The following is a 121,896-nucleotide window of genomic DNA, read 5'->3' as shown; positions in this document are numbered from 1 at the left end:
AATCTTCTTACTGTATTAGCTATTCAAGGGGCAGCTTTTTCAGTGTCTATGAAACAGCTCATGATTTACCCCCAAGAAACAAATAGGTTTCATATATGGTTGTTGATTCCTGTGTCCACTATCTGTTGCTTGCTGCTTCTGTTGGGTATTTCACTCTGTGCAACTTCTTCAGTGTTCAATATGCTTGCATGGGAAAAACTGGGACTTCCCATCAACCACCATACCCAAACACACCACAAGGTTAGATTCTCTGGCTAAGGCAATGTTTCTGTCCATAGACTGCTTCGTATGTGGGAGACCAAAGTAATGTATTCCAACTTCTTTTCAACAGATATTTTTGGCAGTGAAACTTCCAAGGTTGTATCAGTTCCTGTCTCTGCATTGTGCTGCCACAGATGAGAAAGCATTACATGTACAAAGATTAAGATTAATGCTGGCAACTTGCAAGCGCAAGCCAGCTTCAGTTTAGGAAGCAATAGATTTCCCGCCCCCGCTCTGGGGAAACCAAACAGAACACCATTGATTCTTCATTTGCAAATCATGTCTGGAATGCTGTGATGTCATATTGCTTCGATGACTCAGCAAACAAAAACCTCAGGTGAAATCCGAGGCAAGAAAAAGCATTAAGACCCTGCTAAAGAAATGGAAGTTTGCGAGGAAAGTATGTATTTATTTTTCTCTGTTGTGATGGCGACGTAACCTTTTTAAAGGCATTTCTGCTTGTAAAAAGTCTTTTCGTTTTGCTAAAACTGTGGGGCTTGTGAGGTTCTTCCATTAGATGATATGCTGAAAGACAGCTTAGCCACTGCTCCTACAATGTGCAGCTGCTAGGAAGCATTGTGTGTGTCCTCAGTTCATGTGCAGCAACAGTGAAGCCCAAAAGACATGGCCATTGCCCCATAACGAATCAAGGGTGAGCCCTAAAACAGTTCTGTATTTCTGTGGCAGAATAATGAATGTCAAAAGGATCCCCTTATGGTAGAAAGTTCAAAATCCAATAATTGAAAGCCTATGGACCTGTGCATCTAAGCACATCGGTCGCTGCAATCCTCTTGAGAGCCAGCAACCCTCTTTCAAATGCTACAACGCTGGAGAAGTCACAGAGAGCAGGCAGTTGAAAGGGTGGTAGTGGAAGAACCTTTGATAGTAGAGTCGTACCTTGGTTCTCAAACGGAATCCATTCCAGAAGTCCGTTTGACTTCTGAAAACGTTTGGAAACCAAGGCGCAGCTTCCAATTGGCTGCAGGAGCTTCCTGCACTCAATCGGAAGCTGTGGAAGCAGCGTTGGACGTTCGGGTTCCAAAGAACGTTTGCAAACTGGAACACTCACTTCCGGGTTTGCGGCGTTCGGGAGCCAAAACGTTTGAGTTACAAGGCGTTCGAGAACCAAGGTACGATTGTATTCCATAGCATCCCAGAATGGAAGGACAACAAGACAAAACCTATTGAATCTATTTGTAGTAGACTATAGATATATGTAAATACGTAGTGGCTTGCTACACAGCCTGAACCTGCAACTACGAAACAAAAAGAAACAAAAGACACACAGAGGAAGCAGAGGCGATTTCCTTATTAGCTATGTTTATTATGCCGCGGCTCAAGCCGCTCTGTACACAAAGCACCCAGCTGCTTTAAAGCTACTTGGTTTACACTGGATTTTTTTTAATTTGTTTTTTAAAAAAGTTTTTTTGTTTATTTATTTAAATGAGCTAGAAATGGTCCTTCTATGACAAGAGAGGTCTGACTTGCGCAGGGCCATTCCCCCACTATTGCTACAGAGCATGGGAAGGGAAGGGGGGTGGGGTGGGAAGGAAGCAGCGGTCACCACCGGACCAAGGTCCTGCCTGGGCACCTGCTCCCACCAGCAGTATTTACAGCCAGGGATAGCTGGAATGTACAGAGTGCGAAGGGGAGGGGGGGGTCAGGGAGTGAGGAAAGTGTAGGTAGTTGGCTGCTGGGGCCAGATGTTTTTGAGGAGAAACAGGAAGCATTTTGTGTTCTATCTCAGTTCAGTACCTTTCACGACAGAGTGAAACTCTTTTTAGTGTCTGGGGCTGCCCCCAAAATTCCCACGCAGTACCACAGGGGCAAGGAACTTGTCGTACAGGAAAAATGTAACTTGCCGATGTAGGCCGAAGGCGGCCTTGGACCAGATGGGAGGAATGTTAGTAAAGGCCAGGAATAATAATAATAAAATATAATAATAAAGGGGGAAAACAAGAGTGGCTCAGAATACTCTGGAGACTGAAAAAATCCCCATGACCATGGCTAGCGTTAGCTGAAGCAATTTGGAAAGTCAAGGGGGATTTTGTGGGGGACAGGGTGGGAATGCTGTAGAATTTAAGATGAATAAATTAACCTGGAATGTGAAGAAGTGCCAAGTTTGGGGGGGCTATGGGGCTTAGTTTCCTGCAGGACAGCGGGCAGGTTTGGGGCTCGACCCTCTGCATAGCAATGCCAGTCTGGGCTAAGGCTGCGTACCCAGTACACAAATACAGTGAGCAGAATCCCGCCCCAACATGGTGGGAGGGGAGGTGGGTGCTCGACCCGAGAGACAGTGTCATGCAGAGGGGGGGAGCAAGGGGCACAGTTTCCTCTCCATTCCTCACAGCTCAAGACCCATAGGAAGAAGAGTGGCAAGACAGGGGTTCTGACATTGCATACATTGTAAAAAATAAAGCGTTTGGAGTAAATGCAGTGTTTATACAAAAAAAGAGAGAAGAGTTTATTTCTTTTTTTAAAAAAAAAAAAACCTCCCCCGAAACCTAGTTGCCATGGTTACAGGGGAGGGGAAGGGAGAGGGCCAGCCTGGGCTCTGTGGCAGTGAGGGAACAGGGAGGCCATGCCTTCCCCCTCCAAGACCAGGCATATTTTATTTTTATTTTTTTAAAAAAAACCTTTTTACACTTGAGTTTTTCTCTTATAAAAACACAGTCAGGGGAAACGACGACAGGAGCCCCTGAGGCAAGTGCAGGCCCCAATGGGGGCCACAGAGGGACACAGGCCTCTGGGATCTGCTCCACCACCCACCTCCTCACGCAAACACCTGCATCTTAGCGGATGGCTCCACTGAAGGCAGCTGGGTGTGGCTGGGCCCCAGGACAGTCGGGCTGGGAGTAGATTCAGACCAGTCGGACAAGGAGTGGGGCGAGGGGCTGCTCCACTGCTCTGGGGACTCTGGCGAAGGAGTCAGGTAGGGGTGCTCACTGGGCGGATGGAGGAAGTGCTTGGGGGTCGCGTCCTGCCCCTGTGTGTAGCTGTGTTGAGAAGGGGGTGTCGGGTAATCCTCAACCCCCGCGGGCTTCAGGTACTGTGGGGGCCCTGCACGGGGCGCCCCCTGGGCCTCCTGGGGCGAGACAGGCTGGTTGGTTCTCATGGTGGTAGCTGGCGGGGGCATGGGCTGGGCTGCCTCCTTGGTCTGTGGAGGAGCTGAGTTGGGCAGACCCTGGGAGCTGTGCCCCATGGCCATGTGGCTGGGCAGAAGCAGCCCTGGTGGGAAAGCCTGGCCTGGTTGGTGCAGGTTGGGATGGGAGGCGGCAGGGTGCACAACCCCTATGATTGGCTGGCACTGGGAAGTGGGGACACGGGCATGCCAATCAAAGGGCATGGCCACGGGGCTCACCATGCCCAGGCTGAGCCCCATGCGGCCTGGTGGCACTGAGAGGCGGTTCATGGAGAGGAGGGTGCCGTCCCCTAGGTCGCTGAGGCGTGCCAGACTGACAGCAAAGGGCGCCTCCATCATGCCGTGGACCATGGGAGTGGAGGGCACTGACAGTGAGGAGTTGGCTGGGTGGAAGACCCCTGGCGAGGCAGGGTTGGGCACATAGGGGGAGTCCAGTGAGTCAACGGGAGACAGGGTGACAGAGCTCTCCAGGAGAGAGCCTTGGCACTCCAGGTTGAGCTTCTTGGCACGTGCCTTGGCCTCTTTGCTCTCCCTTGCCAGGCTGGCGCTGCTGCCTGCCGTCGCGTTCTTGGTGCTAGGACGCCGGCTCTTCTTGCCCTGTGGCGTGGGCTTCAAGCTGGGCAAGAAGCTATTGGGAGGGCACATGAGAGGGGAGAGGGAGTGGCCGGTGGGCAACGCCCCCTGTGGGCTGCGCACGGTGTTGTAGTCGTCCAGAAGCCGGACAATGTCGTGGTGCAAGCGCTCCTGAGCCACGTCGCGTGGCAGGCGATCCATGTGGTCTGTGATTTCACGGTTGGCAAAGTGATCCAGCAGGATTTTGGCTGCCTCATAACTGCCTTCCCGGGCTGCCAGGAACAGCGGTGTCTCCTCCTGCCGCAGAGAGGACAGGGTGATGAAGAGAACATACTACAAAGCATTCTAGAAAAGCAGCCATCAGCTTCTTGTCTCCCTGTAAACCTCCCCACCATATATAGGCAGGGGAGCCACATTTACAGGGATGGAAAGAGCTGCTCCTGTCAGACAGAGCCTACAGCAACAGATGTGATTCTGCGAAGTTATGGGGACACATGAAACTTAAAGCATCACATGATAATCGAAAAACAAATGCAATAAAGAACTTACTTTGCTGTCCTGCATGTCCTTGTTGGCTCCATTCTTCAGCAGCGCAATCGTGGCCTCTACATTGTTGACAGCTGCTGCCCAGTGCAGGGCTGATTTACCTGGGAGGAATGACACCATGAGGATTACTGTAAGTTCTCTCTTTTATACCGAGTCTCAGATCCCACTAGAAGTATTCTGCTGCATCAGCTCCCTTAACTCTCCTCAATCTAAAGCTACCACCTTGCTCCTCACTACCATCCTCGCCTGTTGCTGCTCATTCTGTGCTTTAATGCTGGACCTTCTGTAGACTCTGGATTTGTCCTCTCAGCAACTCAGCTGCTTTGTTATGGAGATGCATGTCCATGCAAGAGTCAAGCAGCTATGGGGTCCCCAGAATCACCAGCAGGTTCCCCAGAAGGTCTTCTGTCATTTTGACCCTGCACACAAAGACCATGCCCTACTCTCTTAATACCCCTCCACACAGTAAGGCGTTGTCTTCATACATCAGGAACGAGGGCCACACATGGATCTTGGCTTATTTTCATGCGGGTGGGAAAGGAGGGCAGGGTGGTGGATTGGAACGGGAAAAGGCAAAATGGGTGGAATGATGGAAGGGCAGGGGATGCCCTCTGAAAGCAAATAGTTTAGAACTCTGGCTGGAGGCAAGAGTATGTCAGCAATGGATGCTTGGAGAGGGAAATCCTCTGCACCCGATCAGTTCTGGTAGGGGTTTTCTATCCCCTTTCCAGCAGTTCAGTAGGCAGACTGAAAAAAGAAGAGCTAGTAAAAAATAGGTAGCAGAGAGAGGGGGGGGGTGTCCTGTTGACTCTCAAGAATGTGACGAAAGAGAGAGAAAGAGAGAAATAATAATCCCACATTCCTTGTCATGTGTGTAATCCATCCTTTTGCTCCCTCCACCTCTGGCACTCAGGGCTCTATGATGACAGTGGCTCTTGCCTTGCAGAGCCTCATCAGAATGCATCTAAGGAGCTTAGAGAGGGAAGCAGGAGTCAGGAGAATGGCCAAGTGAATTGCTGATGCTTGAGAAACGCCCAGGGCAACCAGACTGGAGGTTCAGCAAGTGCATTTGCGGAATTAATTTGGAATACATTTGCAATGCATGTTGTAGTTCTGAGGAGGCCTCCCTTTGAAGTTCAGCATAACGCAGAATAGCCAAGTAAAAGAACTCAGCCCCCCAGCCTTTCTGGGGGTTACATACCCATCTCATCCACAGCGTTGACATCAGCGTGGCAGACAATCAGCTCCTCCACCATGCCCTCAACAGCCAGCCTGGCTGCTAGGATCAGTGCTGTTGAACCATCCCCCATTCGGGCATCCAAGTCTGTAGATCGATTCCGAATCAGGATCTGGCAACAGAACATGTTGGTGTGTTAGGTTGGTGCCAAAAACACCATCCAAGGCAGCATGTGCACAGTAAGACTATCGCCTCAAGTACAGTTCTTAGGTTCTCATTCACTCTTATCAATGCAAAGTACAGCCAGGCTAACTAACTTTTCATCATGTCCCCAGAGAGGTAATGAGTGGATAACACAAGAATAACTTCCAGGTGGTAACCATCACAGTGGCTCTCCACTTAAAAAGGGAACTGGAGCATGCTGTTAACATGGGCAAGGCAGAGGAGGGGGATTTATGTCCAGGATTTAAAAGGCCACACTAGTCCATTGGGTGAGACCCACCTGGAAGACTCCCTGGGCATCAGCAGTCACGGCAGCATGAAGTGGTGTGCGCCCTGTGTTGTCTTGTGCATTGGTATCAGCACCAGCATCCAGCAAGCGCTTGGTAGCATCTGCCCGTGCATATCTGGCAGCCAAATGCAGGGCAGTTTCACCTGTGCGGTCTGTCTGGGCACTCAGGTTAGCCCCCTGGCAGATTAGGTCCGAGATTATGTTGGCAGAGGAGTCATCTGCTTCCTCTTCCTCAGCCAGTTCAGTCTCCATTTCACCACCACCACGGAAGGAGGCCAACATAAGTGGAGTGAAACCATCTGTAAGGAGATCCCAACAAGGGTTGTTGCTGTTGTGTTTGGCTTTTGTTAAAAGATTTGCTCTGTTTCTCCTCTCCCATGTGCCACATACTGGATTAGAACAAAACATGTTGCGACTTGTTACAGAAGACAGGAAGTAACAGATCTATTCTGTTCATCAGACATTGTCTGCAAAAGCTCTGTATGAGCGCTCGCAGACCCAACTCGCTGCCCTTATTATTCCCAATTACCTGGTCCACGGACATTGACGTCCATGCAGTCAGTATCAAATTCACCCTGGGGTGGCGTCAGGGCCATAGAAGGCGGCATGCGGATGTCTGCTGCCACCAAGTGATGCTGTGTCCATTGACGGCAGTCCACAGGGTCTTCACGATCTATGGCTGGCTCCTCCACCTGGCAAGGATGAACACGGGCCTGTAGCTATTATGGAAAGACATAATATGCGCCTATTCACCTAGTGCATCAAACTACTTCATTGCTGCTTGCAAACACTAATGAGTCAGGCCCACAGTAGTCTGATGCAGGGAGTAATACCTGCGGACACCAAGAGAAAGGGTGGGGGAGGCAGTGGGGTAGCTCTTGTGAGAAGCTGGAATCCCCTTTCTTAAGCCAGGCAAAGTCTCAAAAGGAATACCTTTAGTCGCTTGGCCTCTGGGCACTCTTCCAGCCAGTCTTCTGAGCTGTCTGGTATTAGGCTCTCTCCTTTGCCAATATTCCTGCAGCAGGGGGAAAGATACATAGTGAAGTCAAACAGCAGTGCAGGGCAAACACCAAGCCTATGGGCTTACACCCTCTTGCTCTTTCCCACACCACAAAATGAAGGAAAAGTTCTCCATCAGCTAACTAAAGCACAATTGGGAGCAAAGTACAAGCCACAGATAGCTGACCATCTCCTGCAGAAGCTGAAACCTGCTGCAGGAACTGGGGTTTCATTCTGGGTGAATGAAAGGCTCTTACTTCATGCCTAGGGCATCCTGACCCACAGGCTCACGCCGGTTCTTATTGCTGCTCTCTTTCTTCAGACTGAAGCCTTCAGGGAACCAGAGGGTGCTGTGCTCTCTTTTGCGCCGTGCCACTAGCACACCCAGCACCAGGATCACCAGCAGAATCAGGCATGCCACCACCAGCAATGGCACCAGCTTAAGTTCGCCTTCCTCTTTGATCTTTTCACCTGTAGAAACAATACCGCCCTATTAGGAGACCCTGTCATGACCTTCCTGTAAACTCCAAACCCAGTCAAATTCTGCTTCCAGCAACTGACTCCTCTGGTGCCCTCACCTCGCACAGCCTTGAGGGGGTATGGGAACTCTAGGCGCTCCACCGCTGACAGGGCAGCCAGGTAGTCTGCAGCACTATCTGCATCAGGGAAGCACTTGTCTGAAGCCTGGTAGCAGAGTCGGTTATCAATCTCAAGAGTGACCTCAGACCTGGAGGAAGAAGCAAGTGTTACCAGGGCCTAGAACTCCTTATCTAGTAGCACACACAATTCTAGGACAAGGCAAGTCAGCCAGCTCCACAAAAGGTCCTGCTCCCCATTCATCCTCTGGTGCAGGAAACAAGGTCTGTTGCTTTTTACACACTGAATTTTAGAATGGGCACTTCCCAATACACACATCAAGGAAAAGAACACCCAAGATTCTCTCAGCAGCTTTAATAATCCTAATGTATTTGTGAAGCACAATCTCTTCTTACAAAATGCAGGCTGACTCTTCCTAAGCAGATCACATTTACCCCGTTTGTTCTTAACGATGCATGCAACCCACTTGCTTGGCATTAACCTAAAGCTTCCAGAGATCCACCACTATCTCAGGCACTCACTTGCTTCTTTTATTTCATTAGCCACCTTCTGGTACTTTGGCTAAGAAAGCAGTTAGACGTCAGAAGCGGTTCTTGAATAATATAATTAAGTTATCTAAAAACGCTTGAATGAATTCCCGTCTAGTTATGGAAATCTATCACTAAATAATCCTGTTATCAGCTCCAAAACAGTTTTTGTGGTGACTCTGGATTTGTTAGTATTTCCTCAGAACCCTCAGATTTGTATGCCAGTTCTACAGTTTTTCCCCCCACAGCTGCCTTATTCTGTGACGGCTGTTGGAAGTAGTTTAGCTGAGCCTCTGGGCCCAACTACCTCTCCTTCCAATTCGGAACCTTCTTATATCCCTCCCTCTATGTTCCTTGAGGCCTGGGTCCTATAACCCCCCACCACCAACAAGCAGCTCTCTGAACTCCCAAAGCTCCTTGCTTTTCTTCAGCTCCTCTGTGTGACTCACCCAATAATCTCTTGTTCCAGTTCCCTGCGTTGCCGACCGCCAGATCCATAATACGGCGGCCGACTGCCAGACCCGTAATATGGCTTGATCATGAAGTTACCGTCCTTGTCACGGCGGAAGCGCAAGGAGGTTCTCAAAATGGAACTCAGCTTCTGCAGGAAGATGGTGCTGGTGCGGAGCAATTCGTCAGGGTGTAGCAGCACAGTGATGACCAGAACGCCGTCCGCCAAGCGCTCGGGCACCTCCAGTGCACAGTCCAGCCCATCCCAACCACACTCTTCGTTGTTGCAGCCCTGGTCACAATGGCCATCAGCAAAGTGATCTGAGCAGTATTTCTCATAGACAGGGCTGTGGAAGAAGGAGGAGGAGAAGGAACTGAGTCACGCCTGTCATAACCAACCCTATGCCAACACAGCTCACTGGTGCCTTGTTAAGCCCTAAGGAGGAAAGGGCACAAGGCATTATGGGTCTGCAGTGGATTCCTACACCCCACAGCTAACATGGCCAAGTCTCAGAGCTAGTCAAGTGGAACACATAGAAGGAATCCATGCAAATAATACCAAGACTCTGCCATGTTTGGTGTCGGACGTAGGGACGGACATAAATTTATAGGTCCCAGTGGAAGCACCCGTGTTTGTGCACAGCATCCCTACACTTCCTAAAATAAGTCTTGGTTCCTCATTTAGTTGGGGTGGCCCTTGATTCCAGGGGTCTCTGGTACAGTATACACAACTAAATGCCTCCCCTACTCAAGAGGCAGTGGCAGGACTCACTTGCAGCTGGACTCATGGCTCTTGCAGTCAAAGTTGTCGTAAAGACACTCGGCCGTGTTGCACATCTCATCACACTGGCTGTTGTTGAAGAGCTGCAGGCACAGGGGGCTCTCGCACTGCTTCCAGGGATCATCGACTCGCAGGGAACAGTCACCGCCATCCCAGTGGCAGGCTGGACTGTTGCACATCTTGTCACAGTAGAAATCCCCGGCCTTTGCAGCACACTCCTTCAGCGGGCAGTGGACCTCGGGGAGCTTCAGGGTGCGGGTCTGGCAGCGGAACCCCGTGTAGTCACCAAGACAAAGGCACTGAAAATAAGGAGGGTCAGCAGTCTCATGGCAAGCACCCCCATTGTGGCAGGGCATGCTGGCACAGCTGCTGTTGGCATGCAGGCGGCATTCTGGTCCAGCCCACCCAGGCAGGCAGGAGCAGCGAGGACCCAGCGCTGTGGTCCGGCAGCTGCCACCATTGAAGCAGGAGAGTTCCCGGCAGGAGAGCATGCGCTCACAGCGGATGCCTGAATAACCCTGGAAAAGAATAAAATGCAGAGTTAGGATTGGAAAGCTGGCCAAGCCCTCAAATCACTCCAACTGCTGGCCTAACAACAGAAAGCCTCTGGCACCATGGCTGTCCTCTTACAAGCGCTCAGCCTGGTGAGTAAATTCTTCCCTCCACAAATCTCAAGGCCCAGCACCCATATCCCGCCCTCAAGAAGTACCTTCCCACACCCCACATCCCCCAGTACTGGGCACCACTCACCAACGCCATCTCCCCTTATTAGCCAATATTAGACTTCTGCATTGTGTTATGGCACTGCATCAAACTTCTCTTGCAGGCTTCACAACCAGAATTCCCACAAAATCACGCAGCAGAATTGTTTCCTGCCACTCCCAAGTAGAAGCTCCTTCCATGATAAGCCTTGCTTTGGAGGACACTAAACTCTCTACCTCCAAAAAGCCTCCCAGACAGAAACCTTGTCCTAACAGGTACTGAAACTCATTCATAGCACAACACCAACATATCAGCCTAACAGTTCCCCCACCTAATCCTCCCAACCGCAGTCTTCCTTTCTCTCCCTCGCCTAGCCCCTTGCAATGTTTGTGTACAGGAGTTGCATTAGCCACTTGCTGTAAGCAGCTGTGTTGTAGGGGACTCACCCGGGGACAGTGGCAGGTGTAGCCTAGAGGCAGGTTGACTGCCGGATTACACTTCCCACCATTCTGGCAAGGTTGAGAGTCACACGCATTCACAATGTTCTTGCAATGGCGGCCTGAGGATATGAAAAACAAGAGTATTACTGATGGATTCCAGCAGAACTTAGCCCCAAAGACCACCACCACCCTGCTATATTTGGTCTTGCATCTTAACACTAGTTCTCAAAGCTCGTATTTGCTCACTGAAATGGCCAAAGAGGCTCATCTCATCCAGTCACCATTCCAATCTTTGTTTTAGATCACAAATATGCATTTAGCTGCACAGTTGGATTCCCCTCCACCCACTTGGTTGAAGATGAACTCCTAACTTCTTTACAGGGGAGAGTCCTCCTACTTGCAGCCCTTGAGCCTGGCTCCTCTACGCATCACTTTGGGCACACTCTCCCTTGCCCCTTGCACACATCAGCCACATGAAAAGAGAACACACTGTCACTCACCAGTGTAGCCTGGCTTGCAAATGCAGTGGTAGTCACTGGCTTCCTGGACGCAGTCAAGCGTGTTGCGTGGGTGGCAATGGTTGGACTGGCACTCATTGATGTCTCCCTCGCAGCGCTCGCCTGTGAAACCTGGTGGGCAGCTGCATCGGTAGCCACCGACTCTGTCCACACATGTCCCGTTGTTGAGGCATTTGGGGACCCGGGAGCCAGGATTCATAGCACAATCATCTTCATTTATTTCACACAAGACACCTAGAGAAATGACAAACACGCCATCACATTAAACATCCAGACTCAGGGAAGACAAACCTCTTCCTCCTTCTCACAATCCTTGCATTGTCTCTGTGGAAAAAACAAGATTCCTCGCCCTTTACGGTGCCCAACAGTGAGTCAACATCCATCCATCCATTGCCCTGGGCACTGTTGCTGAAGCTGTCCTCCCTCAAAAAGAGGCCTGGGAGAACTCTGAGCCCATGTTCTCCATCCTGTGCCCTACGGGGAAATCCAGAGCTCCCTTTCACTATTCTTCAACAAAATAGCAAATCCAACAATAAACACCTGTGCCCTCAGAACTTAAATCCTTTCCCCAGTCTTGTACTTTCCTACTACAGGTACGATTGGTAAAGGTCTCCCTATACCCAGGAGCACTTACCCAGAGTTCCAGGTGGACAGGAGCAAATGTAGCGGCCAACAAGATCAATGCAAGTCCCTCCATTCTGGCAGGGGTGTGACTGACACTCATCAATGTCATACTCACAGTTTTTCCCCTCGAACCCTAGCGGGCACTGGTGTAGAAGAGAAGCAAACAAGACAAAACAGCAATGAGCACAAAAGGGCCAGAAAGGCTGAAGCCTTGCGTCTTTGAAAAGGTTTCCTGCTCTTGGTTCCATTAAAATTTATGTTTTGTTTGTTAAACTGTACTATTACTGATGTGTAAAATCAAGTAAAACTAGTACAATTTCATAAGGAAGGGAAAGATCCTTCAAGTTGCACCATCCTCTTTTTTGTCCAAATTAAGATTATTAAACTTCAATGGGACTTTGAGCAAATAGACTATGGCAAATTATTCCAAGATTTATACAAATAGATCAGTCTGGCTTCATAAAAAGGAAGGAAAATACATAGCAAGAACAAACATTAAACATAATTATGAAACTGTATCACAAGATCATGGCTAACATATGTTGTTAGAAAACACTGCAGCTCTTGTGGATGGACAAAAAATGTGTATCATTTCTGTTTGGTTCCTGTGTAATGCTGTACTTTTTCAATGTCTCCAGACCACAGATAGCGAACCTTCTCCAGTCTGCTGGCTACATTCCCTTCTGAGCAACCTTCCAGTAGTCATGTGGTGGGTGGAGCCAGAGGCAAAAATGGGTGGAGCAATGACTGTAAATTTTACTTTGTAGGGCAGGCTATTTTCTACACATAACACAATTCTCTGCATCCCCCACAAGGGCATATAAATATTGGTTTGGCTGTGCCTGGCGCGGTGGGAAAAAACTCTTACAGAGAATTTGAGAAACAACACAATGGACTTCATTGCTGGTATGCAACTATGATGTGGCAAAGAATAAAACAAAAGATGTATGGGTTTTATAAGACATGGTGGAAGTTCAACCAATCTGACCAGCCATCAAATAGGAGTTACCACCAAAAGTAAGGAAGGTTGCAGTAGTGGGAAAACAATTATAATCCATATCCATATTTCAACAAAATAAAACTTTGGAAGAAAATAGAGGGGTTTTTCGTGTTTTTGGTTTTTTTTAATTACTGGGAAAATAAGTTGCAGATTTGTGCCATTTTCTTATCTTATTTCGCAATTGTTCACTGGACATTCAACAACTCATCATTAAATGTCACCAGGTTTCCCAGAGTTCTGAAGAGACACCAGGAACCCTGGCCTGTTACTGGCTGCAAGGACTCCCTCACCTCACAGACGTAGTCTCCCACAAAACTGCGACAGGTACCCCCATTTCGACACAGGTTGTACTGGCAGTGGTCCACTTCACTCTCACAGTAGCTGCCGGTGTAGCTTTTTTTGCAAATGCAGTAGTGAGTATTGCCAGCATCCACGCAACGGCCACCGTAATGACACACCTGCTCTTTGGTCACACCTATTGTACGGAAAAGCAAATTACACATTGTGTACTGCTACATATTCTGCCCTCCTGTTTCCAAAGGATGATTAGACAAAGTGACTAAAAGCAGGGTAAGTAAAGACTGAAGTAACATTGTACAAGCAAGTTGGTCATAAGAACAGAAACCAAGGGCTCCTCCAAGCACTAGACTTTCTTACCCACCACAATTTAAAAGACACTTTATTGGGGAAGCACAACATATCCCAACATATCCCTAAGTCAGAATTTAATTTACATTTCTGTAAAATGTAAAAAAAAAGCCTCTTTAGAGTCTTGATAATAGAGGTTAAATTGTGACAGAACATGCAACGTGCTCCAGTACTATAGCAGGACCAGGGAATCCAGACCAACTCTCCATTGCCCTCAGCCATTATCACACCATTTTGAAATTACAGTGGTACCTCGCAAGACGAATGCCTCGCAAGACGAAAAACGCGCAAGACGAAAGAGTTTTCCGTTTTTTGAGTCGTTCCGCAAGACGAATTTCCCTATGGGCTTGCTTCGCAAGACGAAACGTCTTGCGAGTTCTTGCGAGTTTGTTTCCTTTTTCTTAAAGCCGATAAGCCGTTAATAGCCGCTAAGCCGCTAATAGCCGTGCTTCGCAAGACGAAAAAACCGCAAGACGAAGAGACTCGCAGAACGGATTAATTTCGTCTTGCGAGGCACCACTGTATTACAGAGTTTCATATACAGAACTACCACTTCTGCAACAACATTTGCAGCTTTTATTCTGCCCCCTAGAAGCATGGGGAAATTGACTTCAAACGTTGAGAATTTTTAGTTTCCAGTGCCACTGGGAATAGCCGTCTGAACTATGATTGGAGCACCAGTGAACCCAAGGACATTGTCCCCGCATCAGTGAAGGCAAGTAACATTCACTGTGTCAACTCTGGAAGTCCTGTATCAGCTTTGCCAGTGAGCATAAGCTGATAATGCTGGGGAGCCTGGATGACAAACATGCGTCATCAAGGTCACTGAGGAAGCAGCTAGCAGAATAAATGAGGAAGAAGGGCTTCCGTTTCACTGCCCCTGGAGCATGTTTCCTTACCTCGGTTCCTGGCCACCACTTCACAAGAAACATTGGGGATGTCGCAGTAACGCCCAGTCCAACCTCCAGGGCAAGCACAGGATAAGGTAGTGCCTGTCTGCATACAGCGGCCACCATTCTGACAGGGGGAGCGACTACACAAATCCAGCAGGGTCTAGAGGGGACATGGCAAGGCAAGAGATTTTGTGGCAAAATAAAAGCACCCAGCTCCCACCTACAATGACAAAACCCAGGCAGCTTCCCAATCCATCTCCATTAGGTGTCTCCATACTACAACCTCTCTAGGGGCCTGCTTGCAAGGCATATGTACTGGGTTTTTATAGAAAAGATGTAAACTCCATCCAAACTTAGCGGCTCAGGCTTAAACAAGAGAAACCCTGAACCATCTTATTCCCTTTCAACAGAGGCCGGGGTGGATTACCTGGCACTGAGAACCTGTGTAGCCCTGAGGACAGGTACAGCGGTAGGACTGCACACCATCCTGGCATACGCCACCATTGAGGCAGGGCTGTGACTGGCACTCATCAATCTCATGCTGGCAGTGGGATCCTTTGAAGCCAGCCCGGCAGTGGCATGTGTACGAATTCACTCCATCCAAGCATGTGCCACCATTGAAGCAGGAGCTGCCGGAACAAAAGTACAGGAGTCAGGAATAAAGGAAGGAGGAAGGATGTTATCTACCCCAAGAGACACCCAGCACAGGCTAGGCCTACCCCACCAGCTAACACTTGGCTAGTTGTGCTGGCTTGCATCTGTCTTACACCAAAGTTTCTGTTCTAGGTGAAAAATGCAACTGTGTGATAAGCCTCCCTCCATACTCAATATTTGACCATTCTTTACAACTGGATTGGATTTGCCTGTAACTGACAACCAGGGGAACTTCAGATCTGCCTCCTGTCACCCTATAGCATCCAGCACTTAATCCCAGGCTTAGTCTTGTGTTCATATGAATAACTAATTATCTGTTTTTACTAACAGAGGAGTTAGAAGCAAAGAGGGGACAGAAGTACACTGTCTCCTTTTAAACAGGATCCTACCTACTTCTGAACCATTCGTCCATCTAGAGTTTTCTAGAACAGAGCCCTTTCCGCACATTGCTACTAAAATAAGACAGTCACTTTGTTCTAAAAAGCAGAGAAGAAAACTCTGGGACCTTATTAAACATGATACAGTGGGGAACGTGCTCGAATATATAAAACATGTGAACTGTACAACAGTAAGCCAACCCTCTTGACTAACTCCTACCATATAGTGCTGTTTGGCTTTGTTCATATGAATGGGGCCAGGTGGCGCTGTGGGTTAAACCACAGAGCCTAGGACTTGCCAGTCAGAAGGTCAGCGGTTCGAATCCCCGCAACAGGGTGAGCTCCCGTTGCTCGGTCCCTGCTCCTGCCAACCTAGCAGTTCGAAAGCACATCAAAGTGCAAGTAGATAAATAGGTACCGCTCCGGCGGGAAGGTAAACGGTGTTTCTGTGCGCTGCTCTGGTTCACCAGAAGCAGCTTAGTCATGCTGGCCAGATGACCTGGAAGCTGTATGCCGGCTCCCTCGGCCAATAAAGCGAGATGAGCGCCGCAACCCCAGAGTCAGCCACAACTGGACCTAATGGTCAGGGGTCCATTTACCTTTATCCATTCTGCAAAATGTGCCCTCTGAGTAATACGAGTTGAAAGATAGGTAGACATAAGTCACTGTTCCTCATGACAAACTATCAGCTCACCTGTCAGTGCATTCCTGAACATTCTGCTCACAGTGTAGGCCAGCCCAGCCTGGCGCACAAGTACAAGTGTAGCTGTTGACATAGTCTGTGCAGGTGGCGCCATTGCGGCAGGGGTTACTCAGGCACTCATTGGTCTCAGTTGCACAGTGTATGCCTGTGAAGCCTGGCAGGCAGGTGCACATGAAAGTACTGATGCCATCTTGGCAGGAGCCACCATTCAGGCAAGGATCTGTTGGCAGGGAGAGGAATACTCAGAGAGGTCAAGACAAGCTCTCAACTCTTTCACTATGACATCCTCCAATACAAAAAGACTAAGATCTTTTGTCATGTTTAACTTTGCACATGCAGAATCACGGACAGAATCCAGGAGAGACTGAGGATGGAGCACAGGCATGTTGAATTTTCACTGGCATTAACAGGAGTTAATGTTACATTCAAACATCTCAATCCAAATAAGATCTAGTTCTGTCTGAATATCAGTTGCAGTCACAGTCCACAACCTACTCTTAGTAGTGCTCTAGCCTATATTGGAATAGCTCAGTCGGTAGAGCATGAGACTCTTAATCTCAGGGTTCTGGGTTCGAGCCCCACGTTGGGCAAAAGATTCGTGCATTGCAAAGGGTTGGACTAGGTCTGTGTTTCCCAACCTTGGGTCTCTAGGTGTTTTTGAACTACAGTTCCCATCATCCCTGACCACTGGTCTTGCTAGCTAGGGATGATGGGAGTTGTAGTCCAAAAACACCTGGAGACCCAGGGTTGGGAAACACTGGACTAGGTGACCCTCATGGTCCCTTCCAACTCTACAATTCTATACCTAGTCAAAGAAATCCAAGTTCTGCAAAGTTTAGAAGTCTGAAGTACAAATGGAACCTGCAAGCAATTGTTGCTATGTTAGGCATTCCTGTTCCCCTGCCAGTTTTTTTCCCCCCACCCCACCCACAACAATCCGTCAGCATTCCATGGTCAGTAAGCTTACTCTGTCTTGTTGGACTGTTTAAGAGGAGTGTTTCCCCTTCAAAACTTCTTGTAGTCCTGTGAAAAACTTGGGGTTCACCCAAACCTGCCGATACCTCTCCCTTATGCATGGAGGGTTCTGTTTTGGCTCCATAAGCACTGGCACTCAAAGTTCTGAGTTTGCAATTAGCATACGTGATGCAACACAGATTATGCTTAGGTAAAAGAAAGCAAATTTGCTTAATTCATCTGGTCTGTACCATTTAATTGTCTTAGCATTTTAATTTTCTAAACATAAGCCAAATGACAAGGCACAGCCACTTCCAAAAATGTGAGACTTGGAAGCCAGCTTGGAAAGGCAGATGTCACCTAATGACCTTTTTGCCCAGTTTCCAGTTTTTTATTAGGTTTCCTGTCCTACCAGTGCTCCTTCTTCCTAGAACTTCCACCCAGTTCTTTTTGCTATACTGCCTGGCCATAATAGTTAGCAAGATCTCAGATTCTTGGTTGTTCTTTCCTGTTATCTCATGTGCTCAATGAACTCACTTGGTTTGCAGTCGTCAATATCCAACTCACAGTTGGTGCCAGTGTAGCCAGGACGGCAGGCACACCTGTAACTGCCATGTGTGTTGGTGCAGGTGCCCCTATTTCGACATGGGTCCTGGTCACATTCATTAATGTCAATCTGGCATTGCTGGCCTATGGGGATAAGAAAATATGGTTACTGTTTGTTTTTAAGTTTCTTTTTTCCCCTCCACACCCCCAATCTACTTCTATTGACTTTTCCATATTGCTGCATCCACTATGTGGAGAAGCAAAAAACCAACAACAATGAAGGAAACAGCAAAACAATATCCCAGGCATGTGTCTGCTATCAAATAATCAATCACACAGAATGCATAGATATAAGAAAATTATTAGATTATCCAGTCACAATGTTACCATCAGGAATATTGCTAAATATGCCACATTAGAATCGCAGATCTTCTGGTAAAGGTATTTTGTGAAGTAAAATCAATAAAAGAATGTCAATTTTACTTCTGAATTTTCTTTTTCACATTTCCATCCAAAGACACTCAGGACAGTGAGCAATACAAACTCAAATTAGTAAAAATGCCTTTATATTTAAAAGCCACCCCAAAATTAAAACAAATTAAAATATAAAACTGGCACATAAGCTCATAGGATTAGATGCCACAATATTTAGAAAAGTACAGGAAGAACGTGGCTCATGAGTCTGAGTACCTTGCCAGCCTGGTGCACAACCACAGGTAAAGCTCTCATAGTCAGGTGTGTGGTCACAGACACCATTGTTCTTACATGGATTGGGGAAACAGGGAGCCAGCACATTCTCACAATTCCGGCCTGTGGGAAGAGAAACAGATAAGGGTACTTGTTTGGATTTCCACTGGCCTAATAGCCATCTTATTCTGAACTATATAACATTTATGTCTTGGACTCAATAGGAATACAAATCAAGTTCAGAGACCAAATGTCTAGCCACAAAGTGATGTCAGTGGGAATTATACTTTATACATAAGGTAAATATAATAAAGTTAATTCAAGAGCCTTCCCAGTCAGTCAGTTTATAGAGTAACAAATGTTTAGCTGCCAGTCATTTGTTGCATGGATCCAGATGTCTTTCTTTGAGGAAGCACTTTTGTTTACACCCATCTCCAGGCTCCCTAACCATGACATATTGCTGCTTTAAAAATGTGGTTTGCAGAAAGCAGATGCTGTTGCAATTTAAAGTGACTTGTAGAATGGAAGTTGCACAAATGCCAAGGGCATCTATTGGATAATGCCTGTGACATCACCAGATGATGAGTGACTCAGATCCTTCTCCCTACCCATGTTGTGACACTGTCGCCTGAACTCACCATGCACAGTGGCAATGCCCAAGAATTAAACATAGTAAAGGCAACATGTGATTCCTTATCATTTTGTTTCTCAGTCTCTCTTTTTCTTTCTCTCTCACACACCACACACATCTATTTCGGCTCTCCAAGCACTCTCCCTTTAGAGCACCCAAGTACATACAGTCGTACTTTGGATCCCAAATGCCTTGCGAGTTGAACATTTTGGCTCCCGAATGCCGCAAACCCAGAAGTGAGTGTTCCAGTTTTCAAACGTTCTTTGGAACCTGAACGTCCAACACGGCTTCCGATCGGCTGCAAGAGCTTCCTGCAGCCAATCGGAAGCTGTGCCTTGGTTTCCAAATGTTTTGGAAGTCGAACAGACTTCCTGAACGAATTCCGAGGTACGACTGTATTATCTTTTAAGGAGGAAGAGACAGACACATGCAATATTCTCCGTCCATTATTTGTGGCCTATCACACCATTGTCCTTTAGTCATTATCTGCATTACTTATCCATGAATGGCTAAAATGCAGAATATGAATTTCTAACATGGCGCTCAGTACAAACAATTACTGCTTATTAATCTCTCCCTTCCCAACTGCAACCCTGGCATGGGGTCTGCCATACACGTCCCTTCACTAGATCAAGTCCCTTAACAAGAATTAAGTTTTTGCAGAAGATGTTCAGGTGTTCCCCACCACCCACAGAGCTCACCAGTGTAAGGCAAGTCACAGATGCAGGTATAGCTGGCAATGCCATCAGTGCAGGTGCCCTGGTTGAGGCAAGGGTTGGAGGCACAGTCATTTATGTTGGTCTGGCAGTAGGTCCCTGCAGAAGAACCAGATAAGTATTAAGGTCCCCATAAACACAGATATCCCTGAAGATGAATCTTTCTCCCACTTGTAATGCCACCAACCAACATCAGCTCCCATGAAGGACCAGAAAATGGAACTGGGGGAAAGCTGGGTTCAGATACCTGCAAATCACTCACTAGATCTAGATGGCTCAAACACTGAAGGTTACATAGAAGGCATAACTTTGGACAACAGGCAGAGTATTATCCAGAGGTGGCAAGAGATGAAAAACAGTATGTGGGTGAGATATGTATCTTGGGGTACAGAAGAGCTAGACAGAGGTTGAGCGTGGTGTAAAGTACAGGCAACAAAAGCAAGGCAAGGAAGCCATAGAGACGCATACCCTGAAAGCCTTCTTTGCACTTGCAACGATAGCCATTGACATAGTCAGTGCATGTCCCTCCATGCTGGCATGGGTTGGATTCACACTCATTGTGGTTCACATCACAGTTGGTGCCAGCCCAGCCTGGCTCACACTTACACTGGTACCTGTAGAGGAAAGAAGGGGGGGAAAGGATGAAGAGGGAAAGCGTTTTTACACCCTCCAAAAAGCACCACCCATTGTTAGCCCATTTGACCAGCCTGTAGGAAGTGACTTAATCCACTTGTGTCTTCAGAGCCACCTCATGGGAACAATAGGAGCAAAGCCTGCCTACTCCTGCTGCAGCAGCTCATGAACTTGGGGTAATCAGCTCTCACCCATTGATGTTGTCGTGGCATGTGCCATGCACACATGGGCTGCTGCTGCACTCGTCCACTTCTGAATAGCAATGTGGGTCATGGAATCCCTCGGGGCAAAGGCAAGAGAAGCCATCTTCACCATCCACACAGGTGCCACCATTCTTACACGGGTTGGACGCGCACTCATTAATCTCCACGTTGCACAGGGGACCTAAGTGGGAGAAAGTACTGCTCAGCAACAGAGTGGCCAAGAAGAAACTTCTTGCTGCTTTCATCCAGCTTTGTCCCCTTCACTACGCATGGATTAAATCCTATAGCAGCTATTGAGCAATGCTACCTCAAGCCCTGCCTGCAAAGCCTAACACTTGCCACCTACATGCAGATTCTGCCACAGTATTCTCTCTTGATTAAAGCTGTAGCTGTTGACTCTGACCCTCTTCAATTTCCCCTACTTCTGCCCTATTCCTGACCAGCAATTCATTCTCCCAGCCATCACCTGTGAAGCCAGGTTTGCAGATGCAGTCATAACGATTGATGCCATCGCGGCAGATGCCATAATCACAGGGGTTGCTGGCACAGTCATCGAAGTTGATCTCACAATTGGCACCTTGGAAAAAAGGATATATCACAGGCCTGAAGAAAGATGCAATCGCCCTACATTGAATGGACCCACAGCAAGCTTGGAAATTCTTTCCTGTCTTGGCTGAGTGACATGTATAGAGTGGAAAGAACTGGTGCAAGTAGGTTTAGATGCAATGAAAGGGAAATTGTTATAGCTTCCTATGCATCATCAATGGATTCTGCCCAATAGCTATGTAAATGGTTAATTTACATAAGGAGATGGTCCCTGCCACCTTGAAAGAGGCAGGGGTATGGCCACTCCCAAAGAAGCTGGTTCTTTAGTTTGGACTAACTACTGACCAGTTGTAGGCACTCACTTTTTGGGGGGAAGGTGGTCAAGAGGGTTGTGGCAAGTACAGATTATCTAGACCTGTTCCAGCTGTGGCTGGCCTGATGGGATGATCTTGATCAAGAACAAGAAAAGAGTGCAAACTTGCTCCTTCTTCTTGATCTCCTTTCCTGCCCTGGAGAGGGTTTCCCGCACTCCAAAGTAGCAGGTACACAGCCTGGAGGTGCTTCTGAATCCAGTTTTGTCACTGGAGGCCCAGGTGTGCTCAGTGGCTAAGAGAGCCTTTTCCCAGCTTCTGCTGGTGCAACAGCTGTGACCCGCAACTAGACCAGGATAGCTTGGCAACAGCAGCACAGGAGACTCACAACTTGCACACATTTAACTTGTGCGATTGCAGCTTTACGTGCTTGGCAGCCGGCCAGCTGACATCACACAAATTAGATACACGCAAAGCAGACAGCTTAAAATAAGCTTAGTATTCACATATAAAAAGCCCTTAACAGCTTATATCTAGTTTATTGGGGGGATTGATTTGCACCATACACGCCTATTTTGCTGCTTTGATCTGAAAAACTTGAGTTTTACAAGTGACATGCAATGTTTACTCTGCATTTGTGAGTCTCTCTTTTAGTGTGGCAGCACCTGTGCTTTCGAATTCCCTGCCTATTGACACCAGGCAGATGCCTTCATTATATTGTTCTTTTTTATTGCAGCAAGCTTTCCCAGGCATTCGTTTAGTTGTGTGTGTTTGTGTGTGTGTGTGTTTTACTTTGCTAATTTTTATCTTATGTTTTTATTGATAACTTTATTATATACACAACTTACGAGGGTTTCCTGATTAAACAGTCTATACATTTTTCTAAGAAAATAAACGAAAAGTGTGGTGCTGCTGGATAGGACTGGGAGATGTAAGGAATGAGAGCAAGCAGAGAAAGAGAGCGAGGAGGGATGCCCTACCTGAGGTCCCCTGCAAGCAGTGGCACAGGTACTTATTCACCAGGTCAATGCACTTGCCGCCATGCTGACAGGGATTGCTGTGGCACTCATTGATCTGGTTCTCACAGCGGTATCCCGTGTAACCAGCTGCACAAGTGCAGGTGAAACTGGCAATGCCATCAACACAAATGCCATGGTGGCAGGGATCTGGAAAGCAGTCGTCAATGTTCCTTTCACACAAAGGCCCCTCAAAACCTGTAAGTGAGAGGGGAAATCAGCATCGTAGCAATTCATGCACACAGCAGACTGGGGAAAAGTTTTCCCCTCCCTTCCATTTTCATAACTTTCAGGTCCCTCCAGATACATTTATCTAATATGTTAGAAAAGCCCAATGTTTCCTAAACTACTATTTATCTGAAAAGATGCATCCAAACACCCAAATGTAGCAAGCAAAACATTTATTTTTTCCACAACTACAGTTAGTTCTCTGTTTTACCTTTACTTAAAACTGCTTGTGTTAAAAACACTGTAACTTTCAAACTGAGAGTCATTGTTTTGTAAGCCAATCAGATATGCATCTACTGTCCTTTTTTAAGTGTCTGAGCAACTGAGAAGGGATGCCACTTCATGTTTATCAAGCAAGTTAGATACATCAATTAAGAAACTCAACAAAAAATGAGGAGTAACCTAACCCTCCTTTCTCCTTTCCACAATGTGAATGAACTGTGTGCACTAATTTGGCTTCCTTTCCCCTTATCCTAAAACCCATTCTGTGTAGGAGTTTCTTGCAGTCTGTTAAAAAAATCCTACTCTCCCAAGTCCATTTCCTTTAATTCATGGGAATATTAGTTCTCTTTATGATGTGTTGTGGCATGCACTGTGCACCACTAGGTTTCAGAACACAATAAGCTTCCTTGGGAATTTCATGGTGTTACATTCTGTGCTCATATTTAAACCAAAGTCATCTAAAAGGAAATAAAACAGAGCCCCTGCAAGCATCAATTTGATCTTGATCTTTCACAACTATCTGGGAATCAGGAATAGAGAAGTTATTTTGCTGAAGGCTTGATACCAAAGTTAGAAAGTGATTTGACACCTTCCCTAAAAAATGTTCACAGATGAAAGAACATGGATTGGGGAGAAAGCTCACATCACACCCAGCCCGAGCTTCTAAAAAATGGCACCCACGAAAGGCAGGTGTAAAGGATGTTTTGGAGAAAATTTTCTCTCGACTGCATCAGATTCTAATTATCCTTGTGCAGTCGTCAACACAACATCCTCATGACTTGAAACAATTCCCTCTCCAGCAGCACAGAAGAGCATGGAAGGCAATAACTCATTGCAGAGAGCAATTACCTTCTGTACAACGGCACTCGTAGGCATTGGGCCGGTCCACACACTTTGCACCATTCTGGCATGGTGTGCTGGCACACTCATCGATGTCAATCTGGCACATGGAGCCTGAGAAGCCTGAACCCAGAAAGAAAAAGTAGTCAAACAAACCAGATGGACCAACAAAATGAGGAACATGCACTCAGTCTGGCAACATTAACATACGTGTTGCATTTCACCCAATATACACAAGAGAAGATCCAAACAACACACACAGAAAGAACACTTGTTATCCACTCCGATGGATAAGAATCTTACACTAACATTTGCACTATATATAAAAAGGAGCAGGGAAATGGATGCTCAGTGCTGCAGTGGAAGAGTGGAACTATACGTATAGCCACCTCTTGTTCCCTAGCTGGGTTTCACATAGAGCTGAGTGAAAAAAGCTTGTGTACTTGGAAGTTCCCAGCTGTTAGAGGTAACAGAGGACTTTACAAGTATGTCTGAAAAGGGCACAAGCGAGGCTGGCAAAAGAATTAAGTGTATACTCGTTCTCAAGCTAAGTGTCTGAAGTGGGTACACAGCTAGAGCAAGCCTCGAATAAAATGATAGTTTGGACTGAAAGCTCCAGATAAAGAGAAAACAGGTTCGCATTGGGAGGAAAAATTATGTGGGGCAGGAGTCCTCAAACTTCATCCTGGTTGCACAGCGCAGCCCTACCACCAGAGGCCTATAGCAAAGGCTCTCAATGTTCTCTCCCCCTCCTCTCCACAGGGGGCTTTGCGGTGTCTGCCCCACATGTAAATTGGGTTCAGGGGCCTGTGCGACAGGCTGGGGGAACAAAGATACCATTGTCCCAGCTCCCACACAGCAAGCTATAGGCCTGTCTGTCAATCAGCCGTGGAAGCAACTGAATGGAGGACAGGACCCCCCACCCGCTTGGTAGCAGAAAAGCGGAGCAAGTCCTGGGGAATGAGCTGAACACACTCTCCTTAGGGCTACAGTTGCATCCCATACACTGACAAAGAATTCCCCAAGCTGGACTCCTAGCTCAGCAAAGAAAACTTACACAAACTGTACCACAGTGCAAGGGATGAAAGGAAGCACAAGGGGCAGTGTGAGCTCATGAAAAACTACAGCACAGCTCAACTTAAGAGACTCAAATTCAGCTGAATTCACACAAGGGGCAGACATTTCCTAACCTCAGGAGAAGGGATGAAAGCAAGGCTCCTTACAAACAGGGCATATGCTCACCAGCTTTATCAAAGTAAGGTCTGGGCAGGTTTCAGATACACACAAACATGCAGACTATTTTAAGAGGCCTGAGAAGGAGCCCTGTGGGGGACAGGCTCAAGTTCACCTGTGCTATGCCAGGCAGGGAGGACAGGTAAGAGAATGATGCAGTGCCATTTATCTCCTTGCTGGAAAAAGCCCTTGGCTTACCGGAGGGACAGGTACAGCTGAATCCATTGACAATATCCTTACAGACGCCACCGTTGACACAGGGATTACTCTCACACTCGTTGATGTTGATCTCACAGTAAGTGCCACTGAAACCTGCAACCAAGAGGAACCATTTGTTATTACAATGATTAGACTCACCAGTGTGTCCATCACTGTAGCACCACAACCACAGTGAGACAAAGGGGTCCATCTCATCCTGGCAGGCTCACGCCTAGGAATACGAGCTTATTATTACATGGCAATGGTGCACAATAAATAACAGCCTTTTGCTTCAAATACAAGGCATTAAAAACAAAATCCCAATTTTTAAAGCTGGTTCCTTATAGTTACTAACTTTAAGAGGTAAAAATGATCAGACAGACAGTTTAAGGCCCTTCTAGTAGGAAGAAGGGGGGGGGATTCCCCCAAAACTCCAACTCCATCTTTGCTGTCTCTACAAGTCTCCCTGCATCCCATTCCTTCCTCTCCAATATTTCCCCACATCCCCACTTTACCATTATGGTACATACAGCACCTATCCTAACACAACTGTCTTAAGTTTACTGATGGTGGAGTAAGCATTCCATGCATCAAACTTGATCATGTGTTAGTTCTACTAATTCAAAGCAATGTTTATATAATCTGTGCAACTGCCGAGCTTATTCCATTTTCAATTAAGCAGAAGTTCTGTTCCCGCTCCTTCCGTGTCACGACAGCTCAGTGATGGGCCACATGTTTTGCAAGCTGAAGATCCCAGGATCAACCCCTGGCATCTTCAGGTTAAAAGAATCAGGAAGTAGGGTATGTGAAAGACCTCTGCCTAAAAACCCTGCTTCCACTTAAGAGTAGATAATACTTGGCTCGACAGTCAAGTTGCTTACGTGTTCCTGATAAGAGAACTGCAGGAACACAAAGAACAGATGAAAATACAGCCAGCAGCTGGAACCAGTGGTAGAAAAGGAAATCAAAAAGTTTTCTTTCGGGGTGGGGGGAGTACACTAGGCACATTATTATTGATTTATTTTATTAAATTTATTACCTGCTCTTTATCTAAAGTTCCCAGGGTAGGTTAACAACAATAAAATATGCAATTACAAAATAAATAAAGCAGTTAATGCACACAGAAATTATGGGTGCAAAAATACACATCCGGAGCTATCTTATACCAAGTGAGGCTGTAGGGTCTATCTAACCCAGTATTATCTACTCTGACTAGCAGTACCTTCTAAGGTGTTTAGGGACTGCTCTTTTGACCAAGACTGTCTATTAACCAAAGACTGACCACTTCTGCAAAGAATGTGTTCTACCGCTGCGGTATGAGTCCTCCGTCTCGCTGTGGAGGTGAGAAAGGCAGCCATAACAGAAAGGAGTAAAAGTGAGGCACTGGACATGCCATGCATAAGGTTAGCACAACGGTATCCTGATTCTCTAGGCAAGGGGGTTAAGCAGGCTCTGGTCAATAGAAGAATGACCATCCTGAATTTGCCCAACTGCTGGTCTGTGTACACATGCTCCAAGGAATCCTTGCAGCTATAAAGGCACAGAATTGCATGACTAACCCTCCAGGCTTTGCTATTCCCAGCCCTTCGCCACTGTAATAAAAACAGTGAAGTCTGCTTCTCCGATGAATAGTTTGCTGGCAAGCAGCACTGAGGAAATAATCAAGGCCCACCCCCACTTTCCTTGACTACTCATAGAGGGTCTGAGTTGCTACAGCCTAATAGTATCAGTCTCAGCTCCTGGCTGAGACGCCATCTCCACTCCCTTAAGCTACTCCCCCTACCAAAGTGGAGACAGGAGGGGCAGAATTTTCTCACATAAGAAGGCACTTAAAATTTGTCTCCATATGAACCTTTTTAATGGGCAGTGTCTCCAGGAGTTTGCTTGTATCTTCATCTCTGAGGGGGTGGTAAGAGAATGCAGCATTTTGTGGGAGGAAACTCCTGTTTCCAATTTGGAGAGAAATCTCTATGCAAGGGGGAAATCTCAAGAGTGAAGGCAACTTCTAATCTCATAGTTCTAGCTCACCAGAGCCAGGTTTCCCAAATCCTTGGGGGTAGTAGAGGAAAAACCTAAAATGGTTGTGACTCAATAACCCTACATAGCTCACTTCCTCCAAGTATCCTTGAGGCAGAGAATCTTCTTGCCTCTGATACTGTGTAGAAAGGAAGGGTGGAGAACCTTTGGTCTTCCAGATGTTGCTGGACTGCAACTCCCATAATCTCTGACCATGGCCCATCCTGGCTGGTGCTGATGGGAGTTAGAATACAACAACACCTGGAAAGCTACAGGGTAGGCAACTCTGATATAAAAGATATGCCCACACGCCTTGCTTATTTCATCCACATTGGGAAAAAGTAATGGGAAAGTAAGAAGCTCCTTGGCAGGAAATGACGGGATGGAAAAGAAAGAGGGAGAGAACAGTGGGGGGAGAGTTGAATACTCTGCTTCTCTCAACAGATAAAATAAACAAAGCTGGGAATTGTGAGAGGAAGTTCCAGTGACATAGGAGGAATGGGAGGGTGATGTAGCTCTGGAGCTTACACCATAAAAAGGAGGAGAGCTGAGGCTATGTGGGGGAGCTTGGAACCATAGCAATCAATGTTTCCCTTCTTAAAAGGGAAATTCCCTTATTCTGAATAGGATTCCTCGCAAGAAAAGCTATGCTTGGAACAGTTTGGTTACATGTGTCTGGTGCAACACTTTGTCTCAATGAATGGAATTGAAGATGTGAGGCTAGCAGTAGGGAGGGGAGATGAGTTTCAAGAATTGTGAGGACTGCAGGAGTAACAGGAGTCAGAGATGACACACTAGTGAAAATGTTGATTTGGGTTTCAAGAATTGGGGCTACACACAAAACAACTTGCTTTCCAGAACTGTTTTCCAACCAAGAAGTAGAAGAGCATTCAAACTAACACTCCATGTCCCAGTCAAAAACTTTTTAAGATTTAATGTTTCCGCTTTGGGAAGGTGATTTTGTAGGAGAGGCACTCCACTGTGTGCTGGGCTCCTAGTTTTTGGAGCTGCTTGCCAAATATCTAGGCAATACTTCAACCCTCTTGCTTCATCCTGATCCTGGGGGAAATGACTCCAGAATGCATCAATACTGGGCTAAGCACAGCAGTGCAACACTAAAACCAAGTTCTCTCGCCCCTAGACCAAAGCCATTCTCAGATAGCAGGACCCACCCCTCCCCCAGATTTTTATTTATTTATTTTTTTACAAAAAGCCAGCATTAACCAATGAGTGAGCAAGCAAGGAGAATGTTCCTCCCTATATGGGGTAACGGAAACACAAAGCACAGTCAATTCACATCACCCGCCAGGCCGGCCCCACCATTAATATTCCAAGCACAATGCTGCACTCCCACTGTCTGTATGAACATTGTATCGATTTACCCAGCACCCCAGTCCTATAGCTCTGCCACAATGGGAGGAGGGACAGCTGTATAGTCATCCCTCACTTTCCAGGGATTCCTCCATATGTATATGCTTTCTTCAGCCACCAAACCGCTTCTAAGGATCTCGGCTTGTTCCTCATCCCAAGCCCACAGAATTGCAATGCCATTTGGGGGCAGGGGGGCGGGGGAGATGAAACAGCAGAATATTCCTCCAGGGACCCTGAACGAAGCCTCCACTATTCACAATAGTATCTTGCTTCCTGAACCTTTCTGGGCCCTTCTCCTGAATCTGTATTTGCCAGCTCTACTGAAAGTACAAACCAAACATGTTCTTGCTTTGTAACTGTGGGGAATACAAAGCCTGGAATCTAGCAGGGAAAGGCGCAGGTTAGACTGCTATACCTTGTGGCTATTCCCACAACAGTCTCATACCAATCTAACTATTGTATCCCCCCTGCCCACGCACATCTCTTAGTTTGGAGAATACCACCCACACACTGAAGAATCCAGGCCTAAGAGGAGCAGGCAGTGTGAAAGAAACTTCCTGCTGATATACTCAAAAAAGAACAGGCACAGCCAACGAGACATGGAAGTGTCATAGTCTGAGAGGCACCTCCTGTCTCAAGTGTCTAGAACATGTGAAGAGCAAAAAGAAAGCCACTCCACAGAGCCTCAGTGTAGATCAGTCAGGTATGCTAACACCTGGCAGACAAGATACAGTGGTACCTTGGGTTACAGACGCTTCAGGTTACAGACTCCACTAACCCAGAAATAGTACCTCGGGTTAAGAACTTTGCTTCAAGATGAGAACAGAAATCATGCAGCGGCAGTGGGAGGCTCCATTAGCTAAAGTGGTGCTTCAGCTTAAGAACAGTTTCAGGTTAAGAACAGACCTCCAGAACTAATTAAGTTCTTAACCCGAGGTACCACTGTACTTGGGACAGGAAGCTTTAGGGAGCCCAAGAGCAGAGGCTGCTCTACAATCATTTACATAACATTTTTTGAATGATCTACACTTTACACAGAGCTTCACAACAGCTCTGAAACAGGTCACTGACATTTCCACTTTTAAAAGCAAATTGAAATAAGGAAGTGACTTATCTAAGCCCACTCAGGGAGCCCATACTTAGCAGGGAATTTTACCTCAATTCTTGCATATCCAGTCGCCTACCTACTCTCTCCCCACATCTCATGCTACCCAAGATGCAGTCTTGGATAGGATGAGCACTCTGCTCCCCAGAGCCAGGAAACTCACCTGACATGCAGATGCAGGTAAACTCGCCAATGCGATCAAGGCAGGTAGCATCATTCTGGCAAGGCATGGAGAGGCACTCATTGATGTCTGTCTCACAGCGGGGACCTGTGTAGCCACGTCCACACTCACACCGGAAGGAGCCTTGCGTGTTCACACACTTTCCGAAATGCTCACAAGGATTGGCTCCTGGAGAAGGCAAATGCACATGAAGTGAACATGGCTGGTTCAAAATTACTTCTTCTCTGCCTTCACTTAAGGCAGGGGTGCATAATCTGCGAACCTCCAAATGTTTTTGGACTACAACTCCCATCAGCCCCAGCCAACATAGCCAGTGATCAGGGATAATGGGAGGTGTAGTCTAACAACATGTGGAGGGCCGCAGGTTGTGCACCCCTGACTTAAGGGATAAACCCAGACAAGGAACGAGAAGGGCATACCAGCAGAAGCAGATCCTTCTCTCAAGTGTTTTACTTGTCAATATCCCAACCCAAAGAGCTGGCAAAAGTCCATCTCAGTAACCCCTCTCACATGTTAGAGAGGCAGTCCTCCTTCCTTCACCTTTTGGAATTGCAAAAGGGTGCAGCTGTCTTACCAATGGAGCACTCATCCACATCCTGGTCGCAGGCCCCTCCGGTAAAACCTGGTGGGCATGTGCAGATGGCACGCCCATTCATTGGGTTGGTGTCACAAATGGCATCCTCATGGCAAGGGTTACTGACACAGGCATCGTCCAAGTGACAAAGAAGGCCTGGAAGAGAAAAGGCCATGAAAGGCAACCACTTGACAGCAAAAAAGGAGGAGTGTAGAGAATGGGATGGAATTTATGGACAAGGGGTATCAATTTCCATATGTTGTTCATGTTCAGCAATGTCCTTCCATTTCTGATTGACACCCTATCCTTGTTATCCAATATCCCTTTAATCCACTCTATTCTTTTTACGCTGACCAAACCCTTCAAAAATTCTGCCCAAACCAGTTGGCCAGAATAAAAACATATGACGTGGACACATTATGCAAGGTAGGAGCCAGTTACCTGTCTTGCCCATAGGACATGCGCAGTAGAAGGAAGCCACACGGTCATGGCAGGTAGCACCATGGAAGCAGACCGCTGTCTGACAGTCATCAATGTTCTCACTGCAGCTTTCCCCTGTCCAGCCGTTGACGCAAACGCATGAATGCCCCCCATTGGTATTGAAGCAGGTGCCTCCATTGTGGCAGGCGTTGGGTTGCAGCTGGCATTCATCCACATCCTCATTGCAGTGCTGGCCTACAGTGCAAAGAAGGTGGGGCTTAGTTCACTAAAAGACCTTCTCATCAGGGATGGCCTAACAGCTGCAGCACCACCTCTCCTTCCCCCATGCACCCCAATACCTCCACCCTCACAACCCTGAGTTGCCTTTTCCTTTGCCCACCATGCACCAAGCCAGATTAAAGCCAGTGTTTTCCCAAACTAGAATAAGGTAATATTTCTTAACTCATTCTCTAAAACAGTTGGCCTTCCTGACTTAGAGGCTAATATTAAGTTAACGCTGTATGGAGAAGAAAAGAACATTTCCCATCTCTGCCCAAATCCTAGATAGCTCCCTATGTTTCCTATTAAGGCCCTTAAAATCCTAGGCTGTTCCAATCACATTCTGGTTCCTGGACCAATAATAATGCAGTACCTGTCCACTCTGGGGGACACTGGCAGTTATAAGTGTTGACACCATCCACACAAGTGCCTCCATTCATGCACATGTGGCCTGGGCAATCATCTATGTTAATCTCACAGTTGTGTCCCTTGAAGCCTGAAAAGGGAGAAAGGGAGATTTTAGCCCAGCCAGTAACTGTAGAAAAACTGTTGCTAGTAGAGAAAGAAAAATCCTCCCAACAACCCACCATTCCATCCCTAATGTGCAACTATGGGTTGTAATCTTTTGCACACTTTCCTAGGTGTCAATTCCATTGGCCACAGGAGGACAGTTTCAAGCTTGACAAGGCTTGGTAAACACCACAGAGTCACACTGAGCCCCTGAGCAATGCAGCGCCCCTCCTCTATTCTAAGCTCTACTTGTTCCAAATCTCCGACTAGAACAAGGAAGAAGAATTAGCTGAGCCTTCCACTACACTCTGGCTCCTGCAGTCAAAGCCACATGTGCTGGCTGCCAAGTTCCCCCGCTTCCTCCCACTGCCTAGATTGTTTCCTTCCTGCTCCACCAAAGCTCTCAACAGCTTCCCATGAGCTTCCTGACAGGAGAATAGTGAAGCATGCCACGGTGTAGCCAGAGAAAAGGGTCAAGCTTGAGTCCCAAGTGTAACTCTACGCCCAGCTGCCCTGAGGGATCGTCCCACCCTAAAATCTACCTGCTTAGTACTCCATCCCACTCCCTTACAGAAGGTACAAGCAAAGGTACACTTTGCAAATTGTTCACTCACCAGGTAAGCAAGCACACTCGTAGCTGAGTTCCCCTGTCTGACGGCAAGTGCCGCCGTTGAGACACTGAGAGGGGGCGCAAGGTGTGGAGATGCTCTCACACTGCTGCCCTGTGTAGCCAGCTTGACACTGGCAGTGGAAGGAGCCAGGTGTGTTGATACAGGTACCCCCATGCTGGCATAGGCCAGGCACCCGACATTCATCCACATCACTCCGGCAGTTGCGGCCCTGGTAACCTGATGGGCATGTACAGTTATAGCGGCCATTCCAGTTGGTGCAGCGGCCACCATTGACACACGGCTTGCTGGCGCAGGCATCAAACAGAGAGCAGTCTTGACCTAAATGGAAGATGATGTACCAAGTGACCTAGAAGGTTACTTCTTCCCCAGAAGGCCAATTTTCTCACCTACAATCTGGACCCATCCTCCCTGGAGAATGTGCATTCCCATCTCCCAGCAAAGCAATCTTTATCAGGAATATGAAACGCCTGTAGAGCTTCTACACAAAGACACACGCTGCATCTCACCACATTGCATATTCTTACCTCGAAAGCCCTTGGGACAGGTGCACTGGTAGTGCACAGTGCCATCACGCAGAGTGCTCTCACATGATCCCCCATTAGCGCAAGGTGACTGATGGCAAGGGTCTTGAAACTGGCAGTGCTCTCCAATCAGTCCAGGCTGGCATCTAGCAGAGACAGACAGACAGAGTTTACTAGATGACATCTGCCACTCATGCTATCCCTAATGTACACAAGTGCTATTCTGGTGCCCAATGGACTAGTGACGGACTAATTCAACAAGCAGTTAGACCCACCTTTTATCATACCCCTTTCTGCCCTTTCACCAAGGAATTGGGAGCCACAACAAAACAACACAGGAACCTGCAAAGTGGCTTAGCACGAGCATGTCTTTTTCCTCTATTGAGAAACAATTCACTGAAGACAACTTCCTGTTGCTCACACTAAACTACTCCATCAGTGTGTGTCATCTGCAGATTCTGCTAACTGCCCACACTTACCCTTTGCCAAGCTGAAAATAGATATCTTAAACATTGGCCTTCTGTCAGGTTCCAACCAACCATTTCCTCTTACCAGTAAATTCCGGGCAGATCTAAGAAAAGTCTTTTCCCCTCCCTATCTAAGATTTTGTCAGCAGGTCTCACTGCAAAACATCGAGGGAAATAAGGACGGGACAATGTTTATACAGATGGCATTCAAGTCGGTTCTGTACCCTCAAGCAGAGCTGTTATGTTGAGAGTAATTCATACAACCTCGGGGCACAGCTATGGGCCAGATGGTTGTGGTTCTTAACTTACCATTTGATGGTTTGGACACCCTCATTTGTAATATATAGTATTGTCCAAAAGCAGAACAGAAGGCTAGATCAAAGGTTGAAAGAGAAGTCCAAAACTTGTATGTAAATACCCAATCAAGCAACTCCAGCAGAATCTTAATAATCTCACATTTAATGGTATATTAAAGATGCCTGATTATCTAATGAAAAGGATAAATAATGTATTCTAACTCAGAAAACTGGAGTTTCATGTAGTTAGAAGAATGAGACTTTAAATTCGGCAAAGTCCCTGGTAGTTCCTGACCTTATCCAAATATTACTCCCACAAGATTCCTTAACACCCAGAATCATCTTTTGTACCAGACAAAAATATTTTAGTCCAACTCAGGAAGCCCAGGAAAACTATGTAGAATTAATGATCAACGAGGTCCAAGAATCCACACCTGTCCAACAATGCCTAGAAGCAAACTGGGTAGCGTCCAGAAAAGCTTTTATTTTGCTTAGGCACTGATCAAAGTTTACTTTCTGCAGCCACCTGCCCCCCTCCCTGGGTAACTGGACAATCTTGTTTCTGGTGAGAAATGTAGCTCTCGTTAAGGAGGATGAAATTGTGTTATCTAACTGAGGCTGATAGCTCAAGGCCAATATGGCAGCCTGCTTAATTAACAGCAACTGTGCCTCTGTGGGAACGCACATATTCAAGTACTGGAAGGCTCTGGCTAGATAAGCTCTGATTGGCTGGGAACTTCTGGTCTGGTTGCTATGTTATTTGCTAGATGTTTGGGTTATTCCTTTAGTCCATGTGTCACACCTTTTCCTGATGCCTGAGCACTTGTTTGTGATGTTTGTTCCTGTGGTGTGAGGTCAAGTAGGTTTATATTAGACTACGTTTGATAGTTTTGTTGTTTTATGCTGCCTTGTATTTTTCCCAGGTCTACAGTATTCTTTTATCTCTACTTTTTCCAGGTTCTCTCTTATATATTATTTATATGCATTGTACAGAAACTACCTCACTCAATTTTCTAGTGTTCTTTATTCTGGAATGCCTGGAAACCTAAGCCCAGCGATGTAGCCTTCTTGTTCAACTGTTACTGCACAATATTTCTGCTCAAGACTCAGATGGCAGAGAGTGAACTTTTAGCTGTTATCTATCTGACTCTTCAGGGATATGCAGTGAGGTGTGGTGATAGTCTTTAATTTTTGCAGGTCTGGTTAGACAGCTCTAGTGGAATTTTTGTATTAGCTTGGGCCTAACAAAATTCCTGGTTTCCTGAGTTTGCAAGCTGGGCAATCTTGACAGGTAGAAAAGCTTGGGGACATCCCTCTGGTGGCCTGAAGTTTATTTATTCTATTTTATGTATTAAATTTGTACACTGCTCTTCATCCAAAGATCACAGGGTGATTCACAACATAAAAATACAAAATAAAAACACAAAATACTTAATGAAACAAAACCTAATACCACCCCCCTCTTCCACAAACACAGTAATCAGCCAAAGGCCTGGTTATAATGAAAAGCTTTTGCCTGGCACCTAAAAATATGTAACGAAGGCAGCAGGCGAGCCTCCCTGGGGAGAGCATTCATCTCATGTTGCCACCCTCTGGACCTCTCATGAAGGAGGCACACTTAGAAGAGTTTCAAATCATGATCACAGGCAGTCTTTGAGATATGGCGGTCCTGAGCCTTTAAGGCTTTATAGGTCAAAACCAGCACTTTGAATTGGGCCCAAACCTAATTGGCAGCCAGTGCAATCGGGTCAGGATCAGTGTAATAAGCTGAATTCTGCACCAGCTGAAGTTACTGAACTGTCTTCGGAGGCAGCCCAATGTACAACACATTGGAGTAATCTAACCTATAGGTTACCAGAGCATAGACAAGAGAAATTAGGTTATCCCCGTCCACATAGGGGCGCAGTTTCCATTTGCTCCAGCCTAATCTCTGTCAACTCCCTATATCCTGATGGACAGATGGGGAGAACTTTGCATTGGCCCACACAAAATGAACAAGCTAAGGAAACATGGACAAGTGGCCACTGAGGACTGAGGGAAGGACAATACAAACTATAATGAATGACAAACATACATTGAGGTAGGGAACTCATCCCTCAACTTCCCTGGGCTTTCACATCGTATTCTCATTTGCAGGATCCAGCAGATTGCCACAAGCAGTTCTGTCCACCCATTCAAAAATGCTCTCTGCCAACTCCAAGAGGGACAAGATAGCAAGGGGTGGCATAGGTAAAGGTAAAGGGGTGGCATAAGCAGCACATAGCTCCCTTTCCTAATTCCTGGCCATCCTGGAGTCTTCGAAAGGGGGTTCCCAATCCAAGCTCCACAAGCTTTCCCTGTAAATGCAGCCTCCCTGAGCCCTCCGGCCTGCCACTGCCATGACAACACAGAAAGCTGTTTGCTTTTCTGCCCAGCCTGAACAGCAAGTCCTGGGCACTGGCTGAGACAACAGTCAGGGCCTTACAGCCCAAAGAGGAATTGGACAAGGAAAAGGAATGTCTGAGCAAACTACATGCCTCCCCCCACCGCCACTGGGCAAAAAAGAATAAGAAAACGGAAAACAGCCATACTGTGGGATATGTCAACTGACCAAAGCTGTTTCTCTGCAGAACAAATCTAGAGCATATGTAGTGGTGAATTTTGTGTGAGTGGTAGCCAACTAAAAGTTAACCCAGGGTGAAAGGCTGGCTGCTGAGTAGTTCCAGTTGCCATGGGAACTCAGGAACTCGGAGGGAAAATGGGATAATTGAAAACTGCAAGCTGCAGAAAGATCTGTCTGAAACCTGCAATGGGCTCAGTCTGAAAATTGGGAAGATCCAGCCTGAAAATGGAGGAGGGGAGCTCTGCTTCAGTGGAGGCAAATCACAGCCTCCTAAACAAGGAGATGAGAGGGGGAAGGCCCAGCAGGTCCAAAGAGGAAAGTGGACACTGTCCAGTCACTGGAGTCCCAGAAGATGGTATGAAAGGACTGGCATCTGAGAGGAAGGCTGCCCGCAACACTTAAGGCTGCAAAACAACTGTGTGTAAACTGTAAAGAAATTGGGAGGCACTGGGGTGGTATCGTCCGATTTGTAGATTTGTATGCATTTGTTGTGTAAAATCAGCTAGCAGCAGCAGTTTAGATTTAATAGCAGCCAAAACATGCAAGTTATGGTGTCTGTTGTTTAGCAATTAAATTACTTGCTCGCCGAAGTTTAACTTTCCATCATAAATCTAAAGCTTGTCTCTCTAAGCAAAATTGAATACCACTCTGATTGAAATCCATGCAGTGAGGAGAAGTGGCAGAAAGATATTTCCAGATTTGTTTGGCAGGGCAAGAAGCCTCGAATAAAATTTAAGATACTAACTGATGCCAAAGAAAGAGGTGGATTTGCCCTGCCAGACCTTAAACTTTATTATGAATCAGCTGCTTTTTGCTGGCTGAGAGAATGGCTGCTTCTTGAAAGCACTGACGTGTTTGATCTAGGTTTCAATAATGTATTCGGTTGGCATGCATACTTGTGGTACGATAAGGTAAAAGCACATAAAGCATTTAAAAATCATTTTGTTAGAAAAGCATTGTTTAATGTCTGGATAAGATATAAGAATTTGTTAGAAAAGAAAACCCCAAGATGGTTGTCACCAATGGAAGCGAAGGCACAGAAAAAACTCAATATGGAGGCCAAATGGCCGAAATATTGGGAAATTCTGGATCAAGATGGAGACAGAATAAAATTGCAGAGCTTTGAAAAATTGAAAAATAAAGTGAGAGATTGGCTCCATTATTACCAAATAATGGAGGCATACAATTTGGACAAAAAAGTTGGTTTCCAGGAGGAAAAATCAAAATTGGAAACAGAATTGTTAGATCCAAAAATTAAGAATTTGTCAAGAATGTATAACTTGCTGTTGAAATGGAACACTCAGGATGAAATGGTGAAATCAGCTATGATTAAATGGGCACAAGATGTTGGACATAGCATAATGATGGCTGACTGGGAACAGTTATGGACCACAGGTATGAAATTCACGGTATGTAATGCCCTAAGAGAAAATTTAATGAAAATGATTTATAGGTGGTACATGACACCAGTCAAGCTTGCAAAAATTTACCATTTGCCCAATAATAAATGTTGGAAATGTAATGAGACTGAAGGTACATTCTTTCACCTTTGGTCGACATGCCCAAGGATTAAGACATTCTGAGAGATGATTTATAACGAAATGAAAAAGGTATTCAAATATACCTTCCTGAAGAAACCAGAGGCCTGTCTCCTGGGCATGGTCGGCCAATTGGTGCCAAAGAAGGATAGAACTTTTTTTATGTATGCAACAACAGCAGCAAGAATACTCATCGCGAAGTATTGGAAGACACAAGATTTACCCACCCGGGAAGAATGGCAGATGAAGTTGATGGACTATATGGAATTGGCGGAAATGACTGGCAGAATCCGAGACCAGGGAGAAGAGTCGGTGGAAGAAGACTGGAAAAAGTTTAAAGACTATTTACAGAAATACTGTAAAATTAATGAATGTTAGAAAAATGTTGGAATTAAGTTATATGGCTTTAGTAGAAATGTTATAAGGAATTAAGTATAAATAGATTAATAGAGAATTATAAGGAAAAATAAGGTTAGAATGTGTTAAGATAATTATAGGATAGAAAACAGAGGAAGATGGAAAGGAATTGCTGAAACAATTAACAGAAGTGGAATACAAAAAGGGAGGTGTGAGGAGGTCGTGGAAATAAGTGAATGAAAGATAAGATATTGAAATTGTTTGAAGTGTTTAACTGTTTTTGTTTTGTTTTGTTAGTTTAATGTGTTAGTGTTATGCAGTGTTTTTGTATTGTATTGTATTGTTTTTGTAGTGTTTAAATTGTTGGAAAAGTAATAAATATTATTTTAAAAAAAAATATCCATGCAGTGAGGGTTCAAAAGCCATCCAAGGAAGCGTTGTAAACAAAATACTACATGTGTCTTTTCAGCAAACCATCCCCACTGTGGGCCTGTTTTCCAAGCAAGTTCAGCTGCTCCACTCAGCATCACTAAGCTTTAACAGTATTTACTTACCCAGTCGGATACCGATGTCATGAGATGACCAAGTCCCAAGTAAGGTTCCCACCCTCCCTTCAATATTCAACTGAGCTCAGAAAATCAACCATAGTCGATCCTGGCCCCCCAAAGCAGGCCATCCTAAGTGCCCTATTAGCCTCCAGCCCAAATGTACTGAAGTGTGACCTTATCTTTCAAACAACCTACAGGCTGACTGAACATAGATGCACACATATGCTGATGGGTTAGGAGGCGACAGAACCAATTTATTGGATTGTTCACTGGGTTTTAGCAGGCCTGTATACTTCCCTCTTCCAGCTTCTAAGAATGTAGTCTTCAAAAGAAGGTACGGTGTTTCTAGATTGTAGGTTATGATGTTTACTACTGTGGAAGATGTAAGACCAAAGATAGTTGGCATAGATCTTTGCAGCCTTTGGAGAGAGGAAAAATTGCCCTTGGGAAGACTGAGTGTTCTGAGAATAATCCCCCAACTCAGTGGTTTTCAACAAGTGTTCCATGGCACCCTGGGGTGCCTTGAACAATAGTCAGGGGTGCTGCAGGCAACACTGGCCTCTGTCCCTCTTTCCTTCCCTCCCTCCTGATGCCCTCTTGCATCTCTGCCTCCCAAAGGCTTGCACAGCTGTTTGTTGCAGCAGTCCTTGCTACAAGCTCCTCAGGCGAATGGTGCCTCTGTAGCCAGCCAGGGGTTGCTTCCCAGGCCCCTGTGGGGCAGTTTGATGAGGCATCTCTCTTGGGGGGGGGCAACTCAGAGACCAGGGGCGGCAGCTGCAGCTGCCCAGGGGAGAGGAGAGGAGGCTGAGGGAACACTCCACAAAGGAGGGTGTTCGAAAAAGGGTGAGAGGCTGCCAGATCTTCAGGCAAGGGGTGACATAACTGGGCTCCTGAGCCCCACAGGGGTGCTGCAGAAAGAATGTAGTTGGTCAAGGGAGCCATGGACTTAAAAAGGGAGGAAACCTCTGCCCCAACTGATCACTGTATATAAAGCCAGGGAAGCACATCCACAAGCCAGATTGGAAGGGAGGAAGATATGACTTCCTCTTGAAATGTGGTTTGGTTCATTTGTTCAAGCCATCCATAGCTATTTGCTTTGCAAAGTTGTTTTGTAAGGCAGGAATGCCAACTGGCCACTGAAGGGAGGGGTATAAATTTTAGAAATAAATAAATATTTGCTCTATAGGCACATTACTGCAAGACATCTGCTCCCTAGGTGTGCTGAAAGACGAATGGCCTTACCTTGTGGCAAAAGCTGTGGCCATAATTCTGTTGCCACGAAAGAGGAAAGCCACACTCATAGTAAAAGAGATGAGTGACCCAAAGTAGAGGCAGACAAACCAGGTGTGAGTCAGTTATATAAATCTCAGAATGAGCAAACATGAATCTATTTGGCCAAGTGTGTATTTGGGCCAAAGTAGGCAATACATTATGAGTGCGCTTTGTGTTTACTTAACTTTAAAAATAAAACAGTGGCGGGAGATTTAACCCTTTACCCTTTGGACTTCAGTCCCAGTGAAAATTGCTTCTTGAAGTTGCTATTTCCCTTAGGAAGGAAGGTGCCACTGGCACCAATTACAGCTTGTGGTCCAGGATAAATAGCAGGTTTAATAGGAAGGCAATTTTCACTGAGACCACAGCAAAAGTGGTCAAGAACACACACAATATTCCCACCAATTCCCACGTTGTTTTTTCAAAAGGCACACATGCATTTAATTTATTGTTTAGTTTCGCCCTTTGTGACAATGGGCTACAGTTGCTGATGCACAGAGTCCACACTTGCCAAGTACCCCCCCCCCAAATGGGACATTCTGTTTCTCAGTGCGAGGTTTCAGCGGCCATTTTGGGTGACTTGCTCTCGCACTGTGCTCTCGCCCCGAAAAAGCGCTTTCTTCAGGGCGAGGTGCAGGTCACATGACTCGCCCAGGAACATGTCCCGGAAGACACGTGTCCTGGATTTGAATGTGAAAAAGTTGGGCAGTTTGAGAGTCTTTGCAGCCTCCTAAGGCACAGAGGGAAACAAACAGGTCTACAGCAAAACTATGCTCTGCGCCAACAAGCAGGGCCTTGTTTATTTACTGAGCACTCCCTCTTGCCCCAGGCCAGTACAAGGGCAATCTCACTTACCAGTTGAGGGTGGCTAGGTGCCCCAAAGAAGAAAGCCTCTTCTTTCAGCACAGGGAACCAAGCCTTGGCACCATGTCCCTACCTGCTCACATCCGGGGAGTAGAGCTGGTTTTTTATAGCTCTCCCTGGGGCTGTGATTCACCAACTGTGTCTGCACATGTCGCTCAACACTCTCTGACTCAGCCCTTACCCCAGGGCTGCGCAGGCGGCAGTAGCAGGCCTGCAGCCCTGTGCCAAAATTGAAAGACCGAGGGCTGCTTGGGGGCACTGCAGGCAGAACCCTTCACACATCCATCCAACCAAAAAATTAATATAAACCCCACCACTGTTCCCACCCCACTCACTGGAAGAAAACCAACAACTTGCACAAGGTCAGCAACAGTTTCTAGTTCCTTTGCAATTACTGCCACAGAAAGCTTAAAAGCACGGACTAGAGAAAATGCTTGTGCTGTATCTTGCAAGTAGAGGGAAACCAGGAGCTGACAATCAGCTCTGACCCTCACAAAGCAGTCAACAAGAACCAAGCATACATATACACACACAGGGAGAGTGCCAAATCATAATCCCTACTGGCAAGGGTTACAATGGCAATTTGCCCCCACAAAACTAAAATGGATTACAAAGAGGAATAAAGAAGACCAGTAGCAAGTAGTGCCAACTCCTTACTGGAGGGGGTTGGAACTGTCCGAGCCCCAATGGAGAAACAGATCAAATAGCTGCAGGGCGCTGGGTGGGCACTGCTGTGTCCCTTTCTCCTGCTCCCCATTCTAAGGCCAGCTTGTAGAAACTCATAGCACTGGAATCAAGAACAGTGCTCCAACAGTGGGATTGATTACTACTGCTGTTCTGGCACTATAGCCATTATCCCATCAACTGTGAGGCAGTGCTGGGGCTCCATCAGTATGGATGTGGAGTTGGGGAGTCACAAATTCAAAATTCCTGTTTTGGGGAACTAAAAAACCCATTACCACTCATTAGTACCATGGTACTTTCAAAAACGTCCTACTCAAGTAATTGGGAGCAAGCAAATAAACTAGGGGCAACTCCATTTTGTTTATCTGTAAGCTGCCCTGAGAATACTGCTGTTGAAGGTTAGCCTATAAATCATTAAAATAATGTGATCTTCTTTTGTAGAACATAGCAAAGGAAGCAACTTGTGCACCCTCTTTTTAGTGTCCATTCATGTTTGGGAAGATGCATATCTCCCTTGTGTGCATTAAGACATGTGAGGTCCACATGCATGTAGAGTTCACACTTCTCACCATGGTGGAGAGGAGCCATTTTCCTCCCTACATGTTACACAGGAGGCAAAAGCAAGAATATGCGCAAGGGACTCATTCATCCTCTGTCAGTGCTTCTAAATAACTGGCTCAATTTGCACGCAGTGCTAAGCCAAACCATGGGTTAGAGTGAATATGCAAAGACTGTGGCCACAGCGCTACTCCCCTAGTCCTGCTGCTCCTACACTACCCAGAAGTAAGCCATGGTTTAGCTCAGCATTACATCCGAAACTGAGCTTGTGGTCTGCCTCCCTAGGTAATCCCCATGTGGTAAAACAAGAATACTGGGTTCAGCTTGTGCTTTTTATGGAGAGAAAACCAGGTTTTGACCCAATGGTTTGACTCCAGGTAACACAGCAGGTCCAAGGAAGAGTACTGTAGTTGCAATCTTTGCTCTGGGGACCTGTCCTTTTGCTTGCTCCTGCCAAGCCATGGTTCGGATTAGCATTACAGTACTTGCAAATGAGATAATTAATGGGAGTTGCTTTGTACTGCCAGCTGTCATAACCCTTCTTTGGGCTCCAACATCATATACCAAGGGGCAACTTGCCTATATGCTTCCATTTGCTCTGGAATCTGTCACCTTATGGCAAGCTATACAGTGGTACCTCAGGTTAAGTACTTAATTCGTTCCGGAGGTCTGTTCTTAACCTGAAGCACCACTTTAGCTAATGGGGCGTCCTGCTGCTGCCATGCCGCCGGAGCACGATTTCTGTACTCATCCTGAAGCAAAGTTCTTAACCCGAGGTACTATTTCTGGGTTAGCAGAGTCTGTAACCTGAAGCGTATGTAACTCGAGGTACCACTGTACACTGCACTGTATGGTATAGTATAGAGAATTTATAGTATACACTACAGGATTAAAGAGCAAAGAACTGCCCAAAGGATGCAAGATTTCTGACATAAAAGAGCTCTGCCATATGTGTAACTGGTCTGGGATTCTAATGTCACACTAAAGGCTGCACTAGAGACCGCAGTGTCAGACACGTGTTTATTTTGATGTGTCTTCTTATTCATGTATAAAGCAAGGGGTGAGGAGATCTTATTTTAACATTAAAAGGGGGCAACATAAGTTCATTCTGGTGGCCCACAGAAAGGCAATGCACTAGGAGAATTGGCCTCCACAGTCACTTACAGACTCATTGTTAAAACCGTGTTTATGGAAGACAATCTTAAAGGAGGAGGAGGAAGAATAAGAAGACTAGGCCCTGCACTTGGTTTACTTTTTCCCAACAGCAGAACTAGTGGTCGCTTTGTCCAGGACCAGATTATCAAACAGACCAACAAGGCCCTGGTCTAGATCCTCTGATTTTTGTAATACTATGCTGGTGCTGTCTGCTAATTCCCTCCCCACCTCCCAAAAAATGAAAAAGTTAAAGGGGACCCCCATCAATGTTCAAATTCTCTGCAAAAAAAAGTTTGAGAACCTCTGAGTTATGAAACAGATGTGAGGGAAAAGGGACACATGAACAAGCAGTAAAGGCAAACAGAAGCTGTACCCAGTACAGAACCTCCTCCAGTGGCCCTTACATTTTAGTGTTAATTTCTCTTAAAAATGAAAACCAGGAATCTGTGGTGACTATTAACCTCAGCATTAAAAACAGTGATACGGATTTCATTTCAGTGCCCCAGCTGCCCGATTTCTCTCACCAGGACCCCTTCTGATCCCCTTTCCATTCTAGACCACCCCTGCCGCCTTGGCTTCCCCATTCCCAGCTCCAGAAACATTCTGTTTCCTTCCACTGCTCTTCTTAGTAGCTGCACCTGCCATCTCCTAAGAAAGCCTGTTTTCACATTCATGTGAAGTGTCTCTGGCAGCCCTAATCCAAGCCCCACCTTCTTCAAGATTTGAGGAGGGGGGTGGATTAAAGAGAGAGGCAAAACTAACCTGAGAACCACCCATTGTCCACCTCCTCCAATTTGGCATTGCCAGGCCCGAAGGAACCAAATGGTGACCGCCCCTTTAAGAGGCCTCTCTGCAGGTGTTTAGTGGGGGAGGGGGAGAGGAGGAGGGAAGGAGGAGGAGGAGGAGGAGTGTTTTCCCTTCAGCACTGGGCACTCCCAGGCCTCCCCACCCAACCTGTCCGACAGGTTTCAGACCATGATGCCAAGAGCAACCTTCCTTTTTCTTCCTCTCTCCTGAGCCCCCAGAGGAACATATCCAGCTTTCCTTAGACTTCCCCACAATTCCAAACCCCCCCACCCCCCAGGCTTGGTTAAGTGCCCAATCTCCTTGGTGGGACAGCTGCGTTCTGAACAGGACTTACAGGTGACTGGTAGTATTTTCTTGTCCTATCATCCCATCCAGGGATCCAGGCCGGGCTTCGAGCCTCCCAGTGATTCACCTGTTCTGGGCGTGCCAGCTGCAGGCAGATCCACCTGTCCTGGATTCCAACACAGGCAACACCATACTAAGCTAGGAGCTCACAGAATTTGCTCAAACACCTGCCACTACGAGAAGCAACTAAAGGAAGGAGGGCGAGTAAGCATCCCTGGCCCGGCTAAATCCAGGTCTGTACATCTGGACCATCCATTGCCAGGAAACCACCAGGACCACGTGGCTTGGCTAACACAACAAAGAACTACACTGAAATCCCAATGATTATGTATCCACACATCCTTGGTCTCCCCCTTTCAAGTTTTAACACCACAGTATGGAACCCCTAATACAGAAAAGCAACTGCATTACACGGCAATATAAAATCAGCCCTGGACACTACCGGCAGCATCAGCGATGCCCTTAGGAGCTAGGGTACTCTCCCACCCTTCAGCAGGCGCCTGTTAAAACACAAGCTCAAGATCAAAAGAAGAGGAGGACAGTCTAGCAGCAGCTTTCAAACCTATAAAAACAACAGGCATCTGTACTGACAGATCCCCATTACAACGTTCCAGCAAGAGACATTCTTTGTCTGATAAATGATCTTTTTTAAAAAATAAACCAAGCTTTATCATAATTTTTACATACTATGGAGATTAGAAATACATATTTAGTCTAATAAATTTAATTCATGAAACAGAAACATAGAGACGTTAGGACACTTCAAAAATTCTAAATTCCATTAAGGCAATTAATTCTCAGAACATAAAACAAACACAAAGAATTGTCACATATATTAAAAATTTAAACACTATAAACACTTATAAAACACCATTAAGATGTACAGTGGAACCTCGGGTTGCGAACATGATCCGTGCGGGAGGCATGTTCGCAACCAGCACCATTTGCAACCCACAGTGCCGCATCTGCGCGTGCACGGGTTGCGATTTGGTCTTCTGCACATGCACAAAGCGTGATTTAGCGCTTCTGCTCTTGCGTAAGCGCCGTAACCCGGAAGTAACCCATTCCGGTATTTCCGGGTTCAGCGCAGTGCACAACCCGAAATCGCGTAACCTGAAGCGTCTGTAACCCGAGGTACCACTGTATTTATAATGTAGAAATCTTTTAATCTGATAAAATATTTCTCCGAGCATATATTATTAAGGCTTACTTCCAAATAGGCATGTATAGGATTATGTTGTAAGATCATATCAAAACATCAAAAATAAAACCCTAACACCTGCAAAACATTTTAGCAATTCACAAAAGTTTTAGTTTATTAGATTACGTATTAAAACATAAAGACATTACAACTATAAATTTTTAAATAAAAAAATGCTTGAGAGTCGCATATCTGAAGTATTGTCTTAAATTCCAATAGAAAGGATTACCGCATACCATACTTTGTTTAGCATTCCAAAACTTCTTAAAGAGTTCCCATTCCTATTCAAATTTGTTCACTTTATACCTTTCTTCCTTTATAAGAGCCCATGTGATTATATTCAAAATTGCTAAGGCCCATAATGTAATCTATCCTCCCTTTATCTGGGATATTGTCCTCCTTTTCCATGATAAATTAACGTATTTTAGGGTCAAAAGAAATGAGACAATGGAAGATTTGTGATCAAGGCTTCATAAATTATGATTTCAACCTAAAAACATTTCTGTGAGGTGTTCCAAATTTGATCAAAGGGGTCTTCCTTTAACACCTTGAGCCATCCCACCATCATATGTATGTTTTCTGCTGTGGGATTAATAGCAACTACATGAACAGGAATTGAGATTCAAAAATGGAGGGGAAGTGTTAAATCAAAGACCAGGGCAGGGAACCTGTGGTCCTGCAGAAGTTGTTTGACGTGCCCAAGGATTAAGGCTTTCTGGGAGATGATTTATAATGAAATAAAAAAGGTATTTAAATATACCTTTCTGAAGAAACCAGAGGCCTTTCTTCTGGGCATCGTCGGCCAATTGGTGCCAAAGAAGGACAGAACTTTTTTTATGTATGCAACAACAGCAGCAAGAATACTCATTGCAAAGTATTGGAAGACACAAGATCTACCCACTCTGGAAGAATGGCAGATGAAGGTGATTGACTACATGGAATTGGCAGAAATGACTGGCAGAATCCGAGACCAGGGAGAAGAGTCGGTGAAAGAAGATTGGAAGAAATTTAAAGACTACTTACAGAAATATTGTAAAATTAAGGAATCTTAGAAGGATGTTGGATAGAAACTAAGTGGTTTCCAGCTGTAATGCTTTAAGAGATACGAAAAAAGGTTTACAAATGGGTAAAAGCTTAATGGTAAGGATTTGCTGAACTAACAAACTGAACTGGAATACAAAAAAGGGAGGTACGAGGAGGTCCGGGGAAATAAGTGTAAGGAAGATATGCTATGGAAAATTAACGTGTTTTTAACTGTTTTTATTTTGTATGTTTCTCTTTATTTTTCATTTTTTTGTTATATCTTAAAAACTTTATTCTTTTTTTCTGTATTTTGTATTTTCTTGTATTTTATTTTTTGTTTTTGTATTCTTTGAAACTTTAATAAATATCATTAAAAAAAAAACAACAGAAGTTGTTTGACCACAACTCCCATCATCCCTGGCCACCAGCCACACTGCTGGGGACTGATGGGACCTGGAGTCCAATAACAACATTTGGCGGGTCAGAGGTTTCCTAACACTGCCCTAAATACACACACCCATTGCAGCTGCTCAATTCAGATCCAGATCTTCGTCATATCATCTGTTTGGGCCCTTAGCTCCTTTGTAGATTCATATTAATATAATTGTTGCGGTAACCAGAAAACCTGTTCTTCTTCCCTTCCCTTCTTTCCTCCTTGTAAGATGTTTGTTTACCACATTTATATTCCACTCTTCTTCCCAGGAACTTAGGGTGCCTTACATTGGGGGCGGGCGGGGGGGTTATCATATTTTATCTTAACAAAACAAAACAGCACCCCTATGAGGTAGTTTAGGTAGATAAATAAGAATTGGTCCAAGATCTCCTGTCTTTAGTGCTTCACTGGTTAGCAGGAATTCAAACTCAAGTTTCCTTAAATTAAGTCCAATATGTTATCCACTCCGTCAAGTGGGTGTCTCTAAATGGACGTTGAGACCAAATTATTCCAGTGTCCCATGGCAAACAGAATCCCAGCTGAAGAATAGTCAAAGTATGCATTGGAAGCCAATCTGCACCAGTCATTAGTTCCTACAGGCCTAATGCAAAGCCACTGAGAAGGATGCATGTCATGTTGTAACTTTTGAAGCATTTCCAGGCCCCATATTTCCTAAACTATCCTGCATCCTGTCAACAGAGCTCGCTGCTCTCCCACTTCAAGCCAAGCAGCAATTTTTCACAATGACAACTATACAGCTTCCAAATTACACTACTGGTCTGCCCTTTGAAGGCAGTGGCCCAACCCTACAAACCCCCAAGATGGTTTGACGCACTGGCTGTTGTTGAACCCATGGGCAAAGTTGTGCAAGGGTGTCACTTACATGCAGGCAGCTATCCCGTTGGAGTAAACAACACAGCTCCCACCATTCTCACAGGGCTTGTCGCCATCCAAGCACTGTATGGCTGTAGAAAAAGAGAAAGAACTTGGTTAGAGCATGCCATTGCACAGCTGTAGAAACAACAAAGCAATGCCCAGGCTGTGAAGAACAGATCTAGCAAAAGTTACTGGTCACAACAGCTCAACAAAAGCTCCCATGTACACTTAACCTGGTGCAAGGAAAACAACAACAAGGAAACAACCATTACCATCATGCGATGAGCTCAAAAAGCACCTCTTATATTTTATAGTCATGCTTAGCTCTTGCCCCAGGATAAAGGATATGGACTGAACTTGTGTATTTTGCTTTTACAATCTCCATTGCACCCCCAAAGCAGTGTTTTTTGCTCTTACAAAGCTGACTTATACGAAGTCAGACTATTGGTTTATATAGCTCCCTACTATCCACACCTGGAAGGATAGACTAATACTGCTGGACTCCCAACTCCCATGATGCAGCCACAATGGCCAGCGATCAGGAATTATGGGAGTTGGAGCCCAGCAACATCTGGAGGGCCACATGCGCACTGTTAGAAACTCAGGTATATAAAACTAGGCACCAAATGACATCTTGAATCTAGGTTGTGGTTGCCACAACAGAATGTCTATCTGCCAGGGGATGACCCCCAGAATCCCTTCCAATGCCACAGTTCTATGATTCTATTATCTCAACTACATTGCTTGACTATAGCTTGCTCTTACAACAATTCACTTGTCCCAGTATGCAAGAAGAAACATACACAGTGGAAAGGGAAATGGTACTAACTATGGAGTAAGGCAGAGATTTTTCAACTGTGATTGCCAACCTTGTGCCCAGAAATCTCCACGCTGTTGCAAGTGGACCTGTGTCAGTAGCAAAACGTGCCTGGCGCCTGGCTTATTTTAAACACTGCACTGGTGTAGCGTGGGGGCTGCAGGGGGGGCCGGCCGCACCGGGCGCAACATCTGGGGGTTAGGGTTAGGGGGCACAAATCCACGGGTTAGGGGGCGCAAATTACTTGCCTTGCCCCGGGTGCTGACAACCCACGCTACGCCACTGAAACACTGCACCCCTGGTCTACACAACTGGCAGCATCTCTCTAGGGGTTCAGACAAGAATCAATCTCAGCCCTTGTGTGGAAATATTAGAATTGAGCCTGGGACTTTTTGTAAGCATAACTTTGCCACTGGGCCCTTCTCTCTCTCTTGCTAAAATTATCATCCATGGAACAATTCATATATGCTATTATTGTTAGGCTTCTGAACACACAGAGAGATGGAAATAATAATTGAAGGTCTGCAGATGCATCTTCAAGGGGTCACGTCAGACAACACAAAACAGGAATAAGGCAGAAATGCTTCAAACGAAGGGAGTGGACAGAATTTCTCACAAGCCACAAGTAGGCTTAGCTGGCTCAGTTAGTGCAACCTCAGCCTCTACACTGCCCAGTAACTAGAGACCGGCTTCATTGGCAAAGGTCAAAAAGTATGCAGAATACCATCGAAAGTCGTAGGGAAGAGAGACAATCTGCAAAATGGCAAGAAAAAATGGTTCCTCTTCAGAGATTTCTCCCTTACATTGGTTTCCCACAATCTAGCAAAGAGAGGGGCAAGCACAGGGATGCATCTGGAATCCCCAAGCAACCAGGAAGGGAAAGACAGCAGTTTCTGGGGGACTGGGCATTCTAGAGAAGACAGAGATCATCTGAGGACTGCAGCTAACCAACTAGAATCACTAAACAACCCAGCAGTCTCAGATCATGGCGAGTCATTGGAGTTATGGAGATTCCACAAGTACTTGGTGACCTCTGACAACTGCCACCGAGAGAGCTAGCTGAAAGTGAGATTCAACCTCCACAGATCTGTATAGAGAGCCCTGTGTATGGGGAGGCTGGTATTTTTGAGAAACCCCTGCAAAACTCAAAGTGGAAGGACAAGGGCCTAACAAAACTGGCACAGAAAAATGGGGAGCCTGCAGTCTTCCTCGCCCTCCTATGTGCCATCGTGAGTGGGTAGGAGGAGCCATTTAGTAAATGCCCAAGCTAAGCCAAGCAAAGCACGTCCCCTGATGGGGCCCAGGCTGGGGAAAAGAACCACAGGCACCCATCTCTGCCAGCCCTGAGAGGGGTGTTTGAGTGCCCTCTGAAAGGAACAAAATTAGAGACACATCCATTCCCAAAGGAACCCCTTTTCAGGCTCAAGAGACACTACAAGTGCTCTGGGCCTACTGAAGGAGGGAGATGCAGCCGAGCAGCAAAGGGATGCTGGCTGAGACCCCTCCCCTCTCGAGAGCAGAGAGAAGATGGAAGGAGCTGGGGCCCAGGCAATACACTCACTCTCAGCCATTTCCTAGAGACCCACTTGTAACAGAGTGCGTGCCCAGCACACAGATCAGTCCCAGACAATGCCTCTCCCCCCTCCACTGCCGCCCCTCACTCTGTCGGCATGCAGAGCCAGCAGCAGCACTGCAGCAAAATGTGCTCTCAGCAACCGCCCTTTATGCAGACCATATTAAATTCCCCCACACCCAAAATGAACCTATGCCACTATGGATTTCACCCTCCCCACAACTTGAACACCGTGTAACTAGCAAAGGCTGCATACAGATAGGTGCAGACACTCTGCTCACCGAAACCTAAACAGATATGTAGTCAGTGAGTTTCTTTTACACATACACACACTCTTACAGGTGAACAATATGGGGCAACCGTCTCAAACACAGCTAGCAAGCACAATAATGAAAAGTATTCCCAGCACAGTTGCATGTGTACACATACATACACACACACACACATGCACACAATGCCAGGGGCTCACAAAGACAGCATAAACACACCCTGTGCCTGAATGCTTTCAAACCAGCTTAAGCACATGTAACACTGCATACGTGAATATGTACACAATCTCACAGGAAGTATAACATGCATAGCTAAGTATCTCAGCGGGAAGCATTCCTGACACAACACAAACCCACAATTTCCTACCCTTTCATCCTTTCCAGAGCACACAGCCAAGTTTGAGCCAGTGGAATGCACTCCCCACACCTCCAACTCTACAACCAACATTCCAACACGAGTACGCTTTTCAGACATGGGCACCCAAATGTAGAGGGCCCTGCAGCCATCAACACAATTCTCAGCTCTTGCATGGAACCTTATCTCCAAAGGAAAGGCCAGACCTAAACCTACACAGAAGCAAGCCAGTCTGAAACCAGACTGCCTAAAATGTGTGGCAAACAAAGGGAATCAGTGATCACACTTCCCTCTCATATATAACATGGGATGGGATGGAATCGCAAAATGGCCCACAGTGGCAAAGAGAAAATATTCTTAGTCCTGTTGGCCACCCCCTCCCAAAACACGGCAAGGCAGAAGATGAACTCACAAGAGCCTTGATTTTCCACCTTCCAAAGAGAGGGAACACAAGCAACCCAAAGAACTTTCTTTGCTCAAATCAACATTAGCCTCCCCCAAAGCCCAGGAAATTAGCTCTCCACGGCTCTAGCTTTTCATCAAACCATCCAGAAACAAGTTAGAAGGCAAATAGGTTTCATGCTCTTTAAAGAACCACTGGGAATAAGAAGTGGCAGAGGTCACCCTTCAAGGCAGTGAAAAGCCAAAGACTACAATTGAGGTGCTCTGGCTCCCACTGCTTTGACTGCTTAATCCTCATGCTCTTTGCAGGACTCAGCCAGATGCCAGGAGTCCTGGCTTCTCACCTCCACCCCAACCATCCCTTCCTTAAATGACAAGCAGCACTAAACATGCAAGCAACATTGAGAGAAAGAGAGAGAGAAAGAGAGATTGATTGTAAGGGTTATGTGCCCAAGGGTCATCTCAGGCCAATATTTACGGCTCTGTCAATCAACAAGTCTATGTAAACAATCAAACAAGTTAAGAATTCAGTCTTGTTTGTAGAAAACCACCAACCAAGAATCATTTTCTAAACACCACGTATTATGCCCAGGAGGAGGGCAGTGGGGAGCCTAGGTTTTCCAGCAGTAAGGGGTTAAGGCTTCAGTGCCTTGCATTAGTTCCTTGCCCTTCTCTACAAGCTAACACAAAAGTTAGGCAAACTAAACAAACTTGCTTGATTTATATAATTTATGCAGCTTGCAAGATTCAGCACAGAATTTGGACTGTGATAGCTAGCAATATTTTTTCTTTCCCAAACTCACACAGCTGTGTCCATAACAAATCTTATGAAGGACAGCACACCTCACCCAAGATGTCAGGTGCTATGTTTGCTACTCTGAGCTCCTTTGGGAGTAAGGGCAGGATATAAATTTAATAAAATAAATATTTGAGGCCTGGTAATCTGGTCTCACTGAATCTTGTAAGAAAGAAAGAAAAAACCCAGAGAATTTATCTTGTAAAGACACCCTTAAAGTTTCAAGCATTTAAGAGACTTTTAAAAGAATTTGGAGAAGTAAATGCTTCTCTGTCTCAGTGACCTCTGTTTCCTCAACAACAGCATCATTTCTCTCCAGATACAATTTGTTAATCAAGAAAAGCAACATTAGCTACACTCTGAAACCACGGATTTTTCATTGCACCGCATGCCTAGATATACTGTATATTTGCAATGATGGTTTCATCATAACTAGTACAGCATGCTAACCATGATCTGATTGCTAGGACTAGTACCCATGTTTAATCTTTGTAAAGCAAAAAAGCAGTAACCCTTGACGACTGCAAGATCTGTTGTTCTTTCACAATTGTCTACTCTGGACCTTCCTGTTTAAAAACATAGGCCTCTGTAGTTCCCTGTGCATGCAGTTTGTGCAGCAAAGTTATTAGCATGGAGCTTGATCTTTGGGCATTTCACAGGAGCCCAGCGTCTTGGGAATGAATGCACTACTGACTCACAGCTCATAAACCCCTTTTTGCACAAGTGTCAAGCCACCACACTTTATTTGGGGAACATTTTGTGCTTTGCAGGGCAGACATTGTTCCTAGATCTCCACCATAAGTGCACACAGCAAATGCCTGAGGGAGACTCACATGCCTTGGAAGACACATGAAGATTAACCAACTGGAACTCCTTGGGTTCTGTCCATTCTGTATTCCATGTACAATAGTACCTTGGATCCCGAATGCCTTGCGAGTCAAACATTTTGTCTCCTGAACGCCACAAACCCGGAAGTGAGTGTTCCGGTTTGCAAACGTTCTTTGGAACCCGAACGTCCAATGCGGCTTCCGATTGGTTGCAGAAACTTCCTGCAGCCAATCGGAAGCCATGCCTTGGTTTCCCAACATTTTGGAAGTTGAACTGACTTCCAGAACAGATTCCATTCGACTTCCAAGGTACTACTGTACTTTCAGATGGACAATACAGTGTTCACTGCAAGACATGCAGGAAGCAGTCAGGAAATCCCTGTGGTGTTAAACTTGCAAATGTAACCGACCCAAAGAGCTGTAACAGTTTACCTACTGACTTCTCATTCTGCAAGACCATCATAAGTTGTTTCTTCAAGGCAGAGGCAAGAATGAGATGACAGTTGTATGGCAAGATTCTCCACTCCCCGCAAAAGACTCAAATTATACCATGAAGACCAGTATCATGTCCTTGATAAGGGAGGTAGACTAGGGTTTTTATCCCACCACAGTAGCTACGCCATAATATACAATCAAAACCACAATACTGTATCAATTACAGAGCAGGTCTTTTGAATTCTGGCCTACCCCTGACAACACATCATAGTTTATTCTACTATGACCTTGACATCAGGCTTGCCAAGTTCATCCCTTCACAGATCAGGATGCCCTTGAAATGTCTTAAGAAATATATCCTCCCAGGGCTTGGCAGTCCAAGGGTGCAAAACAACCCTTCCTCCAATGGAAATTCCCACTTTTAAAACCTATATTTCCCAGGAGGCCTTTGGCTTAAAACCAGGTCAGATATGTTGACACTAGATGGGGCTGAAAGAATCTGACTTAAGGATAGTCAGGCTCTGTAATAAAGTTTGCAGTATAAGGAACACAGAGATGGAGCACATGCATTTCAATAGTATGAGGTCACCAATGGGAGGAAAGGATGCTGTGGGACAAATGTCCCTGGAAGAGGCACGTTGGCACTAATTCTTCCCAGCAGTGAGGTATGTTTCCTGGGAAATTATTAATAGGACAATTTTCCAAATTAGTGTCATTTGGATACAATAATTTGCATCAGAAAACTTTCTGATGCCCTACAGCAGGGATGGGGAACCTGCTGGTCTGAAACATCCATCATCCCAGGTCATGACTATGCTGGCTGGGGCTCATGGGACTTGGAGTCCAACAACATCTAGAGAGCCACAGGCTCGCCATCCCTGCCCTATAAGAGTGATCTACTTTGACATGTTTATTTCACTTGTATTTAGTAAGCAAAGCTAAAACTTTGAAATTGCCAAGTTTGCCTGATAGTTATTTGCAATTAGGATCCATTCAGTTACTAATGAACTTAAAACAACGTAAAATTTTCTTCAGGGAAAAGGAAAAGCAGTGGAAAATTTTCCAACTATCAATCCAAGAAGATGTATTACCGTATTAAATACACATGGAATTCCATTGCTTCATTTTCCTTTCAGAAGTGCGAGCACAGTTGGCTACCACGTCTCTATTAAAATTTGATAAAGGGTCCTCAGATCAGCTGAAGCTGACAGCTGAATCTGGCTTGCACCTCTCTGCTTGGCCCTTCCTGAGTGTGAGCAAAGGCCCTGGAGGCCAGGATTCCCAAGTTCTGTTCCAAGCTCTAGATACGGGTGAAGTCAGGGAGGACCAGACTCTAGCGATTCAGCCAAACGTTCTGTCAACACATAGGGCATTATATACATCTTCTTCTGGAGCAAAATATCACCACTCAAAGAGGCTCCAACTTGGAAGTCTGCCTGCAAATTCATTCTTGGAGTTTGAAGCATTTCTAACACTTCCTTTAGGAAGAAAATTTTGCCTTGCTATGACCTCTGTTTGACATGGATAGCTATTCGAAGAACCCATTTCAAGCCACCAAAGGGAGCGTTGCATGCGATAGAGAATGGGAGATCCAATCCCGCTTCTCACATTAACTGCTTGAACGATCTCCATGTGATTAAAGAAGGGGAGAGCGAGCCAGTGGTGTGGACCCACTGCTCCCTACCCCTTGATGCCAAACATTGAACATGGGTGTCTCTATGGCAGGAAAGTCTATGCATGCAGACCTCCTGGGCTTCCATGGAAGTTAGAACCCCGAATGTACCACAGTTGCTCCTCATTCTAGGAGTCAGTGCCAATGTGAATGGCTAGCTCAGAAAACTCAAACCTGGGGAACTCTTGGGGTTTCTCAGAGATCCAAAATGGCAGAGAAGCTTTGACACCTTGCCCACTGCTATCCACCAAACTTCTTGGCCACTGGGAGTACTTAGTGCACCCTGAGGTATATTCTTTATTGATGTAGGTTGATGGTAAGGCTTAACAGACTTAGCCAATGCCCCCACATGAAGAGAACATTCACACTATGCTTTATATAGTGTTCAGGCATTCCATATCCATATCCTCAGGATATAAGTAAATGGAGAAAGTCTGTGCTAAATTCTGAAAGTTTGAAAACTACTCCTACCTCACAGCAATAAGCATGCATGTTAGAAGCACTGCTTGTCTTTTTCAAAGGAATCAAAACCTACAAAGCAACAGAGACAAAGAAAGAGTCCCAGAGAAAAACCTCCTGCAATTCCCCATCTTCTTTTAACATGCTGACAGCCCATGCCTTGGGTACCACCCACATATCTTGGTTACCATGTAGGGTGTGGTTGACTGATTCCAGGCCCCTATTGGCAGGCACATATAAACAGGTCTCGTTACTAACAAAAAAGAAAGAAAGAAAATTCTGTGCCAAGGTATACAAAATTCTGAGCCAAGAAAAGCTGAAAATCATGACCGGGATAAATTATGCAAAATGAGAAAATTTGCGTGAGTTGCCTATCTTGCATAATTTATTCTTAGTCACAGGGAGGGAGAAACAACTATGCGGGGCACCAAAGTCCTATTTCCTGAGCAATGGAAGCCCTGCTCAGCCTCTCCCGGGTTACTGAAATGTTCCCAGGCGTTGCTGAGCCCTACTCATCACTGCAGCAGACATAGAAGCTAGGAGCTTGCTTTAAAGAATGAGCACCAAGATTCACAGGAGGCAGAGTTCTGCACTCAATACCAAGCCTTCTGCTTGGACAAAATATACTAAGCCCGACTGCTAGGCTGGACCATAGGAAGCTGCCCATCTAGCTCAGTACTGTCTATGCTGGCTGGCAGAGGCTCACCATGGATGGCATTTCCAGCCCTACCTAGACATGCTGGGGATTGAACCAGGGACCTTCTGCATGTAAAGCAGATGCTATACCACTGTGCTACGGCTCTTCTATGTACCTGGGGACAGCAGAGAACAGAAATGAGAGGAATTGGGCCCTTTGCTGCATAAAAGTTACCACTGCATAGCCTAAGCACAATTCTGGCTTTTAAAAGGGGAAGGTTGAGTCACAGCCACGTCCAAATGGCAGGAGCAACAATATGCCCCTCTCCCTCACCATCCTCTTCCAGGTTCTCCAAAACAATGAAAAGGGTAAGACTTTACCATTGCTCTCAGTCCAAACCATGTGATCAACATTTGCACTTATTTCCTATCCATTCTGACTTTTATCAACCCAAACTGAATGCAGGTGTGGTTAAGCAAGCATCTGGGAGGTCCACAACAGGCAACCCAATCCTGATTTGCTTAGACTGGTTACCTGTGCTTTTGAATACATTCTGCACAGAAGCGTGGTGAACCAGGATCCATGCATATAATGGGACTCGGATGCTGCTTTCAACCCACGCACATTCCGCTGAGGCTAATAAAAAGGAAGTGTGGCTACCTGTTAGCGAGGAATCTGGCCCCCCAAAAGTGACTGAGTGCTGCAAGGCTGTGTGGAGGGGCTCCCAGGCTCTCTCCAGCTGCCTTTGTTAGCTGGCTAGCAATGTGGGCAGAATAAAGGGGCAGGGAGTTGAATGGCCAGCCGGCTGGCCCTGCTATTACATCTGGAGGGGCTGCAGCAGGGAGGCAGCTGCTGTGTCTCAACAACTCTGTGCACAGACAGCTTCAGCTCACAGAATCTACAAAGGGGGTGGGAGGGTGAGGGGAGAGATTCCTCACTGTGTCCACACAAGAAACACAAAGAAAGGCAGCAGGATTAGATACTGCGGAGTCAGACATGGGCTCGGTACCATCAAGACTTAGGATACTCCCTTACACAGACACAACTGAAGGCAAGGAAACCTGTTGCAAAATGGAAAACACCAACTAAAAGCCCCAAGGGAAAGACCTCTGGATGATTACATTTATTCTTTCTAGAATTGACAAAAACACACACACACCCAGATTTGAACTTTTGCAGTCTCGCCATCCCCACAAGCTTAAAAAAAAAGGAGAGGAAAGATTTCAGATACACACAGAGGGTGCCATTAATGACAAAGCTGTGTTACTATCAGATCTGGAAAACTGTGTAGGCAGGGAAGATATCCTTCCCAATTCCAGAGGATGGGATAGGAGCATGTGCAAACTGGATTCAAATAATCAATTCCACCAATCTCCAGGTTCAATTTTGTATTGAAGTACATTAATTAACGGCATAACTTGGCGCTTGTGTTTTTGGCAAAGCTTAGCACGTATTTAAATGCTCACATTTGAGTCCCTGCTCCTGCCAAATCAAACAACAAATTTCCATTTGAAATTTAGTAACGTTCAGTTTTAGGCAATGGATTGCACCCGTTTTGGAAGGGAAAGGCTATGCCAGTTAAGAACGCTGCATATGTTACAAAATTCAGATGCATAAAGAACAAAGACAAAACACATGTACAATGATCACACATGCAGATCTTTCATGTCATGGCATGTTGCATACATTTTCTGGGAAGCCAAGGCCAAATCACGGTGGAAAAACCTCATGTGTGCCTGATCATGTGAAGCAGCCCTTGGATGAGGGCTTCATCAAGTGAGGCACTTTCCTGCAGATCATCACATTGTTATCAGTGGAGCCAAGCAGAAAAGAAGGAACAGCTTTGGAAGAGACAAAATGTCTGGCTTGCAGACACTGCTATGGACGAGGCCTAAGTGTCTAAGCCCTAAGGTTCATATGCATACTGCAGTAGAAAGCGGCCTGCTTTCTCTCTCACACAGGGCCCGTCCTACTAGGCAGGAGTCCCAACCCTTGCATGACCCTCATCTGATACAGCCCACATCTAAAAAGAAAGGAAGAAAAAAGACTGCACCCTGCCAATTCAAACTCAGAACACTCAACCAGAGTTGGCCCTTCACCCTGAACCTCCTACTCTTTGAGGCCCTTCAGATGCTGTTTTGGGAAAGCTTAAGGACAGGGGTCCCAGTGCCTTTTGCACCATTTTGAATTCTCTAGAGCCATTAGAAATGTTCCCGTGTGGCTCAAAGCAGCAGCTCGGAGCCCTTGTCTGGCGCAAGACCGCCAGGGCTTCGGCAGCACTGCGGTGGAGTTGCTCAACCAAGAACAATGCCCTGTCTATGTCCAGCCAAGCAGCAAGCTGGCGGGGAGGGGAGGAGGGGATTCATATTCCCGGGCACCCACAATCCACAGCATCCCCGGCCTCCTGCGTTGGACGAGCCGCACATTCCCACGCACTGGAGCACCAGCTGGCCGGGAGCGTTCTAATAAGCAAGGCCGGCTTCCCCAAACCAGTCAGGTGGCTTCATGGGAGAGTGAAACCCAGGCTGAATAATAGCCCCACATTCTATTTACCTTTCGCTGCAATTATCTCATCCCTGGCATACTGCTGCACGTTTCATAGGGCAAGCAAGTCGCTGCACGACACCCAATTAAATCATCTTATCTCCCGTTTGCATCACAGTATATTCCCAAGCGCACAAATGGGGGAAAAGCCGGCTTGGTGGGGGGTGGGGGTGGGGAGAGAGAATTTCAAAGCAGACTGAGCCACTGCAACTCCCCAGAAGCATGGGAACTGGCTGGCCCAGTTGCTGAGCTGTGCACTCCCTAGCATGGCTCCAAGACGCGTTCCCAGTTTCACAGTCAGGGATCTGCAACTTTGAAGCCAGCCACAGACTTAGCTCCTTTGGGTCGGAAACAAGGGTGCCATGCCAGGGCTATAGAACACACAGTGCGAGAGCAAGATTGGCTCGAGAGGCACTTGGGCAGCTTCTTGGGAATAGCTTGCAGCAACAATAAAAGTTTGTGCATCCAGCAGAATGTGAAAGGGGAGGGCGCGCGAGGGGGCAACAGCTGCTACTACATCTGCCCAGATCATCAACACCCTTCCCTTTGCTATCCTGTACACACAATGCGCAGCAACAAAAGCTCTATCAAATTCAATGTCAGTGTGGGTGTAAAGCCTTCCAAGGAGGCCATTTCATGACAATCCAAAAGGGAGGCGTAGGCGTCACCCCTTAACCCACAACCCCCCCACTTACCAGCAAATCATTTCACACACACAAACCAGCACACAAGCTTGCTTCACAAATATAAGTTCATGTATGTACCTCTTGCATATATTCCATGAGAAAGAGAGGACGAGTGTGCCTTGCAAATACAATGCATTTTATGCGTTTTTAAACATATGATCATGCGCACATTCACAGACAAACTCACATACACCAGTTGCACAATCAAGTGCACTAAATTTTCAATCCATGCCGTTTACCAAATGCATTTGCATGTCTGCACAACAGGCGTGTTAAACCAAACATTTATTTCCTCCTTTACGCTCTTGCACAAACTCCAGGCTTTGGCAGAACCAAACTCCACAGCATACCCGCTTCAATAAAACCTCAATGGGATACCATAGAAAATTGAAAGCTTCTCCCTCCGCCAGCCTGCCCGAGCAAGATTTGATTTGCAAGGAGCCGAGAAAGAGAAACAGAGAGCGACGGCTACAGCGGAGACCGAGAGAAGCCAGATCCGAAATCCACGCTCCGGTTTTTCCAGCCGCTCCGGGCTGGGAAGCTTAAACTGGCTGCCGAGAAAGTTTACTTCAAGTAAATAAAAAGTGCAAGATTGTTTCCCCGCAGCTCAAATCAGTGCCGGCGAATTAGCACCCCCCGCCCGCCCTCCAATCCAGCCTAATCGCTCCCTCCCCTTCACACAATCGGTAATTAAACAACGATCATTTATTTTCTTTGTGGCCCGTTCCGTAACCCTTTCCCCTTCCCTCCCCTTCTTCTGGCGTGGGGGGGGGTGCGGAAGAGAGAGAGAAAAGGACGGGGATCTAGCCGGGAACAAGGAAAATAACTTCAGGGTCCGTCCCCCCCACCCGCACTGGAGGGAGGGAGGGAGATGGCGGCTCAAGGCACCGAGGAGCGCCAAGGGGACTCCGAGAGGCTCCGGCGAAGTTTGCTTAAAAAGTTTGAAAAGAGGAAACGAAGAGGCCATGATCGAGCCCGGCCGAAGCGGGGAGGGCTTTCTTCCCACCCGTGCTAGGCTTAACGAAGCCGGAGGGGCGAGCGCCCTGTGTCCCGTCCTCCCCCCCCCCAGACACCCCCGAGGTCCTCCTTACCTGCTCCCCGGGTCAGGCGCGCCAGCAGAGCGATGCCCAAAAGGCTGCAGCCCAGCCATGCCCGCCACGGGCCCCCGCGCGGGGACGCCAAGCCCATTCCCCCCTAAAGTCCTGTTGCCGCCCTATAGATCCATGGAAGGGGCCGCGCCGAGGCTCCAGCCAGACACCAGGACACCGAAAGCGCGGCGGCGGCGGCAGCGGCGGCGGCGCCTCCTCCTCGCTCCCGGACCCTGGGAAACTTCTCGGAGTGCGAGCGGGGCGGGGCGACCCCGCTGCCCGGGGGCGGGGTCCGCACCCAGCCCGCCTGGCCTGGCTCGGCTCGGCTCCCACGCTCCCTCCTTCTCTCTCGCCACCCCCCTACTCGCCACCCCCCACCGGCCCCTCCAGCCCGGGCGAGGATGGGGCGCAGGGAGAGGGAAAGGAGAGAGAGAGGGCAGCGTGGCGCCGCGCAGGATCCCGCAGGCGGGGAGATGCGCGCTCTCCTCGGTGGGGTCGACTTTGGCGGGATGGGTCTCTCCCGAAGTTGCCCCCTCCCCTTAGGCGCACATCTGGGCGCCTCTGGGGAAGCGCTGGGGCGGGGAGGCTTGTGGGTTGCTCCTTTGGCAGTCGAGGCCAATGTAGGCTTGCTGGGTTTCGGCCCAGCGAGGCGGATTATTTTTAGGATTTTGGAGGTGGGGGGGGGCTGCAGGCGAGGGGCAAGAGAGGAGGGGGAAACTGCCGTGGAAGGCTTGGCTCGGGTTAGGCACTGTTGAGCCACCAGGCCTCCTCGCATTTTCCCACACACGAACTCTCCCGCGAACTCTCTCCAAACGTGACCAAAAAAGTTGCTGTTTTCTTCAACGTCCCAATTCCCCAAGGAGAGGGGAAAGTTTCCATCCTTCCCCCACGATGAGGGGTGGAGGCAGCAGCAGCAGCAGCAGCCCAGAGCAACGTCTGCTTGTTTCCAGTGGCACAAACCCAGGAGCCGGGCCGTGTAGCTGGGCTAGGGCGGAGGGGAGGCACAAAGGAAAGGCTAAACGCCTTTCCAGAAATTTCTTATTTCTGGATTCTCGAAATGGGCGAAGAGCTTGCTGTTTGCTACGCAGATCTTTGACGACTAAGGAGCGAGGGTGGGGGCAGAGGGAGAAGAGCATTTAACATCCTAATGCAGTGGTTCCCAATTAGCTAATTACTGAGGACCCCCCACCCAATTGTGAAAATTTTGATAACTCTCTGGTAGTTACCTCTGCAAAGCAATTTTGAACAAAATGTGGGGCAGCCCCTAACAAGCAAAGGATTTTAGGTACACTTAAAAAAAACCCATAAAATTTGTGATATTACCATGCAAAAATGACAAAAATTTAGTTGGGGGAGAGGCCGCTTGGGTGCATTCTGTGGACCCCCAGAGGTGCCCATGCCCTTAATTAGGAACCACTGTCCTAGTGGGTTCCAGATTTGTGTAGAGATTGTGCTGCATCACAGCATTTTCCTAAGCTGAATCTTCAAACTGGGCCCTAGAACTCTGGTATTATGCTGCTGCTGCTGCTGTTGTCCAAAATGTGTGCAGCCTTTTGATGGGATATACAGTAAACTGACATGAAATCCTGGGGGGGGGGGTGGTAAGACTATTATAATGGTTCTAGCTCGATCAATGGGTATGTGGATTGCCTGTTCAGTTCAAGTAACAGCTATCAAAAAAGAGAAGGGTTTACCAAGCTGTTTTCATGCAAATGATCACTGGAACTCATTGCCACAGTATGTGGATCAAAGGGATAACACAAGACCATTAAAAGGACTGGATAAGCCAATGACTTGGAAGATAATCAGAACACAGAACCTTCTATCAAGAGACTAACATTCATCCAAAAAAGGGTAGAGTGGAACATAATCCTGGGCTGTGTACACATCATACATGTAAAACCCAAAGAATCCTGGGAACTGTAGTTCATTAAGGGTGCTGGGAATTGAGTGGTAAACTACAGTTACCAGGATTCTTTGGGGGAAGCCATGTGCTTTAATTGTCTGGTGTGTAGGCAGCCCTGGTCTCCAGTGGGACAGGATAACAGAGCACATTTGGTCCCTTTCAGTCTCCTTTATGCTCAGCTTGATTATGTTAGATGAATCAGTTTTTTCAAAGGAGGGCTTGGCTCCCTGCTCTACCACCAGCACACTGTGTGACCTCACATGAATTAGTCAGCTTCTTTGGCTTTTCTCTTCCATACTCTAGCCATGCAAATAATGTCCCTGCCTTGCTTCACAGCAGCAAGAAGACCAGCACATCCAGACTGAGACTTCTGAGTGCCATGATGACAAAGCAGCCACACATCAGAGGAGAAGCCTCCCCTCCTTAGCCATGAGCAAACTCAGTTTCTATCATCAGCTTCCTGCTCTTGAAGTATCGGTTGCTGGCCTAAGGTCTACAGGACCTGCCCACAGCTGTAGCAGAAATCATCATCATCATCAAGCAATTAGTAGTACAGTACAGTGGTACCTCGGGTTAAGAACTTAATTCATTCTGGAAATCCGTTCTTAACCTGAAACTGTTCTTAACCTGAGGTACCACTTTAGCTAATGGGGCCTCCTGCTGCCGCCACACGATTTCTGTTCTCATCCTGAAGCAAAGTTCTTAACCCGAGGTACTATTTTCTGGGTTAGTGGAGTCTGTAACCTGAAGTGTCTGTAGCCTGAAGCGTCTGTAACCCGAGGTACCACTGTACACTGTTCAGGTGTTCAAAATGGCTCATATACATTAACGCATGGACAGCTAAAACATACTTCTACACCTTATGAAAATTTAGCTGTGAATCCTCATAAGGGTCCGAAAAATCCAAGGGGCAGGTCTATAAAATGACCATAGTACTACGGTTAGAGTGAACCAAGGTTCACAACATGTGTAGTATGACCTTTTGAGTTTTGTAGCACACTTTCTCAGGCACAGGATGTTTGCTTTGTTCAATTTTTGTGTAACTTAAAATCTCACACAACACATTGGACGCTCTTAATAAAAGTAGGGCATTTTGCTTCTGCTTGCAGAGTTTGAAAGCTTTCAGCCTTAGTAATTGTCTCACTTCCATCTGTCATGTCTGTCTGCTGAAATCCTCTGTGCCAGTGGGCTAAGGATGGGAGTAAGTGTTTGGTGCTCAAGTCTGAGGAGCGGTGGAACCAGTCTGAGCAAGCCAGGCCCATTCTCTGCTACAGGCAACTAACTCACATCTGGCTACCTGGCTGCCTTCCATAGGAATGAGCAGAGATCTGGGGCCAGGGACTTTGAGGAATGTTCAGGCTGCCACTCTGCACACAGGGTTCCCACTCATCCTTTGCCAAAACTCTCTCCGAGGGGATGAGAAGCAGCAGATCACACATCCTCCCTCATTGCTGGGACTCTTGACCCACAGCTAGTAGACCCTGAAACTAGGCCCTAGCCCTCCCCAAGCCCTGCATTACAATCCAGGCACCATTATCTCTCCCTTTCTCCCATCCCTTACAACGGGCTAGCAGACTTCAGGCATATGGGATCTACTTTGCTTTTTACTGGAAATCCCAAGAGCCACCAACCAGAGCTAGATAGAAAAGGCAAACATTTAGAATTAAACAATTCTGAAACCAGGAATTTGCTCTGAGTACCAGACATGAACTAAGCTAACAGTCCTTCCACACAAAAGTCCACTCCTAGTTGGACACCCCCCTCCCACAATTTCTTAATTATCTGCTGGGGTGTGACATAGCCATTTTGTTGTTAAAGAACTGGAAATCAGAAATCCTTGCCCCGCAATACAAAATGGCAGCATTGTTTTTATCCTCATTTCATTGATTTTTCAAAATCAGACAAAATTGAGGCTGAGTGGATATTGCTTCTGCTCTGCCTCTACCCTGTAACTGCTAGTTAGCATGTACATTTTAGCACCAACAAAATGGAGAGGGCCCTAGCTTCATGGTAGAGCATAAGCAGAAGGCCCCAGCTTCAGTCCCTGTTATTGCCACTCAAAAGGATCAGGGTAGGCAGCAGGGGTGCCAACTTGAATTGAAGAATTGATTACAAGATGCAGTATACACACACCATTTGAATGGCACTGCCCATCTATTTTGGGGGTGGGGTGACCACACATGCACACAGAGGGTACCCTGCAACATTTTGTTGTAGGGTCCCACTTGCTATGTACTGTTTACATCCAGGCTAACTTGGGACTCGTGCTGTAGGAACTGGGCAGCTGCTTCACTGCATCCCTAGATCTAGATCCTTTAGCTTGGAAGGTTGTTGGTAACAGTGCAGTAAAATGCATGTATTCCTTTAAGTGATTTTTATCCCACCCATCTCAGTTTGAGGTGGCTAACAACCCATTTAAAACAAAAATATGGTGAACATGCAGTGGGGGTGGGGAAGGATTTCGGCAAAGAATTACAGTGTTCGCTGCACCATGAATTAATACCATGTCGGATTGTAGAAAGTGCAGAGACTTGGTCACAGGAGCCAGTTCTCAAAGCCAAGAAGCCGTGCAAGAAGGGTACCTTCTTAGTAAGGGAATGCAAGTCACATGTTGCCACTGTGCGAAATCACTTCTCACAGGTTTGTATTTGTGAGCAATGCAGCTCCTGACTTTGCTCTGTGTGTGTGACTCTGTGCAGGTCCCTGTTTCTCTGCCCCTGCCCCACACCCCTCACACACAATGGCACCTGTATTTTTCCACTAATGAATTATAAGAAGAGTAGAAAGAGCATGTGCTGCTTTAATTAGGGGCCCTTTGAATGGGCGAAAATCAGGAGGAACAACACATCAAAATTTAAGTTAGAAGCTAGCTGTTTATGTTTTTGTCAAACAGGCCATCACTGATCAATGACAGAAAATACTTTAAAACTCAGCTGCTGTTTTTGTTTAACAAGTTGTTTGCTACCAGATCATCTGTAGAAGCGACAAAAGTTAGGCTAGGAGCAGAAAGAGATAATTACTGTGGTTCCTTGTCTCATGGGACACAAATTTCATCCCATGTTTGCTAGCAACCTTGGCAATAGAATCAGGAATGTGTTGGTGGAATTTGCTGATGTCATAAAGCTGAGAATTTGAAATGCTGAGATCAATAATCCAAATGGAGATTGCAAAATTATACAGATTGAATTGGCTGGCGTCATAGGCCTTGGATAAAATAAAAGGGGTGGCCTTAAAGTGCATCCTGACCAACAGCAAGGTTGTAGTCTCAGTATGCCCACCACCAAGGACTTCTGAGTTGACATGTAAAAGAATGCATCATTAGTCAACTCCATTTTCCCTTGCAATGTCTCTATACTAAGCAATTTACAGAAATTTCATACATTTGCAATTTCTACTCCCTACAGTTCTGCCTCAGATGTTTATTTTCTGAATGAATAGTGGTGTGCACCTGGGCAGCCACAGACCCTCCCAAGTGTGGTGTGGCAGAAAAAGGCAGATGGAACTTCAAAACGAGAAGCTGGGCCCTGGTATCATGATGTAGGCAGGTTTTAACTTCTGCTGAAAGAAATTAGTGAGAGCCATTTCACACTTGCAGTGCAGTCCTGTAATGTCTACTCAGAAGTAAACCTCACTGAGTTCAATGGGCTTACTTCAGTTAAGTGTGTACAGATTTTCAGCCTTATCGGGGTAAGAGTTTTCCATTTTTCTACTAAGTGCCTTGCAGCAAAACCCTTTGATGTTAGAAAGTAAGACACATGCGGTGCACTATGTTTCCACACTTCACTAATTACAAAGAGCACTGGGAGACTTCCAGTGGCAGACAAGTAGAAAACTTATTTTCTAGATATTGTATGAATTGGCCCTAAAGAGAATAGAGAGAAAGGTGAAAATTCAACAATAGGGAAAGAGGCATGGGAAGTCTGTGCAGAAAAACCAATAATTGGAACCCTTGTTCCTCTTTAAACAGTGCAAGCTCACACACAAACTGGGAAGTGGTGCATGCACTACAACAGACCGTGCTGCAGACTGTGCAATTTCTTCTTGTGCAATCTTCCATTACTGCGCTTGCTCTCTCTCTCTCTCTCTTGCACACACAAACCCGCTGTCAATGACCCTAACGCTGCAATCTTCTAACACACTTACTTGGGAGTAAGTCCCATTATACTCAGTGGGACTTCCTTCTGAGTAGGCAGGCATAAGTTTGTAGTATAAAAAGTGAAAGGTCATGTGTCCAGAGTGACTACAATAAATAGTTTGGCTACCTGCTATTACCTATTCAGTTTGAAAGGTCAAACAATAAGTGAGACCTGCAGGCACTGATCAGTTATAGAACAGGTGTAATCACAGGCAAGACAAATTAGATTTTCGGGTGTTACACATTTCCATGTGGAAGCAGAATGTCGTGTTCAGTACCCTGGAAAAGACTGCTGGTCATAGAAGTAGCCAAAACTGGAAACAGAAAGTATTTCCAATTAAGTCTAATGCTGGCTGTGAAGAGTTGCAGGATAACATCACAGTATTAGGAAAGTGGTTCTCAAGCTTAGGAAGTGAGCCTTCCTGAATATGTGTAGGCAGTTGTCAGGTTCAAGTTTTTCCATCATAGCCCTGCAGATAAAGGTTGCCACTTTTTTTATAGTGCTGCTGTTTCTGTACTTTTAATAGCTGCTGAGCACACTCGAAACTGCAGGTGAAACTTTCCCTGTCCCTTAATTTCCATGATGTTAGTTTTCTGACGCTTGTTATTCTGCATGTCATGCTGCTGCTAAAGGCACAGGAAAGGGGCAAGTTTATAAAAGGTGGCAGTGCCACTCCATACATTCCTTAGGCATTCCACCATTCACAATCTGGCCCACCACAGTCACCGCAAGGATGGATATCAAATGTTAATGCGCTGGCACTGGGGATCCCTGAATCAACCTTCTGTGTTTTGCAAGGTGGTTTTGTTTTTGTTTGGTTGCTTCACAAGTTTTCTTCTCTGCAAGCCCAGATGCAAGCCTAAGTTTGCTTTGATCTTCCTGCCTCCAGGCCCAAGACAAGAATGAACATTGTCAGCTGAACAGGCTTTTGTTTTGCCTTACATGTTTGAAACATGGAAAGCTGCCTTATACCCAGTCAGACCACTGGTCCATCTAACCCAGGCTCCATCTGCACTATGCAGTTAAAGCAGTATCACACCTGAGGATAGCTCAGTCAGTAGAGCATGGGTCTCTTAATCTCAGGGCCCTGGGTTTGAGCCCCACGTTGGGCAAAAGATTCCCACATTGCAGAGTTGGACTAGATAATTCTATGATTCTGTATCACTTTGAACAATCATGGTTTCTCCCCAAAGAATCCCAGGAATGATAGTTTGTACTGAGAGTTCTTAGGAGACTAACAGAGCTACAATTTCCAGAGTGGTTTAGCAGCCAATACCTCTTCCCAGGGAACTCTGGGAACTGTGAGGGGAATGGAGGGCGGGATCTCCTGACAACTCTCAGTACCCTTAACAAAGCCAATATTCTTTGGGGGAAGACATGACTATTTAAAGTGGTATGGTACTGCTTTGAATGTATAGTGCAGATAGGGCCTTAGTATTGTCTGTTACCCTGATGCAGAAGCTTTCCTAGGTATCAGGTAGAAGTGCCTTACAGAGTACCTGGAGATAATGGGGACATTTTGCATGCTAAGCATGTGCCCTTACACGTGCTAAATTATATTATGATTATTACATTTGTATACCACCCTATACCCATAGATTTCAGGGAGGTTCACAACATAAAATTCAAATATTGTTGTTGTTGTTTTGTCGTGTCTGACTCTTCGTGACCCCATGGACCAGAGCACGCCAGGCACTCCTGTCTTCCACTGCTTCCCACAGTTTGGTCAAACTCATGATGGTAACTTTGAGAACACTGTCCAACCATCTCGTCCTCTGTCGTCCCCTTCTCCTTGTGCCCTCCATCTTTCCCAACATCAGGGTCTTTTCCAGGGAGTCTTCTCTTCTCATGAGATGGCCAAAGTATTGGAGCCTCAGCTTCAGGATCTGTCCTTCCAGTGAGCACTCAGGGCTGATTTCCTTCAGAATGGATAGGTTTGATCTTCTTGCAGTCCATTGGACTCTCAAGAGTCTCCTCCAGCACCATAATTCAAAAGCATCAATTCTTCAGCGATCAGCCTTCTTTATGGTCCAGCTCTCACTTCCATACATCACTACTGGGAAAACCACAGTTTTAACTAAACGGACCTTTGTCAGCAAAGTGATGTCTCTGCTTTTTAAGATGCTGTCTAGGTTAGTCATTGCTTTTCTTCCAAGAAGCAGACGTCTTTTAATTTCATGACTGCTGTCACCATCTGCAGTGATCATGGAACCCAAGAAAGTAATATCTCTCACTGCCTCCATTTCTTCCCCTTCTATTTGCCAGGAGGTGATGGGACCAGTGGCCATTATCTTAGGGTTTTTTATGTTGAGCTTCAGACCATATTTTGCGCTCTCCTCTTTCATCCTCATTAAAAGGTTCTTTAATTCCTCCTCACTTTCTGCCATCAAGGTTGTGTCATCTGCATATCTGAGGTTGTTGAAATTCAAATATAAAAAACCACAAAATGAATAATAAATACAAGAGAATAAATATCCTAACATATAGTCAAAAGAGAACATCTACAATGTTCCCTTTTGGCACATAAATATATAAGAAAATTGTGTTGTCATTTTTGTGAGTTGGAAACCACCTTAAGTACAGCAAGTTGGGAAGGCGGTATACAAATTAAAAATTAAATGACATATGCTCTGGGACATGGAAAGCCCCACTGCTCCTTCAGATGGGTGTGAGTGAGCCCTCCCTTGCTCTTCCCAGGGTTTGAGCACACTGACCCCAACCAAGTTCATCTAGCTAATGTTTATTTCTCATATGCTATGGGCACAAGTGTGTGTCTTTCTTTTTGTTTTTCTCTCTGCATGACACACAGATTGTAAAGAGAAAAATGTTGGAGTCAAACATGTATCAAAGTCTTGCTCTCTAACCCTAAATTAATAACAAATGGTTGTGATGGCTCAGTGGAGCAAGGAAGGTCCAGCCTGAGCATTCAAAGATGTACTTGTTACCACTAAGTAGGATCCCAAGGTGGAAAGACAAAGTTTCACGCTGTCTCTTAGAAAATTAGTGCAAGAAATTGGATTTGGTAACCTTCAGGCTGTATCTACAACCATCATGGTGTGAGTGTGTTTTGCATAGCTAAGCTGGCAGGTGCTTACTGCTGAGATAGTAGAGATGTTGTATGTCAGCAAATAAGCTATTGGGCTTGAACTGGGCTCCCTGGCAAACCATTCATCTGGTATACACTGGAGTGATTTAAGACATTTTACTGTACATCGTTTGACTCTAAAAATACAAATCCTGAACCAAGTTTATTCTTATTCTATATTTGTGATATATTGTGCATATCAATAAAGTTTATGTAGTTACTTTATTTGCATACTTGCTTATTTTGATTGCAATGCTTGGATTATTGCAACCTTCCCCCCTTCAACCTCTTGCAGCAGGGAAGAAGGAGGAGCGCATTGAGTGGTCAATGCAGGCGCATGGCAGAGGAACAAGACCACGGCAGGGGCTTCAGGGAGCTGTGTCCATTCAGAAATGCCATCAAAACTCTCCTGTTTCCCTGAGCTTTTAACAGGCATTCCTTTTCTTCCTTCGCAATCATGAAGGCTAGAAACTTTTTTTTGTTTTAACTGAAAGCTGATTCTCTGGAATCCCAGCCCTCTGCCAGATTCTAGATTCAAAGCTTCACAGAAGAGGACGTACAAAAGCACAGGAGAATACACACAGTAAAGCTGCCCAGCTTTACCTTGCTGCGCTTCCTTACGGCAGGTGTTCCATAATGGCCACTAGTGCCAGCTTTTGTCCTCGGCAAACCCACATCCTCTCCCTCGACACCCTGCTATAGCGTGAGCTGTGTATGCTGACCAGCCTCAGGGGGCACCCTTCCCTTTTGGCTCCTTCCAGGTTCTCAAGATCATTGACAGCCTCTCCCATCAATCTCACCTCCTGAATTCCTAGCTGTAAACCAACCGACCCATAATTATTTTCCTTCGGTGGTTAAAACTTAGCAGAAGCAGGTCAAAAATGATGGAGTCCTTGTTTTATAGCACACAGTCATCACTGAACTCAAGATGGTCATGCAGTGTTCTGAGAATTTTGGGAAGACCTGTCACCCACTTGCGTCACTGCCTTTTCTCTCTGCTTCTTTCAAGCCCAGTCGCTGCCCTCTGCTTCCCCAGGCTTCCAGCGCAGATGCATCTGTTTATTTTCTTTGCCATTTATACCAACAAGAGACCAGCTTCTCAGTGGAGAAAGGGAGTGCAGGTAGTCCGGGGGAGGGGCAGCTATCATGACTAGAAATGGCATAGAAAAGGAGAACATGAGCATTGGAGTTTGTGTGTGGAGTACCTAGGAGGACTCCAAAGGGCAGACACTTGTGGATAAGAGGGTCTGGTCACAGCAGTGGCAAGCCTGGGCAGGCCTCAGCATGGGTGTGGCAGGTTATCATGGCTGGAGTACATGAAGGAGGCAGGCCGAGACCATGAACAGGTTCCTCTAAGTGCTCAAAACAAGTGAGTCAGGTACAAGCCGTACTCAGTCTGTTTGTGTGCATGTGCGCACATGCCCCGATATATATATATATATATATATATATATATATATATATATATACCCAAACCTTCTTAAAAGCTCATCTCGAGGGGGGGGGATCCCTTCAACTTTCTAATCACAAAGTATTTGTGGTTCAGCTCTTCATATTGGGGGGACAGGACACTTTGTCCATGACAGGAACCCTCTGTCATTTGCTTCCCATCCTCCAGGAGTGAGCAAAAAATAGGTGCTAGGACTCACCCTGAATGACGCTTAGCCCCAAGCAAGACCTGGTGGTGAAGAAAGAGGCTTTGTCAACGGTTTCCAGGCATACTATGCCAGGTGTCGGACAAGGGACAGCAGACTTGACGCAGGGAAGTTTTCGAGGCCCCATTCAAGTTCTCCTCATGCCTGGTATTGCATCTAACACCCTCTCCCCCACATGGTGGTCCCAGCTCAGCAGGGTTTTGGCTGGAGCCGCTGCAGCTGTTTCCCATTTCGACATGGATGAAAAAGATGCATCTTTCAACTTTAGATGCACTCCCCTCCCCACCACGCCTGGCTTCTAGCCCAAGCAAAGCCTGAATCCCTCCCCTCCACTTCCAGCATGCATACTTGTGAAACTATTCAACTCTTTCCCAAATCAATGGCAGTTTAGTGGCAAGATAACTTACCTATGATTTGGCAAAGCACACAGGGATAGACCGACCGCTCTGCTGCCAAAGGAAGCAGGGTTCTAAATCTTGGGATCAATTCCTTTGTCCAATTCACCACAGGAGCCAATCCATCAGGATGTAATCTATCTGGAGGAAGGTTGGAACTACACATAATCTTGGCAAACTGTAAATTGGCAAGATGATGTGTGGGCAAGGGGAAGGACTTGCGGGCGAATCTGGTGGGCAGCAGGAAGAAGCTGGAATCTTTCCCCCTATTCTCCTCAGCAAACACCCCACCCCCAAAGCTATTTATCTCCATAACCAGGCTTATTTCTGGTTTCAGGGAAATGATTTTTTAAAAATAGTTAAAAACCTAGGGAGGGGCCATTTGCAAGGGAGTGTTAGAATTTGGACGAAGATTAAAGCATCTCCCCTCTCACTCACTAATCATCTGCAGATGCCCCCCCCCCCAATAGTGTGATGGGTTCAAAACCCTGCACTTCCCTTGTAATATGTTTATCTGTCCTAAGGCTGGAGGAGTTCAGACCAGCGGATGGCGAACCTGTGGCCCTCCAGAAGTTGTTTGGCTCCAATTCACATCAGCCCCAGCCAGGATGGCCAGTGGTCAGGGATGATGGGAGCCGTAGCCCAACAGCATCAGACAGCCACAGGTGAACCACCCCAGGTATAAATGATGAATTTCTGGGAGTGTGGAAAAAATGTGCTTATACTTTTTACATGTTTTAAATGTATCTCTAAACAAAGTAGGGCAATTCCTGCTATCCACAAGAACCAAGAGTTTCCAACTATTTCTTTCTTTCTTTATTCATTCATTACATTTATATCTCACTTTTCCTCAAAGGTGCATGAGGTGGTGTGGCGTCCATGGTTTCCCCCCTCCCTTTTTATCCTGACAACAGTCTTGTAAGGTAGGTCAGGATCAGTATCATGCAGTGAACTTTGTGGCTGAGTGGGCATCTGATACAACATTCTAACCGCATGATTACCCATCATGCCAAATACCCCTTGCCAGACATATATGGGGCTCACCAAGGGCTCAAGAAATCGCCTGTTTTTTGTTGCTTTCCTGGGATTACAACCACCTGCCACATGCTTGTCATTTCTACTGGGGTGTGTTTAGCTTACTGGAAAACCAAGTTGTGCAGACTTGACATTAAATATAGGAACAATAAAAGAGGTTGAGGCATGAAATAAGTTATCTGGAGGTTGTGGAATCTCGAGGAAATGCTGAGCAGACCTCTAAGGGGGATGCTTTAGCCAAACCATACATGATGCACACTTTTGTGTTTCTTCCTTTTGGCTTTTATTTTTTAAAAAAAGCTAAAAGGAACGATTGAATGGGATAGGAAAGGAGAGACTAATTAATCGGTTCTTTCCTGCCATTTGTCAACTCAAAATCATCCCAGTGCTTTTCTCCCAGTAAAGGAAAAGACACCCAACCCTTTATCTTTTCCCTAACTGGGTTGAAAACAGCTTGGAAAAGGTGACCTTGAGCAGACAGGAAAGAAAGGGAAAGGATTAAGTAACACACATACACATAGACACGCAAACCCCTTCACATCACTAGTCTTCCACTCCCAATTTCAACTTACTTTTACTTCAACCTACTCATTTATTTATTTTTTTAAAAACCCACAAGAAGTAGGAGGAAGAATCATGAAACTGCTTGTGGTGTAGTTTTGGCCTCCAAATAAAGGATATCCTGTAGAGATAGAACTAGATACAGCCCTTCCAAATCATATAATCATTCTCCTCAGTGTAATTTGTCTGGACTCCAAAGCTATCCTGATTTTCTCTGCATGCCCGTGATGGCACTGAGGATGTAACATGGGCCCAGCCTGTCTGCAGATGCAGGTTTCTCCTCCCTTAAATCCCCACAAAGATGGGACTGCATGGAGAAACAAAGTGTCTACCTTACCTGCCTGAATTGGTCATATTACTCGAAAACAAGGGCAATAAATTTCTAGTCTGCAGGCCTAATTAGGCCCACCAGGGGTCCCATTGGGCCCATGAGGCTTCTTCCCCCAAACCTCTCCCAGTTGCCCTACACCTGATGTCATACATCATGAGGTGTGAGGCAGATACAGACACAGCAGCAAAGGATCAGTCAGAAAGCAGCGCTTGCATTTGGTGTTTAAAATCTGGCACCAAATAAATGACGCACTTGGATCAGTTTTCAATTCAGCACTGAAGTTCATGATTGCAGTCAACGCCTGCCACAAGCTGGACTTGCCGTCGGTACTGAACACCGAAAGCAATCCCCACTTTCAGCAGAGAAAGCAGCAGGAGATTTGGTTTTCGCAGCTGCAATTTGCATGAGATCATCATTCTTCCTTCGAAGTGCGATTGCCTGGCATCATGTGATCATATAACATCAACTGAGTGACAGAATGAGTGGCCCCACCCAACCGCCAAAATGAACCCGCAGAGGTGGGCCACGTGTGGGTCCAGCCTGCTAAATCAGATTCAGTATACCACTGCCCACCGCCCTGGTTCTTTTATGTTATGGTTCTGCAGTGGTGCTTCTGTTGCTTTTATCACAGTGTCTGTTGCTTATTTTTTAAGTCATCTTTCTTCCCAAGCCCGGCCTTGAGCCTATCTTGTGGAAGATAGTGCCACTTTGGCGGCATAAATAGGCAGCTGGAGAATTCGTTCAGCCCACAGCTGACCCTTAGAATTGTGCCGTCTTGTAAGCTTCTTATCTCTCTCTCTGCTACACACAGGAAAACAGATTCCTCGTCCACACACATACACAGTGGGAAAGAACAGCGTAATGTGGGCACAGCTGCAAGATGTTTTGTCCCTTCCACAGGACATGCACTTATCAGCCTGGGGAAAGCCAAGGGAAGGCCAAAAAAACCATCCGTTCATTGCAACTCCTCTGCTTTTAGATATTCCTGTTGTGGGTGAGACACACCCTTCTTCAGCTACGCTTAACAGAAGGATAGCTGGGATTTCCATTGCCTTTCAAATCTTCCATTGTATTCCTCATGCTCTCTGCAGCTACCCCTTTTATTTGTGCCTCAATCCTACACCCCCCGCAACCCACAGGCTTGTGCTACATAACTGCTTGCCCTGCCCGTTTTCCCTGGGCATCAAATTCCCATGCCCTTTGGAGGCCTCAGTCATAAGCAAACTCTTTTCCTCCAGCAGGAAGGAGGCACCAAGCTCTTGCAGCCCTGCACTATGACATTCCCTTCTCCACAGAAGTGGCCTTAACCTGAGGAAATGTACAGCCACTGGCTATTTGAGGTGGCAGAATTGGGGCATCTATTTTATTATTAAGATAACAGGTGAACACAGGTCTTTTAATGACATATTCTTTGGGTGCTCCAGGTTTCACATCAAGCTCCCCCTTGCTGTGTTTTATGCCAGTTTTAAATGGTTTCAGGTGCTGGTTTTAATGGGGGGGGGGTTGTTCCTGAGCTTTCTGATTTGAGACTTTTTTATTGATTCTTGTGTGGGATACTTAAAGTGCAGTCAAACCAACAATTCGTGTTTTGCTAGATACATACAGCTCTGAAGCTCACAGAGGTTTCCTGTTAACTCGCTAGAGAGAACTCTGTGAGAGACATTCCCACTGTGCCGTAACAGGAGGAAGGTACAGTGGTACCTTGGGTTACAAACATCTCGGGTTACAAGCACTTTGGGTTCCAGACTCTGCTAACCCAGAAGTAGTATCTCGGGTTAAGAACTTTACCTCAGGATGAGAACACAAATCGCGTGCTGGCAGTGCGGCAGCAGCGGGAGGCCCCATTAGCTAAAGTGGTACCTCAGGTTAAGAACGGTTTCAGGTTAAGAACGGACCTCCAGAACGATTTAAGTTCATAACCAGAGGTACCACTGTATCATTATATATTCTCCCACCTGCCTGGGCACACCCTCTTCCTCACCAAACTAGCAATGTGAGACCATCTGCATATCTGAGCTCCAAGATCAGACTACATTTTAAGCTAGACTGAATTACCATTTTAAGTCTGCCTGTACAAAGCTGCTGTATCTGTTACTTTTCAACAAGTATTCTGAGTGAGTCAATGTTATTTTTATCTTTTACAAGACTACTTTGTGTGTTTGTTGTTTTAAGGGGTGGAAACCAGGAAAATCCAGCCTGCCTTAAAATCCTGGATTACTTAAAACTAGAAGGCTAAAACTAGCCTATCTAAGATTCCCTTTTAAGCTGCAAAGGGATGGCACTCTACTGCGGAAGAAAGGCTATCTATTAAATAGCTATTCACATCCCAACATCTTGTAAGAGTATTTATTGTATGTTTTATTGATATTTAAACTGCCCAGAAAACTTAGTTGAATGAGCAATGTATAAATGAAATAAATAAAGCAATAAATAAAACACCTTATTTGAGGACATAAACATTGATGTCCTTTCTCTCCTGAGAAAAACTACAGTGGTACCTCGGGTTACATACGCTTCAGGTTACATATGCTTCAGGTTATAGACTCCACTAACCCAGAAATAGTGCTTCAGGTTAAGAACTTTGCTTCAGGATGAGATCAGAAATCGTGCTCTGGCGGCGCGGCAGCAGCAGGAGGCCCCATTAGCTAAAGTGGTGCTTCAGGTTAAGAACAGTTTCAGGTTAAGAACGGACCTCCGGAACGAATTAAGTACTTAGCCCGAGGTACCACTGTATTTCAAGAAACTTTCTCCGGGGCATAGTTGCCTCACTTTCATTTTATCGAAATGCACTGGCCACTTTCCTTCTCATTAATTCTTTCTTGCGGTGCTTTTTTTCTGGGGGGGACACAGGGGTAAGCACACCCCTAAACATTTTGTGAATCTAAGTCTGACATCACTGAGGGGCAGTATTTCAATAGGAGTAGGAAAATGAGAGTACCCTTAAACATTTTTTAAGAAAAAAAAAGCACTTGCTTTTGGGTACCTCCTTATGGCTTGCCTTTCCTCCTTGCCTTGCCTTTCCCTCATCTTCCTGCACTGCTCTCTGCCTTTTTTGTTTTGCTTGTATTGTGAGGGCAGAGAAGAGGAACTGGTGGGAGGAAGGTCAGGGGCTGTGAGGCCTCCTTTTTTTATTGTGCATTCGTTATGATTTATGTTCATGATTGGATCAGGGCACTTCATATGTGACCCGTTTCAGTACCATACATGCCTGTAAAAGTTTCAGAACAGTCATGCCACACTTCCTTTCTAATCAATGCATGGAACATCCCGATGAAATCCTGTTGCTTTTACGCCGCAAATGTTCCAGGTTTTCTTTGAGTCCCACGTTTGTTGCAGGATAGTGCAAGTTTGTCCCTTCAGACTGCGGTAAGGCAGCAACACTGGGGAAGCATCATAGAAAAAGTGGAATGAGTTATATACTGGAAGGTGGTGCAGTATATATACCCCATTAATGTACTATTATTGTATCAATGATATGTTGCAGAATACATTCCCACCCCAACAGCTTGGATGGGCCCAGAATAGGAAGGAGAGTAACAACTGAGTCTTTTCCCTTCTGCTAGTGAAAACAAAGGCCACTCCTGCTTCTCTGGTGCAAAGCAGGAGCCAGTCGCCAGGCCACGCAAAATACCTTCCGTTTAAGCTGTTGACCAGGGGTTTCCCCCTTAGCCTTCTGCCGGATCAGACACGTGAACAGTGAAGCCAATATGCCGTGATCTATCCTGACCACCTCACTCTCCAATCCTTTGTATGGTCTCTAGGCAGGTTCTCCAGCAATGTGAGAGGCTGCTCTTTGAAATAAGAAATATAGCAACCCTGGAGTCCCCTGACTCACAGTCTTCTTCCTGGGTGCTTTAAGTATTTGCTGGATGTTTTGGCTACAACATGATTTATATCACTCTAGTATTTATTCAACACTCTTTCTAAGTGCTCAAAGTGTTTCACATGCATTCTTCTAGTAAGGTAAAAGGCCAATGTTACAAAATCCTTATCATATGCCCTGGGGTCTTTTGAAGTGCTGTGCTTAAGTTTGATTCAGCTGCCAGTCTGGTAGGCTTTTGTCCATGGAGTGGGGAAAGGCGCCACCTTTGCCTTTTCCCCAGGCGGCAAAATGTCTTGGGACGGCCTTATCTTCATGCCACCCAATCCTACTCATAGATTCCAGGTCCAATTTCATTCAGGAAGGGCTGTGGCTCAGTGCTGGAGAATCTGCTTTGCATGCAGAAGACCCCAAGTTCAATCCCTGGCATCTCCAGGTAGGTCTGGGAAAGATTCCTGGTCTGAGAGCTGCTGCCAGTCAGTGTTGACAGTGCTGAGATAGTGGGACCAGTGGCTTGAATTGGACAAAGGTGGCTTCCTTTGTTCCTACTCCCATTGCCAGAGAGCTGATTTGAAGGTCTGCCTTTTCAAAATCCCTTCCTGGGCCCAGGATTGGTGATGGTGGTGGTAGTACTGTATCCTGGAGATGTAGGGCAAAAAAGGCAGCAAGGCAAGGCCCCATTAACCATGTCACCAACTGTCTCATGCACCCCTCCTCTCACCAGGTGCATCAGTAGCAACTGCTAGTCCAGACATGAAAAGTTGGCACTGAAAGTCAGAAAAACCAACCACAAACCCGGCCTGTAAAAAGGTAGGAGAGCAACAGGGAAAACACTAAAATGCAAAGAGTTTTGCAGCAACCCTGGTGGATCCTTTAACAATGGAGTAATTGGGCACCCACTCTATCAATGGTGGCTACTCATGCTGTCTACATAGGAGATATGCTGTCCCCCTGAGCAGAGGTAGTGTGCCTTGGCAGAAGAGGGCTATTGCCCTTGTGTCCTGATTGAGGGCTTCCCAGGGGCATCTAGTTGGCCTCTGTGGCAAACAGAATGCTGAGCTTTTTCATCTCTTTGGTCTGATCAGCCTAGGCTCTTCTAATGTTCACATTCCTGCTTCAAAGTTGGGTTTAGAAATAGTCAGAAAACAAGAGAGGTTCTACACAGTACTTGTGCTTCTCTAGACAGCCAGTTTGTTGAGCATTCATCCAGATTCACTTGTACAACGTTTATGTGGAATTTAGACTATATGTCCGGTCTTTATTGACCATTCATACCAAACTGTTTGTGGGGAGGTTATACAATAATGAGCAGCCACCCCAATTTCCTATTGCAGTGTTTATAGATCTACCTGTTAATCATTATTCATCCCACACTTTTCAAGGTAATGCTTTCTTAACTGCAAAAAGTCCATGTTTTAAGTGGATTTTTTTCCAGTAGGGTGCCAGAGTGCTTTAATCCACTTTAGTGGCACAAAGCTAAATTTATTGGTATTTGCCTGACAATCTGGAGGCGACACTCACTGATGCAGGGCTCATCCACCTGATTTCAGATTTCAGCTTCCTCCCACTGCAGCCCCGTATAACACATCCCACAATGTACAGTAGGTAGGTCCCTCTTTAACCCTCCAGAGTACCTTTTCAGGGGGCACAGGAGGAAAAGCAAGGTCAGTTGTGTAAGCTGCCTTCTGCTAATGCAACTGTTGGATACAAGTCTAAACAATTTTGACTTGGGATTAGATTTATGCCTCACCCTACCTCAAAGCAGCTCATGGAATTGCATACAGTGGTGCCCCGCAAGATGAAATTAATTCGTTCCGCGAGTTTTGTCGTCTTGCGATTTTTTTCGTCTTGCGAAGCACGGTGTCGGGAAAGTTTTGGAAAAGCTTCAAAAATCACCAAAGTCTTTAAAAACCTCAAAAAAGGCTACCACGCCGCGTTCTATGAGTTGCTCCTCGAAGTCAAGTTGCAACTGTATTAACGGTGTTAAGAAAAAGGAAACAAACTTGCAAGACGTTTCCGTCTTGCAAAGCAAGCCCATGGGGAAAATCGTCTTGCGAAGCAGCTCAAAAAACAAAAAACCCTTTCGTCTAGCGAGTTTTTTGTCTTGCGAGGCATTCGTCTTGCGAGGTACCACTGTATCCCATTCGATGTTCACAATCACTCTGCAAGGTAGGTTAGGCTGAGAGAAAATGGCTCTCATTTTATTCTGGATGTTGATGTGTTCTTGTAACCTGATTTATGTTTTTATTATGCAGAGATTTTTAAAATATTAAATGGTGCACACAAATGCTTTTAAATAGTTGAATGCAGTTTGAATTGTCTGTTAATGGCTTTGAGAGCAACGCCATGATACAAAAGTGGCTTACAAGATCATAGGAAGCTGCCATGCCAAGTCAAATGGTTGGTCCATGGAGCCAGTGTGGTACAGTAGTCAGTGACAGACTAGGACCTGGGAGACCAGGGTTCAAATCTCCACTTGGCCATGCACCTCACTGGATGACCTTGGGCCAGTCATTGCTTCTTAGCCTTACTTACGTCACAGGTTTGTTGCCAGGATTAAATGAGGAGGGAGGGAACCACATATGCCACTTTGTGCTTGTTGGAAATATAAATGTAATAAATTCACTGACCAGCAGTGACTTTTCATGATTTCAGACAGGAGATTTCCCCACACCTTCCTGAAGATGCTGAGAAGTAGAGTCGGGATCTTCAGCATGCCAACTGTGTGCTCTGTCACTGAGCGTCAGCCATTCCCCAAACTGTAATAAATAATTGAATGAACCAATGAACTTCGTGGCTGAACAGAGATTTCAACCCAGTTTCCCCCCTCTACCTCACCTCTAACATTCTGTCCACCACAATATTCCACACAACTCCCACTTGGTTTGGCAAAGGGTTATGGTCCCACCAGCCTCACCAGCAATCCTTCGCTGCAGGGGCAAGAAACTACTGTGAAATGATAAATACAATTTCAGAAAAGCAAGAGAAAAAGAAGTCAACCACATAGCAAGAAAAACCAGACCATGGATACCGGAATGAGGGCCAAAGAAAACAAAAGTGGTCCAGCAGTCTGCTAAATGCCCATGAATTCTACATGAAAGTTTTATTTAAAGTATTTATGTTATTTAGTACATGTCCCACTTTTCTTCCATCACAGAACTCAAGGCAGTGTACATGGGGTTCCCAAGCAGTCTCTCTCCAATTCAAGCACTCCACAGAACCAGGCCTGGTTAACTTCAGCAAGATGGTGGCATTGTACGTTCTTAGACTATGCCCTGGGAAGACCTTTTCCCCCAGTTAAGTTTTTTTGTTCAAGGCCCCTGTGTTTCTCTCTGATCCCCCCACATCGTAAAGGTCTATTCTGGGAGCACAGCTTTACTAGGGCAATTCTCCATCCTTTCCAGTTCTGTGCAGAACTGGCTGCCGCTTCACTCAACAACGGCTAGGCTGGAGAGGTGGAGAAGCTTAGTCGCTCAGCCCCTATTGGGGGGCCCCCCAACCTAAAGCCAAGGACCACTCCACATTCCCTTTCAGGCAACCAGCTGTTCCCATCAAGCTGCCAGCTGTGTCAGAAGACTGAAAACAGCAGCCCATTGTAGTGTGAGACTGGAGCACTGCCAGGGCATGGAAACAGTGTGAGAGTGTATGTGTGTGAGAGAGAAAGAGAGTGTGCGCGCAGTGTTTTAATCTGAGCCCCCGATTCTGCAGCCCAGACCCCCATTGAGAGGTCCTTCCCACTCACTCCTCCACCTCCCATATCCACCCTAGAGCTGCAGCAAAGCTCTCATGAAAGCCATTAGCTTACTTGTACCCAGAATAAATGTCTCCAGATGGCAACCCAAGAACCCTGGTAAGTCCTAGCTAGCAGATAAGGCCTGTTTGCTTTCATAAAGCAAGCTCCTTGCTCCTCCTGGGTTTCTATTCCATACAGATAATCCTATCCTTCCCTGTCTCTGAAATGGGGGGGGGGGGGGGTTAGGAAATAACTACCAGATAGGGCTGGTACAGACACCAGAAAATCCATTTTTATTAGATTTCATGTTTTCCCATATTTGTGTCTTGAGCTGTTGCTCTCAGTATCTCCCCAATCTAGGCAAGTTCCACTTCCTGCTGGGAGATGGTGGTTTATAGCACCTGCTGAGAGATCTCATCAATAGTGATAATACTTAACATTTGCAAAGTGTTTTAGTTGTCATCCATGCAAACGATGATTTCCATAATGGTAGTCCTTTTAGGCTCCAACCTTAATTCTGTTGACCTCAGAGTATGCTCTGCTAAATTCAGATTTACTTCTGACAATGGTTAGGATTGCACTGTAGGACTCTTGCAGCAAAATGAGGAGGCTTGTGGCACCTTCACAGACTTACGTTGACTATGTGGATCATGTTTTCATGAACTTCACTTCTATTTGATGAAGTAGACTGTAGCTCTTAAAAGCTTTAGGCCTGTTAAATCGTTAAGGTTCACAAAACTCTGCTGGTTTTCCTGAATTTTTAATTTATTCTTATTTCATACAATTTATATACTGCCTAACGGGTTTGCGACATCAGCGAGATCCGAATCAGGGGTTTCCTGCTTCGTAATGGTCACACCCACACCATACATTTAAATCACACGGCTTCCTCCAAAGAACTGGGGGTACTGTAGTTCGTTAAGGGCGCTAGGAACTAAAGCTCGGGTGTGGGTGCAAACTACAATTCCCAAGATTGGGGGCGGGGAAGCCGCGTGCTTCAACTGTAAGGCGTGAATGCGTCTCTTCACCATTACGCAGAGGACAAAAGCAAAAAAGCTCCTCGGCCCCAAGGGAGTCGTTACACCCACCGCTACCTTATGGGCAGCCCGATGAGGCGCCAGATGAGGCCGACCCCTCAGCGCCACCAAAAGAGAAGCCGCCTAACAGGGGCTGCAACCTTGCGCCCCGCACCGGCCTAGCACTCCGGATTGAAAAAAACGCTCCTCCTCCTCCTTTACCAGCTTCACTTCTTTGGCTTAAGCCGGCGCTTTCGCTGCGAGGAGAGCAGTCCGCGGCTGCGTTCTCCGTGCAAGCGGCGCTCCTCGGCTCCACTTCGGGCGAGTGCGCCGGTTTGCTCGGGCCACGGAAAGCCCTGCGTACTCGCCAGCCACCTCCTGCACGGTTTGCACCGAGCCGCCACCGCCAGTGCCGCTGAGATCAACCCCCCTTGTTTGGCGGTTCTCTTACTCCTCCCTGTATCGGAGCTTCCTGCCTTCTCCGGCCCTCTGCTGTTTGAGGAGTTCAAGCACATACGCACACCATGGCGGCGGCGGCGGCGGCGTTGGGACCGTCTTTGCCCTTCTCCTGGGGTCAGAGCGCCTCTTCCCCAGCTCGCTGGGCTGCCCTAGGTAGCCACCTAGAGCCTCCTCGTGGTAGCGCCGATGGGGCGCAGGAAATGTCTCTCTCGGCGTTTCATCTTTCTACCACACAATGAGTCCGTAAGTGACTGTGGAGGCCAATTCTGGATCCACGCGTCCTTCCACAGTGGGGACCCAGGTTTCCCGGCGGGAGTTGATCACGGTGTGGATTTGCCAAGTGTTTCCCAATTGTTGGTGTTTATACTACATTTTTTAAAAATTGCCTTGAAACAGTCTTTAAACCTCTTTTGTTGACCACCAGTATTACACTTTCCATTTTTAAGTTTGGAATAGAGGTACAGTGGTACCTCGGGTTACATATGCTTCAAGTTACAGACTCCACTAACCCATAAATAGTACCTTGGGTTAAGAACTTTGTTTCAGGATGAGAACAGAAATTGTGCTCCGGTGGCGTGGCAGCAGCGGCGGGAGTCCCCATTAGTTAAAGTGGTGCTTCAGGTTAAGAAAACAGTTTCAGGTTAAGAACGGACCTCTGGAACGAATTAAGTACTTAACCCGAGGTACCACTGTAGTTGCTTTGGAAGACAATAATCAGGCATCTGCACAACATGACCAGTCTAGCAAAGTTGATGTTGTAAGGCGGGAGGGGCTGCCTCCCTCCTCGGCCTTTCCTATTCCTGTCTCTGGCTCCCCTTTAAAAGGCTTTGTGCCTCAGTGCTTACTAGCGAGTTATAGGGAATCTCTGCCTTGAAATTCAATAGCACATACAGTGGTGCCTCGCAAGACGAAATTAATCCGTTCCGCGAGTGTCTTCATCTAGCGGTTTTTTCGTCTTGCGAAGCAACCCTATTAGCGGCTTAGCGGCTTAGCGCTATTAGCGGTTTAGCGGCTATTAAAGGCTTAGCGGCTTAGCGGCTTAGCTGCTAAAAGGCTATTAGCGGCTTAGAAAAAGGGGGGGGGAGTGAAAAAAAATCTCAAGACTCGCAAGACATTTTCGTCTTGCGAAGCAAGCCCATAGGGAAATTCGTCCTGCGAAGCAACTCAAAAACGGAAAACCCTTTCGTCTAGCGGGTTTTCCGTCTTGCGAGGCATTCGTCTTGCGGGGCGCCACTGTACAGGGGAGATAAGAGTGGCCTAGTGGATAGAGCGTGGGACGAATCCACTCTTTGCCATGCAGCTCCCTGAGTGGCCTTGGCTCCAGTCTCCTTCTCACCCCCCCCCCATTACCTCACAGGGTTGTTGTGACTGTAAGTATAAAAAGGGGACGATGATGATAACCGTGCATGCCACCTTCAGCTCCTTGGAGTAAAGGTGTGTTATATTGTTAATAATAAAACCGCTTTGAGGTTATTTGTTTTTAAAGCAGTATACAAATGTTATGAAATAAATGAGCCGTGGCAGTTTTACCATATTCTGTCTCCCCTCCGGAAAGACATTGCAACACTATATACAATTCAGGGGTTTTGCTTTTATCTACCTCTTAATCTGTTCCTACGTACATTTTGGTGGTGGCAAGATCTAAAGGAGAGGCACCTAAATAGTGTGGCCAACTTTTATCCTAAAAGGGCTTCCATGCTTTGAAGCTGAAACTTTTACTCAGCCTAGAGAAGGAGATAGGAAAGTTTTTAACTGCTGAACATGTAGCCATTAAAAGTAGAGGAGCCCTGCCTGGAGAAAAAGTTGGCAACCCTAGACAGGTTCCTCCTTAGGTAACAGCTCCTGCCTATGTTGGTGATGCTGGGAGAGGTTCCCAGTTAGTGCAAGAAGCAGCCTATGCAGTCAGCAGGTATAAAGAATGCGGCTTTGGGGAGGGGGCAAGCTTCATTGCACTGTCATGGTGGGTACGCATTTCATATAACCCACCTGGATGAAAGGCAGCAGTGGATGCTTCTCTGCAGCACCTCAAAGTAGTCCTGCTAAAGAACGGATCCATAAATGAGCTTGATTCCAGAAGCTGCTTCAAGGTTGTAGGAGAGTAAGAAAGAGTAAGGAGGAGTGGGTGGGTGTGCAGAAACCACAGCAAGGTTCAAAGCCAGTGCATTAAATAACAAAAATGAAAGTAAACTTCAAGAGCAGGTTTTGTGTACATCAATCTAATCCTAATGGACAGACATAACAGGTGGGATCATAGTCCAGTGGTGGAGCAGGCGCCAGGTTCAACCTCTAGGATCTCCAGTTGAAAAAGAAGGAAGAAGAAGGGGGTGGGAAATTTCTCTGCCTGAGCCACTGGAGAGATGTTGCCAGTCAGAAGAGGCAATACTGAGCTAAGCGTAAGAAGCACCTGCTGCTAAAGCCAATGGTCCATCTAGTCCAGCATCCTGCCCTCATAGTGGCCAATTGGATGCCTGTGGGAAACCACCAAGCAGGATTTGAGCCGAACACTGCTCACCCTTCCTGTGCTCTCCAGCAATTGGTATTCAGAAGCATTACTGCCTCCAGCTGTGGAGGCAGAGCATACACATAATGGCTAGGAGCCATTGATAGCCTTCTCCATGAATCTGCCCAGTCGTCTTTTAAAGCCATCTAAGTAGGCCATCACTGCCTCCTGTGGCAGCGGGTTCCATAGTTTAACTATGTGCAATACTCAGACCTCATATAAGGCAGCTTCCTAATTAAACGTGGCCTGAAAAACATACTGGGAAGCCTTCACTAAATTGCACCACAACAAGAGAACTGGACTCTGGTACTTCCTGCCCCACTAGAAACACAGTCCTTACCCAGAGCTCAGGTCAGGAGAGATACATAATGATTCCCACTCACCCCTTTCCTCTTTCCTCATGAGAGCCACCCAGTTGAAGGAAAGGGTGATGTTAAAAATAAAGGAGAATGGAAGAAAAGGTCGGAGAGGAGCAATGCTCCAAGTCGTGGGACACAAATAGCTGAGAGGACCAGTAAGGGAACAACTCACACTGGTATAAATAGCCCTGAAATGCAGACTGTTCCCAGCATTTTGGTCCTTTACTGTACCCAGCTACTGTAGGCTTCCTGTTAAACCCACATGAGTGCACCCCACCAGGCCAAGTCCATGGCACAACTTCAGTAACAGCATTCCTTTAACCTCTGGCAAGAGAATTACCGTAGGCCTACAGTATGCAATACAAGGTCTCCCTGGCAGGTCTCACAGTGCAAGGGGATGTAAACAAAGCCAAATTCCAGGAGATGAGTGGGTGAAGAAACTCCCATTATGCTCAACTAAGCAATTCTGAATGGGACCTCAATTTCAAAGCCATTGTCAAATTTCTGGTTCAGCACAAGGTGACTACATTGCTAGAGTTGGGTGTGGGTGGAGTTTTTAGCCCTAGAGCAAACCCCATAACTTGATTCACAGCTCCCATGAAGTGCACACACTTCTCCCACTGCTGGTTGTTTTAAAACATTCCCTTCTTTCTGGTGATAAGCCATTAATGATACTATTTTCCATTGACAAATTCATGGAGGATAAGGCTATCTATGGAAAATAAGACTATCCATAGCTTATCATTGAGCCTTAGGCTCTTAATGGCTACTAGCCATCCATTGTTCCAGATGGCCCCACTAGGCTGACAGTGGGTGGGAGAAGCCCCACTGATAAGCCAGCACCACCTCAGATCCCTAAGGGAAGAAAGCTGGTCCCATGGATTGCCTTTTCAGTACTGAGGGCCCAAGATTCATTCATCCATCCATCCATCCATCCATCCATCCATCCATCCATCTATCATATTTCTTAATTCCTCTTTATCAGATCATTTCAGGGCTGTGTACAAAAGTGTGAATAAAAGAATTCACACAACGTAACTGTATAATATATATTTTATAGATATATGCATACACAAAACAAAAATGCAGAAAAACACAGATCCAACTAAAATGTAATTAAAATGCCTAGGTAAACAAGAAGGGCTTAACCTGGTGTAAAAAAAGAAGTATAAAGTCAATGTCATACATGTCTCCTTGGAGAGGGCATTCCAAAATCTAGGCACTGCTACAGAAAAAGCCATTGGATGTGCCAGAAACACCCTTCCCCTGCATCCCGCTCAGGAACTGCTGTGTTTAACTCCATGTGCATCTGTTTTTCTTTCATGGAAACACACATAGATCTGCCCTGGCCCTGTCTAGGGAGGAAGGGTCTGTCTTTTTCAATGGTCAACATGCATTGCTTAGCATGCTTGTTTGGCCCACTCCACATTTTGCCTCTGATCCCTCCCTTCCCTGGGTCCCGTGGTATGGGTGGGAATGTGGTTTGGGTGGGACTATCCTTTCTCCTCATTGAAAGGACAGTATGGATCTTGCAACACTGCTCTGGGTGAGAGCTCTCTGGGCTGTGTGTCCATACAGAGCTCACTAATCTCTTCATGTGGACCCTGTCCAAGAATGTTGGCTGTCACATTCCAAATCAGCTAAAGCTTCCCAACACTCATCAGTGGCGCCCCCCCCCCCGTAGAGTATACCGCAGCAGTTTAGCCTCAAGGATATGATGACATGCATGATCGTCAACAACCCTGAATTTAAAAGTAAGGTTCCTAGTCTTTCCACAATAGGAAGACTATAAAATACATTCCTGGTGTTTCGGGCACAGCAGTGGACATGAGAGCATTCCCAGGCTGATGGATGTTGATACCAATTAAGATGTCCCATAAATGTGTTTCAATTTGTAGCCCTGATTTTTGTTGTGTACTGATATAGAAATCTTTTAATTTGCTCACATCTCTAATTTCTCAATCTTTAAATTTATTATATTTATCAGAATGATAAAAAGGGTGGCATAAATAAGGCATTAAGGGTGAAATTCCTGGGACTGGTTCACTCTTTTTTGCCACATTTTCAGAGTTATTTGAAAAATGATTATTTTGGGGGTGTTGGAAAGGCATCGCCCCCCACTTCTTTTATTGATGTTAACCTTTTGTGCTTCCATCTTCCTCCACTGTTTGGTATTATCATTTTTAATTAACCCTAGGATTTGTTTTACCTGAAAGTCTTGGCAGCACCATCCCAAATTGGGAATACACACTCCTCCTGGATTAATTTGTTCATAATATCTTTTATTATCTGTGATCTCTTCTCCTCATGAATAAACAGATTTAGCCTATTTTGTCCTCTGTTAATTTTTGAGTCTTCAATACAATATAAGCTGAAAGAACTTGGAAGAGGTATAAGGATTTTGGAATTATGTTGGTTTTAATTGTTGCTATTTTCCCAAGCCAGTTGAGCTTTTGAGCAATCATTCAGAGACATTTTGACCTTTTCCATCAGGGGGTTAAAGTTTCTTTCTAAACTAACTTTACTCCTTTCTTTAGGTGACTGTACACACAATTTCCCTATACAAAGATGAAATTCCATATAGAAAGTTGTAGGAAATAGCAATGCATAAAGTAATCCTGAAATGTGAGATCTTCAGTCCCAGAGGACCTTCCCTACGCATGGATGTTCATTTAGAGGAAAAGTGCAATTATACTTGCAGCTGGCTTTCTTCCAATCTTCTATGGAAGATATCCGAATTCTATTGACCTTCATTCTTTTGTAGAAGTTTTATGACAGTGAAAGAAGAAAACCAACTGCAAGGCAATAGTTTGAAAAATTGTAGTACGTTTGAACAGCAAGTTAGCTAAAATTAAAAGATTATTTTCACATGCATCTCATTCTATGGGGCTAAATACAATTCGAAACAGATTTCCAGATGACTAGCTGACCCTGGGACAAGTGCTCCCCCTGTTGGACTCACAGTGCCATTGTCAAGCAGCAAAAACAACTGGAGCATTAGTGCACCTTAAAAACCATAACAAATTTATTATGGCATAAGCTTTTGTGGACAGTCTACTTCATCATATGCATCCTGAGTTACAGGAACATATATACTTGGTTGGGATGAAGGATTGTAAAAGTAAGCTGAGGGAAATGAAATACAGAAAAGTACAGGCAGTCATGATTATGTACTTAACCATAGTAATTCACAAAACAGTTTTTGGTGACTCAGACATTCTGGCATCGGCAAGTCAATTAACACATACAATGTGCTAAAAATCCCTTTGTCTCAGTTAAGTCCACAAATGATAGCATTGAAACACCCGATATATTGTAATTCAGCAGTTTCCTGCTGCAGTTTCCCTTTGAAGTTCTTTTGCTCCAGGATGGGTTCCTTAAGATTATTTACGCGGTTGGAAGGTTGAAATGTGGCACACACACCGGTTTTTAATATTGCCATGTAGATTCTTTAAGCTCTGCACTACTGGGAGGAAACTTGTAGAGCAAAAATCTCGAATTGGCAACCTGTCAGATATGAATTCTTGCCTTAATCATGGTGCCACTGCAGGTTGGCAGGACTAGCCCTTAAAGAATCAAAGACCTAAATTAGAGCTTTTTTAAAGGCAGAAGCATTCAAAGAAACCAGTTCTCTGAAAAGAGTTTAGGGCTCAGGAAGAGATGCTACCACTGCCTCTTGAACGTAACCCTAGCTTTGTTGGCATAGTGGTCCCAACTCCTCCACTTGAAGAAGTTTTCGATGCCCCGGATTCATTGGCTTTGTTAGGCATGGTGTCTCGAGAAGTCCACGTGGACTAATCCCTAAAGCCTGCTCAGGATTAGTCCATGTGAATCTCTCAAATTTGCCAGGAATTTTTCTGTATCTCAGGCATAGAATACTGGCAGACATTTCTGGAGGGAGAGGGCATGAACGATTCCCTGAGTGGATTACTCCTCAAGGGGTGCACAAGGCCCCACATTTGAGAGGTTGTCATGGAGACACACTTTGGAAGCGGAAATAGAGCTAGGAAAAGTGCAGAATCTAAATTGGGCCCAGATTGTCCCTCTGCCACTGTTGACTTCCTTAACCGCCAGCACCTCCTCTCCTTCCATAAATAAAATGCAGAGTGGAGCTAGGCAATGTAATAACCAACAACTTCAGCAGTGCATACCACACCCCTCCAGCTAACCAGATTTCCTTTCTGCAGACTGCAAAAGAACCGATGAGGGCAAGGGGGAGATCCCATTTCACTCTAGCTTCAGAAGCAAGCAAGACTAATGTTGAGTAGCATTAAATATATACAGGTTTACTGCCTCTGTATTTTTCAGTTGTGGGGTAAGAGTCTGAAGCTGGTTCTCAGTCACACATCTGCAGTTGCTAGGGATTTTTTATTTCAAGGTAGTAGCATGCTGCAGGTGCCCCCAAGATTCTATGCTATCTCCAATGATTTTTAACATCATATGGAATTGTTGAATACCATTGTCACAGGTCTGGAGCACTGATAACACTCAGATGAACATATACATACCATCTCAAGCAGATGTAGCTTTGTCAGTTCTGAACCGGTGCCTGCAGGTAGTAATAGACTAGGAGAGGGCTAACAAATTGACAGTGAACCCCAGAAAGACAGAGGCACTGTTGGTATGCAGCTCTTGTGTCAAATAATTGGATGTGCAACCTGTTCTGGACAGAGCTGCACTCTCCCTGGAGATGCTGCTAGATCCACTACTGCTAGGTATCACATGGCTACAGTGGCAAGGACTGCCTCCTTCCAGTACCTGCTGGTTTGTCATCTTTGACCGCTCTTGGATCAGGATAGCTTGACCACAGTTTTGCACACTAGTAACCTCCCATCTTAATTACTGTAATACGGTTTGCATGGGGCTGCCCTTGAAGATGGTCTGGAAGCAGCAGCTAGTGCAGAATACTGTGGTACCTCGGGTTACATATGCTTCAGGTTACAGACGCTTCAGGTTACAGACTCCGCTAACCCAGAAATAGTACCTCGGGTTAAGAACTTTGCTTCAGGATGAAAACAGAAATCGTGCTCCGGCGGCACGGCAGCAGCAGGAGGCACAATTAGCTAAAGTGGTGCTTCAGGTTAAGAACAGTTTCAGGTTAAGAATGGACCTCCGGAATGAATTAAGTACTTAGCCCGAGGTACCACTGTACTGTCAATGTAGGCAAGGCCGTCTTAAGCATATCCGGCATCGTGGTGCAAAGATCCCTCCAGCGCCCCCTGCTTCCCAGAGTTGTAGACCTTTTTCTAAGCCGCTGTGGGGATCACTCGCCTCCTGCGGAGGCTTGGGAATGAAGCTGCATGCCCATCAGCCATATGGTTGACGGGGCACGGTTGGCGGGCGTGCAGGGAAGGGAGGCCGCTGGCAAAGCTGCACAGCTCCCCCACTCGCTGGGCACCCCTGAGAGGCCAGCGCCCTGGTGACACATACCAGTAAGCTCAATAGGAAAGATGGCTCTGAATGTAGGATCATATTCACAGGCAACTGCAAAAGGAGGCACTTTGTACTGGCTACCTATATGTTACCAGGTCCAATTTAACATGCTGGTGTTAACATCTAAAGCCCTACACAGCTTGGGGTACTTGATGGGGTGCCTTATTCCTTAACATCCACTCTGGCTTCTTGGATCAGCAGAGGGAGCCCTTATATTTGTTCCACCAACAAGTGTTGCTTGCTGTGTGAAAATAGGCTGCACTTGGTAATTGTGCCCCAACTCTAGACTTCCCTCCCACCGGAGGTACAGATGGCTACATCTTTGATGAACTTCTAGTTAAAACAAAACTTGTCTCCCCATCTCTTGGGAGGATCTGGCTGAGTCTGCTCTGGTGGTCAATATTCTCTTTATTGCACTCCTGCATCTGCTTGTTGATTTTTACTTGTATTTGGTGTACTGTGTTGGGAACCACTTTGGGACAACATCATGATGGTGGAAAGAGGTCTATAAATGCTATAAATAAAGGAAAAAAAATGTACACTAGGCTTTCCCAAACTATGCTTCAACAATGGATTGTGCCCTATGAAGCACAAGCGTCACTCTGGCACAAAGTGCTCCCCAGTGAGCTGACCCCAGCAAACTCCATTGATTTACAATGACATTCCTAGGATCAACCTACTTTGCTCCTTCAAGGGGAGTGAGGCCTTGGGCCAGGCCATGTTGCTAGGGTGCCTCATAGGTCACAGGTTCCCAGTGCCAAGGATGCATATTTGGGCTCATGGAGAGCCCAGTACCTTTTTTCTAAGTGGAATCGGCAGCACAAAGTTAGCTTGTTTTATATGAAAAATTCCATCCTGCTCTTCTAGTGCCCGTACTTACAACACTTTAAAAACACAATACCTGTACTATAAAATGACAAAATATAACAATGCTGACACATTAAAATACACAGCAAATAATATACACAACATTAAATCCAATTTCAAAAAAACAAGAGATCACAAGCAAAAATGACCTTTGCAGGCAATGCTTGTTGCTGTTGTTTGAATTTGTCTGTCTCAAGAGACAGCCTGCTAGAATCAAACTTTATTTTGCCAGCCAGCAAACAAGAGACAGAGGGGAGCACAAATGCTTCCCAGGGCAAAACACCCCACAATACTAGTGCAGCCTCTGAAAAGAATTCATCGCTTGTCATCTCCAGTCATGCCTCCATTCTAAGCAGGACACAGAAAAGGGTTTCTGTGTCTGAGTTTAGAGGGTGGGAAGGATGAAATGAGAGGAGGCAATTTCCCCAGGTATCCATAACCTAAGCCCTTTGGGGGCTTTAAATGTGCTTCCTAACACCCTGAACTGTGCCTGGAACCAAATGGCAGCCAATTACAGGACAGATGCCACATGGTCTATGGTGTGTGTCCACTAACATCTTTGTTGCTGAACTGGACTAGCTGTAGCTTCTGAAGACTCCTCAAAGGTAGCCCCATGTAGAGTATGTTGCAGTTACCTTATAACTACAGTGTATGTTACCTGAGCCAGGTCTACCTTCCTCAGGAATGAGTACCACTAGTGTGCCAGCCTACATGGAGGTGGGGGTCAGAGCGACATGTTATCTGCATATTGATGACACAATACTCTAAACCAGTAATTTTGGGTAGATGTTGAGCAGCATGAGGGACAGAACTAATCCCTGATGGACATCCTACACCAGTGGCCAAGATGCTGAATAAGAACCCTCCATTACCACCTTCTGGGACTGACCCATGAGGAAGGACCAGAACCACTGTGATAGAGTGCACCTCAATGACACCCACAATCAGAAGTCTAGAAAGATACCACAGCCAATGGTACTGAATACCACTAAGACGTTGAGCAGAACCAACGGAGACCATCTCCCCTATCTAGATCCCAGCACAGGTTACCTACCAAGGCAACCAAACATGTTTTAGTCTCAAAACAAGGACTGAAGCTGGTGGAGTCCAGAAATAGCTTTTTCAGTAGAGGTCTTACTTTAGCCATCTTAAGGCTGGATGAAATTAAAATCTCCTTCAAGGAGACATTCATTCAATTATTATCTGTTCTTTTCATTGAAAAATCTATCTACTTATCTGAATGAGAGACATTCATCCTGGAACAGCCTGGAATAGGAGTGTTGTCGTACATGGGGTAGGTGGAGATTGGAGAGGAGTTGCAGAAGCAATGAAGGACTAAACTACATCTTCTCTCCCTCTCCTCCGCTGAGAGTGTAAAAAGAAATATATGTGTCTTTCATCCGCTTTCCCTTTTTAGTGGAGTCTGGAGAGCGTTATTGTGATGGCATTCATCCTCATAACCTCAATCCCACCCCCTTTCCAGGATACTTATGATACAGTACTTCCCATCAGGGGTTTGAGCAAACAAATTCCTGCTGTCCATTTTCCTCTACACACATCCAAGACTTTCTCTCTTTTTCAAGTCAGGAACACACCATTAGCCCTTTCTACATTTTTTGTTTTTAAATTGTGTGCATCTATTGTCTTTTTCCTCCACCAGTTGTTTTTGTGTGTGTGTGCATGTGTGTGTGCGCTGCTCCTTTCTGTCTCTGTTTCCTCTCTCATTCTCTTACAAAGAACAAACCAACCCTAGACAAAGAAGATTGTGGTCAGGCCACTGGTGCAATCCACCTCTTAAGTCATGTCCTTTCCTACTGCTGGACCAATGAAATAAAGGAATTACTAGAAGGGCAAATAAGGAAGTGGGAAGCAACCCCAACCTCAAAGAGGCTTCATTGGAGCAGCTTATGCTACGTTGCTGTGGAATAACCTTTACTGTTTGGGACAAAGAGTGTGCATGCTGTTCTGTGTTTTTCAGAAATGGTGACATGTTCAAACAGACCCACCTTCAAAGAAAAGGGGGAACAGGGCCATAGTGGTTCCGGTGCAACACAGATGCAGGATAATCCATTTGAGTCAAAGTGCATTGTGGTTTGCTCCTATAACCGTGTTTCCAATGCCAGACCGAGGATCCTATTAATAACAAATTACAGTGGCTACATGAAGAATGCATTTCTCTCACCCCATTAAGTATCTACAACTCATCATGCAAGTCTGTTATGGAGCAAGATATTTGGATTATAGCGCATAACTGACAGGTGGAAATTAAACCCAGCAAATATCTTCTTTGAATTTAACCAGTATCTTGCTGCTGCTGCTGCTGCTGCTGCTTCTAACAACTGTATTTGTTAGTCACTTTTCTTACAAAGTACCTCAAAGTAACTTCCATTAAAAACAACAGTAAAAAAATCTAAAAGCACAATTCAAATAAAAGACTAAAAACACAAATAAACAACAAGGCAAGATTTCAACTCCCACCCTACTAAAAAAGGCCACAACAGCCTTCAAATTAAGGGCCAGCTCACAAAATTAAAGTATTAGTCTGGTGCCTAAAACTGGCTAAAGATAGTATTAGGTGTGTCTTCCCAGGTAGAACATTCCACAAGTGTGGGGGGGCACTACTGAAATGACCCTTTCTCATGCTGCCACCCTCTGAACTTCCTGTGGGAGGGGTCACATGAAGAAGGGGTGCAGATGGTGATCGCAGGGTCAAGGTTAGTTTATGTGGTAACAGGTGGTCCTTGAGGTATGGGAGTCCTGAGCCACATAAAGCTTTACAGGTCAAAACCAGCATTTTGAACTGGGGCCAGAAACTAATTGGTAACTAGTGCAGTTGTGCCAAAATTAACATTATCCTTATTTCATCAAAAGATCATAGGGCAGATTACAGCATAAGAATACAAAATGAAAGCACCAGCTACAGCTTTTGAACCATCTTCAAAGGCAGCCCAATGTTACAGTACTCCAACATAAAGACTACCAGAGCAGAGACAACAGTAGTTGGCTGCTCCTGTCCACAGCACCAGTCGGAACTGAAGAAGCCTCAAGCTACTTACACGCGGATCACCTCCCATCCATCCAGTCTAGCAAACCACCCACTAACAGTGCTTCAGTCTTGTTTTGTCTGGATTAAGCTTAGGTATATTGGCTCTCATCCAGTCCATTAGTGAGGCAAAACATCAATCTAACACATCCACTGCCACACATGGAGATGCAGAGGTAGAGCTGTGTGTCATCAGCATATTGCATACAACATACTGCAAAACTCCTGATGACCTCATTCAGTAGTTTCATATAGATGTTAAACAGCATGGGGGATATGGCCGAACCCTGCAGAATGCCACCTTGGATACCCCACAGGGCTGAATACTCCACAAGTACCACCCTCTAAAAATGATCAAGTAGGATTGGAGCCACTGCAACAAGGTGCCACCCATCCTCAACCTGGACAGCTGCTCTAGCAGAATACCACAGTCAAAGGTATTGAAAGCCACTGAGAGATCAAGGAGAATTAACAGGGGCCCACTCCCCTGCTTCTCTCCTGACAGAAGTAATCAGAGGGACCAAGGCAGATTCTGAATGAAAATCGGGCCTAGGCCCCAAATGAAATGGATCTATAACATATATGCATACCAATGCCATAATAAAGTGTGCAACAGAACCAAGAGAAATATGTAAGCTCTTCCAGTGCACAAATTCCTAATTCACTATCAGGCTGGAAAATGTATCAAGTCATCGAGCTGAAAACAGTAGTCTCCCAAGAGTTCCTGCTAGAAACATTACTGAACAGGCCCATTTCTGTGCATTCCTGTATCCATGGTGACCACACTTAGCTGCATCTGGACCTTGCTGTCAAGGGGGTCCCTGTATAGCTGCAGAGGCAGTGGCACCTCAGTGCTGTTGTGTATGGGATTATTACATTGAAAGCTACTCCACCCCAGAGGCAGGCCCTGCTTAATGCGAGGAGTCTATTGCTGCTGATTTCTGCTGGTCAGAGACTCTGGCTACCACCTCCATCCCCTTTACTATGCTGGGTTTCATAACTCTGAAAGGCAGAGCAGAGCTGGGGACACACATTTCCTTTCCTCGAACAGCCCATGGATTTAGTCTGAATCCTCTCAGTGGCAGCCAGCCTGCACCCCCTTGAGACAGCAGGGTAACTCATGGCCAGTAACCCCAAGAATGCAGTGAGGCCTGGTTTATGGGAGGGAGGGGGGAGATGTGACGTGACTAGCACAGAGTAGCTAAGCTGCACATTCCCAAGGCTAGGCCCGCCCACCATGTGCAAGCTATTAGGCAGAGCAAAGCGTTTCTGGTGCTTGACGAAGAATGTTCCCACAGCAGAACGTGGTAAGGGGAGGGTGCTGGCTGAGAGCCAGACGTGTGGAGATAAGTCTCAAGCTGGCTTGGTCCCAGGTCTCGGCAGAGCCACGTTCACAGCAACCTCTGGCCCGGCTCCCTAGCTAGAGGGCACCACTTCCTTCAGGGAGAAATTTCATCTGCTCTCAGGGTCACACTGCCCATGCCCTTTGGCCGTGCATCGGAGGGACTTGGCCCTGCTTCAGCCAGCCGTCCTCAGCAGCCCAACTGCAGCTTCAAAAGGCTTTCGTAGGAACTCCAAAGAATGTTCTGCAATTCCACTCCGTATCTGAAATGGCACTCCTGCAGTAAACGCAGGGCCATGAGGAGATTCACAGGAACATCTCTTCTACATGCACACACCGGATACAAGCAACTCCTTGTCCTCCCTTAAGAAAATTCAAAGCAGTGAGCAAGAGATTGTCCTTGGCCTTTTTCTAGGTATACTGATCAGATCCATACTCCCACTGCTATAGAAGTATAGCAGTCCCATAATTTACACTGAGGTTGCAGTGTAAACCCAAAGGCAACATCAGGCAAAGTCAGAACGACTACCCTGAACCGCCCCCCCACATCCAAGATCTTGACAGAGGCTACTGTGACTATCCCAGCACCCTATAAACAAGGTGCAGGGCTTAAAAAGCGGTTTCTTTGAGGGAAAACCCTTCGGACAACCCCACAAGATCTCAAGAGAGCCTCCAGAGCCTGGTATGCAAGGATCTCATTTCATTCATTCTTTCATTTATCTATCTGCCTAAAGCTGCAGTCCCATAAAAAAACATTAAGTTGTGGGGTTACTGTATTAGATACTCCCTAAAAAGGATGAAAATATTCTCTCCCTGTTCCCCTCCAAAAAAGAGGATTTGCTGGGAGGGTAACTTCCCTCTCTTACTTATAGGGTCAGGGATAGGTTTAGTTCTGTTGCAGGGAGCAATAAAGAGGTCATCCATAGCCATTGCTATAGGGGCAGGTGTCGCCCATTGTGCTACTGCTTCTTTTCAAAGGGCTGGAGCTGCTACTGCTCCAGAAATATGGTATTTGGTTCTGTTTCAAATCAAAGGATCTACTGGGCAGACCACAGGGGATCATTGCTCTAGAACGTGGTCTGGGTCCATATACAAGTGTAGGGACTGCCTTTTAAACGATGCCCAGATGACACCGTCCTGTTATACAGCTTACACAACTTGGCAGAAAAGCAGTACAGGCGACCAAGTGGGGTGCTGTACAATATTCCCCATTCAGATAAACCACTAATCATGCTCTTTCTATGGCAGGCATGGTCTCTGCGTGGTTTGTAGGCATATGCTGTGCATTCACTGAGAGTATTTGACAACCCAGAATGTTTTCTGTCTCACTCTGCCCTATATTTCTAGGAAGGCTTTGCGTGGATTACATAATGATGGCTCTGAAAAGCTGAGATCCTTAACTTCCATTTCTACAGACATAAATAAACTCTTCTTGAAGATGTTCCCCACTCTAGCATGAATCATTTTACAACAACCTATTCACGTCAGGCAAATTTGCAATCACTTGTAATTTTTGTTAAAGGAGATTCGTTAAAGCCATTTGTTAATGGTTTGTTAGAGGTGACATAATGAAAGTAAGTATAATGGAGTATATTATTTCCAGCCCCCCTGTTCCCCTTTCACACGACAGATAGGCTAGGCCTGGCATTCTTTATTCTAGCTACCCATTATAATGAGTAAAAGAATATCAATGGCAACTAGTGGCTCCTGGACTTGGGGTGGCTTGGTGGCCAAGGAGATCATATAAGGTGGGGCCAAGCGGTTTTGGTTTTCTCTCAATCCTCCTCCCTTGCAGGAATATTGTGGACTCTTAAGCTTTGCAGATGTACAAATAATTGGCACCTAACTAAACAGAAAAGTGTCTTACCTTGATTCAAGAGGCGTCCCTGCTGTCATAGTTGCTTCTCTGGGGGGAAAGTTGTGTGGCCTTCACCATGCTGTTATTAGACAACAACAGTACAATTGTTTGTAGGGGAGGGCAATCAATATTGTGTTATCTCCACAACCAGGGCCAGTAGAACATAGCTGACTTCCCACAGTAAGCACGGCGGCAGCGGCAGCGGGGGGACTGAGGGGAAGGGGAGCAGCAGCGACAGTACTCTAATTTTGTGCTATGCCTTGCCCTCGTGGCAGCCATTTTGTGCTATGCCACTCACGCCACAGTGGCCATTTTGTGACTGGTGTCCTTGCAGCAATCTACATTTTTTATTCTTTAAAACTCAAAGTAATAAGCAGCATCTATAGCATAAAAAACATTTTTATTTTTATTATCAATTTTTAAAATGAAAAGTTCATAATGATTTCAACAGAAAAGGGGAAGGGTGCCACAGAAAGTGGGGCGGGGTGGGAGAGGCATTTTATGATTTGAGTACGTACAGCCAATTTGTTATTTACAACAACAACAAAACACTGTCAACAAGTGTTCTTGAGGAAAATCATATGCTCAAATAGGTTATTTGCTGGAAGAAGTAAGTAACCTTTATTATCATTTTTGTATTTTTCCTGTACTGTACCTATATATTTTTAAAAAATAAATATTGGGTTGTATTTCATATAGTGCTAAGCAGACTGCTCTATTAGAGCAAGGATTTCTCTTTGTGCAATGGATTGATCTCCCCTTCTCCTCCTACTGGGCGCCTCCTAAATCTGTTATGAAAGTTCCCCCAACTCTCCAGAAAAGATTTGGAGATGGTGCTGGGCTCATGCAGGAGCAGGAGAGGGAAGATAAATCTCCTTGCACGTGCACTCACGCAAAAATGAGGTTGAACACCACCCGTGATTTTTGAAACAGAAGTTCAACTAAACTTGATTCTTTGCACCCTTCAGTTGTTTTTCTCCCTGCCTTTTTGCACAGCTCTTTTGAGCTCCTAGGCTCTCTCTCTGCTAGTCCCCAATACTGTATGTAAATTGGCTTGAGGAGGAAATCTGTTTCAACAACATCCCCTAGTGGCATTTCAAAAGCACAGCAAATTATAGCCATGATCAGTCTGGTTGAAAAGTGGAATGGCAGAGCATAGCATTTTAAGCTTAAAAGCATCATTTTCTATGAGCAGCATATGTACAGGGAAGATAATACGACAGAAATGAAGTCTAAAATATTGGTGGGGAACCTTTGGCCCTCCAGATGTTGCTGAACTACAACTCCCATCATCCCTATGCATTAGCCATGCTTGCTGGAGAGCCAAAGGTTATGGTCTAAGAGATGCTTTCTGCTTCATCAGTACATATAAAGGGACATATAAGCAAGGTGATTTTTTTTAGTTCAGAAATGAGGATGCTGTGGCACTCCAGTTTCAGCCCAAGCCAGCATGGCCAATGGTCTGGAATGAGAAGAGTTGTAGTCAAATAAAATCTAGAAAAATACAGGTTCTCCGACCCTTGTTTAAATGTCTGTGAGGCATCACATGGTTTCCTCACCAAGAAACAGAGGAAGAAACATGCTTGACTGGAACAGAAAAATGACAGCTGATGTGACATTTCACAATGAAGACAGCTGTTGTCATATCTAAGACAAACCAGCCATAGTTTGTGCTCAGTAAAAAAGCTGCCCGGAATCCTGAAATATTGGCACACCACTTCCAGGCTCCCTGACTTATACTAATATGATCTTACCTCTGTTTTAGGGACTCAAGTACATATTCTGATATGGTACTAAACTAACCCTGAACTTAAAAAGAAAAATGGGTGGATGGAAACAAGAGAATGTTAGCCTGAAAGGGACAGACATTGGAGAAGCAAATCAGCTCAATATATGCCCTCACCTAATAATAGTCCAAGCAATTCTGGCAGCCTTTACACAATGGTTTGTGAAAAAGCACAAAGCAGTAAGAGCTAGGCTAGCCAAGGCATTGAGGTGGTGCACTATGGTGGCTCCAGCTGAACCCCAATCTAGCTGAATTACTGGCCCAAGGAAAACCCACATTGGTTTGTTTATTAGACACTCAGATCCTGGTCCTCCTGGACTATTAGAAGTTTGCCAAGGACCAAATCTACATGATCCTTTCAAGGACAAACAGCAATGTTCAGCAGAAAACCAGGGGCAGGCTCTGATGCAGAAGGATGTTCCAGATTGAGTCCCGTGGCTTTTTCCTCAAAGATAAAGGTAAACATATAGAGCAAAGATAAATCAACACTTGTTTAAACACACAGCTAACATCACAGGTAGTTTGACCCTGAGTAATACCAGCTCCTACCACTCCATCCGCGACTCATTTCCCACTTCTGCACAACAGCAGCACAATCCACACTAGAAACCCTCTTCCATCTTTAACTTGCAATATTAGGTAATATGCCCAAAGGGCAACTGTACTTTCTACCTACTTTCACAGACTGCAGGTGTTTGGAGCATCATCAGATCCAAAACAATGGGATGAGCAATAACGGAACAGTATCAAAACCCCTCTTTACCATGGAGGCTGCTTCATGAACCAACTGACATGCTTTTGCAGGGAGTCACACTCCCAGGCAATATCACATGTTAAGAAGCAGCTTCCTCCTAATGTGTCTAACTCATTCCACGTAGACAGTGAAGTAAGAACGCTGAAAACATTTCAATGTGATCCATGCCAAGGGTCGCTTTCCTGTGTAATACTATTTGCCAAGGTAGTAAGATGCCAGTGAAAATGGGTGTGAAACAGCAACAGGGAACACAGCTTAGTTCTGGATTCTGCTGTGCTAAGGCACACCCAACAAAAAAGCAATATAGAAGGAAAAGCTGTGCTCTTCCATGAGTATTAATGCCGCCATGCTACAGAGGGAGTGAGATAGAAGATTTTCTGCTGAATGCAACAGCTGTGCAGTTTCAACATCAGGAAGCCCGTATCAAAAGCCCTGAATCAAATCCTTTTTATTGTAGTGCAAAGAACACAGACTTGCAGCAAAACCAGTTAAAGGCTGCATGGAACTCATGTTCCAATATGGTGTAGAAACATTCCACAGGACACAGGGTAGGATCAGCTCTCCAGCGTCAGGTCAAATGCCTGCTGTTATCAGTTGCTGGGTGGGAGGGATGCTTGTAGTGAAGAATGCAGTCACTTCCTCTTTCCATCTCAGTCTCTCTTATGGAGGAAAGCCCACATCAGTTGATTGACTTTTTCAGGTTGCTCCTCACTAACCCAGTGGCTGGCTTCAGGGATGAGCTGCACCTTGATGCTCTTCCGCACATTCTGCTCAATACATGGGATAAGCCCTTGTTCCAGGAATCCATCCTTTCCTCCCCAGATCAGCAGGGTGGGCACCAGAATATCCTTGCACTTTGCAGGAACCCAACTGTAGGGATATAGATACACAGGCCACATTCAGATGGCACTTTGTTCAGCCTTCACAATGTTTACTTACCTGTTTATTTTTGTGTGTTTTGTGATCTTCCACATGACATGAAAGCTACTGCTGGACATCTAGTGCACTCTAGCAGAAGTTTAGAGCTCATTTTCATGTTAATGTTTTCCAAAAAACCCGAAACCTGTTTGCAACCCCGTTAACTGAGAAAATCACTAGGAGTTTTGCATTGATAAGATTTGGGGTGCTATCCTGGCATACAGTTTCCCCCCACCATTTAAAATGTAGCGTGACATGGTGCCATATCACTCAAAAAGCCACAGTTACATAATGCAACAGAGATACTGCAGTGTAAAAGGATCATTAGCAACTAGGAGAGAAGCACTAGCACTATAACCAACAAAACAAACACAATAAACCCCACATCTGAATGCAGCCACAGAGAAGACACCTGCAAATCTGCACTGGACAGCAGGCAACTCACCACTTTGGCCACTTACCCAAGTTGCGGCCAGCCCTACCACTTTCCACACTAGCAGGCCTCATGCACAGCAGTGATGAGAAAAATCAATAGAAATCCAGAAAGACAGCGTGCCCACACTTCAGTTCCAATTCTAGAACCCAACCTTTCCCATTTCATCATAAATTAAAATATCTCAGAATCCCCTTCAGAACAGTCACAGGATTTCCTCATCCCCCTTTCCCACCATTTAGACATATATTTTAGGGAGGAAGAGTGTTTTGTCCCCTGCATCACATAATCCAGTGAAGAATGTTGTGACCTCTCCAAATATTATGACTAGAAAATTCCTGCTGCCAAACAAGTCCCACCCACCTCCGAGGGAAAAGCCTGAATGTACTGGTGCACCACAACTGAGGAAAAGCATATGGTGCCAATACCACACGTGAGCAAATCTGGGGAGGAATGGGTTCTCACGTGGACAGGTTCCTGTAGTAATTCAGGACTGGTGTTAAACCTCCACACTTTGACAGGCTGTACAGGTAAGCCTCTAGCTCCTCATCTGTCAAACGGCGTGCTGGGTTCTGGGCTCCTGTCTTCTTGCCAGTCATAATGAATTTTATTAGCTGTAGGGGAAAAAAGACACAGCACCATGTGGAAGCTGATTAAATGCAGACCCCATTTTCTGACCCAGAGGCAGCTCATGCCATTTTTATATATTTAGCCTCCCTTAGTCTTCCACAAAGTACCTTTGCGGGGAAAAGGAGGAAGCAGCATTGTCTCTTTCCCCCCTATCCCTTTCAGCTGGCCCTGATCCTCAAAGAGGATTAGACATATGCATTGACATTGAGGGTACGGCTTTCGAATGGCTAGGAGCCAGTATGGCTATGCTCTGCCACCACAGCTGGAGGAAGCATGCCTCTGGACGCCAGATGCTGGAAAGTGCAGGAGGGGAGAGTGCTATTGTGCTTAGGTTCTGCTTTGGGGCTTTGCATAGGCACATGGCTGGTCGCTATGAGAACAGGATGCAGGACTGTGTTTTGGACTACAGTTTCAGCCTTTCCCAGCACTCATCTCCACACTGACTAAAAAACCTTTGTATGATACATTTTTGTATGCCAAGCGGCAGGGAGGAGAATGGATGGGGAAGTGAAGAAATAAGCAAAGAAGGTCATAGTCCTCCCTCCCTCTGGCAGCAGTAGAACATGTCATAGCTTGCCATGGCCTCTTCATCCCAGATTCTAGGTAATAATCTCACCACATCAATACCCAGTGCTTTTCTTCTGGGGGGACGCAAAGGTACGCATACCCTAAACATTTTGTGAATCTTTGTACTTTTGTCCATTTACTGTATTTATTTCTCTTAATTTGAACTATAAAATAGTGATTTTATTGAGTCAAAATGAGAGTACCCCTAAACACTTTTTTAGGGGAAAAAGCATTGCCAATACCTTAGAAGTAAACTTTAAAAGCCAGGCCATGTGTACATAAAGCTAGGCAGGTGGGAGAAGACACAGGATTATGCATTTTATGAATCAAGACAGAGAGCCCACCTTGGATGAAGGGCAGTATAGAAATTTTAGAAATAATAGTAATAATAACCCTGCACCCAGAGCTGAAAGGAGACTGACAGAGAAATTTGGGATGAATACATAAAACACAGTTGAGAACTGTATTTTAGGATTGTGGAAGAGAACCATTAGTCCCCAGAGCAGAATAAAATGATTGGACCCTTTGGTTAATCTGCATGACAGAACATGAGCTTTTGAACCCACTCCCCAACCATTCCCTCAACTCACGTGGAAGTCATTTAAGGACCACAGGAACTCTGGTAGCTTTGGGAGCTGGAACAGAAACATGTGGTTGGATCGCAGCAGCTGGGTGGGATGTCGTGGAAAATATTCTGCAAGGTTGAAGGGAAAATAAGTTGTGTGTCAGGGCAGTGCCAATTTCTCCACACATGAAATGCCACCAGATACTGCGTGGTATTCAACTATGTTTCAGTTAGAGCAAACCCACTGAAATTAGTGAATGTGAATAAGTTACCGGTAGGTCCATTCATTTCAACAGGTGTACTCTATGTAAAACTTACTTGAATGCCACTCTCAGAAACCAATCTTCAAAATAAAATGAAAGATGCCAACTGGAGTTGCTTCCTATTTTCCCCTAATATCTGCATCAACTTGTCCAAGCAATGAGGGCAGGGAGGATCGTTTTTTAATTTTTTTTAGAAACCCCTGCTACCAGGCTCCCATTTATTCACAAGCAATGCTTGTGTCTTGGGGTTGGGAACTTGAGCAAAGCAGACAACCTCCTTCCCACTTCCTCCCAAAAGATCTGTGGTGTGATGGCCCACCCTGACTCTGTATCCTAAGGGCAATGCCGTCATGGTGGCCTTTTACACTTCCGCTGGCTTCTCTCTTCCATCCGCAATCCTGTTTAGAGCTAGAAAATGCCAATAGCCATGGTGAGAACCAAAATCATGGGGCAGTACAAGACTTACCTAATAAAACATGTGGTTGAACAGCATCCATGACAATCAGCTTCTCCAGCATATTGGGGTAACTAGCAGCAAATGCAAAAGCTATGATTCCTCCCCAGTTATGCCCCACCAGGATGCACTTAGGAATCTCTATAAAGAACAAATAGAAAGCAATGAAACAACGACAATGGGCTGTATTCAGTGCTTATCATACTCAAAATAGACCAAGTGAAGTTCATGGACATGAGTAACTTAGGTTCATAATTTCAGTGGGTCTACTTTGAGTTGGACACAACCTATCATGGACAAGTAAGTATCTGCCTATGGGAAGCTACAAGCCTGCTAGATAATTTCCCAAACTCACATACCAGTTCATCCCCACAATGCTCCATTCAGCACCCATGCAACACTTCTGAAAGCTTATCAAGACTGAGCAGAGGGCATTTTCCTCCCATTGCTAGAAGACAAGCCACTGCAATGGCAACCCAGACCCTTCCTCCAAAACAACCATTTCCACTCTTACCATTCTTCTTATTGGGGCTCAGAGCTTCAATGACATCATGTACATCTGCCAGCAGAGCATCCCTCTGATAGTGCTCACAACCAGCTGGTGCGTCAGAAAAGCCATAGCCCCGCAAATCGAGGGCCACCACCTTATAGGCCCACTTAAATTCCTGCAATTGATGGCGCCATGCAAACCTGTTGAAATACAGCCAAACCATAAAGGGATAAGTAGAGAGGAGGGCTTCCCTACCTGAAAATTGCAGGACATTGGTGCCTACTTTTGTTGTGTTGCTTTAGTCCTTTAGGTGTTGCTGTGTAATGCCAGGTCAATGATGAATAAAACCACTGCCATCCACGACCTGATTGTGGATGGAGGATTTGACCTGGCATGTGTGACAGAGACCTGGTTGGACTAAGCAGATGGGCCTGCCCTTGCTGCCGCTTGCCCGCCAGGTTTCTCTTACGCACAGCAACCCAGGTCATGTGGGCGGGGAGGGGGGGTTGCAGTGATTTTTAGGAAGTCATTAGTTTGCATCAGGCGTCCTACTGGGAAGACCCAGTTTTCTGAGTGCATGTTCTGGAAGTTGGGCAATAGGGGCAGTACAGGATTCCTTTTGGTGTACCGACCTCCCCGCTGCACCAAGGATTCCCTGTCCGAGCTGCTTCAGGTCGTGGTGGATGTTCTCCTGGAGACACCTAGTTTGGTTGTCCTAGGGGATTTTAACATCCACGCCAACACGACCTTACAAGGGGCCGCTCGGGACTTCGTGGAAAGCATGGCCTCCATGGGGCTGTCCCTGAATAAGCTGGGCCCAACTCATAGTCATGGACATGCCTTAGACCTGGTATTCACCTCTAGTGACGTGGGTGATCTGACACTAAGTAAAAGTGAAACCAAAGAAGTGCCATGGTCAGATCACTTCCTGGTGCAACTGGACTTCTCCGCGACCCTTCCCCTCTGCAGGGAGGCGGGACCAATTCGGATGGTCCGCCCCCGCCACTTAATGGATCCAAATGGTTTCTAGAGAGTGGTAGGGGATGTTTTATCCCATGTTGATGGCCTTTCAGCTGATTCCGTGGTGGCCCACTGGAATGCGGAGTTAACCAGGGCTATTGACTGTCTGGCTCCGAAGCGCCCTCTCCAATTGCATGGAGCCCGGACAGCCCCGTGGTTTTCTTCGGAGCTGAGGGCGATGAAACAATCGCTGAGACGGCTAGAGCGTCGGTGGCAGAAAACTCACTCCGAATCTGACCGGACACAGGTTAGAGCTCAACGTCGAGCCTACCAAGTGGCGATAGCGACGGCGAAGACTTTCTTCACCGCCTCTATTGCATCTGCAGAAAATAGTAGCAAGAGACTCTTTCAGGTGGTCCACAATTTAACGGAACCACCTTTACCACCAGGGCCTTGTAAAGACCCCAAGATCTCCTGCAACGATTTTGCAAAGTTTTTTGCAGATAAAATCACTCATATTCGGAAGGAGCTAGACACCACCGTGGGAGCAGGGCTGGGGCGGGAGAGTGCTAGAGCCCTGTCTGGTCAAGTTGCATGGAATCAATTTCAATCCGTTACCCCCGAGGATGTGGACAGGCTGCTTGGACGCGTGAAACCAACCACCTGTCTCCTTGATCCTTGCCCATCCTGGCTAATAAAAGCAAGCCGGGAAGGGCTGGGCGATGGGCTCTGCGGGGTGGTGAATGCTTCCCTCTGTGAGGGAACATTCCCAAATCCGCTGAAAGAGGCGGTCATTAAACCGCTTCTTAAAAAACCATCTTTAGACCCGGCCAGTATGGCCAACTATCGCCCAGTCTCAAATCTTCCATTCTTGGGCAAGGTGATTGAGCGTGTGGTTGCTGAACAACTCCAGGCACGCCTGGAGGATGCGGACCATTTGGATCCCTTCCAATCAGGGTTCAGGCCTCATCATGGGACTGAAACTGCCTTGGTCGCACTGGTTGATGATCTCCGGCGAGCTAGGGACAAAGGTGAGAGTTGTTTCCTAGTTCTGCTGGATCTCTCAGCGGCCTTTGATACAATCGACCATAACACCCTTCTGGACCGTCTAGAGGGGTTGGGAGCTGGGGGCACTGTTATACAGTGGTTTCGCTCCTTCCTCCTGGGCTGTGTTCAGAAAGTGGTGGTGGGGGATGAGTGTTCAGACCCTTGGGCCCTCACTTGTGGGGTGCCTCAGGGTTCCGTCCTCTCCCCCATGCTTTTTAACATCTATATGAAGCCGCTGGGAGAGATCATCAGGGGGTTTGGACTGGGTGTCCATCAATATGCAGATGATACCCAGCTCTACCTCTCTTTCAAATCAGAACCAGTGAAGGCGGTGAAGGTCCTGTGTGAGTGGCTGGAGGCGGTTGGAGGATGGATGGCGGCTAATGGATTGAAGTTGAATCCTGACAAGACAGAAGTACTGTTTTTGGGGGACAGGGGGCGGGCTGGTGTGGAGGACTCCCTGGTCCTGAATAGGGTAACTGTGCCCCTGAAGGACCAGGTGCGTAGCCTGGGAGTCATTTTGGACTCACAGCTGTCCATGGAGGCGCAGGTCAATTCTGTATCCAGGGCAGCTGTCTACCAACTCCACCTGGTACGCAGGCTGAGACCCTACCTGCCCGCGGACTGTCTCGCCAGAGTGGTGCATGCTCTAGTTATCTCCCGCTTGGACTACTGCAATGCGCTCTACGTGGGGCTACCTTTGAAGGTGACTCGGAAACTACAGCTAATCCAGAATGCGGCAGCTAGACTGGTGACTGAGACCACATAACACCGGTCTTGAAAGACCTACATTGGCTCCCAGTACGTTTCCGAGCACAATTCAAAGTGCTGGTGTTGACCTTTAAAGCCCTAAACGGCCTCGGCCCAGTATACCTGAAGGAGCGTCTCCACCCCCATCGTTCTGCCCGGACGCTGAGGTCCAGCACCGAGGGCCTTCTGGCGGTTCCCTCATTGCGAGAAGCAAAGCTACAGGGAACCAGGCAGAGGGCCTTTTCGGTAGTGGCGCCCGCCCTGTGGAACGCCCTCCCATCAGATGTCAAAACGATAAACAACTACCTGACATTCAGAAGACATCTTAAGGCAGCCCTGTTCAGGGAAGTTTTTAATGTATGATATTTTAGTGTTTTTTGGTTTCTATGGAAGCCGCCCAGAGTGGCTGGGGAAACCCAGCCAGATGGGCAGGGTACAAATAATAAATTATTATTATTATTATTATTATTATTATTATTAGTCCTGCTCCGTAACTTCTACAGTTTTTGCTGCTCGGTTTGTTTCTTATTTGTTACAAAGGTTGCTGGTTTGAACTATACTGTGTACAAATGATTTTATCAATGCTTATTGTACACTACCCTAGGATCTTTAGATGAAAGACAATTTAAAGGTATTTTTATTAAATATAACTATTCGCCTCCTTTCGTTTCCTCACCGTCTAAAAATCAAGAAACCCCCACCAAGCTTTTGCTTAATTTATCATGACCTCTTTTACATTTGTTAAAACTGTAAGTCTACTGTAAATCATGTTGCTTCTGATTCTATGCAGCATAAGGTCAACACTAAAAAAAAGTTGTATTAATTACAATTTAATGATGAAGGCCTTATGGTCATTCACCATGAGAGGATAGCAGCAATCAAGTCCCTTCCTTTGGGAAGTTCATAGAATCATAGAATCATAGAGTTGGAAGAGACCACAAGGGCCATCGAGTCCAACCCCCTGCCAAGCAGGAAACACCATCAGAGCACTCCTGACATATGGTTGTCAAGCCTCTGCTTAAAGACCTCCAAAGAAGGAGACTCCACCACACTCCTTGGCAGCAAATTCCACTGTCGAACAGCTCTTACTGTCAGGAAGTTCTTCCTAATGTTTAGGTGGAATCTTCTTTCTTGTAGTTAATATTTCTGTCTACGGCCTTTGCCCCAACTTTGCAGGAATTTGCTGGCCAGAAAGGTATTACATGACATGTTGGCTGACAGATCTGTGGCCTATCACTTCCTGCATGAACCACACCTGGAGTAAACTGATATCAGCTCCAGGCATTGCACTTCTTCCTACTGCCACACAGCAGAGCGACACTTACCAGTTCTGGGGAAATCCATGCAAGAAAAGCATCAGCTGAGCTCCTTCCTTGCCAGCAGCAACATAATGGAGACGCAGCCCTGAGTTCTTGAGCCCCCAAAGGACAGAGAAATAGGACAGTTACACACAGACAAGAGCTCAGTGATAGTGACAGGTTCACAATATGTGACATTTCCTGTTAAGAGACAGCTGAGGGGAAACACTCTTTGCCCCTAAGACTTTGAAGAACAGCTGTCGGTCACCATTGAAAATATCAGGGTAGAGGGACAAATAGTTTGACCTGGCAATAAGCAGCTTCCTATGTTCCTCCCAACCTGTAAAATACATGACCAGGGTCCTGCCTTCAGCAGCTGTCTGTGAGCACCTGGCTATGGCTGGAAGCCTCCCCCTTCCCCTCCCCTGTACTCACTTTTAGTGTCACAAAGCCGTGCTCCCCATGCGAGGCATCAGTGAGGCATCTTGGTGGAGTCTCCCGTCTCTTCTTGCGCAGCACCTGGAAAGGACCCCTAGACACCACTAGTGATAGGGCCCACCAACAGTAGAAGGCAGCAGCAAGGGAAGCAGCACTATACACAACCAGCCAGGACACGGCATTAGAGACCTTCAGCATCAGGCGTGTGGGGATCAGTAAGAGGCGATAGAGAGAGGCCATCCCCTCCTGTTGTTTGGGGCTGCAAGAGAGAGGCTGCAGTTCAGAAGAAAGAGAACATGCTTTGCATCCCAAATTCAATGTCTGGCATTTACAAGTAGAGCTGGGCAAGAACCCTCCCCAAGAGCTGCTTCTAATTAATGTAGATCAGGGGTGGGGAACCTCAGGTCCACTGAGCAAAAGCCCTGTGAGACTTTCCTGGGCCACTGCCACTTTTCTTGGTGTGTAGAATTGTCTGTAGAAACTTCTCACTTTTGCATCATTAGAATGCAACCTTTTCCCTCTTCTGTATGCACCAGTGTTATGCAGCCTAAGAAAGGTTACTAGCTGCTGTAGTCAGTCCTGGGGCAGATAAACCAATGCTCTGACTTGCTCTAAGGCTGAGGATACACCAGAGTGTTAATGCATGCATGGAATGCACAGATCCTATCTTTTCCTCTGTGCACTTTTGTCCATACAAGAGCACTTTTAAGTGAACTCCATCTCAGCCTTTACCATCACCACTAGTGGGCAGTGCTTGATGGAATATATTTGCACTGTTTGTTGTCGTCCCCTGTCTTAATTAGTACTTCCCTACCCTCCTTCCCTGAGTTGTGGAAACCTGAGGTCCATTGTGGGCATACATGCAAGTATTTGTTTATTTTTAGATACAAGCTTTTGGATATACCAGACTTGCACAAAACACTGTTGGAAAAATGTAAAAAGAAGTGTGTTCCCAAACAGCCCCACCAGCAGCCCACCAAGAAGCACCTCTCACTAACTGAAGTAAAGGGAGGGCGCTATGATAGATGGCACCCAGCAAAAGTTACCACACCCCTTTTTAAAAATGCCCACACAATGTGCTTCAGTACACCTATGGCTGGGATCATACAGGTCTATGTTGGATCACCACCCTTAGTGCATTATCCACAGAATGGACAAATCTTAACTAAAGGGGTGTGTGCAGGTTGCCACTTGGATGAGGACAACATTGTGCAAATGTGACAATTATGCACACGTGATACTTAACCCACTTTAAACTGCACTCCAAAACATTTGCCCATGTATGTGCACATAAAATAGAAGATCTAACTGAAAGGCAACACGTTGGGATCTGCACGCATTGTTACAACGCACCCTAATCATGATTCTTGTATATATATTTTAGTTACTGTAAAATCTTAGAAGGGGCGTGGCTGTTATGAGGACCTTGCACTTCGGGATCTGCCACGACACTACCGGTTGCAAGTCCTTTCTCAGAAGACCAGAAACTCAGACTCAGCCGCGTTACAAACGGGAGTCCTGCCACGGGAGGCACGACGCGTGTCCATAGGAACTCAACCGAGCAAAATCTCGGTATTCAGCAAACCCAAGCAGGAGTGCTCGCCTGCTAACACGGCTGGGTTCTTGGCTGCCTTCGGATAAAGCGGTGGGGCTCCCAAGCTGAGATAGTCAGTGGCGCGGGCAACCGAAACTCTCTCTCTCGGTACCTCAAGGAGCGGGAAGTCACTCGACGCCGCCCGGGCGCGTTCAATCTCCCCCTGCTCCCGCGACCCACTCGCTCCGGCTTCCGTTTCATAAAGGCAGCGCCGCCCCTCCAGCTCCTCCCCGCCCGCCAAGGGAAGACGCGGCGGCAAGGCGAGGGAGCAGCAGCGCTTCCTTCCCCGCCTCCCGGGGCCTCCTGCTCCTTCCGCGGCTGCTTCGGGCGCAGAGCTCCGCCCGTCGGAGCGACCAGGAAGGCGAATGGGTTTCGGCCGACCAGGCCTCTCTCCGGCGGAGGGACGACAAGCCTGCGCTGAGCCCGCTCAGGGACGGGGGCGGCTCTCGTCCACAGCTGCTCCCCCCCCCCGCCCGCCTGCTTGATCTCGAGGGCCCGCCGAGAGAGCGAGCGCCCAGGGAGCCAGGCCTGGAGGGTCCGGGCGCAGGGCCGGATCTCACCCAAAGGAGACCCCGCCTCCTACAAGTCAGGCACGGCGGCAAGAATCATAGAGATGGAAGGGACCACGAGGGTCATCTAGTCCACACCCCCCCCCCCCCGCCATGCAGGAATATTTTGCCCAATGTGGGGCTCGAACCCACAGTTTGGAGATTAAGAGTTTTTGGCTTTTGGAAACCTCGGACGGTCAGAGGAAGGCGAGATGGCCCCTGCCCCTGACACATAAATGACCTTCTCTTTTAACTCGGCTGCAAAGCTATGCTTACCACCCCACATATTCACGCACCGGATCATCAGAGTCTCTTTGAACTGTCCATGATCAGGGAAGGGAACAACCCGCTTTTCGGGTAGGTACCTTTGAAACACATTCTTTCCCTCCCACCTGAAAGAATTCTGGGCGCTGTAGTTTGTTAAGGGCTGCTGGGAATTGTAACTCTGGATTAAGTAAACTACAGTACCCAGAATGCTTTGAGGGAAAGGATGTGCTTTGAATGTGCTTTAAAGGTATAGTGGGCGATAGTTAGAGCCACTCACCTCTACAGCTGAAATGATACCGAAGTATTTTATTGGTAATATAATGTAAGGACACAAAACTACAACTTGACAATAAACAAAACATTCTTCTCTAACTAAACTGTATTCTAGCTGAGATTTCCTACAGGCAATCTACAAGACAACTGAGATTACTTTGGAAGCTGAGGCGCTTGGTGGGGATACAACGGGCTAGGTGGTCTGGTGGTGCACTTAAAAATGGTGATAAGTGAAGAGAAGAAGAGCCTGTTGGCCTAAGTGGGCAAAGGATGGCAACCTAGACTTTGGTTTAAGGTTGGTACTTGGGTGGGAGGAACAGGGTTTTGTTTTATTTCAGCAGGCAAAAACTCAGCAGTTAGTCTTTTTTGTGTGCAAATAACAATACTGGGAAAAGCTTCATCATGCCTTTGAGTTCCTTAGAGGAGAGAGGGGATATAAATGTAATAAATAAATGATTCTCTCTCTAGCTTTGTGTTATGCCATGCCTCCATGGCACTCATTTTCTAACTGGTGCCCCACAGCACTCGCTCTCAAAATTCAGAATGCGCCCATGGGCCAAAAGACGTTTGCGACCTTTGCTCTACTTACTGCGTCACACTTGCTCTCTCTTTTCAGTCATATTCCATCTGCTAAGGAAGCAACCTCTGTACAGAGGACTCCTCTAGTCTTTTTATTTCTGTTATCTTTTTGCTTCCTTCACCATCTCCTTTCTTCTTCTCTCTCCAATCACTTCTCCCTGTGGGACTTTCAATTATGTTACGCCAAGCAAGTACCTAGAGAAGGGGTCGGCAAGGTTTACCTCACCTGGGCTGGTTCACTCCAGCGGAGATCCCTCTGTGGGCCAGATCGTGCACATGCCTGCGATTTCCGGCGTCTGCATCTGTGCAGACACGATTTTTGGCATCTGCGCACGCGTGGTTTCCAGCACAGCGGAAGCGAATCCTTGTGCTGCGCCAGTTTAGCGCAGCACATGGGGACTCACCAAGCGGGCTGCTCAGTTCGGGGGCGGCTCGGGGGTTAGTTAAACAACCCCCTTGGGCCCATGGGCCTCAGGTTGCCGACCCCTGACCTAGAGGGTTAAGTTGGAAGGGGCATCAACTGAGCTGCACTACTCTTGGGCACCTTTCGTGCTTTTCCCTGTCCCACTAGCACCACACCCCTTTCTGAAGGCAAAATGACATGAGGCCCTGATCAGTCCCCTGTCCCTACCTGGGAAATTTAATTTCCCCCATTCGCCTTAATGTCACTTTCAGAACTAAAGGAGTAGGTGTTGCACACAGAATCCACAAGGTGGCTCCCCCTGCAAACATTGAAGTACAGTACTGTACTGATTGTATCCTAGCTTCAGAGTGAAACCAAGCATGCACTGTATAACTTTGCCAGCAGTTGCTGTCGTGAGCCTTAATGTATTTTGTTCATACATACTCTGATTGTAGCATTGGTGTGGTTATTGCTAGTTTCCCCAAGTGAGCTATGCTATTGTTGTTGTTTTTTCAATTTTCCCCAAACTTAAGCTGGATAATCAGGTCCATTGCAAGAAAGTCTGTGGCTCACAACAGTCTCCACTAAAGATTCCAAAAGATGATATTGCTCTTTCCCCATTATTGGTTTTTCTGTGAATATATGTGTAAGATACGGATCATGGGCAAGTGTGAACTGCTACACAAGGAGATCCAGTAACAAAGACAGGCAGTGTGATTTGAGTGTCATGGGAGGGGAAGCAAATGTTTTGTTACTTTATTCTCATTGTATTTTTAATGCCAGAGAGGGGTAGAAGCATGGTGGGATTTCTTCTGCTTCTAATGCTACAATAACCTAACCAGCCTTGTGTCCTACCCACCTTAACTGCCCCTTCCTCAATGCTGCCCTTACAGATTTCCATAAAGGAGATAGATTTTGGTGGTGGAGCTGCAAGACAGCAATATTTTCATCAAGATTCCAAGGCCTGATATATATGGTTCTTGAATTGAATGCTCCCCCATTTAAAAAGTAATTACCTGGCATAGAAAATTAAAAAGCTTGTCTGGGAAAAAGGCTAATCGAGAACTCCTCTCCTTGACATTTAACTTTACATGTTCCAGGTTTAGACACACACACACACATGTGCTCGCTTGAAGCAACCACTTGCCTCCTAGCTTCACTGCAGATGATTCATTAGCACCTCTGATCACATGCCTGGCAGAAAATAGTGATTCTGGAACGGAAAATAGCACGAGTTTCATATTTGCTAATACATTATACCCTAAGCTGAAGCAAAAGATGCTCTGCTCTACATTTTAAAACGTGTGTTAACATTAGCGCCATTGTTCCCCATGTTTTGTTTATGTTATTTATATATTTATTTTCTTATATATTTAAGTTACACATTTATATTCCACCCTTTCTCCAAAGGAGCCCAGGGTAGCAGACCTGTCGATATAAGAACTATGCAGTTGTTTCTTCAGTATACAGTGGGAGCTATACAATGATGATGCTAGACCATATTATCATTACAGTGGTACCTCGGGTTAAGAACTTAATTCCTTCTGGAGGTCCATTCTTAACCTGAAACTGTTCTTAACCTGAGGTACCACTTTAACTAACGGGGCCTCCCACTGCTGCCGCACGATTTCTGTTCTCATCCTGAAGCAAAGTTCTTAACCTGAGGTACTATTTCTGGGTTAGTGGAGTCTGTAACCTGAAGCGTCTGTAACCTGAGGTACCACTGTATTTATTTGATAATATGCAGCATTAACCACAGCAATTGAATGCCAACATAAACCCTAGTTAAAGAAAGCTGAAGGTAAAACAAGACAGCCTGTTAAGACTTTTTGAAGCTTGGTCTGCGGAAACAGACAGGTGGAAAGGCAGAAGCCTTTCCTCACCTGCTAGAACTTGCTGATTGTACTTTGGCCGTAGGTTGCCTTGAGCCTAGCCTGGCCCTCAGATCCTGGTACCTCTGAACTATCAGATGTCCGCCGAGGGTCAAAACTACATGCAACTTTCAAGGGCACAAAACAGTTTGGCGGGAGTAATGTTCAGCAGAAAACCACTCCTGGTAACTCATCTGGATTGGAAGCATATCACAGATTAGGGCCTTGTGGCTGTTTTCCCTCCAAAATAAAAATAAGCAAGTCAAGCACACTTGTTTAAACGCAAAACATAACAGGTAATTTGGCCCAGAGTAGTATTAGGAACTGCCACTCCATCCCTGACTCAATTCCTGCCTCTGCATAGCAGCAGCAGCATAGCTGACAGCACAATTCACACTAGAAGCTCTTGTACCTTTAACTTGCAATTCTAGAGAATATGCCCAAAGGGCACATCTGCTTTGTACCAACTTCAGACTGCCACCATTTGGAGCATCAGGTCCACAATACTTGTAGTATCAAAACTCCTCTTTATTATGAAAGCTGCTTCATGGGCAGACATTCTCTCCCAGAGCAATGACTAGCTTTAGTCCTGGCAGATGTGAAGTTTCCACCCAGTTGTGTTCCTATAAGTCACCTATATATGTTCCTTTTGCACATATGTACACACCCACTGGGGGTCTTCTTGTCGTTTCTCCAGTCCACCACATGCAGGATGAGGCACACACTATGAGATCAATCACTGCACCCTCTCATTGGCATGAGCAGTGGATTAGTTCAAGCCTCTTCTCAAGACATCCAACTAATTGCCCCAAGCGTTACCAAGATGTTCTCAGGCACAGTCATGTTCCCAGGTAATATCACATGTTAAGAAGCAGCTTCCTCCTAATGTGTCATTAACTCATTCCAGGTAGACGGTGAAGTAAGAAGGCTGAAAACGTTTATTTCAATGTGATCCATGCCAAGGGTCGTTTTCCTGTGTAGTCTGCCAAGGTAGTAAGATGTCAGTGAAAATGGGTGTGAAACAGCAACAGGGAACATAACTTTGCTCCGAATTCTGCTGTGCTAAGGCACACCCAACAAAAAAAACAAACAAAAAAAAACAATACAGAAGGAAAAGCTGTGCTCTTCTGTGAGTATTAATGCCTGTATACTACAGAGGGAGGGAGCTGGAAGACCTTCTGCTAAATGCAACTGCTGCGCAGTTTCACCATCAGGAAGCCCATATCAGAAACTCTGAAGCAAATAATTTTTATTGTACTGCAACAGAACACAGACTTGCAGCAAAACCAGTTAAAAGCTGCATGGAACTCATGTTCCAATATAGAGTAGAAACATTCTACTGGACACAGAGAAGGACCAGATCTCCAGTGTCAGGTCAAATGGCTGTTCTTGTAATTTCCTGCATGCTGGGTGGTAGGAATGCTTGTAGTGCACAGAGCAGTCACTCCCTCTTTCCATCTCTGTCTCTCTGAAGGAGGAAAGCCCACATCAGTTGATTGACTTTCTTAGGTTGCTCCTCACTGACCCAGTGGCCGGCTTCAGGGATGAGCTGCACCTTGATGTTCTTGCACACCTTCTGCTCCATGGGTACGACAAGCCCTTTTTCCAAAAATACATCCTTTTCTCCCCAGATCAGCAGGGTGGGCACCACAATATCCTTGCACTTTGCACGAACCCAACTGTAGGAGAAGATATACAGAAAAGAAATCTGCAAATTGGCATTGGACATAAATCAGTTCACCATTTTGCGCCACTTATCAGAGTTGAAGATATACAGAAAAGAAATCTGCAAATTGGCATTGGACATAAATCAGTTCACCATTTTGCGCCACTTATCAGAGTTGTGTCACTTTCCACCCTAGGGAGGCTCATGCACTGCAGCTATGACATAAATCGGGAAAGGCAGCACACTCACACTTTAGCTCCAATTCTATAAATGAACATTCTTTTAGAAATTAAAGTATCTCAGAATGGTCACAAGATTTTCTCATCCCCTTTTCTGAAATTTAAATACAGATTTGTGGAGGAGGAAGAGTGTTTTGCCCCTCAGCACCACATGATCCAACAAAGAATTTGGTGCCCTCCAAATATTAGGACCAGAAGGCTACTGCTGCCAAGCAGTTTCTTCCTCTGCGAAAAAATGCCGATCCCACCCATTATCAAAGCTGGGAATAAATGGGCTCTCACGTGGACATGTTCCTGTAGTAATTCATGGGTGGTTCTAGACCCCTGTCCTTCGAAAGGCCATACAGGTAAGCCTCCAACTCCTCCTCTGTCAAATGATTTTGGTCTCCCGTCTTCTTGCTAGTCATAACAGACTTTATTAGCTGTAGAGAAAAAGACACAGCAGCATGTAGAGGCTAATTAAATGCACACCTCCTCGTCCTGTACAATACAGTCTCCTCAATAAGGCAGAGGCAGCTCATGCTACTAGAAAGCTTTGTAAAAAATATTTGCTTAAACCACCTTGGGCAGGGCAAAGGAGTAAGCAGTGTTGCTTCCTTTTAAAAACAAAAAACTGTCCCTGCCCATATGTCTTTACCTGATAGATTAGCTCAGTAGTATTTAAAGCTTTTCCCAGCCTGCCTGCCTCCACTATCTACCCAAAGTTAATCTGCTACTGATCTTCACATGAGTGAAGACAAATGCAGTAGCTCCATCCTATGTCCACAAGCTGGAGGGTAACCATCTGCAGCAGGGAGACTTTTCTACTTGACTCAGGTAGGCCTCCCATGCAATGTAGATTTTCCAGGGCTCTACATCACAAGAGGAGCCTACATAAAGAGCAACCTCCCTGTCACAGATTGTCACCCTCCAAATAATCCAGAGAGGGTGTCAAAGCAAATGTACTTGTGCCTGCTCACATATCCCACTTGTTCATAGTATGCAATGTCTAAATAGGTTATGACTGCCCCTTGTTTAGCGTAAATACAGTTGTACCTTGGTTCTAGAATGTAATCCATTCCAGAAGTCCATTTGACTTCCAAATGTTCTAAAACCAAGGCACAGCTTCCGATTGGCTGAAGGAGCTTCCTGCACTCAATCGGAAGCTGCAGAAGCCGTGTTGGAAGTTCAGGTTCCAAAGAATGTTTGAAAACTGGAACACTTCCGGGTTTTCTGTGTTTGAGAGTCAAAACATTCAAGTAAGAAGGCGTTCAAGAACCAAGGTACAACTGTACCACCACTCTTTCAAATTTATTACAGGTGAGCTTTAAACACGAGGCACTCTCTATATGGAGTGAGGTTGTGGTAGAGGGGGCAGAAGAGACAGGGTTATGCTTCTTACAGACCAAAGCAGAGAGAATCACCCTTCATGCAGAGCTGAAAGCAGCCTGGCAGAAGGATTTGGGATATGCCCATGAAACACATTTGAGATTTGTAGCTCAGCATTGAGGGAAGAAAATGAACAGTCACCAGCAGAGAATAAAGCGCTTAGGCTTCACAAAGTTACACAGACAGCTTGGAAAAGAGATTTGCTGTATTTATATTCCTAATGCAAGAAGGCATGAATGGTGAGGCAAACTCCCCACCCTGGACTCACATAGAAGTCATCTAAGGACCACAGGAGCTCTGGCAGCTTTGGCAGCTGGAACAGGAACATGTAGTTGGATCGCAGCAGCTGGGTGGGATATTGTGAAAAATATTCTGCAAGGTGAAAGGGAAAATAAGTTGCCCTGCCACACATTAACTATCACCAGAACTACTCATCAAGAGAACCAATATATGGCGCTTTGTTTTTTCTTTTTATTTGCTTTTGCATCTATTTTGTGCAAAACTGAAATAAAAATACTTTATAAAAAAAGAAACAAAATCACCACAACCAGAAAACTATCTTCAAAATAGAGGGCTCAACTGGGGTTGCTCTCATCTATTTCTCTTTAACATCTGGATCAACTTGCAGTCCAAGCGGGGGGGGGAGCCGGGTTGCTGTGTTTTTTAATGTACTCCTAGTACAAGGCTTCCATCTAATCATAAGCCGTGTTGGTGTCAGGCACTTGGATAGATCAGACAACCTCCCTTCTTCCTCCAAAAAGAGCTGTAGTGTAACGGTGATGGCTTATGCAGGCTCTGCATCCTAAGGGCAATGCAGTCACAGTAACCATTTAACTGTGCAGCAGGGACTAGTCCCTGGCAGATTCAGGCTCCTCTCTCCCTTTTCCAATCCTGCTTAGAATTAATTAGTGAATGCCAAAAGCTGCACACAATCGTAGTGAGTACCAAATCCCGATAGCACAAGACTCACCTGCTAAGACATGTGGTTGAACTGCATTCATAATAATAAGCTTCTCTACCAAATTGGGGTAACAGGCAGCAAACTCAGAAGCTATGGATCCACCCCAGTCATGCCCCACCAGGATGCACTTAGAAATCTCTAAAAGACAAACAGAAGGCATCAGAACAGGGACAATGTGGACAAGTATCAGCCTGCTTGACAATTCCCCAACCCAAACACCGATTCATTTCAAGGAAACCCCATTAAGCACCAATGTAACACTTCTGAAAGCTTAAGTATGTTGAATGCATGGCCCTCTCCTCCCATTGCTAGAAGGCAAGCCACTGCAGTGGCAAACCGGACCCTTCCTCCAAAACAACCATTTCCACTCTCACCATTCTTCTCACTGGGGCTCAGAGCGTCAATGACACCATGTACATCTGCCAGCAGAGCTTCCCTCTGATAGTGCTCAGAACCAGCTGGTGCGTCGGAAAAGCCATAGCCCCGCAAATCGAGGGCCACCACCTTAAATGCCCGCTTAAACTCCTGCAATTGATGGCGCCATGCAAACCTGTTGAAATACAGCCAAATCACAATGGGATTAAGTAGAGAGGAGAGCTTTCCTGCTCTGCAGCTTTTAGTTTTTGCCTCTCCATTTGTTGTATATATATATGTTTTGAATTATGGCTCACCCCTTGTTGTTCATCTGTTCCATCAGGCTTTTGGGAATTGACTGCTTTTAATGAAAGGACTGGTGTTGTTTTTATTGTACTTATTCGTATGCTTTAAATAGATTTTTTATCTGTACATAGTTTTAATTCTATTAAGATTTAATTGTTTTTAATTATAGGTTTTTTCTATGTTTTTAGCTATTATTGTTTTTAATCCGAAAGCCACCTTTAGTCTTATCAGGAAGAAAGGCATGGTAATAGCAATACTAATGGTGAACACCTGATGGTCGGTCATTCACTGTGCATCATAGAAGCTTGATAGCATGTAGCTGAGTAACATCATCTCCTCTAGGTCATTTCCTTAGGGAAGTTAATCCTTCTGTTCAATACCTTCTCCTTAACTTTGCAGTAAACTCCTCTAACACATTGGCCGACAGATCTGTGGGCTGACTTCCTGCATGAGCCACACCTGCAGTAAATTGCTATCAGCTCCAGGCACTGCACTTCTTCCAACTACCACACAGCACAGCGACACTTACCAGTTCTGGGGAAATCCATGCAAGAAAAGCATCAGCTGGGCTCCTTCCTCGCCAGCAGCAACATAGTGGAGACGCAGCCCTGAGTTCTTGAGCCCCCAAAGGACAGAGAAATAGGACAGTTACACACAGACAAGAGCACAGTGACAATAGCTCAGAGTTTTGCGTGCATAGAGTGACATGTTCACAATCTATGACATTTCCTGTTAAGAGGCAGCTGATGAGAAACACTCTTTGCCCCTAAGACTTTGAAGAACAGCTGTCGGTCACCATTGAAAATATCAGGCTAGAGGGTCAAACAGTTTGACCTGGCAATAGGCTGTTTCCTATGTTACTCCCAGTCTATCAAATACATCAGCAGCCCAGAATCCTGCCTTCACATACTGCTTCAGCTGCTGTCTGTGAGCACCTGACTATGGCTAGGAGACCTGACTATGGCCTCCCCCCTCCACTTTCCTGCCACTGTACTCACTTTTAGCGTGACAAAGCCATGCTCCCCATGCGAGGCATCAGTGAGGCATCTTGGTGGAGTCCCCCGCCTCTTCTTGTGGAGCACCTGGAAAGGGCCCTTAGACACCACCTGCCATAGGGCCCACCAACAGTAGAAGACAGCAGCAAGGGAAGCGGCACTATACATAGACAGCTGGGACATAACATTAAAGACCTTCAGCATCAGGCGTGTAGGGACCAGTAAGAAATGTGTGAGAGATGCCATCCCCTCCTGTTGTCCGGTGCTGCAAGAGAGAAGCCACAGCTCAGGGGTAGATAACATGCTTTGTATGTCAAAGGTCTCAGGTTCAATGCCTGGCATCTCCAGTTGGGACAAGATGCCAGTCAATGGCTTGATTTGGTATAAGGTAGTTTCTTATAGGAGAATTATTTTTTTAGATGCTATTGAGAATGCCTTTAGGCCACACACTCAGACACACGCATGACCTGTAGCAGTTTAAGTAACTAACAAAACAGTACAGTGGTACCTCGGGTTAAGTACTTAATTCGTTCTGGAGGTCTGTTATTAACCTGAGACTGTTCTTAACCTGAAGCACCACTTTAGCTAATGGGGCCTCCTGCCGCCGCCACGCCGCTGGAGCACGATTTCTGTTCTCATCCTGAAGCAAAGTTCTTAACCTGAAGCACTATTTCTGGGTTAGCAGAGTCTGTAACCTGAAGCGTATGTAACCTGAGGTACCACTGTATTCAAGTTTCAAAGATGGTAAAGCGTGCCTAGGCAGACATTACTAGGTTGAAGTTAGAAATCAAGTTCTTCTCTTCGAAGCAACAAGATGCAAAATTTCTCTCGGGATGCAACCTATAATGAGCAGGGCAGAATCTCACACAAAAGCTACAGGTGGTGTCAGAGCTGCTTCCAGATCCTAGCTCACAGAGGATCACGCTAGCCAGCGATCATTAAACAAAAGTCTTTATTGAGTTACAGTTTCCATTCTCAAGCTGCTGCGTGCAACTCTACGTCTCATGGTTAGATCGGCGAAGCTCCATCTGAGTCTCCGCCCCCTGTACACCAGTTTAAGATTCTAGCCTTACTCCACCTCTTCCGTCTCTCCTTTCTCCTCTGGGTCCTGCTACCCCCCGGGGTCCCTTCCTTCCTGGATTCTTCTGACGCTGACGTTGACCCCCCTGACTCCTCCCCGTCTTTTCGGCGGGCTTTGGGACCTGGCTCCCTATCCGGGCTGCCAACTGCGCCGCCCTCCTGTACATTTGAACTTGGCGCGCGCGCCCAGCCTTCAACCTTCCTCTCGACCGTTTCCTCGCTC

General features: G+C 46.0%; 2 protein-coding genes and 2 long non-coding RNA genes across 8 annotated transcripts in view; 1 reads left to right on the top strand and 3 right to left on the bottom strand.

Moving 5' to 3' along the window:
• Nucleotides 1–1,564: 1,564 nt before the first annotated feature.
• Nucleotides 1,565–60,497, bottom strand: NOTCH3 (notch receptor 3). 4 transcript variants are annotated; one of them, XM_080996515.1, is made up of 34 exons: nucleotides 60,286–60,497; nucleotides 47,730–47,811; nucleotides 32,700–32,842; nucleotides 32,158–32,493; nucleotides 31,407–31,529; nucleotides 30,776–31,009; nucleotides 30,335–30,490; nucleotides 29,743–29,928; nucleotides 25,088–25,201; nucleotides 23,666–23,779; nucleotides 22,331–22,564; nucleotides 20,960–21,070; nucleotides 20,482–20,674; nucleotides 20,126–20,271; nucleotides 19,643–19,756; nucleotides 18,314–18,433; nucleotides 17,615–17,767; nucleotides 16,115–16,343; nucleotides 14,817–15,018; nucleotides 14,396–14,549; nucleotides 13,139–13,323; nucleotides 11,859–11,991; nucleotides 11,207–11,458; nucleotides 10,713–10,825; nucleotides 9,556–10,082; nucleotides 8,783–9,130; nucleotides 7,788–7,936; nucleotides 7,467–7,680; nucleotides 7,144–7,225; nucleotides 6,740–6,929; nucleotides 6,202–6,599; nucleotides 5,724–5,871; nucleotides 4,526–4,623; nucleotides 1,565–4,273 (listed from the first exon to the last, which is right to left on the bottom strand). In XM_080996515.1, the coding sequence occupies exons 1-34, from the start codon at nucleotides 60,380–60,382 to the stop codon at nucleotides 3,035–3,037; spliced, it is 7,317 nt and encodes a 2,438-aa protein (XP_080852641.1). In that variant the 5' UTR covers nucleotides 60,383–60,497; the 3' UTR covers nucleotides 1,565–3,034. The 4 variants fall into 4 exon arrangements, with proteins under 4 accessions (XP_080852641.1, XP_080852642.1, XP_080852643.1 ...); XM_080996516.1 differs by having other exon boundaries at nucleotides 6,740–6,902; XM_080996517.1 differs by having other exon boundaries at nucleotides 6,202–6,509; nucleotides 60,286–60,496.
• Nucleotides 60,498–76,679: 16,182 nt separating this feature from the next.
• LOC308472060 lies at nucleotides 76,680–82,729 on the bottom strand. Of its 2 annotated transcripts, none has more exons than XR_013983289.1 (3): nucleotides 82,407–82,729; nucleotides 79,837–79,965; nucleotides 76,680–76,766 (listed from the first exon to the last, which is right to left on the bottom strand). It is a non-coding gene; the product is annotated as an uncharacterized lncRNA (long non-coding RNA). The 2 variants fall into 2 exon arrangements; XR_013983290.1 differs by lacking the exon at nucleotides 76,680–76,766 and adding an exon at nucleotides 77,276–77,845.
• Nucleotides 77,610–79,995, top strand: LOC308472061. Its single transcript, XR_013983291.1, has 3 exons — nucleotides 77,610–77,642; nucleotides 77,931–78,016; nucleotides 79,862–79,995. It is a non-coding gene; the product is annotated as an uncharacterized lncRNA (long non-coding RNA).
• Nucleotides 82,730–100,786: 18,057 nt separating the features above from the next.
• The window catches only part of EPHX3 (epoxide hydrolase 3), a 21,990-nt gene continuing 880 nt past the window's right edge, over nucleotides 100,787–121,896 (bottom strand). The window contains exons 2-17 of the mRNA XM_080996622.1: nucleotides 120,597–120,858; nucleotides 120,128–120,213; nucleotides 119,313–119,488; nucleotides 118,948–119,076; nucleotides 118,246–118,349; nucleotides 116,892–117,031; nucleotides 116,150–116,383; nucleotides 111,856–111,976; nucleotides 110,876–111,342; nucleotides 109,167–109,428; nucleotides 108,759–108,844; nucleotides 104,701–104,876; nucleotides 104,199–104,327; nucleotides 103,495–103,598; nucleotides 102,173–102,321; nucleotides 100,787–101,226 (exon numbers count right to left, since the gene is read on the bottom strand). Of these exons, the coding sequence (XP_080852748.1) occupies nucleotides 101,007–101,226; nucleotides 102,173–102,321; nucleotides 103,495–103,598; nucleotides 104,199–104,327; nucleotides 104,701–104,876; nucleotides 108,759–108,844; nucleotides 109,167–109,428; nucleotides 110,876–111,342; nucleotides 111,856–111,976; nucleotides 116,150–116,383; nucleotides 116,892–117,031; nucleotides 118,246–118,349; nucleotides 118,948–119,076; nucleotides 119,313–119,488; nucleotides 120,128–120,213; nucleotides 120,597–120,839 (2,826 nt within the window). The 5' untranslated portion in view covers nucleotides 120,840–120,858 and the 3' untranslated portion in view covers nucleotides 100,787–101,006. The remainder of the gene's footprint in view (nucleotides 101,227–102,172; nucleotides 102,322–103,494; nucleotides 103,599–104,198; nucleotides 104,328–104,700; nucleotides 104,877–108,758; nucleotides 108,845–109,166; nucleotides 109,429–110,875; nucleotides 111,343–111,855; nucleotides 111,977–116,149; nucleotides 116,384–116,891; nucleotides 117,032–118,245; nucleotides 118,350–118,947; nucleotides 119,077–119,312; nucleotides 119,489–120,127; nucleotides 120,214–120,596; nucleotides 120,859–121,896) is intronic.

The sequence above is a fragment of the Podarcis pityusensis genome (genome assembly GCF_964106645.2).
Source record: "Podarcis pityusensis genome assembly, chromosome: 2".
NCBI lineage: Eukaryota > Metazoa > Chordata > Lepidosauria > Squamata > Lacertidae > Podarcis > Podarcis pityusensis.
Note: the sequence above shows the minus strand (reverse complement) of the source record. Positions and strands in the feature narration are given on the sequence as shown.

Bases quoted from the DNA above. Each gene is read 5' to 3' on its own strand.
- NOTCH3 (XM_080996515.1), bottom strand. From the start codon at position 60,382: ATGGGCTTGGCGTCCCCGCGCGGGGGCCCGTGGCGGGCATGGCTGGGC. The intron at 10,083-10,712 runs GTGAGTCCCCTA...ATTCTTTTCCAG, and splicing joins ACACCTGCCACTGTCCCCGG to GGTTATTCAGGCATCCGCTG. The intron at 7,226-7,466 runs GTAAGAGCCTTT...CCCCTGCTGCAG, and splicing joins CAGGATGCCCTAGGCATGAA to GAATATTGGCAAAGGAGAGA.